The sequence below is a fragment of the Lepidochelys kempii genome, chromosome 14 (assembly GCF_965140285.1).
Source record: "Lepidochelys kempii isolate rLepKem1 chromosome 14, rLepKem1.hap1, whole genome shotgun sequence".
Classification (NCBI taxonomy): domain Eukaryota; kingdom Metazoa; phylum Chordata; order Testudines; family Cheloniidae; genus Lepidochelys; species Lepidochelys kempii.
In genome coordinates this window covers 51,132,748-51,249,087 of record NC_136393.1, presented here as the reverse complement: position 1 = coordinate 51,249,087, position 116,340 = coordinate 51,132,748, and the positions used below count along the sequence as shown (strand labels likewise).

Here is a 116,340-nt window from a genome sequence, read left to right as displayed (position 1 = left end):
CTCGCTCTCGGTTGGCCCGGGCGCGGGGTGTCCCGGGGCTCGCTGTCGGTTGGCCCGAGCGCGGGGGGCGGGGTGTCCCGGGGCTCGCTCTCGGTTGGCCCGGGCGCGGGAGGCGGGGTGTCCCGGGGCTCGCTGTCGGTTGGCCCGGGCGCGGGAGGCGGGGTGTCCCGGGGCTCGCTGTCGGTTGGCCCGGGCGCGGGGGGCGGGGTTTCCCGGGGCTCGCTGTCGGTTGGCCCGGGCGCGGGGGGCGGGGTTTCCCGGGGCTCGCTGTCGGTTGGCCAGGGCGCGGGAGGCGGGGTTTCCCGGGGCTCGCTGTCAGTTGGCCCGGGCGCGGGGGGCGGGGTTTCCCGGGGCTCGCTGTCGGTTGGCCCGGGCGCGGGGGGCGGGGTTTCCCGGGGCTCGCTGTCGGTTGGCCCGGCCGCCGGGGGCGGGGTTTCCCGGGGCTCGCTCTCGGTTGGCCCGGGCGCGGGGGGCGGGGTGTCCCGGGGCTCGCTGTCGGTTGGCCCGAGCGCGGGGGGCGGGGTTTCCCGGGGCTCGCTGTCGGTTGGCCCGGCCGCCGGGGGCGGGGTTTCCCGGGGCTCGCTCTCGGTTGGCCCGGGCGCGGGGGGCGGGGTGTCCCGGGGCTCGCTCTCGGTTGGCCCGGGCGCGGGGGGCGGGGTGTCCCGGGGCTCGCTGTCGGTTGGCCCGAGCGCGGGGGGCGGGGTTTCCCGGGGCTCGCTGTCGGTTGGCCCGGCCGCCGGGGGCGGGGTTTCCCGGGGCTCGCTCTCGGTTGGCCCGGGCGCGGGGGGCGGGGTTTCCCGGGGCTCGCTCTCGGTTGGCCCGGGCGCGGGGGGCGGGGTTTCCCGGGGCTCGCTCTCGGTTGGCCCGGGCGCGGGAGGCGGGGTTTCCCGGGGCTCGCTCTCGGTTGGCCCGGGCGCGGGAGGCGGGGTTTCCCGGGGCTCGCTGTCGGTTGGCCCGGGCGCGGGGGGCGGGGTGTCCCGGGGCTCGCTGTCGGTTGGCCCGAGCGCGGGGGGCGGGGTTTCCCGGGGCTCGCTCTCGGTTGGCCCGGGCGCGGGAGGCGGGGTGTCCCGGGGCTCGCTGTCGGTTGGCCCGGGCGCGGGGGGCGGGGTGTCCCGGGGCTCGCTGTCGGTTGGCCCGGGCGCGGGGGGCGGGGTTTCCCGGGGCTCGCTGTCGGTTGGCCCGGGCGCCGGGGGCGGGGTTTCCCGGGGCTCGCTCTCGGTTGGCCCGGGCGCGGGGGGCGGGGTTTCCCGGGGCTCGCTGTCGGTTGGCCCGAGCAGACCTCGCTGCTGGGACTCGCCCTCCTGCACAGCTCGCCGCAGGTAAGAGCTGAGTTCACCGCTGGGGTGGGGGAGTGTCCCGCCGTGGGGCTGCACACGGCACTGGGGCGGACAGATTGTGTGCTCGGTAGGGTAGTGATGCTGGGCAGAGCTGTAGGGTTCCCTGGGGGCACTGCCGTGGGGCAGGTGCTGGGGGGGGGCGTTTGAGGGTCCCTGCTTCCGCTCTCAGGATCCTGGTCTGTGAAACACTCATTTTACCCCCTGTCCGGGTCCCTCTGACCCCACAGTGGGGATGGGAGGGTTGAAGCTCTGTAATGATCCCCCAGTGCTTTCTCACAACCACCCTGCACCAGCGCTCTCCTACAACAGGTGATGCCATGGAAAGGGTGGGTTAGGTGGGGGTGTTTCTCTGGGCCCCAACACCCCATCTGTCCTGCTCCATTAACATTTTCCTCCTGCAGCAGGCAGTGCCAGGGTTGGAGGTTTCTTGGGGCTCCAGCCCCTCCCTGCATTCTGCTACTCCCCATACAGTTCTTCTCCATCCCTATGGCAGGCAGCACCATGGGTAGGGAGTTTTTCTTAGCCTCAGCATCCTTCACGCCCTGTCTCTCCTGTTGCAGTGACCTGCCCTGGGCAGGCGGTGCCATGGAGCCCGAGACCCGCAGCATCCAGATTGAGTTCCCGCACTATGCTGCGGTGCTGCTGGAGTCGCTCAACAAGCACCGCTTGGAGGGCAAGTTCTGTGACATCTCCATCCACGTGCAGGGCCGGGTCTTCCAGGCTCACAAGAGCGTGCTGGCAGCCTCCTCTCCCTACTTCCATGACAAGCTGCTCCTCAATGACACCAACTGCATTGTGCTGCCCACTGTCATTGAGCCAGAGGCCTTTGAGAATTTGCTACAGCTCATCTACTCTGGCCGCCTCAAGCTGCTGATGGAGGCACTGCCCAGTCACCTGCTGGTGGCCAGCGGGCTGCAGATGTGGCAGGTGGTGGACCAGTGCTCTGAGATACTTAAAGAGCTGGAGGGGGGCCCCTGCCGGCCCTGGTCCAGCCGAGCAAGCGAGAGCCAGTCCCCCAGTAGCAGCAACTATTTTGCTGTGAAGGATGATGGGGAGCCAGGGGGCTGCAGCTCAGAGGGGCCTGGGCATGGTGGGGTGTCATCAGGCCGGCCAGCACCAGGCTGCCCTGACAATGAGGTGATGAAGATCCGGGTGTCACAGGAGGAAGAGGAGGAGGAGGAGGAGGAGGAGGAGGAACATCAGGCCCAGATCTGCAGCGGCTCAATGGACAAGGCTGTGAAGATTGTACTGGAGGAAGATGAAGAGGGTGGTGGCAGAGGAGGCTCCAAGGGGCCGTCTTCAGGGGAGCTGGACAGCGCCTTCCATGGACCCCGTGACCACCCCAAGATCTTCTACATCAAGCAGGAGCGCTTTGACCCTGACGAGGCAACAGTGGCAGGACTGGGAGGTGGTGTGAGTGCTCCAGGTGAAGCCAGCTTTCTGAAGTCGCTGGCACAGGGGCGGGCATTGGGCATGGCTGAGGTTCAGAGCCTGTGCCAGGCAGAGTTCCAGCCAAGCAGTGAAGTCAGCTACATAGTCCCTGCTCCGGGCACTGGTGCCACCTCCTCCTCTTCCTCCATTGCTGCCCCTGGCTTCACCATTAAGGCCCAGCCCCTCTCCTCCGATGAGGCCAGCTTCCCCCAGAGCTCCTGGAAGCCAGTGGACCTACATGGCAATGAGATCATTGCCCATGCGGTGCATGGCCAGGTGGTGCATGCACCTGTTAAAATTGTGACGGCGCCTGATGGAAAGAAGTTTGGCTGCCTGTGTGGCAAGCGCTTTGCCGTCAAGCCCAAGCGTGACCGGCACATCATGTTGACCTTCAGCTTGCGCCCCTTTGGCTGCTCCGTCTGCAACAAGAAATTCAAGCTGAAACACCACCTGACGGAGCATATGAAGACCCATGATGGGAACCTGTATTCATGCGAGGACTGTGGGCGCAAGTTCCGTGTGCAGAACTGCTTCCTCAAGCACAAGGAGCTGTGCAAGGGCCAGGGCTGGGCCACTGCTTGCTGGACCTACAAATAAAACCTGGGGTGGGACTGAGTGGAGGACTCCTGCCAGCCTTCTCTAGGCCTGATCCAGCCCCTGAGCTTTGTTGCTCTGTATCCTTGCAGCTCTGCCCTCCTGAGCTTGGTAACCTGCTCTAGGGCCCCAGGAACACCAAAACATGAAGGGACACAAATGGGAGCTGGGCAGGCCAGGGGATTTGGCCCCAGCATGGTGGCTCCCCATGCTGCTCCATGGCTTAGTGTTTCCGACATACAGAACTTGCCATGGGTCAAAGGGGGGAGATAGAGAAAGCGAGAGAGCCCCAGGCTAATGTGGGAGCTCAGGGCAGGAGGGTGGAGCAAGAGGCTGATGGGAACCTCAAGGCAGGGGATTAACAGCCACATTACATCCCTGTTCCCAATCTGGCCCTGCCCTCCTCTGAAAGGGTACTGCTCTGTTGTGAGTGAACTTAACTGCTGGATCCCACTTACTCTTCACTCAGCTGCGTCTGGGCAGAGCTGTGTCACTGTTCCTGGCTCTGGGTTTATAAGGCACATTCCCAGGTGTGGATTCCATGGCTGCCACCTTCCCTTGGGACTTGGGAATCTGTAGCCTAGCCACCAAAACCAGCATCTCAGTCTTCCCCAGCCCTCAAGTGTTTGTACACGTTCCCTCAGAATCTGCCTTGCTGTGGGTGCTCAGGGCCGATGACTAACCCCTTAGGGACAATAAGGTAGGTAAGCAAAGAACACAGGCTCAGCAAAGTGATTTCTTAACCATAGACACTTTAGTCTTAAAGCAGCAGAGTGTTACAAATCTGTGAAAACCACAGTCCTGAGCTGCCCTCAAGTCTGATCTCACTCCTTCTGTGAGACTGAGTTCTGGTCAGTGTTCCAGACAAGGCCAAGTCCCTCCTGCCTTCTTTCCATCAAGCCTGGTCTTGTGGAGTGTGGCAGTGGGCAGCCCACCCTTCTCCAGGAGCACTCCCCTTAAACCTAGTCTTTGACACTTTTGGACCATGTGCCCAGTCTAGGATATTCCAACCCCATGCCCTGTGAGACCCAGGGAAGAAAAACATTGTCCCCTGAATCGGGCCAGTCTTTGAATCATCCAAAGTTGATGGGCCTTGATGGTCCAGTCATTGATAGTCCTTTCCCTGGCAGGTCAGTGTCTGGAATAGACTGGCTTTGTCGAAGTCAGGCTGGCTTTTCAACACAGTGCACAAAATGAGAGAGAGGCGCATAAACAGAAATCAAAGTCAAATGCCGTTCACCATTTGGTACAGACATAACTCTTTTCTGTTGCTGCCACTGGCTAGGTCAGTAACCTGGAGGCTACCAACCCCAGCACTGTGGCAGGCATGGGCAGGATGGGAAAAGCTCAGTGTGAGAGCCATGGAGATAGAACCGTAGTGGGTTTTGCCCAGGTTTCCTGGTCCTGCAGGGAGGCTTTTGGCTGTATTGCTCCCACTGTCACCCCACTCTCCTTCCAACCAGGCCCAGTGTGAGCTCCCCCTCCTGCCAGAGCAGCTCAGCCACTCCGTTCCCAACCCCTTCATTGTGCTGTGTGCCACATCCCAGGCCTGGGGACTCAGATTCCCCTGTGAGCCCCAGCACGGGACTAGGGTGGGTTGGGAACAGGGGTAGAGACTGGTGTAAATGTGCTGTACGCTAGAGAGTGTGGGTCTTTGCGCACCCTTCTAATGACTGGTGCACAAAGCAGGTGGCAGAATGACATGTTCAGAGCAAGCGGTAGAGTTCAGTTTTGTGGAGCTGAAGTCCCTGGGTCGCTTCGACCATGACCCATGTGGGGTTGGGGTTGTCAGCCCCTCTGCAATCCCCTTACCCTGCTTGATTTCTCCCCCTATCTTCTGGCTTCAGCAGCCACACCCATTCTTGTCCCTGGCTTCCTGCTATGGGTGTGTTTCTTATTGACCTTGTTTTATTTGCCCTCTTCTTCCCACCAGTTCCTTGCTGTGGTTCATGCCCTTTCCCACTGGCATCACTGGCCCGGGTGAGAATCTGTTTCCTTGAATAACACCTTGAGCCTTCTCACTCACCCAAAGAGGAAAAGCCACTCCCTTGTTTTTAACTGTATGCACCTCCCTGGGTCCCCCTGCATGGGCTGTGCACACACACCTCTCCCCACAAGCCTCTGCTCTTGGTTAAGAACATAAGAATGGCCATGCTGGGTCAGACCAGTGGTCCATCTAACCTCATATCCTGTCTTCTGACAGTGGCCAGTGCCAGATGCTTCGGAGGGAATGCATATGACAGGGCAATTTATCGAGGGGCTATCCCGTGTCATCCAGTCCCAGCTTCTGGCAGTCAGGTTTAGGGACACCCAGAGCATGGGGTTACATCCCTGATTATCTTGGCCAATAGCCATTGATGTACCTGTCCTCCAGGAACGTATCTGGTTCTTTTTTCAACCCAGTTATACTTTTGGCCTTCACAACATACCCTGGCAATGAGTTCCACAGGTTGTCTGTGTGTTGTATGAAGAAATACTTCCTTTTGTTTGTTTTTAAACCTGTTGCCTATTTAATTTCATTGGGTGACCCTGGTTCTTGTGTTATGGGAATGAGTAAATAACATTTCCTTATTCACTTTCTCCACACCCTTCATGATTTTATAGACCTCTGTCATCTCCCCCCTTAGTCGTCTCTTTTCTAAGCTGAACAATCCCAGTCTTTTAACTTTCTCTTCATATGGAAGCTGATCCATACCCCTGATTTTTTTTTTAGTCCTTTTCTATACTTTTTGCAATTCTAGTATCTTTTTGAGAAAGGGGACCCGAATTGCACACAGTATTCAAGGTGTGGCCATACTTTGGATTTATTTAGTGGCATTATGACATTTTCTGTCTTCTTATCTATCCCTTTACTAATGGTTCCTAACATTCTGTAGCCTATGTGTTGGGTTCAAGGATTTTAATTCCTTCCCTGTTGACTAGCTCAGAAACACTCTGTGTGAATGCAAATCAGGTTAGCTTGTTCCAGAGCAGGGTGCTGCTCTAGCAGGGGGTCCATACACACCAAGCTTTTCTGACCCAAGTAGCTTCAGTTTTCTGCATGTTTTCTTTTGTCCCTGCCAGAGGGGAGACTGAGCTAAATCTGGCCATCTCAGCAAAGTAATGGCTGGGGCGGGGATAGGATTGTAACTACTAGTGTCTCAAGGTTGCCAGTGCCAAGGTCTATGGTGAAGGGAACCAAATAGGGGGATTCAAATGGAGAGAGCTGAGAGTCACGGGCCCAGGAGCTCTGAAACAATCCCCTCACACTGAGGGACTGGCGGGATTCCTTCCCTGAGGGGAGGGCTAGGTGAGGATCAATCTTGCCTTGGGCTGTGGGACACAGAGGCCCAAGGATGGTTCAGAAACACTAGCATGGAGGGAAACAGACAGGGAGAGCTCTGTGAAGAGGGAGGGTTGAGGAGAAGGGTGTGAACCAATTAGTGCAACGATTCTTGTGTGTAGCACTTGTACAAACCCAAATCTCTATATTGTATAAAATTTTGCTATGGAATCTAAGCAGATTTGCAAGAGTTTCATTTTGACCTTCTCAGGGCTGCTACAGATGGAAAAAGGGCTAAACCCTGTCCCTGATACCAGCTTCATCCTTGGACACCTGCACTGTACACCTCTGCCCCCTCCAGGGGTGCATACACCCCCTGCCCCCCTCATATCCCGCATACACTCGTGCCTTCCCCCAGACGCCCCCTGCCCCCCCCGACATCCCCTGTAACGAGGCCTCAGGCCGCGACCTCTGACCCCGTGTAGGCCCACCCATCGATGGGCTCCCGGGACTGAATCGAGGCCTTGACTCCCGCCCCCTCGGACATGGGGCTTTTGGGCCAATCGCAGCGCCGCTTCTGATCCTTCCGCCAATCAGTAGAGTATGGGGGCGGGGCTCAGCACTCGGCCAATCCTCGTGCAGGAAGGCTGACTCCGCCAATCAGCGCATGTTGGCAAGCGCCAGCTCTGGAAGCTGTTGCCATGGAAACAGTTTGACTCAAGCCCGGGACCCGGTGGAAGCGACAGAAAAGGGGGGGGTCCCCTCGTAACCAAGGAAACCGCCCCCGCCCCGGCCGCCGCTCCTTGACCCCGGTAACCGGCCACCCCCCCCCGCGCTGCCCGTCGCTCCGTGACCCCGGTAACCGGCCCCCCCGCGCTGCCCGTCGCTCCGTGACCCCGGTAACCGGCCCCCCCTCGCCCTGCCCGTCGCTCCCGTGACCCCGGTAACCGGCCCCCCCGCCCTGCCCGTCGCTCCCGTGACCCCGGTAACCGGCCCCCCCTCGCCCTGCCCGTCGCTCCCGTGACCCCGGTAACCGCCCCCCCCAGCCTGCCCGTCGCTCCGTGACCCCGGTAACCGGCCCCCCCCCCAGCCTGCCCGTCGCTCCGTGACCCCGGTAACCGGCCCCCCCGCGCTGCCCGTCGCTCCGTGACCCCGGTAACCGGCCCCCCCCCGCCCTGCCCGTCGCTCCGTGACCCCGGTAACCGGCCCCCCCCCGCCCTGCCCGTCGCTCCCGTGACCCCGGTAACCGGCCCCCCCCTCGCCCTGCCCGTCGCTCCCGTGACCCCGGTAACCGGCCCCCCCTCGCCCTGCCCGTCGCTCCCGTGACCCCGGTAACCGCCCCCCCCGCGCTGCCCGTCGCTCCCGTGACCCCGGTAACCGGCCCCCCCTCGCCCTGCCCGTCGCTCCCGTGACCCCGGTAACCGGCCCCCCCTCGCCCTGCCCGTCGCTCCCGTGACCCCGGTAACCGGCCCCCCCTCGCCCTGCCCGTCGCTCCGTGACCCCGGTAACCGGTCCCCCCTCGCCCTGCCCGTCGCTCCGTGACCCCGGTAACCGGCCCCCCCTCGCCCTGCCCGTCGCTCCGTGACCCCGGTAACTGGCCCCCCCGCGCTGCCCGTCGCTCCGTGACCCCGGAAACTGGCCCCCCCACAGCCTGCCCGTCGCTCCGTGACCCCAGTAACCGCCCCCCCCGCGCTGCCCGTCGCTCCGTGACCCCGGTAACTGCCCCCCCCCAGCCTGCCCGTCGCTCCGTGACCCCGGTAACCGCCCCCCCGCGCTGCCCGTCGCTCCGTGACCCCGGTAACTGCCCCCCCCAGCCTGCCCGTCGCTCCGTGACCCCGGTAACCGGCCCCCCCGCGCTGCCCGTCGCTCCGTGACCCCGGTAACTGCCCCCCCCAGCCTGCCCGTCGCTCCGTGACCCCGGTGCCTGCGCCGTGTGAGGGGAGAGCCACCATGGCGCGGCGGCGGCTGGAGCGGGCACTGCTGGAGTCGCGCGGCAGGGAGAGGGAGGAGGCAGCGCAGGGTCCCGCACGACTCCGCATCCGGCACCAGGTGCCGCTCAGCAGTGACCCACACGGGATCTACAGCCTCCGCTTTGCGCCGGCCGGGGGGCGCCTGGCAGCCGGGTTCGGCAACGGGGCTGTTCAGGTACCGGGGCTACAGGGCAGTACCGGGGGAAGGAGAGTTGGAGGGTAACAGGGCCACGTGGGTAGCAAGGGGAGGGGAGTTGGAGGGTAACAGGGCTGCGTGGGTCCCTGGATGGGGTTGGAGGGCACCGGAGGGGAAGCAGGGATTGGCGGGTAACAGAGGAGAAAGGGATGGAGGGTAGCGGGGCCAAGTTGGTAGTGGGAGGGGGTTGAAGGGTATGGGAGGGAGGAGAGGTTGGAGAGTAATTGGGGGATGGGAGGTAGAAGAGTAACAGGGCTGTGCAGGTACTGGGCAGGGGTGGGGTTGTAGGGTAACGGTGGGGGAAGGGGAGGTTGAGGGTAACATGGCCATGTGGGTACTGGGAGGAAGTTGGAGGGTAACAGAGGAGAAGGGGATGGAGGGGAACAGGGCCCGTTGGTACTGGGAGGGGGTTGAAGGGTACCGGGGGGAGGAGAGGTTGGAGGGTAACAGGGTGGCTTGGGTACCAGGAGGGGGTTGGAGGGTAATGGGGGGATGGGAGGTTGGAGGGTAACGGGGCTGTGTGTGTTCCCGGGAGGGGGCTGGAGGGTAACGGGGTTGGATGGTAACTGGGGAAGGGGTGGTTGGAGGGTAACGGGGCTGCGTGGGTACTTGGAAGGGGTACCGGGGGTGGGTGTAATGCCATTCCTGTCACGTCACCCATCCCATTCTCCATTTTCCCCCTCACTCTCAGATTGTGAACGTGGCAACAGCCTCCCTGCACTCGTCCCTTTTCCAAGGACACCGTACGCGCCATGCGATCACTGCCTTGGCCTACCACCCAGGGAGACCCAGCCTGCTCCTGGCTGTGGGGGCTGATGGCATCATCTCTCTCTACAGCATGGACTCGGAGACACTGCTGGCGACAGTGACAGGTACGTTCCATAGGGTACCTTGTCACCATGTGCCCAGCGGATGGGCCTTTCCCTCTTCTCCCCAAAGAAAGGGCTGTGAGAGATCTCTCCTCCAAAGAAAGGGCCAGGAGCCCTGGCCCCATGGTGTGGGGGGTCAGTGAGCTGGGGGAATCCCATCCTCACCTTTGTCCTTGTTGCTGGGGTAACAGCCCTTGCTAGCTGCTCTCCCCATGTCTGTCCCACCCCAGAGAAGGAGAATGAGATCAATGCCATGGATTTCTGCATGGATGGCAGCACCTATGCCACAGCTGGCAAGGACCGACATATTCGGCTCTATGACAGCCATACCAACCAGGTGAGTGAGGAGGGGCATGCCAGAAAAGGGTGCAGGTAGCACAGATGGAGGGAGGGGTGGTGCTAGGGGAGGGCTCTATCTGGATTGGGGGTGGGAAGCAAGGATGGGGTGCGTGTGTGTGTTGCCCCTGCTCCCGCCTGTGTGTCCCAATCACCCCATGACCCAGATTCTGCTTCCCTTCCCCACAGCTGTCCCACATTCTGCAGGCTCCTGACTTCATGACTGGGGATGTGACACCGAGCAGTGGGCACTCTCGCCGCATCTTTGCTCTCCGCTTCCACCCTGGAGAGCGCCATGTGTTCCTGACAGCTGGCTGGGATGACTGTGTGAAGGTGAGGCCCTGCATTATAGGTGGGTATGGTTGGAGAGGTAGCAGGAGGAAATGGAGGGGGCTGTGTCTGTGGCTTCTGGCTAATGGGGAGGGGTTCTGGATGCTACCATTGTTACCTGTCTCTTATCTGTGCCTAGATCTGGGACAAGCGGATGGCAAAGGAGGCTCAGAGAGTGATCAATGGGCCTCACATCTGTGGCCCAGGCCTTGACATCCAGGTGAGATGTGGGAGGTGACAGGGGGACAGAGGGCGTGAGCTACACTGTGTGGGCATGCAAAGTCCTGGCCAGGGCTGGTCTGTGCTGACTTTTCTTGGAGCTTCTGCACTGACCCTGAACCAATAGCTCTGGGATCAGGGTCACCTGCCCCCCAATACCCGACCCCACTGAAGAAGTAACCTTTCCCCATGTAGGGTAACTATGCTCCTGGGTGCCCCGGGGGAGAGGTAACGCCCCATATCTGAGCCTGACTCCTTCCCCCCCAAGGGTAACCGCGTGCTCACTGGTTCCTGGGTGCCCCACAACGCGCTTCAGCTCTGGGATCTGCGGACATCCCAACTGCAGAAGAACCTCCCCTTTCCTGGGGGTCCTATGCAGGGCCAGTTCCTCTACGCAGCCCGGTTCTGTGACCAGGACATAGTGGTGGCTGGGGGCAGCGGCACCAGCGGAGCCAGCGCCATCCACACTGGCACGAACCAGGTGAGATGGGAGGTGGGTACCCCTGCTTGGGAGTAAAGGGGGAGTAGGCATTCCCCACTTGGGGGAATGACAGTGAGAGCCAGTGGAGCTGGGTTATCCCTTGAGGGCAGGGGGTCAGTGTGAGCCAGGGAACAGGATGGGGGGATATTTGGGGGCTTTGGGTGCTATGAGCCAGGGGAGCAGGCCGGGGGAAGGGGTGGTTGGAGGGTGGCATGACGTGACGTGAGCAAGGACAGCAGGGAGGTTGGGGAAGTGAGCAAGGGTGGAGGGGTGGAGCGGAGGAAGGCCAGGGATTGGGTGGTGTGAGCCAGGGGAGCAGGGTGCTTAGTCTTGGGTGACATGCTCTTTGTCTCCAGGTGCTCGGCGAGATCCTGCTGCCCAACAAACCGGTGCAGGCTGTGGCAGTAGCACCCGGTGGGCGGGTGGTGGCTGTGGCTGGTGTGGGAGGGAATCTCCATATCGCGGACCTGCACTGAGCCCCAGCAGAGAGGGGGTGAGAAGGGTGCAAACCTGGGAGTCACAGTCCCCTCCATCTACAGCTCCTCTGATCTATGGCTCTCCCACACAATTCTGCCCCACCAGGACTACAGCCCTCTGCAACATCTGGGAACACAGGAACCACAGGCCCCCCCTTCCCAACTCCCCTGCACCCCTCTGTGAGACCTGGAGCATCCAGAGCCCTGGGCACCTGCTGGCATCTAATAAACTTCCTGCCCCTGAAGAAGTGACTCATGGGGTCTATGAATGGGAAGGCCTGGCCCATGTGCTGGGAGTCATGGGGATGGGGGGAAGCTAGCCTCTGTGCTGGGAATTTCTGCGGGGAGGGGAGGCCTGTGAACTGGGAATCACTGGGATTTGTGAGGGCATCTGTTTCTTTGGTGGTTCTAAACCACTTCCTGCCATCACTTTATGCAGGGAAGTGGGGGCTCATCTCCAGCAGTGCTACATTTCCCTCAGTTTGGTGGGGAAACCCCCAGCACCCCCCAGTCCTGGGCTTGGCCAGCCTTTGTCCATGCAGTGGCATCTGGAACCAGAAAACTCTGTGCAGGGAGCGTCTACACTGCATCTGGGAACAAGCCTCCCAGCCTGGGTAGGCAGACTTGTGCTAATGTGCTAAAAAGAGCTGTGGGGATGTCGCTGAAGGCTGGCATTAGACAGCCAATGGCCACACCACTGCTTTTAGCTTGCTGTCAGCTGCAATGTATCCTCGGAGGGGAGAGAGCCTCCACCCTCATCCTCCCCCTCCACCCGCTGTAGGGACAGCCTCCGCCCTCACACACACCCCACCCCTGCAGGGACAGTCTCCACCCTCATCCCCCTACCCCTGCAGGGACAGCCTCTGCCCTCATCTTCCCCCCCCCCACTACCACCACCACGCTGCTGCAGGGACAACCGCAGCCCTCACACACAGACACACCCCGCACTGCAGGTATCAACCCTCCTGGGGAGAAGGGAGCACCAGGGCCAGTCCCAGCTGAAAGGAACACACAGTGAGATACCCCCAGGACCAGGGGGAATGCAGCGAAGGACAAAGGCTCCCCTGGAATGAGTCCAGTTTCAGTGCTGTGATGGCAGTGACACTGGGTGCCGAGGGAAGGGGATGGGGATGGAGGACCCGGGGGGAGGGAGTGAGGGGAATGGGGATGGAGCAGGGTGGGGGCAGGAACACCAGGTGGGAAGGAGCAGCAGTGCAGTCATGAGACCTCCTCAGTGCTGCCAGCTCCCAGTTTCCTCACCACAGTGATGTGAGTTTTGGCCTCTGTTGCAGTCGGTTTCCTAATGATGTGAGTAACTCTCCAGCCTTCCTGGGAATTTCAGCCTGGCACATGGGAAGACTCTTCTGGTTGGCTGCCTTTCCACCTCCTGGGGATGAGCAGCCAATCAGGGCTGCTGCAGAGGCAGTGGGAGCTCTTCCCCTCCTCTCCAGAGCCCAGAGCCCTCCTTGCAGGAGGGAAAGGAATTAAAAGAGTCCCCCTCCCCCATTCCTGCAGCTGGGAAGGGGGAAATGGAGCAAGCCTGTGAGAGGGTGTGAAGAACCCTTGGTACTAGAGAAGGAGCAGAGGTGGGGATTGGGGAGCACAGAATTAATGCATGAGAATGGGGGAGAAGTTCTGGAGACACCTCTGAGTCCCATTCCCCCCTCCCCCCCCCGCAGCAGACCCACCTTTCACTGGAACCTGCCCAGAAAGGCAGGAGCTGTGCACTGCAGCTGCTGAGCCATGAACAGCAGGAGCCAGTGCAGAGGGAGGAGATGTCTGCGGGCTCTGGCACCGGAAATCCCCGTGGGTTACAGCTGCAACAATGCTAACCCCCTGGGCACAGCCAGAGCTGCTTCTTCAGCAAGACAAGAAGTGGGGGGGTCTCCACCAGGGCTGGGGAAATGAAGCAGTAAAACTGGTGCCACCAGGACCGGGGCAGGAGACATTGCCTGGATCCAGTCTGGAACGGCTGCAACCAGCGTGGGCATCTGCCCTGAATCCAGAGTGACTCCAGCCTGGGATCAAGGATCTTTCACCATAGGAGAAAATCGTGTTTCCCACCCATGGGCTCCTCCAGCTGTAACTGCAGTAACCTTTCAGGTGAGTCCGGGAGTTGCTGTGCCGAGTGGAGAGGCTCAAACACCCGCCCAGTTTGGTGTTCGTAAAGGTAAATTGGGCCATCTCTGTGCTTCAATGTGACGTGGGGAGGGGCAGCGTTCTGGGGGAACATCCCCACATTGGATGTGACGATTGCCAGAGCCTTCGCGGTCCGTAGCATGATGGCAGAATCCCCAGGGAGCCCTGACAGTTCAGCCAGCGACTATGCAATGAGCTGCCTGGGAGCCATACTTACCCTTCTGCTGCAGCACCAGAGCCAGCTAGGCAGGCCCAGGTCGGGTGGGGCAGGGCTCTCTCCAGACAGTGTGGGCCCAGTGCTCCCAGCAACCCTTCTGTTTTGCAGGTCTGGGGCAGGTGCAAGGCACTGGTGCCATGTGGGGGCTTGTTGGGGCACTGGTCCTGTCGCACCTGGTGTCCCTGTTGTGGAACATTCTCTGCTGTGTGAGGCACACAGCACACAGAGGTATGTGCTGCAGGGAGGGATCAGTCTGTTCAGAGCACAGGGGCACAGTTCCTCCCCCCATAACTATAACCCCTATGTGGGGCTCCTTTCTCCTGTCCCTCTGTCTCCCAGACTGTCTTGGTGCACAGGGGGGCTCCCATATCCCTCTCCCCTACAGGGGTCTGTCTCCTTGGTCCCCCTTCCCATATATCTCCAGAAGGGGCTACTGCCTCCAGTCCCCTCTCCCCCCGCCTGTTTTGTGTCTTCCTGCAGAGGGCACCCTTTATCCCCCCTCACTCCATGTCCCAGCCCCAACTCCCACCCCCACATCTCACTTCACAGGGAACCCAGCTCCCCTTCTCCATGGTGCCCAACCTATCTCATGCCCAGGCTCCCCCACCCAGAACCCCATCCTCCGCTGACTCCTCTCCTCCCATGTCCCTGCCTGCCACACTGCACTGGTACCACCAGCATCCCAGAGACCCATTCCCACCCCCGTTAAAGCCTGTGGAGCTGATCTCTTTTTCTTTCTTTCTCTCTCTCCCACCCTACCTGCCCAGATGAGTCCAGGAGGCTCTTGCCTCAGTTCAGCAGAAGGTGAGTCCAACAGACAAAACAGCAGGAGCAACGAGTCGCTGCATTGTCCAAGTCCCAAAGCATCACCACTGAGGTTCTCTCCATGCTGTTAGGGGGAGGGGAGGGAGGAAGCTTTGTCAGCCAGCAAGATGGAACAGAGGCTGCGAGAAGGGGGGAATGTCACAGGGAATCAGAACCAAGGAATAGAACCCAGGAGTCCTGACTGCCAGGCCTTCCCTCCTGCTCTCAACCCCTAGGTCCCACTCCCCTGCCAGAGCTGGCCCAGGAATCAGGGTTTTTGATTCCCCATCCTGCATATCACTACCAGCTCAGCTCTCTGGCTGGACGGGCCTCTGGTCTGAATTAAGGGGATTGTTACAGATTGAGCCCACACAAGAATTTTTTCCCTCTCTGGGTGTGTACCACCACTGCCACCTTTCCCAGCCCTCCTCTTCCTCTGTCTGTCCCCAGCGCATTCACCTTTGACCCTGGCTCTGAGCCATTTACTGGATTTTTGGTTTCCATCCCAGTGTGAAGCATGTGACTGAGGAGATTCCAGTCTATGGCAACATCAGTTACCTGCAGACAGGTGAGTTGCACCCAAGCCCCTCACAGGATCAGGCCCCATTGTGCTGAGGCTGCCTGCTCTCTGCCCTGAGTAAAAGAGCACACAGGCACGTACACACACGATGTGTGTGGAGAGGAGATAATTCTGTCACCTGTTCTATGACATATACTGATCGAGTCTCCAGCTGGCAGCAGGCATGTCAGCATCATCAATGCTGATTTGTGTCTGCTGGGAGCCTAGCCCTTGGCTACAGCCACAAACACTCTCTAAGAAGGGCCATTCATGGGCTGGTTTCTTGTGTATGCTGAGGGAACGTGTTTGAAGCAGCTTTGTCCATGTGTGCAGGAAGGCAGCAGCCGCTGGGGCTGCGGATCAGCCCCCCTTCCCATCCTGAGGACCCTGAGAGTCTGTGGCTGCCTGACTCAGGCTTCGTTAAGACAGCCAGGAGCTGCCTGTGAATTGGGGCTCCCTCCAACTGCTCAGTACTTCTGCAAACTGGAGCTGGCTTCTATCTCCGAGCTGGTTCTGGACTCTCAGCATCAGCAGCAACCTTCCCTCTCCCTCTGTCAACAGGGCAAAGTTCTGGGTTTGAAAGCTCAGCAGTGTCAGAGTCCCAGGAGGAGCAGGAATCCAGCCCCAAGGTGAGCAGAGCTCTTGGTACATGTGTGGCCAAAGACATCTGTAGCCACAGAAGCCGCAGCAATCAGCCGGGGATGGTGCAGGGGCCGTCCCCTGACTGACTGACCTGTGGCATTAGAAATTGGGTAGGGTTAAGGTGTGGGTGGGGAAGCCCAGGGCTGGGATATCAGGGGGATGCAGGTTGTGATTCAGGGGTGTTGGTGGGGATGGGAGAGAGCCCAGGCTTGGAATAGCAGGTGACTGCAGGTACAGATTGAGGGGCACCAGCAGAGTTGCAAATGGGGTGGGAGAGCTGGTGCTGTGGGGGCTCTAGAGTTGCGAGCGTTACATTCATGTGTTCAGGGGCTGTGTGTGGAGATTAACTGCTTGCAGAGTGGCAGGAAGCGGTGAGTTATCGGCCCTGAGCATCTCTGTGCTAAACCCAACTCCTCTCCTCGACCTACTTTCTGCCGTTGACTTCTGGCTGCTCTGTATCCCACTGTTGAGTTTGCCTCCAGCGAGCAGCAGGACCTCCAGGCATGGAACTGGGATGCAGTTTGCAGACAGTGGGGGTTAGCTCTGATGGACAGCGCAGGAAGCACAAAGCGGGAAGGGGATGCATGAGTGAGACTGAACACCCATCATTGCCTCAGAGCCCTGTTGTCACAGACCCTTTGGGGCTGATGACAGCAGGATCTGTTGAGCTGAGCTGAGCCCCTAGCTGCATTTGTGGTCTCATAGTAGGGCAGGCTATGTGGTGAGTGGTGCTGAGGCATCCTGTCTGCAAGGAGAGGGCTGAATAGCAGCACTGGGGAAGGCTAAAGCCCCAGGGAACAAGCTGTGGGGCACAATTCCTCAGACACGATGGTGATGGGAACTCCAGGTATTTCCCTGCTCTGGAGATAAGCTGGTCTCTGAGTGTCAGGGGGCTATTTCCCTTCCTGCAGCCTACGAACCCCACAGCATGCGGGTGATGCTCTTCCTGAGAGGGAGCAAAGGGACCCTCCCGCTATTCAGGGGGTGCTCAGCTCCACCATCCCCAGCAGGAGCAAAACCCATCCCATGGGGAATTTGTTGGTTACCAGAGGGTGGGAGTTAGTGCTGCCAGTGGCATCCTAAGCAGCCAGAGCCCTCCACCCAACCCTAAGGCACATGCCACCCTTCCCCCAACACCTCTGCTCTGTCCCCAGAAGCCTACGTGCTACGCCAACCTCAAGATGCTGAAACCCCAAGGCCGGCAGCTGCCAGAGTCATCAGTGGGGGGTGCTGAGATCCAGTACACAGATGTGGTGGTGACGGGGCCCAGGCGGTCCGAGCCAGAGATTTGGGGCGGGGGGCCCCTGAAGGGCAGAGAGGCTACTCGGCCGCAGTCAGAGCTTTATGCGTCTGTGCATTCAGACAGATACACAGCCAAGTTTGAGAACCAAGACTACGCTAACAACCATGCGGTTCCCAGCTGAAGGGTGGGGGCTAACGGGGTTCTGTGTGCATGATTCATAGCAATAAATGCAAGCTTCACCAATGGCTCCCCTGTCTCATGTGCTGCTGAGGGTACAGAAATGCCCCCGTTCCAGCAATGCCCACTGCCCCAGGGTGGGGCCATGCGCAGATCCCATCCTGCTGTGTTGCTGACAGCGATTTAATTTCTGTGGCTACTTCTTCCTCAAGCAGCCAAGATTCCCCGGCCCCGCTCAATAATGCAGTTCCCCTGCCTGGGAAGGTGATGGGGATACTTCCTGTACACGGGGCAGGGGCGTATATAGTTATTAGTACTGTTGGGCGGCGGGGGGGTAGTGTCTCCCCGCTGAGCTCCACGGTGCCGGTCACCGCCTGCCCTGCCACATTCCTGAGCCTGGTCTCCCCGCCACGCCAGGTACTAACTTACCCCCACCCCGCAGAACAGAGGGGGCTCTCCCCACGGGAGGCATGATCTGAACAGCCCCACCCCGGGGCACAGGTGCCTGCCCCCAGCTGGGCTCACGCTGTTCCGCAGCGGCGGGCGGGTCGGAATCCGAGAGCGGAAGAGCTGGGGCGCCCTGGGGGTGGCTCAGCCCCGCGGAGCCGGGAGCGGAGGGGACGCAGAGGCGAGGCATGAAGGGGGAAGGCCCGGGAACGGGCGGCTGCCCCCAGAGCCCCGCAGCCGGAGACGTGGAGCCGGGGGCGCGGCCGGGGGGGGGCACCAGCCGCAGCCGCAGCCCCCTCCCCAGGGCGACAGCCTGCCGGACGCTGGGGTCCCGCGACCGTGGGGGACCTTCCGGCTTCCGCCCTGCCCCAGGCGCGGGCTGTTTGCCCCCGTCAGCCGGGGAGTCTCCGCCCTCCCGCCAGTGAGGGCAGCGGCTTCAGCAGACGTTACTGAGCATGCTCAGTCCGTGCGCAGCTGCCCCAGTCCCAGGGCAAGCGCGCCTCGGCTCGCTACGCCGCTACGCAGCCCAGGGGGCCGGCGGGGGAAGGGGGCCAGGCTGACCCTGGGGCCCTCCCGTCGCTGGGCCCCGGAGGGCGGAAACGCCCCGGGGCAGGCTGGTAAGTGTAGTTCCTGACTCTCCTCGAGCCGGAAGTGACGTTGGCGCCTGCCCCGGCGACGGCCCCTGCGGTCGCTCAGGAGGCGGAAGTGCCCCGCCCGCTTTCCTGGGCACGCTGGGAAGCGTAGTTCCCTCTCACGCAAGCCCGGCCTCCTAGTGGCGCAGCGGCTCGCGCCTCATTGCGGGGCCCGCGGCCGCTCTCGGCTCCCTGCCTGGCGCGGGTGGGGCTGATGGAGCCGGAAGGGGCGGGGCCGGCCGATGGGAGCCGGAAGCAGAGAGGCGGGGGCTGGGCGACGCGCCCGTTGCCGGGAGACCGGGCTGAGCTGGGCGGGCGGGAGAGCCGCAGGCCTCAGGCCGCCTTCGGCTCGGGCCGGCTCTGCCCCGGGGCGGGGCCCCTTCGTGTGCCGGGGGGAGATGGGGGCGCAGCCCGGGGTCCACGGGGGGGGGCGGTGTGAAATCCTGCCCGACATCTGCCCAGTGCCAGGGAGTCTCTGCCCCAGCCCCCCCCCCCGTGCCCTCCGGAGCACGAGCTGCCCTGGGGAAGCCATCAAAGCCCCCCACTTCTCTCACGTGTTTAGTGTCAGCAGAGAATCCCTTCAGGTCTCGGTGGTTTTCTATCATATTAAATACCTTTGACCTCTTTCTTCCCCAGTTCTCAGAGATAGATCTAAAATATCCAGCCTGCACTCCTGTAGTAGCCGGGTGGTCCCAGGGTATTAGAGGCTGCCCCTTTGATTTATATACAAATGTTTGGTGTTTTTCTCCATCCCAATCCTTATGAACCCTTACATGTGGTTAGCTTTTCTGGGCTGTGGCTGTGCATTGAGTGGAGTTTTTAATTAAGCTGTCTACAGCAACATGCAGGTCGCTTTCTTGAGTTGATAGTTAATTTACAACCCAGTAAGGTGTACGAGGAGCTCCAATTTTCCCCTCCAAAGTGCGATGCTTTGCATTTAGAGAGACAGGGTAGGGTAGGTTAGGTAATACCTTCTACGGGACCAACTTCTGTTGGTGAGAGAGAGAAGCTTCTGAGCTACAGCGGTATGCATCCGATGAAGTGAGCTGTAGCTCACGAAAGCTCATGCTCAAATAAACTGGTTAGTCTCTAAGGTGCCACTAGTCCTCCTTTTCTTTTTACAGAGGTTTTTAGGAGAATATCCTAAAATATGCTAAAATTTTGCCCTGCTTCCTATCTAGTTATCTTTTACTAATTTAATATTCCCTGAGATTTTTTTCCTGTCTCTCTAATTATAGAATATTAACATAAAATCCCCTCCGATTTTGACTTTTTCTCAAATTCTTGAATATTGATAGCAAATCCTTGTAGATGTTGCCCCTTTTCTATCTTTTTCAAATAATGATATGAAATTCACTCAGATTTTACCTCTGTGCCTACTACTGACTGTTGATACATAATCCCTCACAATTTTATACTTTCCTCTCTAGTTTGTGAAAGTTGATTCAAAATTCTTCAGATTTCCACCCTTCTCCCTTTAATGACTGAACATTGATATCAGCACTCAGATTTTTGCCTTTTGCCATGAAATGTCTGTTAAAAAGGATCTCGGGTTTGGAGGTGTTCCCAGGTTTAGTTTCAGCAACTTCTCCTTTTTGGGAGGGAATTTGTTGCCTTGAGCCATTCTCCATACTGGTGGTTGTAAGGGATTAAATGATAAACTTTCCCCTCTCATTTGAGACTCATTTCTTTCCCCATTTAGCTCCATTAAAATGTTTTCTGATGAAAGTGACCTGCCCATATTTAATACACAACAAAGCCAGAAGCCTCCCCGGCCAGTCTCCCAGCTGCTCACAGGACAGTTGGTTGGAACCTTTTCTTTTCCTCAGGGGGGCACAGGATGAGGGTTCACTCATGATGGGCTCCTTGGTGCCCAGAATGGCTGAGAATCTCCATGCTAGTGTATTAGCCCCTCATTTTCCCCTCACCAATATCACCAGTAGTATCCAAAATCCTATGATGAATGGTCTCCATGTGGGAGTGCTTTCCTCACTGCTGAGATGTAGTTGTCTCTGGGGTGGGTCCCTGTTAGCCATTATCTGTCTGTCTCTCTCTCCTCAGGATATTGGTGTTCAAATGCTGCTGCCTCCACCGTGACCTTGGAGCCCAGGCTGAGCAGCTGCTGCTCCCCGAGAGGGGTCTGAGCTGGGGAGTGACCTTAAGTAAAACTTCTGTTCCCAGCCAAGGTGAGGACTTTCTCCAGCTGTAATTACTCCCATAAGCCAGCCCTAGGGTCTGCCCACATCAGCATCTGAGCCAGAGACTCCAGGTGATTGGTGGAGACCTTAGGAAATGTGCTGTGGATGGACATTAATGTGACTGCACAAACAGTCCCTCCTCGCCCCTCGTATCTCTTCCCCTTCGCAATGGCAGGAGCCGATCCAGCCAGAGGAGAGCGAACCCCCAGGAATGGCTGAATCTCAGCCACAAGGGGCAGAACAGGGGAAGGGAAATAGAACAAGAAAAAGGAGAGAGAGACTGAAAGGGGCACTCGGAGAAATACTTGGTGAGAGAGATTCCCAGATCTCTAACTTGCCCCCACACACTCATTGCAGAGAAAAACAACAAAAAGGATCAGGGCTGTGGAACAGCTTCCGTATGAGGAGAGATTAAAAAGAGTGGGACTTTTCATCTTGGAAAAGAGACGACTGAGGGGATGGGGAATGTGATCGAGATCTATAAAATCATGACTGGTGTGGAGAAAATGAATGAGGAATTGTTATTTACTAGGGCTGTTGATTAATTGCAGTTAACTCGCATGATTAAAAAAAGTAATTGCGATTAAAAATTAATCACGATTAATCGTCATTTTAATTGCACTGTTAATAGAATACCAGTTTAAATTTATTAAATATTTTGGATTTTTTTCTACATTTTCGTATATATTGTATTCTGTTTTGTAATTGAAATCAAAGTGTATATTTTTATTACAAATATTTGCACTGTAAAAATGATAAACAAAATAAATAGTATTTTTCAATTCACCTCATACAAGTACTGTAGTGCAATCTTTGTCATGAAAGTGCAACTTACAAATGTAGATTTTTTTTTGTTACATAACTGCACTCAAAAACAAAACAATGTAAAACTTCAGCGCCTACAAGTCCACTCAGTCCTACTATTGTTCAGCCAATCGCTAAGACAAACAAGTTTGTTTACATTTACAGGAGATAATGCTGCCCTCTTCTTATTTACAATGTCACCAGGAAGTGAGAACAGGCATTTGCATGGCAATTTTGTAGCTGGTATTGAAAGATATTTATGTGCCAGATATGCTAACCATTCATATGCCCCTTCATGCTTCAGCCACCATTTCATGCTGATGACGCTCGTTAAAAAAATAATGTGTTATTTAAATTTATGACTGAACTTTTTGGGGGAGAACTGTATGTCCCCTGCTTGCATTCTGTCATATATATGTTACAGCAATCTAGGATGATGACCCAGCACATGTTGTTCATTTTAAGATCAATTTCACTGCAGATTTCACAAAACACAAAGATAGCTACAGCATTTAACCCAAGGTTTAAGAATCTGAAGTGCTTTCCAAAATCTGAGAGGGACAAGGTGTGGAGCATGCTTTCAGAAGTCTTGAAAGAGCAACACTCCGATGTAGAAACAACAGACCCCCAAATCACCAAAAAAGAAAATCAACCTTCTGCTGTTGACATCTGACTCGGATAATTAAAATAAACATGCTTTGGCCCTCACTGCTTAGGATCGTTATTGAGCAGAACCCGTCATCAGCATGGGCGCGTGACTCCTGGAATGGTGTTTGAAGCATGAAGGGATATATGAATCTTTAGCGCAGCTGGCACATAAATACCTTGCAATGCTAGCTACAACAATGCCATGAGAACGCCTGTTCTCACTGCCAGGTGATATAACCAAGAAGCGAGCAGCATCATTTCCTGCAAATGTAAACAAACTTGTTTGTCTGAGCGATTGGCTTAACAAGAAGTAGGACTGAGTGGACTTGCGGGCGCTAAAGTTTTACATTGTTTTATTTTTGAATGCAGGTTTTTTGTACATAATTCTACATTTGTAAGTTCAACTTTCATGATAAAGAGATTGCACTACAGTACTTGTATTAGGTGAATTGAAAAATACCATTTATTTTGTGTTTTTACAGTGCAGATACTTGTAATCAAAAATAAAATATAAAGTGAGCACTGTACACTTCGTATTCTGTGTTGTAAATGAAATCAATATATTTGAAAATGTAGAAAACATCCAAAAATATTTAAATAAATGGTATTCTATTATTGTTTAACAGTTCAATTAATCGCACGATTAATTACGTTTAATTTTTTTAATCACTTGACAGCCCTATTATTTACTCCTTCACATAACACAAGAACTAGGGTTTACACAATGAAATTAATAGACAGCAAGTTTAAAACAAACCAAAGGAAGTACGTCTTTGCACAGCGCACAGTCAACCTGTGTAACTCTTTGCCTGGGGATGTTGTGAAGACCAAAACTATAACAGGGTTCAAAAAAGAACTAGATAAGTCCATGGAAGGATAAGTCCATCAATGGCTATTAGCCAGGATAGGTGGGGATGCAACCCTATGTTCTGGGTGTCCCTAACCTCTGTTTGCCAGAAGCTGGGAGTGGACGACAGGGAAAGGATCACTTGATGATTGCCAGTTCTGTTAATTCCCTCTAGGGCACCTGGCATTGGCCACTGCTGGAAGACAGGATACTGGGCTAGATGAACCATTAGTCTGACCCAATATGGTCTTTCTTATGTTAAACTACCAGCTCGCCTGAACTCTTTATTTTTTGCCTTAGATTTTATTTTCATGGGCCTTCACCTACCAGTTCTCTGAGTTTGTTGAAGTCCATTGTTCTTATTCTGCTGCTCTCGTGCCTTCCTTCTCTTAGGATGGTGAAATCTATCATTTCATGATCACTTTTGCCCATATTGCTTTTCACCTTCAGTTCCTAACTAATTCCTTCTATTTAGTCAGAATCAAGTCTAAGATGGCTATTCTCCGGCTACTTCTTCCATCCTCTGAAAAAAAACAAGTGTCCCCAGTACATTTCCGGAACTTACTGGGCACTTTGTGTTTGGTTGAATTCCTTTTCTAACAGATATCTGGGTAGATTAACCCCCCCCACACACACACAGTTTACTAACTGTGTTTTGAATATTTCTTTTATTTGCCTGACAGAATCTAGAACATCCGTCTGCAGGGAAAGAGCCAGGGGGAATTGTGATGTGACGTTACTGTTCTGTTCTGACATGTCCCCAATTGCCCTGACAGGCTGCAGTGTAACATCCCATCCTTCCAGGGAGCAAGGAAGGGAAATGGCTGCCGTGGAGCCGGTTCAGGTAGGGATTTTAAGGGAGTTGCTGGTTGGTTCCTGTTGGCGGGAGAAGGGCAGTAAATACACAGGAGGTGGGAACTTCTGGGGTGGCTGATCTGGAGGTGGGAGGGGGCAGGAAATACCCAGGTGGAGAAGGGGGTGGGGCCAGGGGGTGACAATCTGATGGGATTTGTTTACTGTTGGGCCTGGATCTTAGCAACACCCAAGGGGTTTGTGGGTGGAAATTCCCTAATTTGTCAAGCAGGAAACAACCCCCTGGACTGGGCTGGGGAAACGTACCAGACTCCAGTCCTGGAGCCTGAACCTACTGGCCAGAGGCTGCTGTGAGAGATAAAGCGGCAGCCACCAGTTAGGCCCAGGGAAGACACCCCATCCCCTCCCATCTGGCTGCTGGCAATGGGGAGAGCTTTTGGATTCCTACCAAGGGGCTGTCCCTGGGCCCTGCTGGGGGCTTCATCTCCTCTGGCTAGTAGGTGAGTGATGAAGAGAAGACCCTGCCCCCTCTGTCTGTCATGGGGGAGGGGAAGGGGGTGAGGGCCTCTCTCTCTCTCTCTCCCCTCACCCTGATGCTGCCTGGCAGCTCTGATGGCGTGGGGGTAGGACTCTGCTGCCTCCCAGAGCTTCCGTGTGATTGGCCCTCCTCCCCAGTGAATGGTGGGGTTGTAACTGGACAGCAAGTGCTGAGTGGGGTACTCTCGTTCTTTCAGGGGCCAGTGAATTTCGAGGAGGTGGCTGTGCTTTTCACCAAGGAAGAGGGGGCTCTGCTGGACCCCTACAGAGAGCCCTCTACAGAGACGTCATGCAGAAGAACTATGAGAACGTGACCTCGCTGGGTGAGGATTTCTGTCCCCTTTAGAAGGGGAAATGAAGAGTGAAGGTTCATGACACCCCACATGTAATCTCAACTCTGACCTGTTTCGGCAACAGGCCAATGACACTCACACTAGCATTTTTCCCTCCCTGCTACAGAACGCTCTGGGAGCAGAGCACAGGCGCAGTACAGCACAAAGTCTAACACCGTCTCTCTGCTAAGGCAAAACTTGGGGTTAGGTCCGGTGTAGGGAACAGAAGCTGCCTACCCCTGGCTTGCACTCCATCACTGAGCCTACTGCCCACAACGCATCAGACTTTCATAGTGTCACCACACCTTTACCTTTGCACTGAGGATTCCTTATGAGTCATGACCTTCACTTACCCCTCACTGAGCACTGGAGACCACTAGCATGTATGCCACCAGACTGCTGACAGTACACATGGCAAGAACACACCTTTGTGCACCATTATTGACACAACCTACAACACTCAGCATTGAAATGAGGAACACATGTTCCTTCCATTTTCACATGCACCTCTCCGCATATCATAGGGCTTTTCTACGCTACCGTGTGGGGTCAATCTAAGATACGCAACTTCAGCTATGTGAATAGTGTAGCTGAAGTCGATGTACTTAGATCTACTTACCACTGCGGTAAGTTGACAGCTGACGCTCTCCCGTCGACTCTGCTTGCGCTTCTCATTCTGGTGGAGTACCTAACAAACCTAAAACTCTCCTCCCTAGCATCAAATGATGAGTCAACGAGATTGAAATTCACATGTGCGAGTCGATGAGAGAGTGCTCAGCGGTCGATTTTATTGTGTCTATACTAGATGTGATAAATCGACCCCCGCTGGATCGATCACTGCCCACCGATTCGGCGGGTAGTGTAGACAAGCCCTTAGTCACAGCTTTGCCCAGCTGCTCCAACTATTCCCTCCACCATTCACGTAAAGCTACAGCTGACACACTGCGCACGGCTGGAGGGCCTGCAGGTAAGTGGTGGTGTTCCAATCTGTAGAATAGAACACAAACAATGGTATGTTCTTAGTTCTTCCTCCTATTGATTATTGATCAATAGATTTTAAGGCCAGGAGAGACTATTAGGTCATCTAGTGTGACCTGTGTAATACAGGCCATGGAGTTTCATCCAGTTACCATTGTAGTGAGCTGAATACCTTGTGTTTGATTAAAACATCTTCCAGGAAGGCATCCCATCTTGACTTGAAGACTTCAAGAGATGGAAAATTTGCCACTTCCCTGGGTAGTTCGTTAACATTTGCACCACCCTTACTGACCTATTCCTAGTGAGATTTGCTAGCTCCAGGGTTAGGGGGTAAGGCCAGAGTTAAGGTTGTATTGGAAGAGTGGTGTGTAGTTTAGTCCTTCATTTCCTGTTTTTCACGGATTTTTAACTTTTGTCACCATCCACATGCTTGGAAAGCCATGCGGCAGCACTGAACAACCTTAACTCTGCTTTAATGTAGTTTATGGGCATTTAATTCCTTTGAGTTCTTTTTAATGGACTTTTTTGCCACTATAACTGTCTACTCTAGAGATTTTGCTGGCGAGCTATGTCAGGTGGGGACGTGATTTTTCACACCACTAACCTGACAGAGCTATGTTGGCAAAATTCTTAATTAGGGACCAGTCCAATATCTCCATGTAGATTTGAGAGCATTTGAAGATATTGTTCTTAACACAGAAATGTTGGTATCAGGGCAAAACTTCCAAGAGAAATTTCTACAGAATGTAAGAATAATACACAAGACACATTGTCTGACAGTTGTCAGGAATAGGGCTAAGACTCAAATGCATGGTGTAGCTCAGGTTCAATGGCCATAGCATGTCCTCTTAAGCCAACCAATTATTGTGACAGCAGATTTTTGGAAACCCTCTGGCTGTTAAAAGATCTTCATCTTGCTGCACATGTGAATTTCAATCTCGTTGACTCATCATTTGATGCTAGGGAGGAGAGTTTTAGGTTTGTTAGGAACTGGGGGACCTCTTGGGAAAGGAGGATCCTGTAAAGGAAGGATGGGCTCCACCAAAACCAAAATAGAACCAGACTTACGGCATGTAAAATTAAAAAGTTCAGAGAGGAGATTAAACTCAGTGATGGGGGAAAGCTGACAGGTGCGGAGGAGGTGCTCCCCCCATCCAAAAGGCTAGTTACCCTGTCAAAGAAGGATATTAGGTTGGTTTGACATGATTTCTTCTTGGCAAATCCAGGTAGACAGTTACTTCTCACTGTATTTTCTTTAAGATGCTTAGAAATTGTTTAATTATTTGGTCCATTATCTTTCTGGTTACCAAAATTAATCTGACTGGCCTATAATTCTCTGGACTGTCCTTGTTTCCTTTTTATAGGTAGGTATTATATTCACCTTTTTCCAGTTCTCTGGGATATCTCCCATCATTCATGAGTTCTCAAAGGTACTCACCAGTGGCTCAGGGTTCCCTTCAGCCAGTTCCTTAAGTATTCGTGGATGTATTGAAGGCATCATCAAAGGTTATCACTAATGACGAGGTCTCTTCAGCCAGGTTCTTAAGGAGCTTACTCTGCAGGAAGGGAGATTTAGGTTCGATATTAGGAAAATCTTTATAATGATAGTTATTCTCTGGAATAGGTTTCCAAGGGAAGTTGTGGATTCTCCATCATTGGAGGCTTTAAAAACCAGTTTGGACAAACACCCATCAAGGATGGTCTAGGTTTACTTGGTCCTGTCACATGATATGGGGCTGGACTTGATGACTTTTTGAGCTCTCTTCCAACCCTACCTCTCTGTGGTTCTGTGCCTTTTCCCCTGCTGCTCCTTGGTCTTTGGAGCAACTCCCCATAAACATCCCCAGACCTACCTTGTTATCCTTCTTCCCATCCCTCCATACAACGCTCATGTTCCATGAAGTTTTAAACACATAACAGTGGTTAGGCAGCTGGTGTGCTGAGCCCACTGTCTCTCAGGGTGACAGATGTTGTGACAATTGTTTCCTTGTGCTCCCCCGTCGCTATTTAGGGCCATTGCACCCATATTCCTCCTCTGGTCCAGCAAGGGCACCCACTCTCAGGCTGCTCAGCTGTCATTTCCCTTGGGTAGAAACCCAGATCTCTCTCCCTCCTGACTGGGGTATCTCCAGGCTGCACAGCTCCTGCCTCCATTGAGAATTCCCCAGCAAGGCAGATCCCCTCAGGAGGCCTGCTTTGCCTTCCTTCCCCAGAGGCTATGAACAGTGTAACCGCCCCTGGTTAAGTTACCACACAGCCCTTCCCCAGCAAACAATGATTCTCACGATAAAAGCATTACAGAGAGAACATATTAAAAAAGAATTAAAGAATGTATACACATGCTAATGAGCTTACCTGAGATCAGCCTAGGCTGACCAGACTGCAAATGTGAAAAATCAGGATGGGGTGGGGGGTAATAGGAGCCTTTTTCAGAAAAAGACCCAAAAATCGGGACTGTCCCTATAAAATCGGGGCATCTGGTCACCCTAGATCAGCCCAACCCCACCGAGGGCTCAGGCAGGTGAACAGACCTTCAAACCCCACCAAGAGTTTTTCCTGTGGTCACAATCTACCAGTTCGTAGCTCAGAACAAGCATGCCCATGCATCTGAGAGTCACCCTGTTATCCAGTTTGGGCCTCTGAACTTGTCTTCATGTAACAGGTGATCAGTACACAATCTGACGAAGTGGGTATTACCCACGAAAGCTCATGCAATGGGAGGGCATCTTGGTGTTACTTGTGCCATGGCAGCCAAAACTTAAACAAGTGTGGAAAGAGACTTTCAAACTTCTGGGGTAAATTCCCCCTGGTGTGGGAGTTTAGTCTGTCTAGCTGTAAAGAAGAAACTTCTAGTGCAGAGGGGAAAGGCAAACAGGTGGCTTGGAGAGGCCACAGGAGGTGGTCTACAGGATTTGCTCCGGCTGTTGAATCCCCATAAAGAAGGGATCCCCTCTATCTGATCAACATTTGATGCCCAAATTAAGGTTGGGTGAACCGATTTGAACAAAGAGCAAATGCTGAAGTGGTATGGGGGTCCTGACAGACTTGCATCAAAATAACACATGGTATGAACTGAAGCCGACTTAACAGTTTTGAAAAACAACGAGGAGTCCAGTGCACCTTAAAGACTAACAGATTTATTTGAGCATAAGCTTTCGTGGGTAAAAAAGCCCCCTTCTTCAGATGCATAGAATGAAAATGACAGATGCAGGCATAAATATACTGACACATGAAGAGAAGGGAGTTACCTTACAAGTGGAGAACCAGTGCTGACAAGGTCAATTCAGTCAGGGTGGATGTGGTCCACTCCCAATAATTGATGAGGAGGTGTTCCCTAGCGTCTCTCCTCTACTTGCACTACATTGACGACATCTTCATCATATGGACCCACGGGAAGGAGGCCCTTGAGGAGTTCCACCTGGATTTCAACAGTTTCCACCCCACCATCAACCTCAGCCTGGACCAGACCACACAAGAGATCCACTTCCTGGACACTACAGTGCAAATAAGTGATGGTCACATAAACACCACCCTATACCGGACACCTACGGACCGCTGTACTTACCTACATGCCTCCAGCTTCCATCCAGGACACATTACATGACCCATTGTCTACAGCCAAGCCTGGGGTAGTCCTCACTGGAAATGCCAAGATCAGGGCGGGCTGCAAAAGGGAGAGCAGATACCCACCAGTCTTGAGAGTAACACTGAAGTTAAACTCCCCAACCAGTCACAAACTGTGCTTCTGATTCTACCCCACCCCACACACACACACACACAAACTGGTTATCAAGACGCAAAAGGAAATCACACAGCTCCCTCTATTGCATTCCAGTTCTCTGGCTCCCAATCAGCACCTAGGTCCGGTACACTGAGAAGTTATTTAAAAAACTCTGCTCATATATACAAAATGTTCTTCTGATCCCAAAGGGTTAGCCATGTTCCCAGGGCAGTATAGGTTTGGATCTTACCCAAAATGCCATGCTGTCAGCCAATGCTTTAGTGTCTAAAACTAAAGCTTTATTATAAAGAAAAAGGAAGAGAGATGGTAAAACAGTCACATACAAAGCCTTCAAAGTCTCTCAGGTTCCTATCAGTATTGGTGAGTTTGCAGGCTTGAAAGTCCCTCTGGAAAACATTCACAGCTTGGATGGGTCATTCAGTCCTCTGTTCAGAGCTTCATTTGTAGAAAGGTTTCAGAGTAGCAGCCGTGTTAGTCTGTATCCACAAAAAGAAAAGGAGTACTTGTGGCACCTTAGAGACTAACAAATTTACTTGAGCATAAGCTTTCGTGAGCTACAGCTCACTTCATCGGACACATTCAGTGGAAAATACAGTGAGGAGATTTATATACACAGAGCACATGGTGTCTCAGAAACCATTGTCTCATTGTTACCAAGGAGAGTGATCAGGTAAGGTGAGCTATTACCAGCAGGAGAGCAGGGAGGGTGGGGGGAGTGGAGACCTTTTGTAGTGATAATCAAGGTGGGCCATTTCCAGCAGTTGACAAGAACGTCTGGGGAAGGGGGGGAATAAACATGGGGAAATAGTTTTACTTTGTGTAATGACCCATCCACTCCCAGTCTTTATTCAAGCCTAAGTTAATTGTATCCAGTTTGCAAATTAATTCCAATTCAGCACTCTCTCGTTGGAGTCTGTTTTTGAAGTTTTTTTGTTGAAGAATTGCCACTTTTAGGTCTGTAATCGAGTGACCAAAGAGACTGAAGTGTTCTCTGACTGGTTTTTGAATGTTATAATTCTTGATGTCTGATTTGTGTCCATTTATTCTTTTACGTAGCAACTGTCCAGTTTGGCCAATGTACATGGCAGAGGGGCATTGCTGGCCCATGATGGCATATATCACATTCGTAGATGTGCAGGTGAACAAGCCTCTGATAGTGTGGCTGATGTGATTAGGCCCTATGATGGTGTCCCCTGAATAGATATGTGGAATAGATATATTCTTCAACAAAAAAACTTCAAAAACAGACTCCAAGGAGAGACTACTGAATTGGAATTAATTTGCAACCTGGATACAATTACCTTAGGCTTGAATAAAGACTGGGAGTGGATGGGTCATTACACAAAGTAAAACTATTTCCCCATGTTTCTCACCCCCACACACACAGATGTTCTTGTCAACTGCTGGAAATGGCCCACCTTGATTATCACCACAAAAGGTTCCCCACTCCCCCTCCCCTCCCCGCTCTCCTGCTGGTAATAACTCACCTTACCCAATCACTCTGCTTACAGTGTGTATGGTAAAAAGAACAGGAGTACTTATGACACCTTAGAGACTAACCAATTTATTTGAGCATAAGCTTTCGTGAGCTACAGCTCACTTCATCGGATGCATACTGTGGAAACTGCAGAAGACATTATATACACAGAGACCATGAAACAATACCTCCTCCCACCCCACTCTCCTGCTGGTAACTCTCCTGTGTGGTAACACCCATTGTTTCATGTTCTCTGTGTATATAAAATCTCCCCACTGTATTTTCCACTGAATGCATCTAATGAAGTGAGCTGTAGCTCACGAAAGCTTATGCTCAAATAAATTTTTTAGTCTCTAAGGTGCCATAAGTACTCCTTTTCTTTTTGTTTGTATAATGGTTACTCCAGAGGTAATAAGCAGGAATAAAGACAAGAAGCAGGACTGAAGACAAAATGGAGAAGATGCAGCTGCCTTTTATAGGCTTTTGCCATGTGGCTTGTGCTACCTTTGTCCTAAACACAAGCTGCCCAGTACATGGCCTGAAAGCCTTAGAGTTCTGTCCATATGCCCTTGCCTGCCTTGCTGAGTCATCAGGTGTATCCCTTGCCTTCTCTCAATGGGTCAATTGTATAGCTGATGGTCCTTAATGGGCCATCAAGCAGCTAGGCAATGCTGATGCCAAACTGTCTGGGGGTGTCACCCAGAAGTATATCCCAAGTTTAAAATACAGACATATCTATAAAAAGAAAAGGAGTACTTGTGGCACCTTAGAGACTAACCAAGTCTCTAAGGTGCCACAAGTACTCCTTTTCTTTTTGGGAATACAGACTAACACGGCTGTTACTCTGAAACCAGACATATCTATAACTCATAATACAAAAGGTGACACAAACATATAAACAAGATTATCATATCTGGCAAATCATACCGTTTTTGCAGCTATCTTATGTGGCATATCTGGTATAACCCATTTTACAATTTAACACTATTGCTATTCATAATATCCTAAAGTGTCTCCCAGATTCCATACAGCGTCACACTTACATCCCAGCTTTCTGAATTGAGCAGGGCTGACTTTTCCTTGCCCGGTGTCTCAACCAGCTGGGAGACAGGCTGCCTCTGCTCTCTCTGGCAAAGTATCCAACAGGATGCTGCAGTTGCCCTGCTTCTAGCTAAACCCATGCAGGCTTTCCTTGCACATTCCTCTGGAGACTTTGTGCTCTACTGCAATGCCCCTCCTCCCCCCCAAAAAAATCCTAAAGTTGAGGCAGAGCAGAGGGGACCCCAGATCGGCTGGCTCCCTAACCTAAAAGGAAAGGATGGCGCACAGATGGAGAGGGAGCAAAGTAAACTGACCCCCATAACATCCTCTTGTAGTTTAATCCTGGCTCATCTGTTGGCTGAATCTGTCTCCCAGCACAAGAATTAGGGGACCACTGCCCAGTTAGAAGCCCAGAGCTGGCAGCGTGGCAGAGCATCATCACTTGGGCTCTGCTACCAGGCCACCTGGCTCCAGATGGTTCACTTTGGGAATGCGAGGGCACAGGGAGCCTGGTAACGACTGCGAGCCCTGTCCCTGAGTATCGAAAGCCATGAAGCTCTCGGCTGGATTGGGCCCCTGTAGCATAGGGGAGAGAGAAGCTCCCGTGGCTGTGCATAGGGCCTGTTTGCAAACCCTGCCTCTCCTATATTAGGCACTGGGGCATCGGCCCGTTGTGTTGGAACCAAAAAGGTCATTCTTCCACTGCCTCCAGTTTTCCAAAAAGAAAAGGAGTACTTGTGGCACCTTAGAGACTAACCAATTTATTTGAGCATGAGCTTTCGTGAGCTACAGCTCACTTCATCAGATGTTTACCGTGGAAACTGCAGCAGACTTTATATACACACAGAAATCATGAAACAATACCTCCTCCCACCCCACTGTCCTGCTGGTAATAGCTTATCTAAAGTGATCAACAGGTGGACCATTTCCAGCACAAATCCAGGTTTTCTCACCCTCCACCCCCCCACACAAATTCACTCTCCTGCTGGTGCTAGCCCATCCAAAGTGACAACTCTTTACATAATCAAGTCGGGCTATTTCCTGCATAGATCAAGGTTTTCTCACATCCCCCCCACCCCCATACACACACAAACTCACTCTCCTGCTGGTAATAGCTCATCTAAACTGACCATTCTCCAGGTTTAAATCCAAGTTAAACCAGAACATCTGGGGGGGGGGGGTAGGAAAAAACAAGAGGAAACAGGCTACCTTGCATAATGACTTAGCCACTCCCAGTCTCTATTTAAGCCTAAATTAATAGTATCCAATTTGCAAATGAATTCCAATTCAGCAGTTTCTCGCTGGAGTCTGGATTTGAAGTTTTTTTGTTTTAAGATAGCGACCTTCATGTCTGTGATTGCGTGACCAGAGAGATTGAAGTGTTCTCCGACTGGTTTATGAATGTTATAATTCTTGACATCTGATTTGTGTCCATTTATTCTTTTACGTAGAGACTGTCCAGTTTGACCAATGTACATGGCAGAGGGGCATTGCTGGCACATGATGGCATAGATCACATTGGTGGATGTGCAGGTGAACGAGCCTCTGATAGTGTGGCTGATGTTATTAGGCCCTGTGATGGTGTCCCCTGAATAGATATGTGGGCACAATTGGCAACGGGCTTTGTTGCAAGGATAAGTTCCTGGGTTAGTGGTTCTGTTGTGTGGTATGTGGTTGTTGGTGAGTATTTGCTTCAGGTTGCGGGGCTGTCTGTAGGCAAGGACTGGCCTGTCTCCCAAGACTTGTGAGAGTGTTGGGTCATCCTTTAGGATAGGTTGTAGATCCTTAATAATGCGTTGGAGGGGTTTTAGTTGGGGGCTGAAGGTGACGGCTAGTGGCGTTCTGTTATTTTCTTTGTTAGGCCTGTCCTGTAGTAGGTAACTTCTGGGAACTCTTCTGGCTCTATCAATCTGTTTCTTTACTTCTGCAGGTGGGTATTGTAGTTGTAAGAAAGCTTGACAGAGATCTTGTAGGTGTTTGTCTCTGTCTGAGGGGTTTTCAGTGCAGCCGCTCAGGGAAGAGGGTGAGCCAGGGCAACGCCTCTCCTAACCAGTTCCTGTTAAAGACCCCGCCCGCTCAGCAGCACCACTTCCTAGGGCTGGGGTTGTTTCCAGACCCATTCGGGCAGTTGAGCTCCAGGCCAGGCTCAGGAGTGACTGTGCAAATAAGTGTCTTCCTCAGCAAGCTTTAACTTCTGCAGGCTGAGGGGGCTGAAGCTGCCCAAGCTGTGTTATGATGCTTCATGCTGTCCTGGGTGCTATTTGTACGCCGCATGCCCCCTCCCCAAGAGGTAGGGCAGTGCAATAACACCCATGGTACATAGCCTGGGCCTCAGGACCCCCTGACTCGCTTGCCCACGGTCACACTGGGACTAGATAGCTGAGCCAGGAATTGAATCCAGGTCTCGCATTCTAGGCCAGCCCCTATCGGACCATTCACAATCTCTTCCTCCAAGAACAACCTCAGAGAAGGCTGCAGTGGGGCACAGCAGGCTTCTGAGGGGGTATCACTAAGACCCAAACACCTCAAAAGTCCCTTGCCGTATCCCGTAGGGACCGACGGTCATTAGGTCTTTGGAGGTCACTAGAAGCCCAGCATGGGTGGTAGGTACCATAGGCTGGGGGAGGTTGTGCCTTCCCAAACAGCCAGATGTGGCCCCGCCCACACTCTGCTCCCAGACCCCGCTACCCCAGCTTGCCACCCTCTACATGCATGGCTCCAGCCCCCAGGCAGTGCTGGCCACAGCTGGGGGCTGCACCAGCGGCCCTCCTGGTGCTCCGGGGCTGGGGCTGGTGGCTGCAGTGGGGTGGGTGCAGAAGAAGTGGGGCCTTGGGTGGAATGGGTGGGGCTGCGAGTAGCCTCCCCCAGCCGGGGGGGTCACGTGCCGCCCATGAAGCCCAGAGTATTGTGGGAGTGCTGACAGGGTGCTTGCTACCCTTGAAATACAAAGGAAGGCACTTCCTCCTGCAATGCTTCCAGTCTAGTAGCCAACCATAGCTGTCTGGATCTCTAGTCTAGCCTAGTGCCTGCTGCATATTGGGGGCTGGCTCTGGCAAGGGGGTCACCAAAGAGTTGGTGGCAAAGATGTGTTCTACGGAGGGCTTGGAATGGAAGGAGCGGAGGCTGTTTGGGATGGGAGGGTATTTAACTAGATCCTATTACAGCTTGGAGGGCTACATAGTGCTAGCCTCCATCACCTGCTGCAGCTTCTTCTGACTACAGAAGCCACCACTTTCTGCCCTCAGTGCTGTGTGCTACTCAACAGCTGGTACGTTCCACTCCACAAGTAGCTGCCTTCTTAGGGCTAGAAGTTGAGTGCAGTAGGTGAGAGGTGGTAGAGGACCCTGAGTCATGAGTTGTTATTGACAGCGGCTCAGAAGCAGGCAGTGGGCAGCAGGGATGACTCAAAGCTTATGAACTCCAACCAGCAGGAGAACAGAGACCCACTGGAGGAAGACGGCATCTGGGCAGCAGGCCAAGGCCAATGGGTGGGGAAGCCAGAGGTAATCCCAGAGCGCTGATGCCCACTGGGAACCTTGCCAGCCTTGCAACAGCCAACTAGAAGGGTGCAATTCAACCTAAGTTGCAATGTAAGGAATTGTGACTTCGTTCTTGGCTTGCTGTTGTATCCATGAGTCTCTAATATCGCCACTTAAACTGGAAGGGTTGTATCATGCCTCAGCCTTTTATTGTAAGTAAAGTTGGGACACTTTTGTTGTCTGTCAGTGCTTCTTTGACTAAGCAAACTCATGGGGCCAGTGATGTGGCATTCTCCAAGGGTTTACATTGCCGACCTGTATGTAAGCGTAACTAAAGAGACATTGCAACACTGTTGTTTAGTACACTTGTCTGTTTCTGTAGTATTGCAATTAAACATTCATTGTACAAGGGCGTGGTTGGACTGAGTGAATAGTGTTACTGAGAGTCTTTTTTTATAGAGATGCTAACATTACAAGATGGTAACAGAACTCCAAAGTTGTGCAGGAAGGCCACACGGAAGTGCAAAAGGTTTCTCTTCACCAGACTAAGGACCACAACTTGAAAAAATGTGTTTGCCAGCAATGAATGGGACGATCCCCCTACCAAGTGTGGATGGTGGTGGGGCACACAACAAAGCTATTGCTTTTTGCAGAACAAACTTTCCATTCAAAATAAGCTTCTAGCCCTTATGGCTGCAAAACTTTCAATGTGACCTGATGCCGTGGTTTTTATTTGAGTCCCTAAGCAACTCCAGTGCCAAAGCTGCTGCTCTGGGTTTTGCCCGGAAGCAGTGGTAGAATTAAATTAGTAAGACTATAGTCTGTTTTGCTGCTGTTCAAAATCCTCTGCATTTGTGAAACTGTCCATTCCTCCCAAACAAACTGGGTGAGGGAATAGAGTAGCAGAGACCTATTCTCTTCAACTTTACAGCAGCCAGGAGGCTATGCAGATGAAAGAGGACAGAGATGTTTCTCTCTTCCAGTTGGGGGACTAGGTATGGTATCATCTTAAAATCTAAGCTTTAGACACTTACTAGCATTGATCCAACAAATGGAGGACTCAGCATCCTTAATCCTAACTTCTGTGGATGGCACAGTGGCTGGCTTGTCCCCAAAGTGTTGCCTCTGAGCATTGCTGAATGGCTAACTCCTATATTCAGGGGTGTGGCATTCTTTCATGTGAATCTAAAGCTTCCTAATAAGAGAGTGTGATAGGGCCTTCTGTGGCCAGGCAGCCTACTGGCTAGATTGTTGATTAGGGGGCTATAGGGGAACCTGACCCCTCCTTCTCCATCAGGTCCAGGATCCTGTGTTGCTCAAACCCCTAAATAGGGGAGATGGATCTTTCTCCCAGCCGTGGGCGGGGGGTCAGGACCTGTTTTCCTGGGTTGCTCCCCTATGCAAGTCCTTTTAGTTTGGGGCATGGCCCCACTAGTCCCGTTTCCCCACAATTGGAGCTTATCTGCAGGCTCCCCTTCACAGGGGAAGACTTACTTTTTGCCTCCAGTGGCTACGTTGGCAGGCAGGTTGCCGGTCCATGCCTTCAGCCAGGCATACAGAGAGCTTCTGCCTCTTGGTCAGTCAGCCCTTGACTGAGCCAGGCTCCCTTCTTTTCTCCCCTCTCCAGGCCTGGCACTGGCTGCAGGTATAGTGGGGCAGGGCTAGCTGATCCCACAGATTTTCTTTAACCCCTGCTGTACCTGGCCGCAGTCCCTCTGCTCCTTCACAGAGGGTAACAAACTTTAGATGAACCACTATTATAATCAAACATGAAAAGTAGATACAGATGCTCTCTGTGCAGTTGCAATATACTTAGTGCTTCTGAGCCCAAGTAGGAGTCTTGTCTGGTGCATTCTGTCCTCCATCTCTAGAGATGCTTGATACTGGTGGCTTTCAGGATTGAACATTTCCACCATTGTGTGGAGCAGCAACAAGTCCTTTTGGAATTTAGAGAAATAACCTAAATTAAAACTTTTTTCCAGTGCTTAATCTAAAACTGAGTTGTGATGGCACATGTGACAGACTTCTGGGGACAAGACTGCAGTAAAAATGTCTCCTATTCCTATTCCAATTCCAATCTTCCTATTCCTATGATGTAGGTCATTTCTGCATCAATTTCAGAACTCTGAATGCAGAGTGTGGATTCATGGTTTGGTAAGTATCTCACAGTGGGAGACTAGGGTGTCTGCTTTCTGCTGAGCTGAGGCTTTGGGAAAGGGAAATGTCCCTGCCCTGGGAAACTCTCTTATGTTAGGCCTGACTATGTTAGGCGCTACTTCAGTAAATGACGTGTCTAAAACCTAAGTACAGTAAAATGCTATCCCTGATCAAGAACTAGTGAGTTGATGACAGGCTTCGCTAACATCATAATTACTTGTATACCATGTGGTATTGTTACAAATGTTTAATATACAATGTGTTGAGAGTGTTTCCCACAGGTCTGAAAGCCAGTCTGGAGAATGTTCCTCCTGCAGAGAATGTGGCAACTGTCTTGCAGCACAAGCCTGCCTTTTCAAAGGCTAATCTGCCGCAAGCTATTGTTTCACCAATGGTGAAATCCAGTAAGTTGGCACGATTCTGAAAAAATAACCTCCATCCACTTGAAGTAGAGAGGCATTGGTGCTAAAAGTGGCATAATGGCTTAGTCCAGGATGGTTCTGTGAGGTTGTTACAGCCTTCTTGGAACAACAGGACAGACATGTCTTAGTACACTTGCAGACTTGCTAGTTCATGGCTCTGATGTTGTTTCTGTCTCCCACACGCCCCCAGTACCATTTCATGGGCAACTTTCCGGAGATCTACAACGAGTCGCTGCCTTCATGGCATGGAGCCAGCGGAGTGGGGCATGGTCGGTAATGAGGGTGAAGTGCACGGCCAGAAGATAGTAACGGAGTGAGTCCATGGCTCATTTTACTGCCAGGGCTTCTTTCTCAATTACAGAATAGGTCTTCTCTCGTGAGAATAACTTCCTGCTAATATAGAGGATGGGGGTGTTTGTGTGCCCCCTAGGCCCACGTCTGTTTGTGTTTGTCTGTCTGGTCCACTGGATCCTTTCAGGACTCTTGTTCTTGAGGAGATTGGAAAGGGGGGCCACATTGGAGGAGAACCCTGGGATAAAGCGGCAGTAATATCCGGCTCGTCCTAGGAATCTATGTACATGCCCGCGTTAGGGCGCCCTGACCTGGCTGGTGCTACAGCCGGATGGTGGGGCAGACTTGGCGGCAGCGCTCTGCCCTTCTTATCGGGGTGTCCCGGCACCCCCCGTGGCACTGAGTCCACTCAATGCAGGGTGTCGCTCCCCCAGATATCATGTCTGAGGGGTCCAGGCTGTATGTCGGCCTTGATCCCAGACTTCTTCTCGAGTCTCGGGGTGCCCGGCCCCGATGCTGGGACCTGCATCGCTGGCCTGATCAGAGTCTCCATGGCTAAAAAGTCCTCCGTCAGAGCGATGGCCATGCTCAGCGTCGTCAGCCGGTGCTGGAGGATCCAGGCCCTCTCTCGGGTCGGGAGGATGTGCACAAACTGCTCCAGGACAGTCTGTTTGGTAACGTCATTCACGGTCTGTCGCTCGGGCTGCAGCCACCTCCAGCAGGCATCCTTCAACTCCTGGGCCACAACCTAGGGTCTGGCGCCCATTGGACAGACCTTTTTGTGGAATCGCCACCGGAAGGTTTCCAGAGTGATATCCAAGGAGTCTAAGATGGCTGCTTTCACTTGTCTATAATCCCTGGCCTCATCATTCGGGAGCCCCCAGGAGGCGGTTTGAGCTGCCCATGTCAGGTGCGGGGTGAGGAGGGTGGCCCATTGGTCGGGAGGCCTTCCAGCCACCGACGCAGCCCGCTCAAGTGTCACAAGAAAAGCCTCAGGGTCGTCTTTGGGTCTCATCTTGGCCAGTCGCACTGGCACGGTGGGGCCAGGTGCTCCCATGGTCTGGGACCTAATGGGACCAGGCAGCAAGGCTGCCAGGTGCTGGGGGCACTGCTGCTGCTGACAACATTGGGCCCACAGCTCACGAAGTAGCTGCTGTTGCTGGGCACCCAGCTGTTGCACCAGTTGCTCTTGGCCAGGAATTTGAGTTTGTCCATCTCCACTGTTGTTAAAGGAACCACTGGAGCCTGACTTGCTTAAGACTCCTTCTCACAGGGGCAGGGTCGCTACCCGTGTTCTCCGCCAAGTGTGGTGGACTCACAGTTGTCCCTCCCTCTCTGGGTCGGAGGGAGGCCACTCGGCTTCACTCCAGTGGCTGTCCAGTCTGCTCTGGCTGCCCTGCTGGTTGGAGGTCTCCCTGGCTGCGGCTGCTGCAGCTGTGCGGGGGGCCCTGCCGGCCTGCCCTCTGGAGGGAAGCGACTGACCCTGGGGTCTGTGCTGGCTGGCGCTGCTGCTGCTTCGGAGCCTTGTGCGGAGGAGGAGGAGGAGGACGGGACACTGTGCAAGGGGTTTATGTTGCTGGACTAAGAGACTTTCCATCTTTGCTCCTGTGGGGGTGGCAGCTACTGCTGCTGTGGGGAGCAGGGGGAGAGGTATGGATCCCTCCCCCAGCCCATCTGCTCCCCCCTACACCATCACCACTACCCATCACCCCCATTACCATCTGGACCTGCTCTTCGCCCCTCGACGTGGCTGTTTGCTCACGCTTCTCACCATCTGGGACAGATTGCAGCAGCAAGCAGAGGCTGCTTCCCAAGCGCACGTGGGTGCACGTGCCTCCTCTCCTTGGACTTGCCTCCCCCCAAGTTGCATTTGGCTCTCCCCCACCCTTTTTTGTCCCTGGCCCCCCTACAGCATTTGCCCCCTTTCCCTTGCTGTCTTCCCCTTGTTGTCCATTTTGTTTCCCACCCCCACTTCTGCCTTGGTCCCTTAGGAGTTTTTTGTTACTTTGCGCCCCCCTCCCCCTGCAGCTCTGGACTGTTAGTTTGCCTGCCCTGCCCCAGCCTTCAGAGCTTGTCCCTGTGCCTCTCCAGCTCCTCCCCCCCCCCCCCCCGCCTGTTTCCAGTTGGGTCTCCTTTTTCCCTAACCTCCCATTGCTCCCCTGCTCACTCAGTCCCCTTGTTTCATGCACCCAGGCCTCCTCCCTAAGTGCTTGTGTCCCTTTTCCATTGCACCCCCCCATTCACTGAACCCCCCACAATGATATTGTGGTCCCTCCCCTTCCTAGTGCACTGGAGGAGTTGGTATCCCCCCCTTCCCTGCCTCAATTGGCCTCCCTGCGCACCCACCCATTGGCCCTCTCCTCCCCTGCCCACAGCCTAGCGGGGAGGAGTGGAAGACCTTTTCCCTCCCCCCCACCTCCTGCCCCTTGCCAAAATGGTGGGGAAACCTATGGGTCGTGCCCCTTCTGCTGACTCTGTGGCCCCCCTCTGCTAATTCCCGTCTCTCCCTGGGGCTAACCTCTCGACCATCGCCAGCCTCTCTGCCTCTGATCAGGTGCTGCGGATGCCAGGGGACACGAGTCCAGACGCCACCACTGCCATGGCCACTACCTCCTCTGGGTTGGGGGGGAACCCCCTTGGCCGGTAAAAAGGGGCAGGGGAAGAGCCCCGCCCCGAAAGTGAAGCCTCCCCTGCTGTTCCCTCCACCAGCTCCAGGGGCACCCCCCCTTGGCCCCCAGAGCGTACACGCAGATGGCCACAGCCCCTCCACACGCCACTATAGCATCTTCCCCAACCGCCGCCTCCAGTCCATCCCTGGTGGCCAGGGTCCCCTCCCCACCCAGGAAGCACGGCGTCTGTTGCCTCCTGGTGCCCACCTCGCCCCATGTGGAGACCTACATGCAGGCATTGGCATGGGTGGTGGGGCCCATGGTCCTGGTGGCGGCCTCCAAGATGTACAGGAAGGTTGTCGTTTTCCTGGCATGGGAGGCCCCTGCCCAGGTGGCAGTGGAGAAGGGCCGGGGAGGATGTTTGTCCCATTTTGCCCCTTGAGGACCTGGGCATATGGGTGGTTTTCACTTCCATCCTGCCCTTCCTTCCCAACGCTGCCCTTCTGCTGCACCCTGGGAAAATCCCCTATCTGTCATCAGCCCTCTCCCACTGGGCTGCAAGGACCCTGCCCTCCATCACGTTCTGTCCTTCTGCTGGCAGGTCCAAATGCAACGGCCCCCGGCAGCGCGTGACGCAGAGGCAGTTGTGGCATCCTTTCTGGTGCCCCAACAGGGAGTCCATTACCGGGCGCACTACTCCTCGGGGGATGCCTGGTGTTACCTCTGCCGGGTGACGGGGCACATCCAGAGGGATTGGCCCCTGGCCCAGCATGGAGGGGTGCCTGGGACCCCCGAGATCTGGGAGGGCACTGGCCCTGCCATCGCCGGCAACCCTGGCTGTCTAGCTCCTATAGTCACCCCTCCTCCTTCTGCCATTGCTCCCGCTCGGGCCCCGGGGGTAGCCCCCCCCCCGGCGCGCCCAGACGAGCAGGTGGGCCCTGCCTCTGTCATATGCAGTCCAGCGGGGCCCGTGGAGGAGAGGGGCAGCAGGGCCATCCCTGGGCAAGGTCAGTAACCGATTGTTGCAGGGGCCAATACGGGCCGCCAGCACTCCTGCCCACAAGGATCCACCCCAGCCCTCACAATGAAATCCAGGGCTATAGGGTGGGCCTCCGCAGGTGCCAGGTGCTCTCCTGCCTTTGGGAGTGGGGTGGGAGGCTACTCTGTGATTTTCCTGCAGGAAACCTACATGGATCCAACCGCCGCCATCAGTTGGAATGGGGGGACGGGATGTATTTCAGTCATCTCAGCGCTCATTTGGTTAGGGTGGCCCCCCTGTTCTCCCCTGTCCTATGGCCTGAGGTGCTGGGGGTCGCCGAGGTCATGCTGGGTCGCCTGCTGCACTTCCAGGCCTGCGTGGAGGGGTTGACGTTGACTCTGGTCAATATCTAGACCCCGACATCAGGCGAGGAGTGGGTGTATTTCTATCAGCAGGCATCTGCCATCCTTGTGAGTGCCTGGGCTTGGGCGGGACCGCTCTGGAACCGAGAGCAGCCAGGTCACCACGGGCGTCCTCCCGGAGATCGTCCATCGTCACTCCCTGGTGGACATCTGGCTCGGCCACCACCAGGACGACAATTCCACCTTTACCTATGTCCAGATGGAAATCAATAGGTTGCGCTACTCCTGGTTGGACTGCATTTATCTATCACGCTCCCATCTTGCATGGGTCCACTCCTCCAGCATGCAGTCGGCCCCATTCTCGGACCACCATCTGGTGGCCGTGACGGCCTCTCTCATCTCAGAGAGCCCAGGGCCAGCCTGTTGGCATTTCACTTAGAGCCTGCTGGAGGACGTGACTTCGTGACATCCTTCCAGGAGTTCTGGATAGCCTGGCGAGGGCAGCGGCGTGCCTTTACCTCGGCCTGGTGGTGGTGGGATGTGGGGAAGATGCGCGCCTGGCTCTTCTGCCGTGACTATACCCAGGGCGCCAGCCAGCAGAGGGATGGGGTGATAGAGCAGTTGGAGTGGGATGTCTGGGAGGAGATTGCTTTCAGGAGCACTGGAGTTCTCTGATCAGTATCCCCCTCTGGTTCCCTAGTTTTGAACCTGTGATCTCCACTCCCTGCCCTGTTATTTCTCAGTTGTGCCCCGTCTTTAGTTGAGTCCTGGGTCCAGTGGTTCTTCCCACATGGCAGGGGGAGGGACCCTTAGTGTCCTGGATTAGGTGGGCAATGATGACATAGCAGTATCAACTCTTCATGAATGGTCCCATATTGATATAACTGGAGACTGACATCTGCTTAATCCACCACATGCAGCAGCTGTGTGAACTTGTGCATGATATCCTGTCAGTGTGCTTATTTCCTAACCCAGAGGCCCCATCTGTAGGGGTAAGAAGGTGGTTCAGTTTCATACCTGGTGGCTGAGATAACCCCGTTGTGCGCTGGTGACTTCCAGGATGTGTGGGTATCTGGAATTGGACTGAAGGTGGAAGAGCCCCTTTGCTGATGGTAATACTCAAAAGTTGCTACTGAGTGAGGCTGAGTTCAGACTTGCAACCTAGATGTGCCAGGGGCTTTGTACCATAGTACAAATCACAGGAGTGATTTTAGGTTTCCAACTTGCAGTGTAACAATTAGCTGCTGTTAGTCTCCTCTGAAGCATATCCGTATGTAGTGCTGTCTGGATTTCAGTGACTCTTTCCAGGAAATATTGAAATACATTATGTGGGACTGACTGTCCTTCCCAAAGACCACATGGGAGACTTGACACTACTCTTTCCTGCAGTAGGGTATCCAGAAGACAGTCAGCCCAACACAAGATTGGCAGATGAAATTCAATGTTGATAAATGCAAAGTAATGCACATTGGAAAACATCATCCCAACTGTTAAGGAAAAGTTAGCATATGTGACTCCATTTTAGTTTGGGGCCCACCATTGTCTAAAAGCAAGCACATCATGTACCAGGAGGAGGGTTCCCTAGATACTGCATTCCTGTGAAAATCCTCCTCCTTGTCTCCAGCCTGCCTTGACTCCCGGTATCTGTTCTTTGTCCGTCTCTAACTCCCTATCTCCTGGCCTTTGATGTGAGGCCTCCTATCCTGATAATAAAAATTACTGATGCATTGCTTTAGGACCATACTGTGTAATTAACATACTAGTTTAGCACGAGCAAGCAGGGATAGGTGGTAGATAAGAAAAGGGTTTGTTTATTGGCTAAGGTTTCCGATGCATGAGGGCAACATGCTTTGCTAAGAGGTATATAACCTTTGTATAATCTGTATTCGGGGTCCCTTCCTGGTTAGCAGGGGGGCACCAAGCTCGAGCGTAATAAACTTGGTGTTTTTTGGGAACTCTGCAGTTGTGGACTTTGTTTATGTGCCTCAGCCTAGATTCGAACTGTGCGTGTCCTACCAGGTGTAATTCGCAGCATTTGTGTGCGTGTCCTACCAGGTGTAATTTGTAACACAACTATAAAATGATGGGCTCTAAATTAGCTGTTACCCCTCAAGAAAGATCTTGGAGTCATTGTGGATTGTTCTTTGGAAACATCTACTCAATGTGCAGGGGCAGTCAAAAAAAAGAACAGAATGTTGGGAATCATTCGGAAAGGGACAGATAATCAGACAGAAAAGGTCATGTTGCCTCTGTAGAAATCCACGGTTCGCCCACAGCTTGAATACTGCGCGCAGATGTGGTTGTCCCATCTCAAAACAGATAGACTGGCATTGGAAAAGGGCAACTAAAATGATGAGGGGAACAGCTGGAACAGCTGCCATATGAGGAGAGATTAATAGGACTGGGACTTTTCAGCTTAGAAAAAGAGATGACTAAGGGGGGTATGAGAGAGGTCTATAAATGTGGAGAAAGTAAATAAGGAAGTGTTGTTTACTCCTCATAACACAAGAACTGGGATCACCAAATGAAATTAATAGGCGGTGTGATACAGTCAGGGCGGACGGCTGCAAGAAGGTAGTGGAAGGCAGATATGTTAGCCCTAGAATGTTAAAGGCCCTTTCTCCTACAAACTGAGAAGGGGTTACCTCAGATTAATTGAATCCAAGTAAGGGCTGCCTGAGACCTTTTAAAACCCCTCCTCCAGTGAGGAAAAGAGAGGAGAGAGAGACAGACACCAGCTATTACCAGGCTTGTAGCAGCAGGGAATTAGCTTCTCCAGGAGGAGAGGTCGTGTTCCTTCCCATAAGGGAAGCAGACAAGCCCAAGTGCCAGCTAGGAGAAGGACTGACACCCCAGGACAAACAACAGGATGACACTCTGTCCCAGCGAGGAGGCAGGGAAAGGTATCACCCTTTGTTGGGTCTATGGGACTATTTCCTTTTCTTGAGTGGGGAAGTAGCGCCCCTTAGGCTTACCCTCAGGCATGCCCTGAAGACACAACCAAGGGAGCACTGAAGGGGGAAGGCAAACCCTGCCTGATTAGGACTGACTACCCCAGGCCCACCATTACCAGAGGGGAAAAATGCTAAGGCTGGCGAGAGAATAAGAGGTGCCTTGCCCCAGCAGCAGATTCAGAAACAAACAAACGGAAGTATTTCTTCACACAAAGCACAGTTAACCTAACTTGCCAGAGGACGTTGTGAAGGCCGAGACTATAAGAAGGTTAAAAAAAAAGAAATAGATAACTTCATTGAGGATAGGTCCATCCTGGCTAATAGCCATTGATGGACAGGGATACAAAACCTGTAGTCCAAACTGTGGGGCAGTGCAGAAGTAGCTCTGAGTCCCAGTTGCTGCTCAGGGGTTGTCTGCACGGGGTAACTGACTCCCTGTTTCAGAGTAGCAGCCGTGTTAGTCTGTATTCGCAAAAAGAAAAGGAGGACTTGTGGCACCTTAGAGACTAACCAATTTATTTGAGCATAAGCTTTCGTGAGCTACAGCTCACTTCATCGGATGCGTTCAGTGGAAAATGCAGTGAGGATGTTTTATACACACAGACCATGAAAAAATGGGTGAAACAAGGGGATGTCTGAGGAACAGTGGAGGGTGGGGGGGTAAGAAAAAACAAGGGGAAATAGGTTACTTTGCATAATGACTTAGGCTTGAATAGAGACTGGGAATGGTTAAGTCATTATGCAAGGTAACCTATTTCCCCTTGTTTTTTCCTCCCCCCCTCCCCCACTGTTCCTCAGACGTCCTTGGCAGTTTCCACGGTATGCATCCGATGAAGTGAGCTGTAGCTCACGAAAGCTCATGCTCAAATAAATTGGTTAGTCTCTAAGGTGCCACAAGTACTCCTTTTCTATTTCCCCTTGTTTTTTCTTACCCCCCCCCCTCCACTGTTCCTCAGACATTCTTGTTAAACCCTGGATTTGTGCTGGAAATGGCCCACCTTGATTATCATACACACTGTAAGGAGAGTGATCACTTTAGATAAGCTATTACCAGCAGGAGTGTGGGGTGGGGGGAGAGAAAACCTTTTGAAGTGATAAACACCCATTTTTTCACGGTCTGTGTGTATAAAACATCCTCACTGCATTTTCCACTGAACGCATCTGATGAAGTGAGCTGTAGCTCACGAAAGCTTATGCTCAAATAAATTGGTTAGTCTCTAAGGTGCCACAAGTACTCCTTTTCTTTTTGACTCCCTGTGTGGATGCTCTTATTTCTGGAATAAGGGCTTTATTCCATATTACTGTAATCCAAGTGGATTGGGTTAACCCAGGATAAGAGCACTCACACAGGGAATTAGTGAGGAATACTACTCTGCTTTAAATTCACACCCTACCTTAATCTGCATTAATTTCACTGTAGACAAGGCCTTAGTCTCCAGACCCTCCCCTTCCCCATAACTTCAGGACTGAGGCTTTTAACCATTTCAAGTTCTTTAGTATTTAAGTGTTGGGGATGAGCTGTCTACAACCATCATCTGCCTTCTTGCAGATGTAACTCTACCTGAGTCTGAGTCAGACCTGTGCACCATGTAGCAGACAGCATGACCATCACCAAACAGACAGAGGCAGACGTATCCACCAAAAAAGATTTTTCCACATTTTTAACAGCATATTTCTGGAACCATATCAAATGGCATGTCTAAAGTGTATTAGGCCACAAATCTACCTGGAAACACAGCTTAACTATCTTGTGAAATATAAAGGGCTAAGGATGGCTTTGCAGGCCTGATAGAATGCACATAACTCCATAGAGAACACAGGATTTGGATGAGCATAAACTGTTCCTCCTCAGTATCAGTTTCATGGGGTTTTCTCCTTTTTAGGACAACCTGCGAAGAGAACTGCTGGTCAGGTAACAAAGCCAGTTGACTTCCATTTCTGCTCAGATGAGAGGATTAAACAGCACACAGAAAGCCAACCTGGGAATGAATACAAGAAACTGGATTTCGTAGCAGCACTGAGAAAGTACCCCGCAACTCCGGTGAGAGGATGAGGAAGCAAAGGTGCTACCTGATTGTTCTAGATCTATTGGTGGCTGTCTCTTCCTGTTCCACTGTTTGCTAATGTGGGATTTGCTGATAGTAATTCACTGGGTGTGAATGAAAGAGGTCATGTGGGATGTGACAGACTAGTAGAAGTGCTGTGGACTTACTGAGCTACACAATGCTGGCTGTCGGCATCTCTGCAGAGTTTCCAAACTGGCCGATCCCAAGTTTTTAGTATGTCCAATCAGCTCACAAGTGGTGGAAGTGGAATCTGGAATCCCATCTACTATTCCAACAGGTTGAGTTCCCATGAGGCTTTGAAACAAGAGTAGTATGCCTTTCCTTGTACACCTACTCCTCAGATCTCCAAGGTAGGAACTAAGTATTCTTCCCTTATAGATGATTCCTTATCAGCAAGGCAGTCACAAGTCCTCATCCTAGTAACATACCAAGGATTCGATTTCCAAGCTGGAGTCTGCTTATTTAGCTACCTCTGAGTATCCATGCAGTAGGGTCTATCCCCAGCAGGGCTGAGTATGCACAGCTGTTCAAATTAGTGGGAGCTGTGGGTGCTCTTGACTCTGCATGGATTCTCTTCTTGCTGTCAAGGTAGTTTTGGGAGGAGAGAACTTCAGGGAGTTCATTAATACAAGTTGAAGATATGTCTACAGTATCTTCTACATAGTTACCTGTTGAGGTGGCAGTTGAGCGGTTAGGTGTAAACGGTGTTCTTGCTACCAGATGGGACTGGGTGAATACAGTAATGAAGGTAGTGATGTCTGCCCAACAACTGGGGAAATTGTTCCATGTAACAGAACACAGCCTCTGTGACTCCCCGGAATCGTATGTCATTAAAAAGGAGATACTGGCCATGGCTGCTGGGGTTGTGCCAGTAGTAACTGGAATCCCACTGGATTTCAATACTTTAGCTTTTAAGACTGCATTGTTAGATGGTTTGAATTCAAGAATGAAGGTAATTTTAGGACCCATAGATCCAGCTAGGGGATACCCAGAGTTAAAACATGAAATTTTTCGAGAAGCTGTAGTTTTTCAAGACATGCAGGGACAAGCGGGAAAAGGAAATAAGGACAGGAATATGGAGCCTGTACAGGCGGTAACTTTTGCCAACAACTGGGCCCCCAGATCTCCAAGGGGAGCTGGGAGGAAAGGGGCCCGCTGCACTGTGACGTGTTAGAGGAAGGGGACAGGGAGGTGCAATGGACAGCAGAGGAGCAAGAGGAAGAAATGGATCTGGACGTGGGTATCAGATGCAGACTAGAGGATGTCTGGCTCAAGCTGGGAAAGGTACATTGAACTTCCCTGCTCCCATACTCCAAGCCGGCTATGCTCCCTGCAGCCGGTTCGCTTCCAAACCACACCCAGGGACCAACTGTACATGCTCGTGCTCCACACATTGCATGTCCTCACCCTCTTATCCCACCACGACTCCAAGTGGCGGGACTATTTACCACCTGTGGAGGGTGAGGAGCCCCGGTGGGCCAGCCTCTATTCCACCTTGGTCCCACGGCCCACCAGAGACATCGGTTGGCAACTCCTTCATGGAGCCGTAAGCACGGGTGTGTATCTGGTGTGGTTCACCCCCATTCCCGAGGCCTGCCCCTTCTGCAGAGTGAGGGAGAGCCTGGCACATGCCTACCTCGAATGCACCATGTGGCAGCCCCTATTCCGGCTCCTCCAGAACCTCTTGTTGAGGTTCTGGCTGCATTTTTCCCCCCACACCTGTTCATTTTCGCACACCCTATCCATGGCCCCACGAAGTCGTGAGACCTCCTCATCAACCTCCTCCTGGCTCTGGCCAAAGTTACCATCTATAACACCAGGAGGAGGATGTTGGACGAGGGGGTGCTCTGCAACTGTGGGGCCTATTTCTGTTCCTCCCTAGTCTCACGTCTCCGGGCAGAGTTTTACTGGGCAGCGTCCGCTGGCTCCCTCAACAGCTTTGAGGAGCAGTGGGCGCTGTCCAGGGTTCTCTGCTCGGTGTCTCCATCTGGTACCCTTGTTTTTAACCTGTGACCATCACTCCCGACCCTGTTTTCTCATTAGTTGTCCCACGCAATCAGTTGGAATCCAGGTCCAGAGGTCCCTCCTTGCGCTCACCCACCTCCCAGGATATCCAATAAGGTCTCACTATATGCACCCCACCCGCGCTTCAAGCCATTTGGAGGAGCGCGGGTCCACTGCTCTGTCTCGATGTTTACCTTTCTGCCACTCATTCTTCTCCGCCAGAGAACTGGCAGGGTTTGGAGGCCAGGATGGGTGAGTGGCGAGGGAGATGGACAGGACTGCTCCAGTGTCTCTCCCTGTGCGGGAGGGCACTGGTGCTGAACCAGCTAGTTCTGTCCCTGCTCTGGCACTGGCTCAACACCCTGAGCCCGGTCCCAGGGATCCTGGCCAGGCTCCACAGGACAGCTCTGGAGTTTTTCTGGCCAGGACTGCACTGGGTGTCTGCAGGGGTCCTGAGTCTTCCCCTGGAGAAGGGAGGACAGGACCTGGTCTGCCTTCGTAGCCAGGTCCATGTCTTCCGCCTCCAGGCCCTGCAGAGACTCCTTTGTGGTGCAGGTACTCCAGCGTGAAGCATGTTGGAGCATGCCTTCCTCCGCCACCTGCTCCTCCTGCCTCTCTGCAGTCTGCTCTGGATGGGAACCACTTGTGCATCTTTATGTAATATCAGGCTGTTAAGAAAGAGATCCTGTCCTAATAACACCCACTATCACCAGATAAAGAAACAGATCTTAAGATGGTTAAAGAAAACTTAGTTTGATGGCATCTGTCTGGCAAGAAATCTCTGATCAATAGTTTCTTTATTGTTTTGTCTTTATGGTCCCCACTTTTCTATTTCAGAGTAACAGCCGTGTTAGTCTGTATTCGCACAAAGAAAAGGAGTACTTGTGGCACCTTAGAGACTAACCAATTTATTTGAGCATGAGCTTTCGTGAGCTACAGCTCACTTCATCGGATGCAATGAAGTGAGCTGTAGCTCACGAAAGCTCATGCTCAAATAAATTGGTTAGTCTCTAAGGTACCACTAAGTACTCCTTCACTTTTCTATTGTTTGTCCGGTCTCTGCTTGGTTCTTTGTTTCTGTCAGTGACATAATTGATTTCGCTAGGTGTAAATTAAGGTGGTGGGGTATGAATGGTTAGAGAATTTTGTTACAATGTGTTAGGATTGGTTAGATAGATTTCAGTACAATGATTGGTTAAAGTCTAGCGAAGCAGGATTCAAGTTTCACTGTATAAACTGGGGTCCAAGAAGGAGACCAGCAGGAAGAAAGAACAGAAGAAGAAGACGACACAGCCTAAGATCAAAGCTGCTAAGAATTCTCTGCACGATTGTGACCTGAAGCAACCAGATGAGACTGACCTTGCGGGGCCAGCAGGGAAAGGCCACCAGCCTGATCAGGACCGGTGAGCAGAGCACTGTATGTTTAGCATGTGTATTCTGCTTGGTAATGGTCAATAAACAGAGGACAAGGATATTACAGTGGGAGGCTCTTTCACTGGTAAAAGGTCCTGCAAACCCGCCAAGTGTTAGGCCTTTGCCCTAGGAACTGGGTAAAGGTGGTGGGAATTGGGTGTGTGACTTTTGCTGAGGCCCTCAGCTGCCTGCATATAGGTGATAGCCGATGCCCTTTGTAACCTGAGACCCAGGAGGAGGATGCGACCAAGTGACACTTTACCTGGGAAGCAAGACAAAGACCGGAGGAGGAGCAAGGGATGTGGGGGAGGCCAGACAGCGGGATCCAGGGCCATCTGCTGTGTGGGACTGGAAGAGGGGGAGCCCAGGGCATCCAGCCCCGGAATCCCCCAAGATGGACTTTGCTGAAAGTCACTGATTTCTGTGTTAACAATATCTGTTCTACTCGGTGTTCCTGTCGACTAATAAACCTTGTTTTACAACACTGGCTGAGAGTCATGGCTGACTGCGGAGTTGGGATGCAGGGCCCTATGGCCTCCCCAGAGGTCCTGTCCAGGTATGCCCCCCATGGGGAAGTGTACGGTGTGAACAGGGATGCTGAATGCTCCAAGGTCAGACTAGGAAGGCCGTAGCCAAGGTGGCTTTTTGCCCTGGCCAGCATGGCCTGAGGGGAGTCACGCCACCCCAGAGTCCTGGCTGGCTTCATACAGAACAGTTCCAGCGCAACGGACCTGTGGCTCCGTGACAACTGGTGGGAGCAGTGGGATAAACTGTACCCCGCGGACAAAGCATCCTGCAGTGAGTGACGGAGGAGCAGGAGAACAAAGGGGGATTAGCAAGAGCCAAGTGTGCTGAAGGCTCAGAGAGGTGTGGTTACAGGAGGCAGAGGAGCCTACGGCTTAACCCTGAGAGTGGACCCCTGAGAAGGGCTGTCGCACTGAAGGGGTTCCTCCCAGGGATCGTGGGGAGCTGAGAGAGCACAGGCCTGTGAGTCTGTGACCACGTGGGAAGAGCATGGAGATGGCGTATCACCATCTCCTTAAGGAGGACATTGTAGAGCTGTGCAGAGAGAGGGCTGCACATTGGAAAGCTCACTAAGGCACAGCTGATTGCTTAGTTGGAAGAGGAGGATCGCTGTAAGGAGCTAGTTCCTGACCCAGCTGGGGCCATGACAGAGGCTGGGAGCAGCCAGGCAGCCTTAGGGGCTGCACCAGCCCGACCCAACTGAAGCCATGGGAGGGGCTGAGAGCAGCCAGGTGATCCTTGGACCCACCTCCCAGGCCAGCAGGGGATGTTCATGGCCAAGTTCCCCATCTGTGGAGCTGAAACTGAAAGAACGGGAGGCCAGTGAGAGACAGGGAAAGCATGGGGAAGAGTAGAGACTCATGAACTGGCGATGGCAGAGTGAAAGGCAGAAGGATCCCTACCACGGTGAGTGGGGATGGTCCCAGGGTGGCCAAGCATGCAGGGAATTCCAATATAAAGTTGCTGCCCCAGTTTAAGGAAAGGGAGGATATAGATGCCTTCCTTACTGCCTTTGAGAAGGCCTGCAATGTGCACCCGATTGATCCGGAAAACAGGCTCTGACATCTCACCCCTTTACTGGGTCCCAAGGCCACAGAGATGTTCAGCCAGATAGATGGGGTGGAAGTAGGGGACTGTGGGCTGTTCAAGCAAACCCTGCTGCTTGTCTTCCTTCTTGTTTTTAATACTGGTATGGACTCAGCATGAGTGCTGGAAATAAAAGGTCTTTTACAGGTGTTGCCTGTGTGCACTCGGGCCTTGGGTGGTGGGGGGCCGTCCAAGCCGCAAGGTGGGTGCACTGGGCTATCAGCTGGGCCTTGGCTGTATTGTTGTCCGCTGGACCCAGGTCTCCCTGTGTGAGAGCCTCGCTGCTGCTGTCCATCCAACAGCTCAATCTCCCCCTCCACTGCCAGCTTCTCCTGCGCTGGCAGACACGCCCCACACCCAACTCCACTCAGGAGCAGGGCCCCGGCACTGCTGGGAGGGGAGGCCACCGCTCTTTGTCTCCAGGGGCCAAAGTAGGGGTGCCAAATGTCTAATCACACACACACAAACACCCCTGCCCCACCCCTTCCCTGAGGCCACACCCCTGCCCCACTCACTCCCTCCCTCCTCCCTTGCTCTCTCCCACCTTCAGTCACTTTCACTGGGCTGGGGCAGGTGGTTGGGGTGCACGAGGGGGAGCAAGCTCTGAGAGGTGCTGGGGCAGGGGCCCAGGACGGAGTGCGGTCTCTGGGAGAGAGAGTTTCAGTGCAAGAGGGGGCTCAGGATTGGGGCAGCAGGAAAGAGTTTGGGGTGCAGGTTCCAGGAGGAGGCTCAGGGCTGGGAGTTGGGGTGCAGGCTCTGGGAAGGAGTTAGGGTGCAGGAGGAGGCTCAGGGTTGGGGCAGCGGGTTGGGGTGCAGGAAAGTTTGGGGTGTAGGGTCTAGGAGGAGACTGGGGGTTGGGGTAAAGGCTCTGGGGTGCAAAAGGGGGTGCAGGCTCCAGGAGGGAGTTTGGGTGCAGGAGGGGACTCAGGGCTGGGGCACAGGGTTGGGGTGCAGGAGGTGGTTTGGGGTGGGGCAGGGGTGTGGGAGAAGGTGCAGGCTCTGGGAGGGAATTTGAGTGCAGGAGGGGGCTCAAGGCTGGGGCAGGGAGTTGGGGTGCAGGCTCTGGGAGGGAGTCTGGGTGCAGGAAAGGGTGCGGGGTCCAGGAGGGGGTGCGGGGTCCGGGCTATGGCAGAGTCACAGACTATGCGATGGAGCTCAGGGCTGAGGCAGGGGTGCAAGAGGAGTACAGGGTGCAGGTTCTGGAAGGGAATTTGGGTGTTGGACGTGCCTCAGGGCTAGGGCAGAGGGGTGGGGTGCAGGCTCTGGGAGGGGCCTCAGGGCTGGAATAGGGGTACGCGCTCTGGTAGAGCATTTGGGTGCAGGAGGGGGCTCAGGGCAGGGGTGTAGGAGTGGGTGCGGTCTCTGAGGGAGTTTGGGTGCTGGAGGGGCTCAGGGCTGGGGTGCAGGAGGAGGTTTGGGGTGGGGCAGGGGTGTGGGAGAAGGTGCAGGCTCTGGGAGGGAATTTGAGTGCAGGAGGGGCTCAAGGCTGGGGCAGGGAGTTGGGGGGCAGGCTCTGGGAGGGAGTCTGGGTGCAGGAAGGGGTGTGGGGTCCAGGAGGGGGTGCGGGGTCCAGGAGGGGCTCAGGGCTGGGGCAGACAGTTGGGTGCAGGAGGGGTTGCAGGGTCCAGGCTCTGGGAGGGGCTTCAGCACTGGGGAAGGGCTATGGAAGGAGGTGCAGGCTCTGGGAGGGAGTCGGGGGGCAGGAAGGGGTGTGGTCTGTGGGAGGGGGCTCGGGGCCAAGGCGGGGGGTGCGGTCTCTGGGAGGGAGTCTGGCGGCAGGAGGGGGGCGGGGAGTCTGGGAGGGAGCCTGGGGGCGCGGGGGGGGGGGCTGAAGCGGGCTCTCTGCCTGCCGTAGGTCCGGGCAGCCCCGAGGAGCACAGCTGCGCATGCGCCGATGGCCGCTCCCGTACACGGCCATTCGCGGCCGCCATTTCTGTGTACGGCGGACACGTGACTCGCAGCGACAGTGGCGGGCCGGAGGCCGCTGCCACAGGATGGGGCAATAGGCCCTCTTGGTGCTTGGAGCAAACCGCGCAGGCGCGATAGGTACCCACCGCAGGCTTCCGAGCGGGGGCGCCATCTTCTCGGGGAGAGTCTGAGCTGCACATGCGCAAACCCAGCTGTCAGATGCCATCTTGTCACTCGGCTTTATTCAAGCTGCGCGCGCGCACTGAGCAGGCTTGGGCGGTGCTCGGGAAGGTTTGAGCCGTGTCGCGCTCCGTGTTGTACGGCAGCTCCTCTGGGCCAGTCCAGCCCCTTTCCCTAAGCGGAACAATGGTCTCTGCCCGGCCGCCTGAGGGAACAGGACAGTGCCGCCGTGCAGAGCGCGCCCACGGGCATCCCCGCATTGGCTGGCTGGCTGGCAGCGTCCCCCACCCCAAATGGAATGGAACAGTCCGGCCCTCTCCCTCCAGGGGCAACAGAGCCGCCCCGACCCCTCTCCCATGGGACGGGACGGTCTCGTCTGGGTCCCAGGCCGCTGATTGGCGGAACGGGATTACGTGACGTAAGAAACACAAAGCACCTTCCGTACAGGAAAATGGCCGCGCCTACTTGTAACGTAGGGGCCGAACAAGAAGACGGCGGCGGTGACGGGAGCGCGTCTTGTCCCGTTCGCTCATTGGCTCTGCGTATCCGACGCCCTTGTCGCGGATTCAGACTCAGAGGCAGCCCCTTGCTCTGATTGGGCCGCTGCTCCGTAACCTGTCGCCGTACGCGATCATGGCGGCGCCCGCTGGTGACAAAGGGCCACTTCCGGTCCTGCGCAGTCCGGGGAGGAGGGGAAATCGGTTTTTCCGGTGCTGGTCTTCGGAGGAGGAACCAGGAGGCGGGTGAGCGCGCGAGGGCAGGGCCTGGGGTGTCTGTGGGGGGGGCCCTTGGGGTAGGGGAGGATCTGTGGGGCGGGGACAGGGCCTGGGGGGTGGAGGATCGGGGGGGCGGGATGTGGAGGATCTGTGGGGTGGGGGTGTGGAGGATGTGAGGGTAAGGAGGATCTGTGGGGTGCGGGGTTGGGGAGGATCTGTGGGGCTCTGGGCGGAGGGGGGACAGGGCCTGAGGATATGGGGTGGGTAAGGGATCTGTATAGCTATAGGGTGGGGTAAGGTCTGGGTCTGGGGTGGAGTGATATGGGATTGGTAGCAGGGTGGGGAGGATATAGGGTGGCTCCCAGGGACCGCGTGAGGTTTGGATATGGGATGGCTACAGAATGGGGCCTGTGTACCAGGGTGGAGTGAGGGGCAAGTACAGGATGGGGATGGGGCAGATGCTGGATTCCAGGGTGCATGAGGGGCCATAGAGGGAAAGCACTAGGTATGTGGTAGAGGGATATAGGGCAGGCTCTGGTTACTGGCTGGGGCATATAGAGAAGTAGGATTGGCATTGGGGGTGGGTACTGGGCCTGGCATGGAGATAGGGCTATAGAGTGGATCCTGGGGGTGGGTCCAGCACTCACCATTCTATCTCCCCATGCAGGCACTGCCCCCTGGGACTGAGAGACCCCCTGCACTGTGGGGGTTACTCCCCGTGGCTCCCCCCCGGGATGTGCTGTGCCCTCAGGCCCCCCCTACAGCTCTGATCCCCGACCCAGGCAGTGACCTACCCCCATGGCCGCCACAGTGGAGAGCAGCATCATTGTCTTGGATGATGAGGAGGAGGGGCTGCCACCACCTATGCCCAGGGAGCCCCCAGGGCCCGTCTCTGCCTCCCCACAGCCCAATGGGACCCCCACCAAGAAACCAGGTCCCCTGGCCCAGCATGGTGGCAGCTTCAAGGCTGAGAACGAACAGCTCTTTGGAGAGGTGAGTGCCCCAGGCAGAGTCCCCATCGCCCATGTATGGCCTTCCCTGGCCATGTACCCCTGTTCTCTCCCACCCCACATATACCCCTCCCACACCCATGGAGTTCTGTGTCCCTTCCCGATATCCCCCACCCTGCATCCTGTTCCCTGAGCCAGCCAGTCCCTGCTCTGGGGCTGGATCTGAGCTGGCACCCCCTAGAGGGGAAAGGCCCAGTGTCCCATTCCCCACCCTGTAAGCCAGCTCTGGGACCAGATTGGAGCCAGTGCCCCCTAGAGGGGAAAGGCCCTGTGTGCCACTCCCTGCACCTCTGAGCCAGCCAGTCTCTGCTCTGGGGCTGGATCAGAGCTGGTACCCACCATGTCTCATTCCTCAGCCAGCTGGCCTGTGAGGCTTGGGGCTTGCTCTGCCCTGGTTAAATCTGCTGGGCTGATCCTGCCCTGTGGGTCTGAGCTCGGCGCACTTCCCCCATTGTGAAAGGGGCTTGGGAGGGAGGCCTGTGTGGCGCGAAGCATGAACAGCCCACGGCTTGTGGGCCCTGGGAGGGGTGGGAGTGAGCAGATCTCCAGGGCTGACCCAGCTGAGGGGAGGAGACTCTGGTTTTGGTTCTTTATCAAACCGTAGGGACTGAAGATGAAAATGCCCGGGGAGGCGTTCCTGTGAACAGGGGCCCTGTCCCCCCCAAGCCCTCTCCCCTGAGCCTGGTCCACTGACCAAAACACCCTGTGACTCCATCAGTGCCTTGCTGCTCTGGGCTCTGTGCCCCTCGGTCCCCTGACCCTGCTGGCCATGTGACCACCTCTGTGTCCTGTGAGCATGTGTGCCTCTCTCCCCGCACCCCAGCCCTAGCTCTGTGTCCACCTGGTCTGGACACCCATTCTCCCTTCCGCTGAGTCCTGAAGTGCTGGCACCCATCTGACCCTTCCCCCCATGTCTCTCTTTTCAGTTCCTGGAGTGCTGTAGCCGGCTGACGGAGGAGCACCCCGAGGTGATCCCATTCCTGGCCAGCCGGCACCAGAAGGCCAGCACCGAGTTCCTGGCCTCAGCCGAGTTTCGCAACGTGCTGGGGCGCTGCCTGACGCGTGTGCAGAGTAAGCGCAGCAAAGTCTATGTCTACATCAACGAGCTGTGCACTGTGCTCAAGGCCCACACGCAGCGCCGCAAGCTGGCGCTCAGCTCAGCCCCAGCCCCCGCCACCCCCCACCAGCTAGAGCCAGCGGCGCCCCAGGGGGAGGGGATGTCGGGACAGCGTGGCACCGGCTCCAAGCGGCAAATCCGCTACCTGGAGAACCTGCTGCGTGTCTACATGGGGGAGATCCGGCGGCTGCAGGAGCGGGAGCTGGACCTGGCTGAGCTGGACAGCGAGGACTCCACCTACCTGCAGGAGAGCCGGCTCAAGCGCAAGATGATGCACATCTTTGAGCGGCTTTGCCAGCTCAAGCAGTGCAGCAGCCTGACGGGCCGGGTGATTGAGCAGCGCATCCCCTACCGGGGCACCCGCTACCCGGAGGTCAACCGGCGCATCGAGCGCTTCGTCAACCGGCCCGACGTCTTCCCCGACTACACGGACATCCTCAAGGTGATCCAGAAGGCCAGCGCCCGCCACAGCCTGGGCCTGGCCAAGCGCCAGATGCAGAGCATGGCGCTGGATGCCTTTCGCGAGGTGGGCAACCGCCTGCAGGAGCGGCGCCACCTCGACCTGGTCTACAACTTCGGTAGCCACCTCACAGACCAGTACCGGCCTGGTGAGAGCACTGGGGGATGGGGGGCCGTAGCGACCAGTACCAGGCTGGTACGTGCGGGGGTGGGGGCGTAATGACCACTACTGGTCTGGTGAGAACGCGGTGGGGAGGGGGAAGAGACGTGTACTGACCAGTACCGGCCTGGTGACAGTGTGTGCGGGGGGACGTACCGACCAGTACCGGAACGGGGGGACATACCGACCAGTGCAGGCGGAACATACCAACTGTTGTCAGCCTGGTGAGAGCATTCGGGAGGGTGCGGGGGGCAGCATTGGTTGGGGAAGGCCAGATGAGGCGCTGCCCAGTCGTCGTAGAGAGAAGGGCAGGTGGGGTTATTCCGGGTTGGGGGCGGGAGGGGGAGTGTTTCCACTCAGGGCCCCTCTGACACCCCCCCTATGTGCAGACACTGACCCCGCCCGGAGGGACTCTGCACTGGCCCGGCGGCTGCGGGAGAACCGCGAGGTGGCCCTGACGCGGCTGGACAGTGTTGTCTCGCGCTATGCCCAGCTGCAGGACGAGAGCGAGGAGGAGGAGCGTGTCCGCAAGAGAGCTGCCCAAGCCCGTGGCAGCGCTGCCCCCCGGCAGGAGGGGCTGCTGCCCCCACCCTGTCCCATGGCGCCAGACCCAGGGGAGGGGCAGTCCCACACGCAGGTGAGGTGGGGTGCATACGGCAGTGTGCGCCCTGTGGGGGGACAGAGCTCTCAAGCTGTGCCATGCACTTTGCCCAGCCCCCTGCATGGGGAAGGGAGTACTTCGGCTCCTCTGTGAGGGTGGGGCGGGGTGGGGTGGGGGGGAACGGGGACGATGATGAAGGGAGTTTGTAGACAGCCCTGTGGGGATGCAGCTGGCATAACACCCGATTCTCCACCCTCCCCAGGGCAGCCCCAGCGCAAGCACCGCAAGCCAAGGTGCACCTGCGGTCAGTGAGGAGGACGAGGACGACTCGGAGGAGGAAGAGCCCTCATCAGACACAGACATTGAGGAGGAGCTGCAGCAGAGCCAAGAAGTGGGGGAGGAGGAAGAAGAGGATGCAGCCATGCAAGGTACATACCGCACAGAGCCAGGACTCCTGGATTCTATCCCAGCTCTGGGAGGGGAGTGGGGTCCAGTGGGTAGAGCAGGGGGGGCTGGGAGCCAGAACGCCTAGGTTCTGTCCCCTGCTCTGGGAGGGGAATTGGGTCTAGTGGGATGTAATGGTTGGAGCAGAGGGGCTAGGAGCCAGGACTCTTGGGTTCTATTCTGTGGTGACTCTCCCAGATGCGGAAGCAGCAGGTGAGGACACGGCAGGGGACCAGGAGGACCAGTGCATGGAGTTGGGCCTGGAGCCGCTGCCATGCTTGTCAGGCGGGGAGGATCTGGAGGACGAGGATGAAGAGGAGGATGAAGAGGAGGATGAAGAGGAAGAGCCCCTGCCCCTTGCAGAGGGCGAAGGGCCTCCGTCACCCAAGGAGGGGCCACCATTCAGCCCGGTGCAGGAGCTGTTTGTGCTGGAGATTGAGGCGCTACCCCTGGAACTCAGCGAGACACCACCCCCCTCCCCCCAAATCCCAGGGGGCTCCGAGGCCACCCCCAAGGCCACCCCCTCGTCCCCAGAGCCCTCTGAGGCCACCCCACTGGGCCCCGCCTCCCCCGAGACAGTCTCTTCCCGGACTGAGCAGGAGGTCTCCCCGAAGGAGCCTGCTAGTTTTGCGGTGAAGCAGGAGGGAGGCGGCATGGGGGACTCCGGGCTCCGGACTCAGCCCCCTGCCAAGAGAAGGCAGCTGTCTGCCCCCAGGAGCCCCCTTGCCCGGCCCTTGGAGAACGGGGGCAGCATCATCAGCTCCACCAGCTTCAACGGCAGCACTGGGCCCCCGGCCTGCAAGAGGGGACGCCAGGAGCTGCCCTGTGGCAACAGGTGGGGGCAAGGGGAGACACGCCTGGCCAGGCAGTGTGTGAGGTGGGGGGAGCTCTGTGTGTCAGGTGAGGAGACAACAGGGGAGAAGGAAGTGGGCCTTGCACATCAAGGAGGGGATGCTGGGCTGGAGCTGACGCTGTGGTTCCCTCTCTTGTCCTGCTCCTGACTGGGAACCACGGCAATGGGTGAGGGTCTTTGCATGGGGGGCCTTGGTGGAACAGTCACTGTCAGGGTGTGGTGGCCACTCCAGCCCATCCGTGTCCAGCCATCCCCAGTGGGTGAAGGGGGCTGGGAGCAGAGCCTGTTCCAAGGGGCCCATGGGTTCAGGAACCATCTTCCCTCTTGGCCTGCCATGGGGAGGGTGGGCCCTGGTATGGGGGTGCATTGCGGGAGAAGGGGAACCCTGCCCCTGGTGTGATGGGCTGACTCCAGGTGCCACCCCATGCCGTCCCCTCCCCCATGACCCCCATCTCTCCCGCCCTTGCCAGCAGCTGCCTCGAGGTTCACAGCATCGGCTCAGAGGATGAGGACTTGGAGCTGCCGCTAGATGGCCTGCTGCCCTGCAGCCCTTTGCCTGACTCCACCCGTGCCGACTCGCCCTTCCATAGCTTGGTCAGCAGCTCCCAGGGCAGCCCGCAGCTGTGCCAGCGACTCCTGCCCAAGATCTGCAAGGTGAGGGGCTGGCCGAGGTGGGGGGGTGAGTGGGGATGCCAGTTTGGATGAGAGGTGGCCTGACCATGTGTCCCTGCCCTGCTCTCTCCCCAGACCAGCGTGGCGACTCAGTGTGACCCGGAGGAGATCATCGTTCTGTCGGACTCGGATTAGACCCTCTGTCTGCCCAGGGGGGCTGGAGACTCTGGGGAGCAGGGAGGGCAACAGGGTTTGTTTGTGGCTGATTCTGGGGTGGGGTTAAGGGGGTGGAGCAGAGCCCCCCCATCTCTTGGGCTGCCCCTCCCTCTTTGTACAAAAGAAACGTTTAAAAAACAAAAAAAACCCGAAAAATAAAATCTTTTTTCTTACTCAGCAGCTGCTGGCTCTGGGCTGTGACTGAGCTGGGGGGGCGGTAAAGGGATATGGGGGGGGCAGGTGGCTCTGTGGGGGGAGGGGCTATGACTGAGCTGGGGGGCGCTAAGGGGTAAAGGGCCTGGGGGGCAGGTGGCTCTGTGGGGGGAGGGGCTATGACTGAGCTGGGGGGCGCTAAGGGGTAAAGGGCCTGGGGGGCAGGTGGCTCTGTGGGGGGAGGGGGGCTGGCCTGTCCCTGGGCGAGGCACAGCTGGCTTGGGCGGGGCGGGGACTAGACGGGGAGGCCCCGCCCCTTTCCGGCCCTGTCTGTCACGGAGGAGGGAGTTAAAGAGCAGCTGGAGCCGTCGGAGGCCGCTTTTTCCCAGGGAAGGAACTGAGCCTGCGCAACGCTGATCCCTTTAAGGCTCGGCATTTAAAGACGAAGTTCCGTTGTCGGCCGACGTTGGCTCAGCGATGGAGAGCGGCGGCTGGGCCTGCCCCTTTAAGAGGAAGGAGTTAAGGGGCTCCACAATCCGGGCTGGGCCACGTTAAAGGGGAGGGCGGGCTGTCGGCGGACAGTGCCCCCGTGGCAGCCTGCGGGCGACAGCGCCTGCCCCTTTAAACCAAGCAGGGGCGGGGCCGGGGCCTGGGGGGAGGAGGGTGAGTAACAAGATGGTGGCGGCGGCCTGAGAGACCCGGAGCGCGAGCGCGCGGGTCAGCGGGGGGGCGACGGGAAGGAGGGGCCCAAGGGGGCTGGGGGGGTGGCATGGGGGAGGGGTCTGTGGGCCGAGGGGCGGGGGGGAGCTGGGGGGCGACATGAGGGGGGAGGGGCGCGAGGGGTCTGTGGGCCGAGGAGCGGGGGGAGCTGGGGGGCGACATGAGGGGGGAGGGGCGCGAGGGGTCTGTGGGCCGAGGAGCGGGGGGGAGGTGGGGGGCGACATGAGGGGGGAGGGGCCCGAGGGGTCTGTGGGCCGAGGAGCGGGGGGAGCTGGGGGGCGACATGAGGGGGGAGGGGCGCGAGGGGTCTGTGGGCCGAGGAGCGGGGGGAGCTGGGGGGCGACATGAGGGGGGAGGGGCCCGAGGGGTCTGTGGGCCGAGGAGCGGGGGGGAGGTGGGGGGCGACATGAGGGGGGAGGGGCCCGAGGGGTCTGTGGGCCGAGGGGCGGGGGGGAGCTGGGGGGCGACATGAGGGGGGAGGGGCCCGAGGGGTCTGTGGGCCGAGGAGCGGGGGGAGCTGGGGGGCGACATGAGGGGGGAGGGGCCCGAGGGGTCTGTGGGCCGAGGGGCGGGGGGGAGCTGGGGGGCGACATGAGGGGGGAGGGTCCCGAGGGGTCTGTGGGCCGAGGAGCGGGGGGGAGGTGGGGGGCGACATGAGGGGGGAGGGGCCCGAGGGGTCTGTGGGCCGAGGGGCAGGGGAGGAGCTGGAGGGGTGACATGGGGGGAGGGGCCCGAGGGGTCTGTGGGCTGAGGGGCGGGGGGGAGCTGGGGGGCGACATGAGGGGGGAGGGGCCCGAGGGGTCTGTGGGCTGAGGAGCGGGGGGGAGCTGGGGGGCGACATGAGGGGGGAGGGGCCCGAGGGGTCTGTGGGCCGAGGGGCAGGGGAGGAGCTGGAGGGGTGACATGAGGGGGGAGGGGCGCGAGGGGTCTGTGGGCTGAGGAGTGGGGGGAGCTGGGGGGCGACATGAGGGGGGAGGGGTCCGAGGGGTCTGTGGGCTGAGGAGCGGGGGGGAGCTGGGGGGCGACATGAGGGGGGAGGGGCCCGAGGGGTCTGTGGGCCGAGGGGCAGGGGAGGAGCTGGAGGGGTGACATGAGGGGGGAGGGGCGCGAGGGGTCTGTGGGCCGAGGAGCGGGGGGAGCTGGGGGGCGACATGAGGGGGGAGGGGCCCGAGGGGTCTGTGGGCTGAGGAGCGGGGGGGAGCTGGGGGGCGACATGAGGGGGGAGGGTCCCGAGGGGTCTGTGGGCTGAGGAGCGGGGGGAGCTGGGGGGCGACATGAGGGGGGAGGGGCCCGAGGGGTCTGTGGGCTGAGGAGCGGGGGGGAGCTGGGGGGCGACATGAGGGGGGAGGGTCCCGAGGGGTCTGTGGGCTGAGGAGCGGGGGAGGAGCTGGAGGGGTGACATGGGGGGAGGGGTCCGAGGGGTCTGTGGGCTGAGGAGCATCGGGGGGCCCGAGGGGGTCTGTGGGCAGAGGGGCAGGGAGAGCTGGGGGGGGCAGAGGGTCTGGGGGGTGACATGAGGCGGGAGGTGCCCGAGGGATCTGTGGGCAGAGCGGCGGGGGCGGGAAGCTGGGGGGTGACATGGGTGGAGGTCTGTGGGTAGGGGGAGCTGGGGGGTGACATGGGGGGCCCGAGGGATCTGTGGGCAGAGGAGCGGGGGAAACTGGGGGGGGTGACGTGAGGGGGGAAGGCCTAAGGAATCTGTGGGCAGAGGGGCGGGGAGGACATGGGGGGGCGACATGAGGCAGGAGGGGCCCGAGGGGTCTAGGGGTGGGGGGGAGCTGGTGGGTGGCATGAGGAGAAAGGAGTCTGTGTGCAGAGGGGCTGGGGATTGGGGCACTGTGGGGGAGGCCAGTTGGCTTTGAGGTTGAAGGGAGCTAGGGGCAGGGTAGGAGCTGAAAGGAGGGTTGGGGGGTGACATGGCATGGGGCGGCTGGGAAGCAAGCTGGGGGGTATAAGGTGGGGGGCTGTTGGGGCGGGGGAGGAGGAGGCTCTGTGCGGATTGAGATGGGCTAGGGGAGGTTTGCAGGAGGGAAGTATAAGGTCGGAGGGTCAGGGGTTGTGATCGGGTGGTGCCTGAGAGTTGGGGGCTGAAGTAGGGGGTTGGGGGAGGTTATGACCGGAGGGGTGGGGAGTGTTAAGGGCAGTTATGCGTGGGGGGCAGGGAGCCAGGCAGGGGCTCAGGGGTTACTTTATGATAAGGACATAAGAGGGACCAGACTGGGTCCGACCAATTGTCCATCTAGCCCAGTGGCCGGTGCCAGATGCTTCAGAGGGAATGAACAGAAAGGGGCAGTTATTGAGTGATCTCCCCTGTCACCCACTCCCAGCTTCTGGCAGACACTCCCTTATTCACTTTCTCCACCCCATTCACGATGTGGTCGACCTCTGTCGTACCCCCTCAGTTATCTCTTTTCCGAGCTGAACGGTGCCAGTCGTTTTACTCTCTCCGCGTACGGAAGCTATTCCATCCCCCTGATCATTTTTGTAGCCCTTCTTTGTACTTTTTTGCAATTCCAATATATCTTTTTTGAGATGGCTTGACCAGATCTGCCTGCAGTATTCAAGGTGTGGGCGTACCATGGAGGCAGTACTATAGACAGGCAGTATGACCTTTTCTGTCTGATTATCTGTCCCTTTCCTAACGGTTCCCAACATTCTTTAGTTTTTTTGACGGCTGCTGCACATTGAGTGGATGTTTTCAGAGAACTATCCACGACTCCAAGATCTCTTTCTTGAGGGGTAACAGCTAATTTAGACCCCACCATTTTATATGTATAGCTGCGATGATGTTTTCCAACGTGCATTACTTTGCATTTATCAACACTGAATTTCATCTGCCATTTTGGTGCCCAGTCACCCAGTTTTGTGAGACCCCTTGGTAGCTTTGGACTTAACTATCCTGAGTAATTTTATATCCTCTGCAAATTTGCCCTCTCACTGTTCACCCTTTTTCCCGAGGTTTGGGGATGTATGGGGGTTGGGGCAGGGGCCGGTAGTGTTAGGCCGGGGGCGGGGGATATGGGGAGGTATGGGTGGGAAGGGGAGCTGGGCATGGGTTGATTATATAGCAGAAGCAGGAATGGGTGTTGGTGGGGTGGGAGGGCTGTAATGGGGGCTGAGGGGAGGGTGTGGAGGAGAAGCTGCGGTTTGGCAATAATGCAGGCAGGGAGAGTGCAGAGGGAAGGGAGGTGGATTGTGATGGGGAAGAGGGGGGCTGGAGGGGGCTCAGTGTGTGTGATGGGTGCCCCACACACCCCAGTCTCTCTGAGTGCCCTGGTTCTGCTCCCACAACCCGGAAACTATGTCTCTTTGCCTGGGGCTCCTCCTCCCCCACGTTCCCAGACACACTTGTATATCACTGTTCTTTCCAAACATGCTATGGACAGCCCAGACAGACCTCGGCCAAGTGCTGCAGGGCTGCGGGTGGTGGTGCTGTGGAGGAGTTAGGAGTTGGAGAAGGTCTTGTCCGAGGGGCGGACCCCAACAGGGGTCGGTAAGGATTTTCATGAGTTGGTTGATCCCAGAGGGAGAGTTCATGGTGTTTTTTTGGGAATTGCTCTAACCTGGGGGATTGGGACTGGGGCACAATTGTCGCCTATGGTTCATTCCACAAAGGGTTAAATGTCTCAGTGACTCTCCTCAGATCCAGGGCCTGCCCTGCTCCCTGTGCTGGGGAGGGGTCTGAGTCACAGGATCTGTGGGGGTGCCCAACCAACAGAAGGCCCCCTCCCTGCCCTGGGGATCTTTGGAACGCAGCATCTGAGGAAGGAGGAGGGGTCTCCTTAGCACCCCATAGAGAGGGTCTCTGGGACACCAGATTGTTGGGGGTGTCTCCCAGCACCCCACAGCTCTAATCCTCTGTCTCTCGCAGGCAGTCCATCCCTGGCACCATGGACCCAGCATGCGGTGCCATTGTGCACGTGGACTTCCCTGAGATCACCAGCGCCCTGCTGGAGAACCTGAACCAGCAGCGGGTGGAGGGCAAGCTGTGCGACATCTCCATCCACGTGCAGGGCCGGGTGTTCCGGGCCCACCGGGCCGTGCTCGCCGCCTCCTCGCCCTACTTCCACGACCAGGTGCTGCTGAAGAACATGACGTCCATTGTGCTGCCCAACGTCATGGACCCGGGCGCCTTTGAGACAGTGCTGGGCTCCGCGTACACCGGCAAGCTGAGCATGGCCTCGGACGAGATTGTCAACTTCCTCACCGTGGGCAGTGTGCTGCAGATGTGGCACATCGTGGACAAGTGCACGGAGCTGCTCAAGGAGGGGCGGGGCACCACTGGCCCCTCGCCTTCCTCCTCTTTCCGTGCCCACTCCAGCCGCACCAGCGAGAACCAGTCCCCCAGCAGCAGTAACTACTTCAGCCCCCGGGAGACGGGCGAGGGGCCGGAGCATGGGCCTGCCAAGTATGCGCTGCGAGGGGTGGCTGGCGGCATAGAGCGGGATGGGTCGGAGGGGCCGGATGAGGAGGTGATCTTCCAGGCCGAGAAGGGTCCCACCCGCTGCCCCGAGCCCTTCTCCGGCGGCAGCAAGTTCATCCTGGAGACAGACGATGACGTGAGTGACAGCGGCGGGGATGGGGGGGGCGGGGGGCGGCGCCCAGCCTACGTGCAGCCCAGCATCATGCCGCAGAAGCAGTGGGTGTACATCAAGAAGGAGCGGTCCCAGGAGGACTTGGTGCTGACGTGCGAGGAGGACGAGGACCCGGTGGAGGTGGGGCCGGCCCCTGGTGAGCCCCCCCTCAGCATCAGTGACGTCCGTACGCTGACCGAGCCCTCCGGGGCCAAGCTGGAGGAGCAGGTCAACTTCTGCGAGTCCTCGGAGGACTTCCCCTCGCCCTACGAGGGGCTGGAGGAGGGGCCGGGTAGTGGCGGCAGCTTTGCCCAGCGTTCCCTCATGCCCATGGACATGCAGGGCAACCAGATCCTGGTCTTCCCCCCCCAGACCCCTGTGGAGCACGGGGCCGTGCAGCTGGCAGCCGGCTCGGGCGATGGCAACAAGATCTTCATGTGCCACTGCGGCAAGGCCTTCTCCCACAAGAGCATGCGCGACCGGCACGTCAACATGCACCTCAACCTGCGCCCCTTCGACTGCCCCGTCTGCAACAAGAAGTTCAAGATGAAGCACCACCTGACGGAGCACATGAAGACGCACACCGGCCTTAAGCCCTACGAGTGCGACGTCTGTGCCAAGAAGTTCATGTGGCGAGACAGCTTCATGCGCCACAAGGGGCACTGCGAGCGGCGCCACCGCCTCTCCGGGGCGGGTGGGGGACTCAAGAAGGAGCCTGTAGCCGCAGGCGCGGGAGGGGAGGGCGACTGGGTGGTGCCGCGGGAGCCCCAGGCTGCCGGCAGGTCTCCACGCAGCGAACTGGGCTTCGGTGGGGGGAGCGGGGCGAAGATGTGACGTGGCGGATGGCCTCCCCTGCCCTGCACATGGACACCCCCTCCTCCCCAACAGACCCTGGGGCACAGACATGACATGCCCCCCCCACCCCCATCCGAGATGCACAGACTCGACAGTGACTGGATCCCCACCTGAAGCAGCCAGCTCTTCCCAGGATGCTGTGGGGCGGGGGGGGCAAGGAGTCAGGATGCCCTCTGGGGGTGGGGTGAGACAGGAAGCAGTGATGATTGTACAGACTGAAGTCTCTGTCGGGGTCCTGGGTAGTGAATTCCATGCCCGCACTCCACTGCCAGGAGGGAGCTGGATTCCTGGGATGTGGTTTTGTGGGTCCATAGCTGTGTACCCTGGGGGGACCTGGACTCCTGGGTCCCTGAGGAACTCTTAACACTAACCCCCCGTCCTTGCTGGGTGGGGGGCACCTCCCTCGCCCATGATGGGCTAAGGAGACTGGGGGTAGGGTGTGTTTGTGGGGTGTGGCCCCTCTGTGCTGTGTGTAGCAGGCCGACCTGTGGGTCGGTGAGTCTGTCCTGTTCCTGTCTGTCTGGCCGTCTGTGATTCACTTTGGTTTTCTCATATGTGTAATGACTGATGCTGAACCTGCAGCCCACCCCCTCTATCCCTTCTGGAGGATGGGGCAACCCCAAATCTCCCCTCAGACTACCCTCACCCCTCCTCCCTGGGCCAGTCCCCCTGGACCCCAATTTATGGCCAAAGGGCTAGTGTGATCCTTGGAGGTACAAACAGGGCAGTCACATGCAGGTTTGATTTTACCTTGTACCTGGCCCTGGGGCAGCCGCCGCTGGGCTCCTGTGTCCAGGTCTGGGGCCCGTGCTCCCAGACGGATGGGGATATGTTGGAGAGGGGCTGGAGGAGAGCTCAGAAAAAGCTGAAAGATACAAGGTACAGGCCTTGCAGCGATAGACTCAAGCTGCTCACGTGGAGATGGCAAAGGAGTGACTGGATCCCCGCCTTGGAACAGAGCTGTGATGCAAGGGTTCTTTGGCCCAGCAGCCAGAGAGCCAGAGTCTGGAGACCAGGGGCAGGTTTTGACCAGGGAGGGGCATGGGAACAGCTGCCCAAGGGGGCCACGTTCTGACCAGGATGGGGCAGCTGAGAGAGCTGCTCCAGGCCTAACAGGGTTAGTGCCAGGCAGGTTGCTGGGCTGTGTTCTGCTGGGGGCATATGAGATCCGGCCTTGGGATCTATTAATATCCCCTCCCTATAGTGGGGTGGGGTTCCATGCCCCTCTGTGCTTCACCCCCTTCCCTCGTCCTTCTCTGGGACAGCACCCCCCTTCCATCCCGACTGCCCTCAGGACAACATCCTCTGTGCCCTTTTCTCCATCTCTCCCCTCCCTGGACAACGCCCCTCCAGGGATGTCTCCCCCAGTTTGGTGTTCCCCCTTCCTCCCTGGTACAACACTCTCCCCCCACTCCCTAAGCACAGAGCTAACCTGAATGTAGGTACGATGCCACCTTCCCTTCCAAGGGCTGGGGATGAATGCCCCCGGTTCCGTTGAGGGGCATTCCAGTGAGAAGGGCAGGCCCCATGGTAGCACCTGGTGTTTGTTGTGTGATGTAGTAATCTGCCCATTACAAACTGAACAGGGGCTCTGTCTCTAACCCCTCCTCCCCAGAGGGAAAAAAAATGAGGGGGGGGGGGGGAATAGCTCGGTGGTTTGAGCATTGGCCTGCTAAACCCAGGGCTGTGAGTTCAATCCTCGAGGGGGCCATTTAGGGATCTGGGGCAAAAACTGGGGCTTGGTCCTGCTTTGAGCAGGGGGTTGGACTAGATGACCTCCTGAGGTCCCTTCCAACCCTGATATTCTATGATTCTATGAGGATCCCTCCAATGCTGGGCTAGTGGGGAAGTCACTGGATTGGGCCTTAGGACTCCTGGGTTCTGTCTCCAGCTCTGGGAGGGGAGTGGGGGCTAGTGGGTTAGAGCAGGGGGGAGGGGCTGGGAGCCAGGACTCCTGGGTTCTCTCCTGTTGTTGTTTTGGGAGTAAGTCCTTCCCCCATTCCACCTCTGTGCCTGTTTTCCCCACTGCAGGGTGGGGGGTGGGGAGAATCATCTGGCTCAGTGAGGAGCTGGGTGGCACTTCTGCCTCTGCTCAGAGTGGGGCTCCCCACTCCCTCTTGCCCCTCGGTTCCTGTCTGGTTCAATTCTTTTGTAACTTGATTCTTTGTTGGTTTTTTAATGTCTATAAATATTTATTGGTCTGTTTGAGGCCAGGCTCCTGCTTCTCATTGTGTGCCAGTGCCCTCCAGGAAAGCACCCCCCAAAATGGCTTGAGGACCCCCTAACACCAGGCTTGTGAGATGGGGCACAACCAGGATCCCTCACAGCACACCTCCCTCTGGTGCCGGCTGAGGAGATCGCGTATGCAGGACCCACAGCACACCTCCCTCTGGTGCCGGCTGGGGAGACCGCGTATGCAGGACCCACAGCACACCTCCCTCTGGTGCCGGCTGGGGAGACCGCGTATGCAGGACCCACAGCACACCTCCCTCTGGTGCCGGCTGGGGAGACCGCGTATGCAGGACCCACAGCACACCTCCCTCTGGTGCCGGCTGGGGAGACCGCGTATGCAGGACCCACAGCACAGTCCCCCTCCCTGTCCCCCGCCCCCCCACAGCACAGCGGCCCCTAGCACCAGGCTGGATTTTGAGGTTCCACTCTGTTCCAGTTGCTAGTTATATATCACACACCCTGCCCTGTTACACAACCCCGACTGCATGCCTGATTCATGGGCCAGAAGGGGCTGGGCATGGGGTTATGTAACCTTCCATGGGCAGGGGGATAAAAGCAACCCCATATCTGCCTGGTGCCCAAATGCATGGGAAGAGCTGAGTCACACCCCAAACTCTCCACCCAAGTGAGTCTGCAGGGTGATGGAGCAGCTGGGGGCAGAGAAGGGATGGGGAGAGGGAGTGATGGGGGGGTTCAGAGTCTGAGGGTGTCTTGGGATTTGAGGTGCACCTGAGAGCTGATCCTGCTGGGCTGGGGGATGCTGGGGGGACTGATGGGTATGGGGACCTACAGGCTGGGCAGGTTGTGCTCCAGGTTCTCTGGCCTTGGCAGCATGGGGTGGGGGTGTCTGGGGGGTGGCTTTTTCATCACCAGCCTGAGTCTCTCCCTGCAGCTTCTGCCACAACACCCCTCGCGATGCTACTGCGAATCGCCCAACTCCTGCTCCTGCCCCTGGGGCTCTGGGGAGAGAGGTGAGTGGGGGGCTCTCCCCACACTGCAGAGGTTGGTAGAGGGAACATCCCCAAACCCTTCCCCCAGTGCCTCAGGGGATGGAGATTGATCCCTGCACAAACCCCCTGGGGCAACAGATCCAATTCAGGGAAAGGGGGGCAACAGCACCTCCAGGGTGATGGGGCCAATCCCGGGGGGCTGTACGCCCTAACTATCCCCATCTGGTTCTGCAGGGAGAAGCCTAAATTCTGCGGGGAAGTCACTGAATGTTTCACCTTTGACCTCATCTGCAACAGCTCAGACTATGAGGTGAGGGTCAGTTGTGGGGGAGGGAAAACCTGCTAAAATACCCCCTCCTGAGATGGCCAGTTCCCCCCACCCTGGGGCTGGATTGGAGCCTGTGTCCCCTAGCGGGGAAAGGAACCCCATCTCATTCCCCACCCTCTGGAGTCAGCCAGTCCCCCTGAAGCTGGGAGGGAGGGGGGTGGAGGGATGGGTCAGGAAGAATGGGAAGGAATTGACCCCACTCCCGTGCTCCTGTCTGTCCTCCCCCCCCCGCCCCCAGGCCCGGCTTTACCCCCCCTCGGCCTGGGTCAGCACCCGTGTGAACAACACGTACACAGCCGCCAAGACCACCGGCTTCTGGCACCTCTTCCGCTACATCCAGGGCCGGAACCAGCTGGGTAAGGTGACCCCCACAGCCCCTCTGCCCCCAGCCTCGGACTCCACCCCCACAGCTCCCCAACCCCCACATATAACCCCCCTCCTAGAGCCCTTAGAAGACCCACAGCCCTGCTTCACCCATATGCCCCTCTGCGCCCCCAACCATACCCCCCTCTCCCTCCCAGGTCCCCCAAACCCCATAGCCTTCTCCCATGGGGTCCCTACAGGCCCCCAAAACTCCATTGCTCCAGATAGCCCATAATCCATCCCTCAGAGACCCTGTAACAACCTGAGAAACTCCTTCCAAGGTCCCCAGGGGCTAACGGGAGGGACTAGGGTGTTGGGCCACCCCTCCTGCTCTCTGGGGCTGCTTCACGTTTAATGAGCCTCAGTAGAACAGGGACAGAAGAAAAGGGGGTCTCTACCCTCCCCCAGGAGCTGGCTGCAGTTGAGGGGGGCTGGGGATTGGGGGTGGTTCTGGGGAGGGGAGGACTTCCGGATTCTGAGCAAACATGACACACACCCGGCAGGTGTGAAGATCCCGATGACCACACCGGTTCTGACCCGGGTGGACCAGGCTGCTGGAGAGATGCAGGAGTACACCATCTCCTTCCTGCTGCCGGCAGCACGGCAGGGCGACCCCCCACAGCCCACCGAGCCTGCTGTGAGTGACTCCCCCCACTGAACCCACTGAGTGACCCCCAGCCCCCACATGGCTCCCCACTGAGCCTGCTGTGACCCCCCCCACTGAACCCACTGAGTGACCCCCCACCCCCCACACGGCTCCCCACCGAGCCTGCTGTGACTCCCCCCACTGAACCCACTGAGTGACCCCCCCCCACGGCTCCCCACCGAGCCTGCTGTGACTCCCCCCACTGAACCCACTGAGTGACCCCAACCCCCCCCACGGCTCCCCACCGAGCCTGCTGTGACTCCCCCCACTGAACCCACTGAGTGACCCCCAGCCCCCACATGGCTCCCCACTGGGCCTGCTGTGAGTGACACCCCCCACTGAACCCACTGAGTGACCCCCACCCCCCACATGGCTCCCCACCGAGCCTGCTGTGAGTGACACCCCCCACTGAGTGACCCCCAGCCCCCACATGGCTCCCCACTGGGCCTGCTGTGAGTGACACCCCCCACCAAACCCACTGAGTGACCCCCCCACTGCCTCCAATTCTCCCACCCAGCCCACTGTGAGTGACCCCCATCCCCACAACTGCTCCCTACCAAACTTGCTATAAGTGACCCCCACTGAACCTGCCGTGAGTGACCCCCAACCCAGCCTGGCCGGGGACTGACCGTCAAACCCCGGTGTGGCTGGGGCTGTCGCACCCCCCCACACACACACACCCCAGACTGGCTGAGGCTGACACCCTCTCTTTGTGTCTGGCCCAGGTTTTCATCGAGCGGTTCCCTGCTCTGCCCGCCTACGTTCGCTCCTTTGGGGGGTGGCTCACGGACGCCAATCGAGGGACCCACATCCGGGCCCTTGATGCCTCCCTGGGGAGGGACGCCCGGCACTTCAACCGCTCCTGGCACTACTCAGCTGGCTACAACAGGTGGGGGGAGACCCGTCTGCTGCCTCCCTGGGGTGCTGGGGTGGAGCAGGGACCAGCATTCCCCAGGGCGCAGCAGCAGGGCCAACCGCAGGGGAGCAACCCCCTGAGTCAGGCACCAAACCGCCAGGCGCTTGGCCCCAAACCCGGGGCCTTTGTGAAGGGGTGGGAAGTTGGTGGGGTGACCAGATGTCCCGATTTTATAGGGACAGTCCCGATATTTGGGGCTTTGGCTTATATACGCTCCTTCCCCCCCAATCCTGATTTTTCACACTTGCTGTCTGGTCACCCTAGGTGTTGGGGGGCTGCCCTGAGCTCCCCCCGCCATCCTGCTGGGACAGTATCATCCATGCCTCTAGATGTAGTGGGGGAGTGGATTCTGCCCCCCCCATCTGCCTGTCCTCCCCCACCACGCAGCCCCTCTCTGCTACTCCTCAGGCTCTTCACCCCCTCTCCCAGGCCTAGGGGTGGGGGCTGCAGCAGGCCCCCCTCTCCCCTTCCAGGCTGGGGACAGGCAGCTCCAGGGGCTCTTTAATTCCCCCGCCACCCCACAGAGCAGCTGCTGCAGGAAGGGGGCAGCGGACTGACCCATTGCTCACAGGAGACGGGGAGAAAAGAGCAGACTGACCCATAGAATGACCCACTGCTCACAGTAGGTGGGGTGTGGCACTCCCCTGACCTGCTGCAGGTCTTTATCTCCCTCCTCCCCCTCCCATCCTATGAGTGAGGCTGGGGGTTGCAGAGAGGAGGGGGAGAGGGAAATCTGTCTGCAGTAGCTATGGTTGGTTGCTCTGCCCCCCAAGGTGGGCAAGTGGGACAGGCAGCCAATCAGAGGGCTAAACACTCACTAGTGGGACACGTTTAAGGATTGCACCAAGAGCTGAGATGGGGGGAGGTTCCCTGTTGCACCAGAAGGTGGGTGGGTGGGATCTCTAGGGAGCAGGTTTACAGGGTACAAGGTGCAGCTGGGAGGAGTGTCCATGTGGGGCCCAGTTTACCTGTTGTACCACAGGGTCAGGTTTAAGGGTTACACTGGGAGCTGCGGGGTGCTAGGGGGCTGGGTTTGTCTGTTACCCCAGGAGCTGGGAGTGGTGTCATTGGGGGCAACAAGTTGACCTGTTATGGCAAGAGCTGGGAGAAAAGGGGTCCTGGGGGGTGGGGGTAGGTTACTAGAGATGTGGGGGGCACTAGGAGACAGGTTTATCTTTCACACCAGACTAGGTGGGTGGGATGGTTTCTGTGGGGAGGGGACAGGTTTACCTGTCCAGGCAGGAGCTGGGGGAAAGGGGTGACTAGGGGACAGGTTTCTCTGTTTCACTGGGAGCTGGGGGGCAGTGAATGCTCATTGCGGGGCAAGTGTATCTGTTACCTCAGGATCTGGAGGAAAGGGGGCAGTGGGGGAAACATGTTTATCTTCTACACCAGTAGCTTGGGGAAGCAGTGACTGGGGACCACTTTACCTATGGGGGGGGTGTTGCTGGGGGACACATTGACTTGTCACACCAGCAGCTGGGAGGGCTCAGGGGGGAGTACATTTACCTGTCACAGCAGCAGCTGGCCAGGGGGAGAGGGGGGAAGGAGTTAGTTGGGGGCCGAGTTTGCCTGTTACATTAGGAGTTGTGGGGAGGGTAGGAGGGCAGATTTTCCTGTTACACTGGGATCTGGGGGGAAGGGAATGGGGGGGGAGGACAAGTTCTCAGGGGATGTTATTAGAGAGGTTGCAGGTTTCCCTGTTACCCCAGGAACCGGGGGAGGGATTAGTGGGGGGCAGGTTTCCTTGTTACCCCAGGAGCTGGGGGGATTAATGGGGGGTCAGTTAGTGGGGGGTTCTGGGGTAGGTTAGTGGGGGGCAGGTTTTCCTGTTACCCCAGAAGCTGGGTGGGGGAATAGGGGGGCAGGTTTCCCCATTACAGCAGGTTCTTGGGGGAGGATTGGGGGGCAGGTTTTCCTGTTACCCCCAGAGCCAGGGGAATTAATGGGGGCCTGGTTTCCCTATTACAGCAGGTTCTGGGGTGTGTTAGTGGTGGGCCAGGTTTTCCTGTTACCCCAGAAGCTGGGTAGTGGGGATTGAAAGGCCAGGTTTCCCCCTTGCAGCTGGTTCTGGGAGGGATTCGGGGGCAGATTTCCCTTTACAGCAGGTTCTGGGAGTCCCCCTGACCCACTCTATTGTTCCCGTCTCTCTGCAGCCCCATGAAGCTGTTCGACCGCCACAACGAGGTCTGGCGCCTGGCATGGGGCGGCCTGGGCTGTGCCCCAGAGTGAGCCCCCCCAAATGTCACCCACTGGCATCGCAGCCCCGCCAGGAGTGAGAAACCCAGCTCTCGATTACGCCCCCCACGAGTGAGCTCCCAGTGACCAGACTCCCCACCCCCACCCCCCATAATAAAGCCAAGTGACCAAGGCTGCCCTGTGTATGAGGCATGAATTCTGGTTGCTGCCTTAAAGCTGGACAGGCCAGGGGTGGGGGGGGGTCCCCTGGCAGCTGCCCTAGTGGGTCACCAGAAGGGGGTGCGCGCTAGGGTCTGTGGTAGCCCCGAACCCCAAAGAATTTGACCTAGGGAAGCAGAGAACAGGATCTGGACTGGGAGGAGGGAAGAAATGGGCATGGGGGGAGGGGCAGGGGGCATACCTAGGGGCTGGCCAGGGAGAGCGGTGGGGGGAGGCTCTGGTTGAGGTGGCAGATGTGGGGGGAAAGGAGGACCTGGGGGAGATCAGGATGGGGTGGGACTGCAGGGGAGGAGCGGGCCAGAGGGAGATGGATGGGATCTGGGGGGCATATGGGGCAGAGGGAGATGGGGGGCAGTGGCCAGACAGGGCAGAGGGAGGGGAGCCTGGCAACGGGGCGGAGGGAGATGGAGAGGAGCTGGGGGGGCAGAGGGAGATGGGGGCAGGGCAGAGGGAGCTGGGAGCAGTGGGGGGAGAGGCAGGAGGAGATGGGGGGGCAGGGCAGAGCGTGCTGGGGAGGTAGGAGGAGCTGAGGGGTGGGCCAGAGGGAAGTGCGGGGGGAGGAAGCGCTGGGGGGACAGGGCAGAGGGAGCTGGGGGGTAGTGGAGGGAGGGGCCGGAGGCAGAGGGAGATGGGGGGCAGTGGCCAGACAGGGTAGAGGGAGGGGAACCTGGGGGCAGGGCAGAGGGAGCTGGAGAGGAGCTGGGAGCAGTGGGCGGAGGGGGCAGGAGGAGACGGGGTGCAGTGGAGGGAGGGGGCGGGGGCAGAGGGAAGTGGGGGGCAGGAGCTGGGGGTGGGGCAGAGGGAGCTGGGGGGCAGTGGAGGGAGGGGGCGGGGCAGAGAGGGCCGGGCTGTGTCTATCTGTCCCGCCCGCTCCCCGAAAGTGAAAGTGAAAGTGGAAGCGGGGGGTGGGGGGTTTTCGGGTATTTCCATCCTGCCTCGCAGCCGACATGACTTCGTTCGTCCCCGTGGGGGCCCTGGCCCTGCTCCTGCCTGGTGAGTCGGGGGGGGGCTCCCCCCACCTGTCCTCGGACCCTCCCCCCCCAGCTCTCTGTCCGTCTGTCCACAGGACACACCTGCCCGCCCCGCAGGGCAACCTAACGCTCCCCCGAAACACAGCCACAGCTTCCCCTAGGGCCATCTAGGACCCTCAGCCCCCCCCTCGGGACACGGCTCCCCCCTGCCCAGGGACCCTGACCCCCCCACGCACTGACATGGCTCCACCCCCCATTCTGGGACCCTGCCCCCCCCAAACACAGAGCCCGCCCTGCGCCAGGGCAGCCCGACACCCTCGACCTGAGACACAGCTCCCCCCTGCCCAGGGACCCTGACCCCCCCAGAGACATGCTCCCCCCCACCCAGGGACCCTGAGACTGCCCCTCCACCAGACACAGCTCCACTCCCGCTCTGGGACCCTGCCCGCCCAACACGCAGTGCCGGGCCCCCCCGCGTCCAGGGCGACCTGAGCCTGTCCTGCGAGGGGCTCTCCCTCCTCCCCCCACTCTGGGGGGGGCTGGCCCCCCTGAGACACGGCTCCCCCCCGCCCAGGACCCCTCAGTGTGAGGTGGGCTCCAGCCAGTGGGGGCAGGGCGGGGCCAGGCTGTGTCTGTCTTTCCCGGGACCCTGACACCCCCCCCAGACATGGCTCCCCCCTGCCAGGGCAACCTGAGCACCCCTGCGGACACAGTTCTTTCCCAGTCCTGGCCTTCAACCCCCCTACCCCACATGTCACGTGGCCCTGAGAGGGCCCCTGAACTGCGGGGGGCTTTGCTCCCACAGGGTGTTTGGGAGGAGGGGGCCGTTTGTCTGGGTGTGGGGTGATGGGGCTGCTCCGGGGCTGGGTGGGATATGGAGGCACCTGCTGGTTATTGGGGGGGGCAAGGGAGAAATCAGACCCTGGGGGGATAAGGGGTCACCCTGGGGAGGGGCATCTCTTGAGGGTCCTGCCCTGGGGGAGGGGGCAATCTGGGGGCAATCCGGTGTCCCAGGGAGCTTTGGGGGGTCCTTGTGTCCACACTAACCCCCGGCCCCTGCCGCTAGGGTTCGCTCTGTGTCTGGCTCTGGCGGGGCCCCCCCGGCTGAGCTGCTGGTTCGTGGAGGAGGCTGGGGGGCGCATGGGGATGATGCCGAGTTCCGTGACTCAGCGCCGGGCGCTGCTACTGCTGCGGGGGGCGAGAGGGGGGCTCCCCGAGACAGAGCCCGAGCTGCCTCCCGACCTGGAGCCAGGCATGGTTTTTGACATCACTGGTATGTCCCCTTCCTCCCCCCTATCGGGCTCCCACACCCTGATCTTCCAGTGCCTGCTCCCACTACCACCCTGCTGCCCGGTCCTGACCCACAGGACTACCTCCACATCCCATCTGCCCCCCAGTGTTACCTCACCTGTCCACCACACCCTGCTCCTCCCCTCTGCTCCCCCATACCCGCTTCTTACAGCCCCCTCTTTTCCCCATCCTCCCCAGTACCCCCCCACTCCTTTGCCCTGCCCCCCAGTGCCCTGCCACTCCCATGTCTGGCATTCCCCCCATTTGCCTTCCTGTTCCTCACAACTGCCCCCCCACTGCCTCTCTCCCCCCAGATTCCGGGGGACCCTGCATTGTATCCCCCTCCTAGCAGCGGTGGGCATTGGGGTGTCCATGTCTCTCCCCTCAATTTCTTTCTCCCCTCCAGACCCTTCAGGGGCTCTGCACCGCGTCCCCCTCCCAGCGGGGGGGCGCTCCAAGGAGGGGGAGCTGCCTTCCTGTGAGATCAACGCCTACACACCACAGGAGGCCCACGTGCCCTGGGCAGCCGGCCTGACCCCCGAGCACCGCAGCCCCCTGGGCCTGGGGGGTCCCTGGTTCATCAGCAGCGTCCAGGCCCCGGCCAGGGGCTACGGGGTCAGCGCTGTCCTCAAGAGTGAGGAGGCGGCAACGTCCCAGCAACCAGCGGTCATCATGGCAACTGGTAACCAGGGCGACTGGGAATGTAGGGTGGGAGCGGCCTCCCCCCAAAATCCTGCTGTGGGGACCCTCTCTTTCCTCAGGGCCCCAAGCTCCTTCCCTTGCCCCCACATCCTGCTGTGTTGCTCACAGCACTACCCACTCCCCCAGGGCACTGTCCGTGTGGCGCTCACAGCCCTGCCCTCCTCCAAGGCACTGTTCTTCATGGTGCTCACAGCCCTGCCTTGTGCTTCTGTGGTGCTCAAAGCACTACCTCCGAGGCATCATGCTCACAGTCCTAACCGTTCCCCATGGCACTGCTCCCATGGTGCTCACAGCCCTCCCCCTCCCCCTGGGGCACCGCCCATGTGGTGCTCACAACCCTGTCCCCCTGTGGCACTGCTTCCATGGTGCTCACAGCCCTCCCCCTCCCCCTGGGGCACTGCCCATGTGGTGCTCACAACCCTGTCCCCCTGTTGCACTGCTTCCATGGTGCTCACAGCCCTCCCCCTCGGGCACCGCCCATGTGGTGCTCACAACCCTGCCCCCCTGTGGCACTGCTCCCATGGTGCTCACAGCCCCCCCCCCCGGGGCACCACCCATGTGGTGCTCACAACCCTGCCCCCTGTGGCACTGCTCCCATGGTGCTCACAGCAGTAACCCCCTCATCTCTGCCCCACAGCGGTGTTGTCCGTGTTCTCCCGCACCCCGCACCTGCACTCCCGCCTGGGCCGGGACGTGCTGCTGGACTGTGGCTTCACGGCACCACCTGGCCCCTTCTCGGTGGAGTGGCGGTACCAATACCGGGGTGCTGGGCGCGTGGTGCTGGCCTACGATGGGGTGTCAGGCCGGGCCCACGTGGCCGAGGAGGGGGCGCAGCTGTTCCTGGAGGAGGGGAGGGCGGGCGCAGACACCAACGTGTCGCTGCGACTGTCCCAGGTCGGGGTGCGGCACGAAGGAACCTACATCTGCACCATCTACCTGCCCCACCTCCATGCTCAGCAGGCCCTGGAGCTGCGCATCTCCGGTGAGTCTGGGGGGGCCTCCCGAGCTGCTCCCAGCGTGGGGGGACGTGGGTATGAGACGATCTTTGCACCACACGGGTATCTTCCCCCCACCCCAGGCTAGTGATGCACGACTGATTCTGGGGAGGGGTCCCTGGACTGATGCTCCCACAGGCTAGGCTGTGAACCCCAATATTTACCCCCTGAGTTGGAGGAGTCCCAGAGTTCTCCACATTGAGCCAAAGCACCCCCTAGGCTGTACAGGGCTGTATGGGACTGGTCTCTAATCCCTCCTTCCTCCCAGAGCCCCAGGTGGTGGCACTGTACCCCGTGCCCCCCAGGAGATGAGGGAGGCCAGACTCGGTCGAAACTCATCTCTTCCTCTGAACCCACTTCCCCCCACCCCCCAGGCGACACTGCACCCCAGCCCTCTGTCTGTGCCTCCCAGAGGAGGAGGGACGCCGGGCTGGGCTGTACAGGCCCATATGGGACCAGTCTCTAACCCCCTCTCCCCTCAGAGCCCCCCATGGTGACGCTGCACCCTGACCCCCTATCGGTGGCCCCTGGGGCACCAGCTGAGCTGGCCTGTGAGGTCTCTGGCTATTACCCATTGGATGTGACGGTGAGCTGGCTGCGCCGGGGCCCCGGGGAGGTGGGGGGCGACCTGCTGGAGTACGTGACTGAGACCTGGGAGTCAGGGCACCGGCATGGCCCCGACGGCACCTACAGCCTGAGCAGCTTCGCCCGCCTGGCACCCGTCCAGCCCCGCGACCACGGAGCCACCTACAGCTGCCACGTGACCCACGCCGCCCTGGCCACCCCTGCCCGGAGGAGCGTCCGGCTCCGGGTGGCAGGTGGGGACAGCGCGGGGACAGGGCAGGGGGCAATGGGAGAGAAGTGCAGGGATGGGGGGCTCAGGGGAGCGGGGATGGAGTGGGGGGCGGAGGGGAGACAGGGGAGTGGGTAATGCAGGAGGGTTGGGCAGGAGGGGGAGGGGTGCAATGGGGGAGGATCCGGGGAGGGGGGAAATGGGGAGTGTCTCTTGGTCTCATCCCCCCTCTGCCCCAGGTGCCACAGGCCCCTCCCTGGAGGATGCCATTGGGATGTTCCTGGCTGCGTTCCTGCTCTATGGGCTCTTCCGCCTCCTCGGAAACAAGGGTGTGTGCCCCCCCCATGTCACCCCCTCCCCCATACACCGCCATCCCCACTGCCTCTACTGGGACAAGGATGTGTGCCTCCCCGTGTCACTTCCCCTCCCCCCACTGCCCCTCATGTCACTGCCTCCCCCCATACACCCCGATCCCCCATTCCTCCCATACACCCCAACCCTCCTGCCTCCTCCAGGACAAGGGTAGGTGCTGCCCTGCCCCCATTCACCCCATTGCCTCCCATACAGCCCCCAACCCTCCCACTGTCCCCATATGCCCCCCAGTCCCCATCCCCCCATACCACCCTCCATTGCACCCCCAACCATCCAGCCTCCTCTGCAACACCCCCCCATACTGCCACCCTATACACCCCTGAGCCCACAGGTACCCTCCAACCGGCCCACTGCCTCCCAGACCACCCCCGTTCCCCTCCCCCGCATCTTCTGGGGAACAATATGTACCCCCAGACCTCTGCTGCCCCTGCTCCCCTCAAACCCCCTCTGCCTCCTTGCGCCCCCCGATCTCACCCTGTATCCTCATGGACAAGGCTATATCCCACCCCTACCCCCAGCCAGCCACTCTCCCCCACCTCCTGTTCAGGGGAGCCAGGGTCTCACTCCTCTCTTGTTCCTTTTTCAGTCTGTCCATCCGGAGCTGAAGAGAAAAGCAAGGTAAATACCCCCCGCCCCACCAGTGCGCCTGCCCTGCTCCCCACAGCGCCCCTGCTGGGGGAGGCTGGGGCTGGAGTACCTGGTGTGATTCTTACCTGACTCTCTTCTCCCCGCAGAAATCAGAGTGAGACGTGCCCAAAGAAGCTGAGATTTTGGGCGCTGATGTGTGACCCCCAAAATAAGATTGTGAACCTCAGGACAGGAACCAGAGTTGGGGGCTTAATGGACAATAAAGGGTTAACATCCTCTCCAGTCCCCCTTCCCTGCACCTGCCGTGTTACGAGCCAGGATCATGCCTCGATCCTCCTCCACTGCTTCCCCATCCCCTCTTGGCCTTCTCTCCCCACAGCACCCACCTCCCCTGCTGCCGGGGTCCCTCCGCCTGCTCCCCCTACTGCCTGCCTCACCCTGGGGGGCTGGGCAAGTGGCCTGTTCCATTTAAGGTTGGGGGGCTGTTGGTCTGCACTGCTGTACGGGGGCTTCAGCCCCAGAAATAAAAATGTTTTGCTGTGACCCCCGTAACTCCAGCATGGGCGTAGTCATCTCTCAACACTCCTTCCCAGAGCCCCGACCCCCGCAAGAAGAAGCCTGCTCTCCCCACCCAGCCCCACATGCCCTGCCCAAACTGCCCCCCCCTAGTGCTGCCATCTCCTTCTGCCTCAGCAGGAGACCTCCCCATCCCCTCACCCCGCCTCCAGCTCCCCCATCCCGGAGACCCTCATAGCCAGGGCCAGTTGGGTTCAGAGAGTCTCCACTCCCTAAGACCCAGGGCACGCAGTCCCAAGGATTCGTGTCCAGTAGCAGAGAGTTCCATAGGCTCAGGGAGACGAAGCTTTTCCCTCCATCCTTGCTCCCCTTCGTTGCTCCTACTCCCCCTACGTTATGGGGTCCTTTATGTCCTGCTCTTTACTTCCCAGCTCTCCTCACTCTCTGAGCATTGCTCACGCTGGGTTCATACCCAGTGGGCTGGCACTGGAAGGGTGCAGTGGGGGTATGTGGGAGGTGTGACTTCCTGGCCGGAGGGAGACAGGAAAGCTGTCCCCATTGTTCAGCTTCCTCCCCCTGGGGAGGGGGGAGAATGTAGGGACCAGAGGTTCCAGACCCCAGTGGAGGGGGGAATATATGGACTGGAGAGATGGGAAACCCGGAACTGGATGCAGGGGAGGAATGTAGAGACTGGAGACCTGGGAAACATGGATCCAGATCCCATGGGGAGGGGGAGAATATACAAACACGGGGTGGGGTGGAGTGTATATATACAGACTGGAGCGCTGGGAAACATGGAGCTGGATTCTGGCGGGAGGGGAGGGGGAAGACTATACAAACCAGAGAGCTGGGAAACATGGGTCTGGATCCCATGGGGAAGGGAAGAATATATACAGACTGGAGCCACTGGGAAACATGGAGCCGGATCATGGGACGAAATATGAAGCTGGATCATGAGGGGACTATAAGGACTGGAGAACTGGCAACGCGGAGCTGGATCCCAGGGGAGTGGAAAACACACTAAATGGAGATTTGGGAAACATGCATCCAGGGGACAGAGCCCATAGCGCGTCCGCCCCAGGTTCTGGGTCTCTCTGGCCTTGGCTCTGTTCCCAGGCAGATCTGGTCTGCGCTTTAACTCTCCCCAGTCCTCTGGCTCCTCTCTGGGCTTTGCAGGTCTCTGCTCCCTGACTCCGCTCTGAGTTTCATGTCACTTCCTTTCCAGGTGTACTCCACTCCAGGATTTAAATCTCCCCAGTAGGCTTTGCTCCGGGCTGTGCAGTTCTGGCTCCGATCCTCCCCCTTGAGTCCTGCCGGCTCTGCTCCCGGCTTTACGGTTCCCTGGAGCCCGTCCAGGCTGATACAAGCTCCGGGCTTTATGCCTCTCCACTCGCTCCAGCTCCGGGCTTTCTGTCTCTCTGGCCCCGGGCTCTGTTCCTAGGCTCGGTCCAGCTCCGTTCCGTCTGTCCGGCTCCAGCTCCGGATTTCTCTCTCTCCGGCCCCGGACTCCACCCCGTCCTGCCCCTCCTACCCAGCTCCGGGCTCCGTTCCCAAGCCGGCTCCGGGGCTTCCGCCCAGCCCCGCCCAGCCTGGCCCCGGGGCGCAGCGGGGAGCCGGGTGCCCGAGGGGAGAAGGGACCTTCCCAGCCGCAGCCTGGCACCCAGGTGGGCGTGGACTGGGAGAGCGGGGGGGGTGCAATGGAGGGTATGGGAAGAGGTGCCAGGGGGTGCTAGGGAGGGGTGACGTGGGGAATATGGGGGTGCTGGGCGGGGGGGGTGCAGTGTGGAATACGGGGGTGTAGGGAGGGGTGCAGTGGGTCTGTTGGGGGGTGAAGTGGGAGGAAGTGGGGAGCGGGAGGGAAGGGGACAAAGTTCCCCCAAATATTTCCTGCTTCTGGAGAAGTTCTAACTTCCCTCCCCTGTCCGTCCGTTCCCGCCCCCCTCTTTCTCAGTCCTGGACCTCGCCTGACACCCCCCTCCCCCGGCAGTAGGGGGCAGCCCATGACTCCTCCGTGGGGCTGAGACGTCCCCTCCACCCACGGCCCCCCATGCTGCCCCGCTCGCTGCGCCATCTGCTGGAGGGGGCCCGGCTGGAGCTGCGGGAGGAGCAGGGGGTCACTCTGAGCGGGTACCGGAGCTGGCCCCCTGAGCCCCAGGTGAGGAGGGATGGGGAGGGGTCGGGGTGGGGGGAGCAGGTGATGTGGGGCGGGAGCAGGGGGTCACTCTGAGCGGGTACCGGAGCTGGCCCCCTGAGCCCCAGGTGAGGAGGGATGGGGAGGGGTCGGGGTGGGGGGAGCAGGTGATGTGGGGCGGGAGCAGGGGGTCACTCTGAGCGGGTACCGGAGCTGGCCCCCTGAGCCCCAGGTGAGGAGGGATGGGGAGGGGTCGGGGTGGGGGGAGCAGGTGATGTGGGGCGGGAGCAGGGGGTCACTCTGAGCGGGTACCGGAGCTGGCCCCCTGAGCCCCAGGTGAGGAGGGATGGGGAGGGGTCGGGGTGGGGGGAGCAGGTGATGTGGGGCGGGAGCAGGGGGTCACTCTGAGCGGGTACCGGAGCTGGCCCCCTGAGCCCCAGGTGAGGAGGGATGGGGAGGGGTCGGGGTGGGGGGAGCAGGTGATGTGGGGCGGGAGCAGGGGGTCACTCTGAGCGGGTACCGGAGCTGGCCCCCTGAGCCCCAGGTGAGGAGGGATGGGGAGGGGTCGGGGTGGGGGGAGCAGGTGATGTGGGGCGGGAGCAGGGGGTCACTCTGAGCGGGTACCGGAGCTGGCCCCCTGAGCCCCAGGTGAGGAGGGATGGGGAGGGGTCGGGGTGGGGGGAGCAGGGGGCAGGCTGGGGGGCACCGGAGGGTCACAGGGAGGTGTGTGCTGAGGGGGGCAGGGGTGGCTGCCCCGTGGGGTTGTGTTGTGGGGCGTGATGAGGGGTCAGAGGGGATGTGGGGTCAGGCCCTTGTGTGTGGTTGAGGGGGAGGTTCTGCGTGGTCTTGGGTCACACAGGTGTGAAGGGCGGGTGTTGCCGGCTCACACCATTGTGGGCACATGTGGTACACGGGGCGGGGGGGCTGTGGGTGTGTGGTCACGCCCGTGTGGGATTGTGGAGCCGTGTGTTGTCGGGGGGGGTGTGTGGCGGGGTCACGCCCGTGTGGGATTGTGGAGCCGTGTGTTGTCCAGGGGGTGTGTGTGGCGGGGTCACGCCCGTGTGGGATTGTGGAGCCGTGTGTTGTCCGGGGGGTGTGGCGGGGTCACGCCCGTGTGGGATTGTGGAGCTGTGTGTTGTCCGGGGGGTGTGTGTGGCGGGGTCACGCCCGTGTGGGATTGTGGAGCCGTGTGTTGTCCGGGGGGTGTGTGTGGCGGGGTCACGCCCGTGTGGGATTGTGGAGCCGTGTGTTGTCTGGTGGGTGTGGCGGGGTCACGCCCGTGTGGGATTGTGGAGCTGTGTGTTGTCCGGGGGGTGTGGCGGGGTCACACCCGTGTGGGATTGTGGAGCTGTGTGTTGTCCGTGGGGTGTGGCGGGGTCACGCCCGTGTGGGATTGTGGAGCCGTGTGTTGTCCGGGGGGTGTGGCGGGGTCACGCCCGTGTGGGATTGTGGAGCCGTGTGTTGTCCGGGGGGTGTGGCGGGGTCACGCCCGTGTGGGATTGTGGAGCCGTGTGTTGTCTGGTGGGTGTGGCGGGGTCACGCCCGTGTGGGATTGTGGAGCCGTGTGTTGTCCGGGGGGTGTGTGTGGCGGGGTCACGCCCGTGTGGGATTGTGGAGCCGTGTGTTGTCCGGGGGGTGTGTGTGGCGGGGTCACGCCCGTGTGGGATTGTGGAGCCGTGTGTTGTCCGGGGGGTGTGTGTGGCGGGGTCACGCCCGTGTGGGATTGTGGAGCCGTGTGTTGTCCGGGGGGTGTGTGTGGCGGGGTCACGCCCGTGTGGGATTGTGGAGCCGTGTGTTGTCCGGGGGGTGTGTGTGGCGGGGTCACGCCCGTGTGGGATTGTGGAGCCGTGTGTTGTCCGGGGGGTGTGTGTGGCGGGGTCACGCCCGTGTGGGATTGTGGAGCCGTGTGTTGTCCGGGGGGTGTGTGTGGCGGGGTCACGCCCGTGTGGGATTGTGGAGCCGTGTGTTGTCCGGGGGGTGTGTGTGGCGGGGTCACGCCCGTGTGGGATTGTGGAGCCGTGTGTTGTCCGGGGGGTGTGTGTGGCGGGGTCACGCCCGTGTGGGATTGTGGAGCCGTGTGTTGTCCGGGGGGTGTGTGTGGTGGGGTCACGCCCGTGTGGGATTGTGGAGCCGTGTGTTGTCCGGGGGGTGTGTGTGGTGGGGTCACGCCCGTGTGGGATTGTGGAGCCGTGTGTTGTCCGGGGGGTGTGTGTGGTGGGGTCACGCCCGTGTGGGATTGTGGAGCCGTGTGTTGTCCGGGGGGTGTGTGTGGTGGGGTCACGCCCGTGTGGGATTGTGGAGCCGTGTGTTGTCCGGGGGGTGTGGCGGGGTCACGCCCGTGTGGGATTGTGGAGCCGTGTGTTGTCCGGGGGGTGTGGCGGGGTCACGCCCGTGTGGGATTGTGGAGCCGTGTGTTGTCGGGGGTGTGTGGCGGGGTCACGCCCGTGTGGGATTGTGGAGCCGTGTGTAGTCCGGGGGGTGTGGCGGGGTCACGCCCGTGTGGGATTGTGGAGCCGTGTGTTGTCCGGGGGGTGTGGCGGGGTCACGCCCGTGTGGGATTGTGGAGCCGTGTGTTGTCCGGGGGGTGTGTGTGGCGGGGTCACGCCCGTGTGGGATTGTGGAGCCGTGTGTTGTCCGGGGGGTGTGTGTGGCGGGGTCACGCCCGTGTGGGATTGTGGAGCCGTGTGTTGTCCGGGGGGTGTGTGTGGCGGGGTCACGCCCGTGTGGGATTGTGGAGCCGTGTGTTGTGCGGGGGGTGTGTGTGGCGGGGTCACGCCCGTGTGGGATTGTGGAGCCGTGTGTTGTCCGGGGTGTGTGTGTGGCGGGGTCACGCCCGTGTGGGATTGTGGAGCCGTGTGTTGTCCGGGGGGTGTGGCGGGGTCACGCCCGTGTGGGATTGTGGAGCCGTGTGTTGTCCGGGGGGTGTGGCGGGGTCACGCCCGTGTGGGATTGTGGAGCCGTGTGTTGTCCGGGGGGTGTGTGTGGCGGGGTCACGCCCGTGTGGGATTGTGGAGCCGTGTGTTGTCCGGGGGGTGTGTGTGGTGGGGTCACGCCCGTGTGGGATTGTGGAGCCGTGTGTTGTCCGGGGGTGTGTGTGGTGGGGTCACGCCCGTGTGGGATTGTGGAGCCGTGTGTTGTCCGGGGGGTGTGTGTGGTGGGGTCACGCCCGTGTGGGATTGTGGAGCCGTGTGTTGTCCGGGGGGTGTGGCGGGGTCACGCCCGTGTGGGATTGTGGAGCCGTGTGTTGTCCGGGGGGGGGGTGTGGTGGGGTCACGCCCGTGTGGGATTGTGGAGCCGTGTGTTGTCCGGGGGGTGTGGCGGGGTCACGCCCGTGTGGGATTGTGGAGCCGTGTGTTGTCTGGTGGGTGTGGCGGGGTCACACCCGTGTGGGATTGTGGAGCCGTGTGTTGTCCGGTGGGTGTGGCGGGGTCACGCCCGTGTGGGATTGTGGAGCCGTGTGTTGTCCGGGGGGTGTGTGTGGCGGGGTCACGCCCGTGTGGGATTGTGGAGCCGTGTGTTGTCCGGGGGGGGGGTGTGGCGGGGTCACGCCCGTGTGGGATTGTGGAGCCGTGTGTTGTCCGGGGGGGGTGTGTGGCGGGGTCACGCCCGTGTGGGATTGTGGAGCCGTGTGTTGTCTGGTGGGTGTGGCGGGGTCACGCCCGTGTGGGATTGTGGAGCCGTGTGTTGTGCGGGGGGTGTGGCGGGGTCACGCCCGTGTGGGATTGTGGAGCCGTGTGTTGTGCGGGGGGTGTGGCAGGGTCACGCCCGTGTGGGATTGTGGAGCTGTGTGTTGTCTGGTGGGTGTGGCGGGGTCACGCCCGTGTGGGATTGTGGAGCCGTGTGTTGTGCGGGGGGTGTGGCGGGGTCACGCCCGTGTGGGATTGTGGAGCCGTGTGTTGTCCAGGGGGTGTGTGTGGCGGGGTCACGCCCGTGTGGGATTGTGGAGCTGTGTGTTGTCCGGGGGGTGTGTGTGGCGGGGTCACGCCCGTGTGGGATTGTGGAGCTGTGTGTTGTCCGGGGGGTGTGTGTGGCGGGGTCACGCCTGTGTGGGATTGTGGAGCCGTGTGTTGTCCGGGGGGTGTGGCGGGGTCATGCCCGTGTGGGATTGTGGAGCCGTGTGTTGTCCGGGGGGTGTGTGGTGGGGTCACGCCCGTGTGGGATTGTGGAGCCGTGTGTTGTCTGGTGGGTGTGGCGGGGTCACGCCTGTGTGGGATTGTGGAGCTGTGTGTTGTCCGGGGGGTGTGGCGGGGTCACGCCCGTGTGGGATTGTGGAGCTGTGTGTTGTCCGTGGGGTGTGGCGGGGTCACGCCCGTGTGGGATTGTGGAGCCGTGTGTTGTCCGGGGGGTGTGGCGGGGTCACGCCCGTGTGGGATTGTGGAGCCGTGTGTTGTCCGGGGGGTGTGGCGGGGTCACGCCCGTGTGGGATTGTGGAGCCGTGTGTTGTCTGGTGGGTGTGGCGGGGTCACGCCCGTGTGGGATTGTGGAGCTGTGTGTTGTCGGGGGGGTGTGGCGGGGTCACGCCCGTGTGGGATTGTGGAGCCGTGTGTTGTCCGGGGGGTGTGTGTGGCGGGGTCACGCCCGTGTGGGATTGTGGAGCCGTGTGTTGTCCGGGGGGTGTGTGTGGCGGGGTCACGCCCGTGTGGGATTGTGGAGCCGTGTGTTGTCCGGGGGGTGTGTGTGGCGGGGTCACGCCCGTGTGGGATTGTGGAGCCGTGTGTTGTCCGGGGGGTGTGTGTGGTGGGGTCACGCCCGTGTGGGATTGTGGAGCCGTGTGTTGTCCGGGGGGTGTGTGTGGTGGGGTCACGCCCGTGTGGGATTGTGGAGCCGTGTGTTGTCCGGGGGGTGTGTGTGGTGGGGTCACGCCCGTGTGGGATTGTGGAGCCGTGTGTTGTCCGGGGGGTGTGTGTGGTGGGGTCACGCCCGTGTGGGATTGTGGAGCCGTGTGTTGTCCGGGGGGTGTGGCGGGGTCACGCCCGTGTGGGATTGTGGAGCCGTGTGTTGTCCGGGGGGTGTGGCGGGGTCACGCCCGTGTGGGATTGTGGAGCCGTGTGTTGTCGGGGGTGTGTGGCGGGGTCACGCCCGTGTGGGATTGTGGAGCCGTGTGTAGTCCGGGGGGTGTGGCGGGGTCACGCCCGTGTGGGATTGTGGAGCCGTGTGTTGTCCGGGGGGTGTGGCGGGGTCACGCCCGTGTGGGATTGTGGAGCCGTGTGTTGTCCGGGGGGTGTGTGTGGCGGGGTCACGCCCGTGTGGGATTGTGGAGCCGTGTGTTGTCCGGGGGGTGTGTGTGGCGGGGTCACGCCCGTGTGGGATTGTGGAGCCGTGTGTTGTCCGGGGGGTGTGTGTGGCGGGGTCACGCCCGTGTGGGATTGTGGAGCCGTGTGTTGTGCGGGGGGTGTGTGTGGCGGGGTCACGCCCGTGTGGGATTGTGGAGCCGTGTGTTGTCCGGGGTGTGTGTGTGGCGGGGTCACGCCCGTGTGGGATTGTGGAGCCGTGTGTTGTCCGGGGGGTGTGGCGGGGTCACGCCCGTGTGGGATTGTGGAGCCGTGTGTTGTCCGGGGGGTGTGGCGGGGTCACGCCCGTGTGGGATTGTGGAGCCGTGTGTTGTCCGGGGGGTGTGTGTGGCGGGGTCACGCCCGTGTGGGATTGTGGAGCCGTGTGTTGTCCGGGGGGTGTGTGTGGTGGGGTCACGCCCGTGTGGGATTGTGGAGCCGTGTGTTGTCCGGGGGGTGTGTGTGGTGGGGTCACGCCCGTGTGGGATTGTGGAGCCGTGTGTTGTCCGGGGGGTGTGGCGGGGTCACGCCCGTGTGGGATTGTGGAGCCGTGTGTTGTCCGGGGGGTGTGTGTGGCGGGGTCACGCCCGTGTGGGATTGTGGAGCCGTGTGTTGTCCGGGGGGTGTGGCGGGGTCACGCCCGTGTGGGATTGTGGAGCCGTGTGTTGTCTGGTGGGTGTGGCGGGGTCACACCCGTGTGGGATTGTGGAGCCGTGTGTTGTCCGGTGGGTGTGGCGGGGTCACGCCCGTGTGGGATTGTGGAGCCGTGTGTTGTCCGGGGGGGGTGTGTGGCGGGGTCACGCCCGTGTGGGATTGTGGAGCCGTGTGTTGTCCGGGGGGGGTGTGTGGCGGGGTCACGCCCGTGTGGGATTGTGGAGCCGTGTGTTGTCCGGGGGGGGTGTGTGGCGGGGTCACGCCCGTGTGGGATTGTGGAGCCGTGTGTTGTCTGGTGGGTGTGGCGGGGTCACGCCCGTGTGGGATTGTGGAGCCGTGTGTTGTGCGGGGGGTGTGGCGGGGTCACGCCCGTGTGGGATTGTGGAGCCGTGTGTTGTGCGGGGGGTGTGGCAGGGTCACGCCCGTGTGGGATTGTGGAGCTGTGTGTTGTCTGGTGGGTGTGGCGGGGTCACGCCCGTGTGGGATTGTGGAGCCGTGTGTTGTGCGGGGGGTGTGGCGGGGTCACGCCCGTGTGGGATTGTGGAGCCGTGTGTTGTCCGGGGGGGGGTGTGGCGGGGTCACGCCCGTGTGGGATTGTGGAGCCGTGTGTTGTCCAGGGGGTGTGTGTGGCGGGGTCACGCCCGTGTGGGATTGTGGAGCTGTGTGTTGTCCGGGGGGTGTGTGTGGCGGGGTCACGCCCGTGTGGGATTGTGGAGCCGTGTGTTGTCTGGTGGGTGTGGCGGGGTCACGCCTGTGTGGGATTGTGGAGCCGTGTGTTGTCCGGGGGGTGTGGCGGGGTCATGCCCGTGTGGGATTGTGGAGCCGTGTGTTGTCCGGGGGGTGTGTGGTGGGGTCACGCCCGTGTGGGATTGTGGAGCCGTGTGTTGTCTGGTGGGTGTGGCGGGGTCACGCCTGTGTGGGATTGTGGAGCTGTGTGTTGTCCGGGGGGTGTGGCGGGGTCACGCCCGTGTGGGATTGTGGAGCTGTGTGTTGTCCGTGGGGTGTGGCGGGGTCACGCCCGTGTGGGATTGTGGAGCCGTGTGTTGTCCGGGGGGTGTGGCGGGGTCACGCCCGTGTGGGATTGTGGAGCCGTGTGTTGTCCGGGGGGTGTGGCGGGGTCACGCCCGTGTGGGATTGTGGAGCCGTGTGTTGTCTGGTGGGTGTGGCGGGGTCACGCCCGTGTGGGATTGTGGAGCTGTGTGTTGTCGGGGGGGTGTGGCGGGGTCACGCCCGTGTGGGATTGTGGAGCTGTGTGTTGTCGGGGGGGTGTGGCGGGGTCACGCCCGTGTGGGATTGTGGAGCCGTGTGTTGTCCGGTGGGTGTGGCGGGGTCACGCCCGTGTGGGATTGTGGAGCCGTGTGTTGTCCGGGGGGGGTGTGTGGCGGGGTCACGCCCGTGTGGGATTGTGGAGCCGTGTGTTGTCCGGGGTGTGTGTGTGGCGGGGTCACGCCCGTGTGGGATTGTGGAGCCGTGTGTTGTGCGGGGGGGGTGTGTGGCGGGGTCACGCCCGTGTCGGATTGTGGAGCCGTGTGTTGTCCGGGGGGTGTGTGTGGCGGGGTCACGCCCGTGTGGGATTGTGGAGCCGTGTGTTGTCCGGGGGGTGTGGCGGGGTCACGCCCGTGTGGGATTGTGGAGCCGTGTGTTGTCCGGGGGGTGTGGCGGGGTCACGCCCGTGTGGGATTGTGGAGCCGTGTGTTGTCCGGGGGGTGTGTGTGGTGGGGTCACGCCCGTGTGGGATTGTGGAGCCGTGTGTTGTCCGGGGGGTGTGTGTGGTGGGGTCACGCCCGTGTGGGATTGTGGAGCCGTGTGTTGTCCGGGGGGTGTGTGTGGTGGGGTCACGCCCGTGTGGGATTGTGGAGCCGTGTGTTGTCCGGGGGGTGTGTGTGGTGGGGTCACGCCCGTGTGGGATTGTGGAGCCGTGTGTTGTCCGGGGGGTGTGGCGGGGTCACGCCCGTGTGGGATTGTGGAGCCGTGTGTTGTCTGGTGGGTGTGGCGGGGTCACACCCGTGTGGGATTGTGGAGCCGTGTGTTGTCCGGTGGGTGTGGCGGGGTCACGCCCGTGTGGGATTGTGGAGCCGTGTGTTGTCCGGGGGGTGTGTGTGGTGGGGTCACGCCCGTGTGGGATTGTGGAGCCGTGTGTTGTCCGGGGGGTGTGGCGGGGTCACGCCCGTGTGGGATTGTGGAGCCGTGTGTAGTCCGGGGGGTGTGGCGGGGTCACGCCCGTGTGGGATTGTGGAGCCGTGTGTTGTCCGGGGGGTGTGGCGGGGTCACGCCCGTGTGGGATTGTGGAGCCGTGTGTAGTCCGGGGGGTGTGGCGGGGTCACGCCCGTGTGGGATTGTGGAGCCGTGTGTTGTCCGGGGGGTGTGTGTGGCGGGGTCACGCCCGTGTGGGATTGTGGAGCCGTGTGTTGTCTGGTGGGTGTGTGTGGCGGGGTCACGCCCGTGTGGGATTGTGGAGCCGTGTGTTGTCTGGTGGGTGTGGCAGGGTCACGCCCGTGTGGGATTGTGGAGCTGTGTGTTGTCTGGTGGGTGTGGCGGGGTCACGCCCGTGTGGGATTGTGGAGCCGTGTGTTGTGCGGGGGGTGTGGCGGGGTCACGCCCGTGTGGGATTGTGGAGCCGTGTGTTGTCCGGGGGGTGTGTGTGGCGGGGTCACGCCCGTGTGGGATTGTGGCGCCGTGTGTTGTGCGGGGGGTGTGGCGGGGTCACGCCCGTGTGGAATTGTGGAGCCGTGTGTTGTGCGGGGGGTGTGGCGGGGTCACGCCCGTGTGGGATTGTGGAGCCGTGTGTTGTCCGGGGGGTGTGGCGGGGTCACGCCCGTGTGGGATTGTGGAGCCGTGTGTTGTCTGGTGGGTGTGGCGGGGTCACGCCCGTGTGGGATTGTGGAGCCGTGTGTTGTGCGGGGGGTGTGGCGGGGTCACGCCCGTGTGGGATTGTGGAGTCGTGTGGTGTCTGGTGGGTGTGGCGGGGTCACGCCCGTGTGGGATTGTGGAGCCGTGTGTTGTCGGGGGGGGTGTGTGGCGGGGTCACGCCCGTGTGGGATTGTGGAGTCGTGTGTTGTGCGGGGGGTGTGGCGGGGTCACGCCCGTGTGGGATTGTGGAGCCGTGTGTTGTCTGGTGGGTGTGGCGGGGTCACGCCTGTGTGGGATTGTGGAGCCGTGTGTTGTCCGGGGGGGGGGTGTGGCGGGGTCACGCCCGTGTGGGATTGTGGAGCCGTGTGTTGTCTGGTGGGTGTGGCGGGGTCACGCCCGTGTGGGATTGTGGAGCCGTGTGTTGTCCGGGGGGTGTGTGTGGCGGGGTCACGCCCGTGTGGGATTGTGGAGCCGTGTGTTGTCCGGGGGGTGTGTGTGGCGGGGTCACGCCCGTGTGGGATTGTGGAGCCGTGTGTTGTCCGGGGGGTGTGTGTGGTGGGGTCACGCCCGTGTGGGATTGTGGAGCCGTGTGTTGTCCGGGGGGGGGGTGTGGCGGGGTCACGCCCGTGTGGGATTGTGGAGTCGTGTGTTGTGCGGGGGGTGTGGCGGGGTCACGCCCGTGTGGGATTGTGGAGTCGTGTGGTGTCTGGTGGGTGTGGCGGGGTCACGCCCGTGTGGGATTGTGGAGCCGTGTGTTGTCGGGGGTGTGTGGCGGGGTCACGCCCGTGTGGGATTGTGGAGCCGTGTGTTGTCTGGTGGGTGTGGCAGGGTCACGCCCGTGTGGGATTGTGGAGCCGTGTGTTGTGCGGGGGGTGTGGCGGGGTCACGCCCGTGTGGGATTGTGGAGTCGTGTGGTGTCTGGTGGGTGTGGCGGGGTCACGCCCGTGTGGGATTGTGGAGCCGTGTGTTGTGCGGGGGGTGTGGCGGGGTCACGCCCGTGTGGGATTGTGGAGCCGTGTGTTGTCCGGGGGGGGTGTGTGGCGGGGTCACGCCCGTGTGGGATTGTGGAGCCGTGTGTTGTCTGGTGGGTGTGGCAGGGTCACGCCCGTGTGGGATTGTGGAGCCGTGTGTTGTCCGGGGGGGGTGTGTGGCGGGGTCACGCCCGTGTGGGATTGTGGAGCCGTGTGTTGTGCGGGGGGTGTGGCGGGGTCACGCCCGTGTGGGATTGTGGAGCCGTGTGTTGTCCGGGGGGTGTGTGTGGCGGGGTCACGCCCGTGTGGGATTGTGGAGCCGTGTATAGTCCGGGGGGTGTGGCGAGGTCACGCCCGTGTGGGATTGTGGAGCCGTGTGTTGTCTGGTGGGTGTGGCGAGGTCACGCCCGTGTGGGATTGTGGAGCTGTGTGTTGTCTGGTGGGTGTGGCGGGGTCACGCCCGTGTGGGATTGTGGAGCTGTGTGTTGTCCGGGGGGTGTGTGTGGCGGGGTCACGCCCGTGTGGGATTGTGGAGCCGTGTGTTGTCCGGGGGGTGTGGCGGGGTCACGCCCGTGTGGGATTGTGGAGCCGTGTGTTGTGCGGGGGGTGTGGCGGGGTCACGCCCGTGTGGGATTGTGGAGCCGTGTGTTGTCGGGGGGGTGTGGCGGGGTCACGCCCGTGTGGGATTGTGGAGCCGTGTGTTGTCCGGGGGGTGTGGCGGGGTCACGCCCGTGTGGGATTGTGGAGCCGTGTGTTGTCCGGGGGGTGTGTGTGGCGGGGTCACGCCCGTGTGGGATTGTGGAGCTGTGTGTTGTCGGGGGGGTGTGGCGGGGTCACGCCCGTGTGGGATTGTGGAGCCGTGTGTTGTCCGGGGGTGGGTGTGGCGGGGTCACGCCCGTGTGGGATTGTGGAGCCGTGTGTTGTCGGGGGGGGGTGTGTGGCGGGGTCAGGCCCGTGTGGGATTGTGGAGCCGTGTGTTGTGCGGGGGGTGTGGCGGGGTCACGCCCGTGTGGGATTGTGGAGCCGTGTGTTGTCCGGGGGGTGGGTGTGGCGGGGTCACGCCCGTGTGGGATTGTGGAGCCGTGTGTTGTCCGGGGGGTGGGTGTGGCGGGGTCACGCCCGTGTGGGATTGTGGAGCCGTGTGTTGTCTGGGGGGTGGGTGTGGCGGGGTCACGCCCGTGTGGGATTGTGGAGCCGTGTGTTGTCGGGGGGGGTGTGTGGCGGGGTCACGCCCGTGTGGGATTGTGGAGCCGTGTGTTGTCGGGGGGGGTGTGTGGCGGGGTCACGCCCGTGTGGGATTGTGGAGCCGTGTGTTGTCCGGGGGGTGTGTGTGGCGGGGTCACGCCCGTGTGGGATTGTGGAGCCGTGTGTTGTCCGGTGGGTGTGGCGGGGTCACGCCCGTGTGGGATTGTGGAGCCGTGTGTTGTCCGGGGGGTGTGTGTGGCGGGGTCATGCCCGTGTGGGATTGTGGAGCCGTGTGTTGTCCGGGGGGTGTGGCGGGGTCACGCCCGTGTGGGATTGTGGAGCCGTGTGTTGTCCGGGGGGTGTGGCGGGGTCACGCCCGTGTGGGATTGTGGAGCCGTGTGTTGTCCGGGGGGTGTGTGTGGTGGGGTCACGCCCGTGTGGGATTGTGGAGCCGTGTGTTGTCCGGGGGGTGTGTGTGGTGGGGTCACGCCCGTGTGGGATTGTGGAGCCGTGTGTTGTCCGGGGGGTGTGTGTGGTGGGGTCACGCCCGTGTGGGATTGTGGAGCCGTGTGTTGTCCGGGGGGTGTGTGTGGTGGGGTCACGCCCGTGTGGGATTGTGGAGCCGTGTGTTGTCCGGGGGGTGTGGCGGGGTCACGCCCGTGTGGGATTGTGGAGCCGTGTGTTGTCCGGGGGGTGTGGCGGGGTCACGCCCGTGTGGGATTGTGGAGCCGTGTGTTGTCGGGGGTGTGTGGCGGGGTCACGCCCGTGTGGGATTGTGGAGCCGTGTGTAGTCCGGGGGGTGTGGCGGGGTCACGCCCGTGTGGGATTGTGGAGCCGTGTGTTGTCCGGGGGGTGTGGCGGGGTCACGCCCGTGTGGGATTGTGGAGCCGTGTGTTGTCCGGGGTGTGTGTGTGGCGGGGTCACGCCCGTGTGGGATTGTGGAGCCGTGTGTTGTCCGGGGGGTGTGTGTGGCGGGGTCACGCCCGTGTGGGATTGTGGAGCCGTGTGTTGTCCGGGGGGTGTGTGTGGCGGGGTCACGCCCGTGTGGGATTGTGGAGCCGTGTGTTGTGCGGGGGGTGTGTGTGGCGGGGTCACGCCCGTGTCGGATTGTGGAGCCGTGTGTTGTCCGGGGTGTGTGTGTGGCGGGGTCACGCCCGTGTGGGATTGTGGAGCCGTGTGTTGTCCGGGGGGTGTGGCGGGGTCACGCCCGTGTGGGATTGTGGAGCCGTGTGTTGTCCGGGGGGTGTGGCGGGGTCACGCCCGTGTGGGATTGTGGAGCCGTGTGTTGTCCGGGGGGGGTGTGTGGCGGGGTCACGCCCGTGTGGGATTGTGGAGCCGTGTGTTGTCCGGGGGGTGTGGCGGGGTCACGCCCGTGTGGGATTGTGGAGCCGTGTGTTGTCCGGGGGGTGTGTGTGGTGGGGTCACGCCCGTGTGGGATTGTGGAGCCGTGTGTTGTCCGGGGGGTGTGTGTGGTGGGGTCACGCCCGTGTGGGATTGTGGAGCCGTGTGTTGTCCGGGGGGTGTGTGTGGTGGGGTCACGCCCGTGTGGGATTGTGGAGCCGTGTGTTGTCCGGGGGTGTGGCGGGGTCACGCCCGTGTGGGATTGTGGAGCCGTGTGTTGTCCGGGGGGTGTGTGTGGTGGGGTCACGCCCGTGTGGGATTGTGGAGCCGTGTGTTGTCCGGGGGGTGTGGCGGGGTCACGCCCGTGTGGGATTGTGGAGCCGTGTGTTGTCTGGTGGGTGTGGCGGGGTCACACCCGTGTGGGATTGTGGAGCCGTGTGTTGTCCGGGGGGTGTGTGTGGCGGGGTCACGCCCGTGTGGGATTGTGGAGCCGTGTGTTGTCCGGGGGGTGTGTGTGGCGGGGTCACGCCCGTGTGGGATTGTGGAGCCGTGTGTTGTCCGGGGGGGGTGTGTGGCGGGGTCACGCCCGTGTGGGATTGTGGAGCCGTGTGTTGTCTGGTGGGTGTGGCAGGGTCACGCCCGTGTGGGATTGTGGAGCTGTGTGTTGTCTGGTGGGTGTGGCGGGGTCACGCCCGTGTGGGATTGTGGAGCCGTGTGTTGTGCGGGGGGTGTGGCGGGGTCACGCCCGTGTGGGATTGTGGAGCCGTGTGTTGTCCAGGGGGTGTGTGTGGCGGGGTCACGCCCGTGTGGGATTGTGGAGCTGTGTGTTGTCCGGGGGGGGTGTGTGGCGGGGTCACGCCCGTGTGGGATTGTGGAGCCGTGTGTTGTCTGGTGGGTGTGGCGGGGTCACGCCTGTGTGGGATTGTGGAGCCGTGTGTTGTCCGGGGGGTGTGGCGGGGTCATGCCCGTGTGGGATTGTGGAGCCGTGTGTTGTCCGGGGGGTGTGTGGTGGGGTCACGCCCGTGTGGGATTGTGGAGCCGTGTGTTGTCTGGTGGGTGTGGCGGGGTCACGCCTGTGTGGGATTGTGGAGCTGTGTGTTGTCCGGGGGGTGTGGCGGGGTCACGCCCGTGTGGGATTGTGGAGCTGTGTGTTGTCCGTGGGGTGTGGCGGGGTCACGCCCGTGTGGGATTGTGGAGCCGTGTGTTGTCCGGGGGGTGTGGCGGGGTCACGCCCGTGTGGGATTGTGGAGCCGTGTGTTGTCCGGGGGGTGTGGCGGGGTCACGCCCGTGTGGGATTGTGGAGCCGTGTGTTGTCTGGTGGGTGTGGCGGGGTCACGCCCGTGTGGGATTGTGGAGCTGTGTGTTGTCGGGGGGGTGTGGCGGGGTCACGCCCGTGTGGGATTGTGGATCTGTGTGTTGTCGGGGGGGTGTGGCGGGGTCACGCCCGTGTGGGATTGTGGAGCCGTGTGTTGTCCGGTGGGTGTGGCGGGGTCACGCCCGTGTGGGATTGTGGAGCCGTGTGTTGTCCGGGGGGGGGGTGTGGCGGGGTCACGCCCGTGTGGGATTGTGGAGCCGTGTGTTGTCCGGGGTGTGTGTGTGGCGGGGTCACGCCCGTGTGGGATTGTGGAGCCGTGTGTTGTGCGGGGGGGGGGTGTGGCGGGGTCACGCCCGTGTCGGATTGTGGAGCCGTGTGTTGTCCGGGGTGTGTGTGTGGCGGGGTCACGCCCGTGTGGGATTGTGGAGCCGTGTGTTGTCCGGGGGGTGTGGCGGGGTCACGCCCGTGTGGGATTGTGGAGCCGTGTGTTGTCCGGGGGGTGTGGCGGGGTCACGCCCGTGTGGGATTGTGGAGCCGTGTGTTGTCCGGGGGGTGTGTGTGGCGGGGTCACACCCGTGTGGGATTGTGGAGCCGTGTGTTGTCCGGGGGGTGTGGCGGGGTCACGCCCATGTGGGATTGTGGAGCCGTGTGTTGTCCGGGGGGTGTGGCGGGGTCACGCCCGTGTGGGATTGTGGAGCCGTGTGTTGTCCGGGGGGTGTGTGTGGTGGGGTCACGCCCGTGTGGGATTGTGGAGCCGTGTGTTGTCCGGGGTGTGTGTGTGGTGGGGTCACGCCCGTGTGGGATTGTGGAGCCGTGTGTTGTCCGGGGGGTGTGTGTGGTGGGGTCACGCCCGTGTGGGATTGTGGAGCCGTGTGTTGTCCGGGGGGTGTGGCGGGGTCACGCCCGTGTGGGATTGTGGAGCCGTGTGTTGTCCGGGGGGTGTGTGTGGTGGGGTCACGCCCGTGTGGGATTGTGGAGCCGTGTGTTGTCCGGGGGGTGTGGCGGGGTCACGCCCGTGTGGGATTGTGGAGCCGTGTGTTGTCTGGTGGGTGTGGCGGGGTCACACCCGTGTGGGATTGTGGAGCCGTGTGTTGTCCGGTGGGTGTGGCGGGGTCACGCCCGTGTGGGATTGTGGAGCCGTGTGTTGTCCGGGGGGTGTGTGTGGCGGGGTCACGCCCGTGTGGGATTGTGGAGCCGTGTGTTGTCCGGGGGGTGTGTGTGGCGGGGTCACGCCCGTGTGGGATTGTGGAGCCGTGTGTTGTCTGGTGGGTGTGGCAGGGTCACGCCCGTGTGGGATTGTGGAGCTGTGTGTTGTCTGGTGGGTGTGGCGGGGTCACGCCCGTGTGGGATTGTGGAGCCGTGTGTTGTGCGGGGGGTGTGGCGGGGTCACGCCCGTGTGGGATTGTGGAGCCGTGTGTTGTCCGGGGGGTGTGTGTGGCGGGGTCACGCCCGTGTGGGATTGTGGAGCCGTGTGTTGTCTGGTGGGTGTGGCAGGGTCACGCCCGTGTGGGATTGTGGAGCTGTGTGTTGTCTGGTGGGTGTGGCGAGGTCACGCCCGTGTGGGATTGTGGAGCTGTGTGTTGTCTGGTGGGTGTGGCGGGGTCACGCCCGTGTGGGATTGTGGAGCTGTGTGTTGTCCGGGGGGGGTGTGTGGCGGGGTCACGCCCGTGTGGGATTGTGGAGCCGTGTGTTGTCTGGTGGGTGTGGCAGGGTCACGCCCGTGTGGGATTGTGGAGCCGTGTGTTGTCCGGGGGGTGTGTGTGGCGGGGTCACGCCCGTGTGGGATTGTGGAGCCGTGTGTTGTCTGGTGGGTGTGGCGAGGTCACGCCCGTGTGGGATTGTGGAGCTGTGTGTTGTCTGGTGGGTGTGGCGGGGTCACGCCCGTGTGGGATTGTGGAGCTGTGTGTTGTCCGGGGGGTGTGTGTGGCGGGGTCACGCCCGTGTGGGATTGTGGAGCCGTGTGTTGTCCGGGGGGTGTGGCGGGGTCACGCCCGTGTGGGATTGTGGAGCCGTGTGTTGTGCGGGGGGTGTGGCGGGGTCACGCCCGTGTGGGATTGTGGAGCCGTGTGTTGTCGGGGGGGTGTGGCGGGGTCACGCCCGTGTGGGATTGTGGAGCCGTGTGTTGTCCGGGGGGTGTGGCGGGGTCACGCCCGTGTGGGATTGTGGAGCCGTGTGTTGTCCGGGGGGTGTGTGTGGCGGGGTCACGCCCGTGTGGGATTGTGGAGCCGTGTGTTGTGCGGGGGGTGTGGCGGGGTCACGCCCGTGTGGGATTGTGGAGCCGTGTGTTGTCTGGTGGGTGTGGCGGGGTCACGCCCGTGTGGGATTGTGGAGCCGTGTGTTGTCCGGGGGGTGTGGCGGGGTCACGCCCGTGTGGGATTGTGGAGCCGTGTGTTGTCGGGGGGGGTGTGTGGCGGGGTCACGCCCGTGTGGGATTGTGGAGCCGTGTGTTGTCTGGTGGGTGTGGCGGGGTCACGCTCGTGTGGGATTGTGGAGCCGTGTGTTGTCCGGGGGGTGTGGCGGGGTCACGCCCGTGTGGGATTGTGGAGCCGTGTGTTGTCGGGGGGGGGTGTGTGGCGGGGTCACGCCCGTGTGGGATTGTGGAGCCGTGTGTTGTGCGGGGGGTGTGGCGGGGTCACGCCCGTGTGGGATTGTGGAGCCGTGTGTTGTCCGGGGGGTGGGTGTGGCGGGGTCACGCCCGTGTGGGATTGTGGAGCCGTGTGTTGTCCGGGGGGTGTGGCGGGGTCACGCCCGTGTGGGATTGTGGAGCCGTGTGTTGTCCGGGGGGTGTGTGTGGTGGGGTCACGCCCGTGTGGGATTGTGGAGCCGTGTGTTGTCCGGGGGGTGTGGCGGGGTCACGCCCGTGTGGGATTGTGGAGCCGTGTGTTGTCTGGTGGGTGTGGCGGGGTCACACCCGTGTGGGATTGTGGAGCCGTGTGTTGTCCGGTGGGTGTGGCGGGGTCACGCCCGTGTGGGATTGTGGAGCCGTGTGTTGTCCGGGGGGTGTGTGTGGCGGGGTCACGCCCGTGTGGGATTGTGGAGCCGTGTGTTGTCCGGGGGGTGTGTGTGGCGGGGTCACGCCCGTGTGGGATTGTGGAGCCGTGTGTTGTCTGGTGGGTGTGGCAGGGTCACGCCCGTGTGGGATTGTGGAGCTGTGTGTTGTCTGGTGGGTGTGGCGGGGTCACGCCCGTGTGGGATTGTGGAGCCGTGTGTTGTGCGGGGGGTGTGGCGGGGTCACGCCCGTGTGGGATTGTGGAGCCGTGTGTTGTCCGGGGGGTGTGTGTGGCGGGGTCACGCCCGTGTGGGATTGTGGAGCCGTGTGTTGTCTGGTGGGTGTGGCAGGGTCACGCCCGTGTGGGATTGTGGAGCTGTGTGTTGTCTGGTGGGTGTGGCGAGGTCACGCCCGTGTGGGATTGTGGAGCTGTGTGTTGTCTGGTGGGTGTGGCGGGGTCACGCCCGTGTGGGATTGTGGAGCTGTGTGTTGTCCGGGGGGTGTGTGTGGCGGGGTCACGCCCGTGTGGGATTGTGGAGCCGTGTGTTGTCTGGTGGGTGTGGCAGGGTCACGCCCGTGTGGGATTGTGGAGCCGTGTGTTGTCCGGGGGGTGTGTGTGGCGGGGTCACGCCCGTGTGGGATTGTGGAGCCGTGTGTTGTCTGGTGGGTGTGGCGAGGTCACGCCCGTGTGGGATTGTGGAGCTGTGTGTTGTCTGGTGGGTGTGGCGGGGTCACGCCCGTGTGGGATTGTGGAGCTGTGTGTTGTCCGGGGGGTGTGTGTGGCGGGGTCACGCCCGTGTGGGATTGTGGAGCCGTGTGTTGTCCGGGGGGTGTGGCGGGGTCACGCCCGTGTGGGATTGTGGAGCCGTGTGTTGTGCGGGGGGTGTGGCGGGGTCACGCCCGTGTGGGATTGTGGAGCCGTGTGTTGTCGGGGGGGTGTGGCGGGGTCACGCCCGTGTGGGATTGTGGAGCCGTGTGTTGTCCGGGGGGTGTGGCGGGGTCACGCCCGTGTGGGATTGTGGAGCCGTGTGTTGTCCGGGGGGTGTGTGTGGCGGGGTCACGCCCGTGTGGGATTGTGGAGCCGTGTGTTGTCCGGGGGGTGGGTGTGGCGGGGTCACGCCCGTGTGGGATTGTGGAGCCGTGTGTTGTGCGGGGGGTGTGGCGGGGTCACGCCCGTGTGGGATTGTGGAGCCGTGTGTTGTCTGGTGGGTGTGGCGGGGTCACGCCCGTGTGGGATTGTGGAGCCGTGTGTTGTCCGGGGGGTGTGGCGGGGTCACGCCCGTGTGGGATTGTGGAGCCGTGTGTTGTCGGGGGGGGTGTGTGGCGGGGTCACGCCCGTGTGGGATTGTGGAGCCGTGTGTTGTCTGGTGGGTGTGGCGGGGTCACGCTCGTGTGGGATTGTGGAGCCGTGTGTTGTCCGGGGGGTGTGGCGGGGTCACGCCCGTGTGGGATTGTGGAGCCGTGTGTTGTCGGGGGGGGGTGTGTGGCGGGGTCACGCCCGTGTGGGATTGTGGAGCCGTGTGTTGTGCGGGGGGTGTGGCGGGGTCACGCCCGTGTGGGATTGTGGAGCCGTGTGTTGTCCGGGGGGTGGGTGTGGCGGGGTCACGCCCGTGTGGGATTGTGGAGCCGTGTGTTGTCCGGGGGGTGGGTGTGGCGGGGTCACGCCCGTGTGGGATTGTGGAGCCGTGTGTTGTCCGGGGGGTGGGTGTGGCGGGGTCACGCCCGTGTGGGATTGTGGAGCCGTGTGTTGTCGGGGGGTGTGTGTGGCGGGGTCACGCCCGTGTGGGATTGTGGAGCCGTGTGTTGTCGGGGGGGGTGTGTGGCGGGGTCACGCCCGTGTGGGATTGTGGAGCCGTGTGTTGTCCGGGGGGTGTGTGTGGCGGGGTCACGCCCGTGTGGGATTGTGGAGCCGTGTGTTGTCCGGTGGGTGTGGCGGGGTCACGCCCGTGTGGGATTGTGGAGCCGTGTGTTGTCCGGGGGGTGTGTGTGGCGGGGTCACGCCCGTGTGGGATTGTGGAGCCGTGTGTTGTCGGGGGTGTGTGGCGGGGTCACGCCCGTGTGGGATTGTGGAGCCGTGTGTTGTCCGGGGGGTGTGTGTGGCGGGGTCACGCCCGTGTGGGATTGTGGAGCCGTGTGTTGTGCGGGGGGTGTGGCGGGGTCACGCCCGTGTGGGATTGTAGAGCCGTGTGTTGTCCGGGGGGTGTGGCGGGGTCACGCCCGTGTGGGATTGTGGAGCCGTGTGTTGTCTGGTGGGTGTGGCGGGGTCACGGCCGTGTGGGATTGTGGAGCCGTGTGTTGTCTGGTGGGTGTGGCGGGGTCACGCCCGTGTGGGATTGTGGAGCTGTGTGTTGTCCGGGGGGTGTGGCGGGGTCACGCCCGTGTGGGATTGTGGAGCCGTGTGTTGTCCGGGGGGTGTGGCGGGGTCACGCCCGTGTGGGATTGTGGAGCTGTGTGTTGTCCGGGGGGTGTGTGTGGCGGGGTCACGCCCGTGTGGGATTGTGGAGCCTTGTGTTGTGCGGGGGGTGTGGCGGGGTCACGCCCGTGTGGGATTGTGGAGCCGTGTGTTGTCCGGGGGGTGTGTGTGGCGGGGTCACGCCCGTGTGGGATTGTGGAGCCGTGTGTTGTGCGGGGGGTGTGGCGGGGTCACGCCCGTGTGGGATTGTGGAGCCGTGTGTTGTCCGGGGGGTGTGTGTGGCGGGGTCACGCCCGTGTGGGATTGTGGAGCCGTGTGTTGTCCGGGGTGTGTGTGTGGCGGGGTCACGCCCGTGTGGGATTGTGGAGCCGTGTGTTGTCCGGGGGGTGTGTGTGGCGGGGTCACGCCCGTGTGGGATTGTGGAGCCGTGTGTTGTCCGGGGGGTGTGTGTGGCGGGGTCACGCCCGTGTGGGATTGTGGAGCCGTGTGTTGTCGGGGGGGTGTGGCGGGGTCACGCCCGTGTGGGATTGTGGAGCCGTGTGTTGTCGGGGGGGGTGTGTGGCGGGGTCACGCCCGTGTGGGATTGTGGAGCCGTGTGTTGTCGGGGGGGTGTGGCGGGGTCACGCCCGTGTGGGATTGTGGAGCCGTGTGTTGTCGGGGGGGGTGTGTGGCGGGGTCACGCCCGTGTGGGATTGTGGAGCCGTGTGTTGTCCGGGGGGTGTGTGTGGCGGGGTCACGCCCGTGTGGGATTGTGGAGCCGTGTGTTGTCCGGTGTGTGTGGCGGGGTCACGCCCGTGTGGGATTGTGGAGCCGTGTGTTGTCCGGGGGGGGTGTGTGGCGGGGTCACGCCCGTGTGGGATTGTGGAGCCGTGTGTTGTCGGGGGGGTGTGGCGGGGTCACGCCCGTGTGGGATTGTGGAGCCGTGTGTTGTGCGGGGGGTGTGTGTGGCGGGGTCACGCCCGTGTGGGATTGTGGAGCCGTGTGTTGTCGGGGGGGTGTGGCGGGGTCACGCCCGTGTGGGATTGTGGAGCCGTGTGTTGTCCGGGGGGTGTGGCGGGGTCACGCCCGTGTGGGATTGTGGAGCCGTGTGTTGTCCGGGGGGTGTGTGTGGCGGGGTCACGCCCGTGTGGGATTGTGGAGCCGTGTGTTGTCCGGGGGGTGTGGCGGGGTCACGCCCGTGTGGGATTGTGGAGCCGTGTGTTGTCCGGGGGGGGGGTGTGGCGGGGTCACGCCCGTGTGGGATTGTGGAGCCGTGTGTTGTCGGGGGGGTGTGGCGGGGTCACGCCCGTGTGGGATTGTGGAGCCGTGTGTTGTGCGGGGTGTGTGTGTGGCGGGGTCACGCCCGTGTGGGATTGTGGAGCCGTGTGTTGTCCGGGGGGGGTGTGTGGCGGGGTCACGCCCGTGTGGGATTGTGGAGCCGTGTGTTGTCCGGGGGGTGTGTGTGGCGGGGTCACGCCCGTGTGGGATTGTGGAGCCGTGTGTTGTCTGGTGGGTGTGGCGGGGTCACGCCCGTGTGGAATTGTGGAGCCGTGTGTTGTGCGGGGGGTGTGGCGGGGTCACGCCCGTGTGGGATTGTGGAGCCGTGTGTTGTGCGGGGTGTGTGTGTGGCGGGGTCACGCCCGTGTGGGATTGTGGAGCCGTGTGTTGTCTGGTGGGTGTGGCGGGGTCACGCCCGTGTGGGATTGTGGAGCCGTGTGTTGTCCGGGGGGTGTGGCGGGGTCACGCCCGTGTGGGATTGTGGAGCCGTGTGTTGTCCGGGGGGTGGGTGTGGCGGGGTCACGCCCGTGTGGGATTGTGGAGCCGTGTGTTGTCGGGGGGGTGTGGCGGGGTCACGCCCGTGTGGGATTGTGGAGCCGTGTGTTGTCCGGGGGGTGTGTGTGGCGGGGTCACGCCCGTGTGGGATTGTGGAGCCGTGTGTTGTCTGGTGGGTGTGGCGGGGTCACGCCCGTGTGGAATTGTGGAGCCGTGTGTTGTGCGGGGGGTGTGGCGGGGTCACGCCCGTGTGGGATTGTGGAGCCGTGTGTTGTGCGGGGTGTGTGTGTGGCGGGGTCACGCCCGTGTGGGATTGTGGAGCCGTGTGTTGTCTGGTGGGTGTGGCGGGGTCACGCCCGTGTGGGATTGTGGAGCCGTGTGTTGTCCGGGGGGTGTGGCGGGGTCACGCCCGTGTGGGATTGTGGAGCCGTGTGTTGTCCGGGGGGTGGGTGTGGCGGGGTCACGCCCGTGTGGGATTGTGGAGCCGTGTGTTGTCGGGGGGGTGTGGCGGGGTCACGCCCGTGTGGGATTGTGGAGCCGTGTGTTGTCCGGGGGGTGTGTGTGGCGGGGTCACGCCCGTGTGGGATTGTGGAGCTGTGCGAGGGGAGCGCTGTCGCTGGGGGCAAGGCGTTGGTAGTCGAGGTGTGTGCGGTTGTGTTGGCTTTGCTGGTAGTTCTGCGGCTTGCTCAGGGTGTGGTTGTGTGGGGTGGCCGGGGGGTGGCTGTGTTGTGAGCTAGCTGTGAGGGGTGAGTGACTGGGGTGCGGGGAGTGTGGTCTAGGGCAGTGAGCAGCTGCGGGGCTGGGGCTGGGGTGAGGGGCAGTGTGGGGCTTGGGTGTCAGTGAGCCCTGGGAGGTCCCTTCACTTCCTGTCCCGAATTCCCCTTGGCCCTCAGCAGCCATGCCCCACCCAGAGGTGGCTGCCGCTCCTTGCGGTCATAAGGCTCAGGTGCGTGTCCCCGCTTGAGGACACACCCAGTCCCTGCGGTGGGGGGCAGGGCGGGTAGCCTGGCAGCTGCAGGGTTTGGCGGGGCAGGTTTGGGGAAGTGCCGGGGGGGGCAGGGCGGGACGGGGAGGGGCTGGAGCAGACCGAGAAGGCGGAAGCAGCAGGGGGAGGGAGACAGAGAGAGAAAAACAGGGGCAGACAGACAAGGGGAACAGGACAGACAGACGGGGGAGGGGAGGGGTGTAGGGGAACAGGGGAGGGGAGGGGGACAGACTGACAGGAGTGTAGGAGGGGTTTCTTGTGGAGGGGGGTGACTGGGGAGGCGGGAAGGGTGTTTGTCTGTCTGTGCCCTGGCCTGCGTGTTTGGGAGGTTCACTGGGTCCCCCTCTGCCCCCTCCCCCTGCACCCCCTCCCTGCTGTCTGTGCCCCTGAACCCCCACTGTGCCCCCCAACTCTCCTACCCTGCCCCCCAGCCCTACGCACCTCGAACCCCTGCCTGGGCCCACAGGCCCAGGCCTGTCCCATAGGGCTGCGGGGTTTGGGGGGGGGCTCAGCTAGGCAATTCCCTTCCCCACACGCCCCCACCCCAGTGAGAGTCGCGCTCCGGGGTGGGGCTGAGTGAGACCCAGTGAAGCGCACCTTGGGGTGGGGGTGGTGACAACCATCTGTCTGTCCCCACCCACGTATCCAGATGCCCCCCAGAGTGCTCCCTCTGCCTGAGGGGAGGGGGCAGTTCCTGGGGGGGCTGGCGAGGGCTACGCCCCCGTAGGCAGCAGGAGGGGGGTCTCTGTTCGGGGGGGCTGATGAAGGTTTTCCTGCGGCTGGGGGCGTGCCTGGAGCCAGGAGGTCAGGAGGGAGGGGGGCTGTCCCGGACACGGTGGTACTGCCTGCCTGTCAAGGTGAGTGTGTGTGTGTGGCGGGTGGGGGGCAGCTCAGATACAGCTGGGCAGGGGATATCCAGGGGGGCGGCTGGACTAGGGGGAGGGGGGGGATGAGACTCCTGCAGTTGGAGGGGGGTGGAGAGGTGGGGGGCAGTGATATCCGGGGTAACCTTCCCCTCTCCCCAGCCCCCGGTGACCCTGACGGAGGAGGCCGAGGAGGGAGCGATCTACACAGTGACCACGCGGCAGTCTGGGGGCGCCCAGCCAGGGGTGAGTGGGGGGGCAGGTCGGCTCTGGTGCCCCCTCTTTCCCCTAGGCCTCAGTGGTATTGGGGGGGCGGGGTGTCCAGGCTGGCTCTGACGCTCTCCCCACAGGCCCCGGGGGGGGGGGGTGGCAGGCAGCCAGGCCACGTCACTTGGGGAGATATGGGGGGGTCCAGGCTGATTGACGGTCTCCCCACAGGCCCCAGGGGGGGCAGGCAGCCAGGCCCGCTCGCTAAAGGCCGGGTCGCTGGTCCGGCTGGTTCGGCACCTGCTGGAGGCCCAGACGCTGGGTGACGCCACCTACGTCCCTACCTTCCTGATCACCTACCGGGTGTTCGCCCGCCCCCCCACGGTGCTGGGGCTGCTGCTCGACAGGTGACAGGGGCAGGGGGTGGAGGGGGCGCAGGATGCTGGGGGTAAGTGGGGGGGGGAGAGGGTGCAGGACATGGGGTAAGTACAGGGGAGATGGGGGTGCAGGACGCTGGGGGGAAGTGGGGTGTGACTAGAATTGGGATTATGGGGGAAACGTCGGGGAAGAGGGGATGGGGGGACACAAGGGGGGAGCCGGGCCCCATGGGGGAATGAGCTGGGGGTGGGGGAGCCGAGCTCCATGAGGGGATGAGAGGGGAGGGCTGGGACTTGGCGGGGAGCGGTTAGGGGGCACAAACGAGGGGAAAGGAGTTGTTGGGGTGTGGGGAGGGGAGCGCAGTGGCAATGGCAACCGCCTCACCCCGTCTCTTCCTCAGGCTGGAGGAGGTCGGGGCGCTGGAGCCGAGCCCCGTTTCCCCAGAGACAGCTGAGCTGCAGCGGTGAGTGACCCCCGCCCCCACAGCCCCCACCCACCCCGACTTCCCTTCCCCCGGCCGTGTCCCCCATTCACCCCCATCTCCCCCCAGGGCCTTCTCCTCGGTGATGTGCTCCTGGCTGGACGGGTACCCTGAGGATTTCGGGGGGGGCTTGGACCCTGGCCTGGTGGAGCGACTGGGCCGGAGCCTGCAATGTGCCCTGGGGCAGGGCTCTGAGGCTGAGAGACGCCTGCTCGCCCTACGGGGGGTGCCGGGGGGGCACAGCAATGGAGGTGAGGGGGGCTGCAGGTGGGGGAAGCCTGCAGGGGGGCAGATGGATGCGGGAAGGGTTTGGTTGGAGAGGAGTGGGGGAGCCGGGGGGGCAGGCAGATGGGGTTGGGGGCAGATCTGGTGGGTGGGCAGATGGGAGGGGGTACTGGGGTAGAGGGGAGGGTCTATCTGTGGGGCAGGCTCCCCACCCCGCTGGATCTAACACTGCCTCCTCTCCCCTGCAGGGGAGCTGGAGGAAGAGGAATTGGGGGTGGGGGAAGATGGCCCCGAGGGGGGTGTGACCCCTCGGGGGGACCCTGACCCCCTCGACATTCTGACCTTCCAAGCTGACCATGTGGCTGCTCAGCTGACACTGGAGGAGGCGGTGAGTGTGTGTGGTGGGGGGGCTGTACCCCAGGGGCCCCCATGTCAGGGTATTTGGGGGGGTAGGTGACGGGGGAGGGGGACTCTGTCTTTAGGTTACGGGGTGTGGGGGTGCAGGACATCCCAGGAGATGTTCCTGTGGGTAAGTGAGGGGTAAGGGACACCCCTAGCAGTGGGTGGGGGTCAGGGAGCAGCCCCCCATTAACCCCTGCCCCCCACCCCCAGGCGCTGTTCCTGCGGGTCGTGCCCTACCAGTGCCTGGGCTCGCTCTGGTCTCAGCGGGACAAGAAGGGGCGGGAGCGGGTCTGCCCCAGTGTCCGCGCCACGGTGCACCAGTTCAACCGCCTGGCGGGGGCCGTGATCCGCTCCTGCCTGGCGGGGCCGGGGCTGCGCCCCCAGCAGCGGGCCCGCATCCTGGAGAAATGGATCCACGTGGCTGAGGTGAGTGTGGGGCCGGAGCTCAGCCCCTCAGGGTCGGGGTCACCACGCTGCGTCCAACCCCGCAGCGATGGGCCCCTGGCTTGTGGGAAAGGAGAGCAACCTCTGACCTCAGCTCTGCCCCCAATACCAGCCAGGCCCTCTGACCCCTCACCCCCCCCGAGCCCCTGCCCTGCAGCTCCATGGGAGCTGGCCCCCCGCCTCGACCCCTCACCCTCCGAGCCAGCCCAGCCCCCGCCCTGCAGCTCCATGGGAGCAGGCCCCCCCCACCGAGCCAGCCCAGCCCCCGCCCTGCAGCTCCCTGGGAGCAGCCTGCCCCCCCCGCCCCGAGCCAGCCTAGCCCCCGCCCTGCAGGGGTGTCGGAGCTGGCCCCCTGTGACCCCGACCGCTGTGCCCCCAGGAGTGCCGTGCCCTGAGGAATTTCTCGTCTCTCTGTGCCATCATCTCCGCCCTGCAGTCCAGCCCTGTGCACCGGCTCAAGCGGACCTGGGACGAGACCGCCAGGTGGGGCTGGGCTGGCGGGGTGGAGCTGGGTGGTCAGGATGGAGGGGGCAGCATCTGGGGGGCAGCATCTCATGGGTCATTCACCCCCCCACACACTTCTCCCGCCAGGGACGTGCTGCGCAGCTATGAGGAGCTCTGCACCATCTGCTCCGAACAGGATAACTATAGCCTGAGCCGGCAGCTGCTGTTCCAGGTGAGGGGCCGCCTGGCTCCTGTGCCCCCCACATCCTGCCCCCAATCCTGTGCTCCCAGCTCCTGTGCTGCCTCCCAGCTCCTAGCCCCCCATCCTGCCCCCGGCGCTCAGCTCCCCATACTGCTCCCTACCCACCTCCTCCCCATGGCCCCCTATTGTCCCCCTCTCCCATCTTGCCCCCGATCCCTTCTTCTGCCCCATCCTGACCCCCAACCCCTATGTCTCACTAGGTCTCCTGTATCTGCCCTCATCCCCGACACCTTCCCATGTCTCATTGTTCCTCCCTGCGCTCGCACCCTGTGCCCTCTCTCATATTCCTCTGACCCCCCCCCAGGAGGGCACCTCCAAGCCGTCTGGTGCCGACCCTGCCCCCCGCCGGCAGCCACGAAGACCCCAGGAGCAGCGCCCAGTGGTGAGTGGTGGAAGGGGGGGCTGCAGTGATGGGCGAGGATGCAGGGGCACAGGATGGGGGGGCTGCCCCGTCCCTGTTCTTCTCCTCCAGTGCACGGGGGGGCAGAGGTGGGGGGGATACTGGGGGCATGGTGGGCTTGGGCAGCCCTGGTTGGGGTATATGGGGCGCTGGGCAGAGGCACAATAGGGTGGGGGATATGTGGGGGGGCCAGTGGTTTGGGTTGGAGGTGTGGTTTGTGTGAAGGTACGTGGGGGGCTGGACAGGGTACACTGGGGTGGGTGGGGGCTAGGCAGGAGGCTGTGGGGGTGGAGAATATGTGCGGGGCACTGGGGCCTGGACTGTAGGTGTGGTTTGTGTGGGACTATGTGGGGGATTGGGCAGGGTGCTGTGGGGTGGGGGGATTGGCAGTCATAGCATATGTGCAGGCAGCTGGAGCAGCCTCACCTGCCCCAGAGGTCTCAGCCAAAATCTCACACCCTATTCCCACCACCGAGGTATTGGTGCAGCACACAGGGAAACTGAGGCACACGCAGTATTCATGCAAAACAGTAAAACTCACCTAGGCTCAACAGTAAGACTCACATACAACATAACAAGGGAAAATCCCCACTTCGTCACAGCGGGGTGCTGCGGGGCAGGGGGGTTGGCAGTGTGGTTTGTGCAGGGCATTGTGGGGGGCTGGAGGGTGCACGGTGGGGTGGGACACAGTGGGGGATATGTGGGGGGCTGGGGGGTTGACTGCCTGCTCTCTGACCCCCTGCTCTCCCCAGGGTGTGGTTCCGTACCTGGGCACCTTCCTGCGAGACCTGGTGATGCTGGATACAGCCATGAAGGACAAGCTGGAGGTGAGACCTGGGGGTGGGGGATGATCTAGGATCCTGTTAGGGGTGGGGGCCAGGCCAGTGGGAGGGGCACGTGTGCAATGGGGGGGCCAGGCAAGGGGGCAGGAGAGCAGTGGGGAGCTGGGGGGGTAAGGAACATGCGGGAGTTGGTCATGGGGCTCATGGCACCTCTCGTTTCTCTGGCAGAACGGATACATCAACTTCGAGAAGCGGCGCAAGGTACCGGGCTGTGCCGGGCCTGCTGGGCTCCCTCCGCATCTGGCTTGGGGCTCCCCTCTGTCGCTCTCTGCCTCTCCCCGGTACAGCCCCCCTCTGTCGCTCTCTGCCTCTCCCCGGTACAGCCCCCCTCTGTCACTCTCTGCCTCTCCCCGGTACAGCCCCCCTCTGTCGCTCTCTGCCTCCCCCCACTAAGTAGAGCTCCCCCAGGCTCTCTAATCTCCCCCTCACCCCAGTACAGCCCCCTATGCTCTCTATGCGGTCCCCCCCCGCTGGTTACAGACCCTGGGCTCTGTGCCCCCAATATAGCCCCCCACACTCTCTGTGCTGCCCCCCAGTATAGCACCCCCCTGCTCAATGCCCCGCTGCCCTGTTATAGCCCTGCTGTCTGCAGTGCCCCCTCCCCGTGTAACTGCCCCGCTCTCTGCCCCCAGGAGTTCGAGGTGCTGGCCCAGCTGCGTCTCCTGCAGTCCATATGCCGCAACTACAGCGTCCAGCCCAGCTCCCACTTCCAGCGCTGGCTGCGGGCACTGCCCCCCCTCTCTGAGGCACAGAGGTAGCGGGGGGGGGGAGCGTCCCCCCCGTGGCTGGGGCGGCGGGATGGGGCTTGTAGGTGCTGTGTGAAGTGGTTGCTGCATGTAGGGGATTGTGTTTGCATGTAGAGTGTGGTGGGGGGTTGTGTAGAGTTTTGGGGGGGGTATTGTGTGTGATGCATGGGGGGTTGTGTTGTGTAGGGGGTGTGTGTAGAGGAGTTTGGGGGTTGTGTAAGGAGTGTTGCATGTAGGGGGTGTGTGTAGAGGAGTTTGGGGGGGAGTTTGTGGGGTGTTGTGTGTATTGTGCAGTTCTAATCCCCCTCTCCCCACAGTCACAGTCTCTCCTGTGAGATCGAACCCCCCGGGGAGGCCCCAACCCTCCAGCGGTCCCTGAAGCCCACCCTGGTCATCACCCACTGCACAGAGTGAGTATGGGGGGGGCAGAGCTGAGCCGCAACTGAGGGAGGGGGGCTCTGAGGCATTGGGGGTCTGGAGGGATGGGGAGGCGGGCTCAAGGGTTGAAGGCTGGTGGGGCTGAAGGTAGCAGCCCCCCCTCAATCCTTCTGTTACCTCCCCTACCTCCAAGGCTGCTGAGCTCCGTGGGGAACCCTCTCGTCTCCTGGGAGGGGCCCAGCTCCCATGAGGGGCCCCCTGGCTGCTGCCACAACCTGCTGCCACCCCCCCGTGGCCCCACGCAGCTGCTGTCTCGCCTGGCGCAGGTGAGACCCCACCCCATTACCGCTTCCTCCCCCTGCCTGATCTCCCCCCCCAGACCTGCACCCCCATCCCCTGTCCCATTCCTCCCTCACCCCCCTTCTCCATCCCCCTCATCCCTTCCTCAATCCCAGCCCCTCGCTGCCCCAGTCACCCCCTCTGCGTCCCCGCAGCACATAAAGTGGCCGTCAGTCTCAGCGTTGGACACAGCTCCTGAGGATGTGGCTCCCTTGGCCGGGGGCCTCTCGCCTCCCATCCCCACCGGGGGGGGCTTTCCCCGGGGGCACCGGCGCTCGGCTTCCTGCGGCTCGGCCTTCCCTGCCCCTCCCACCCGGGAGCCTGGGGCCCCCCCCTCCGATTGCTGCATTATCCGCGCGCGCATGGCCCTGCACAACGGCAGCCTCTACAAGAGCATCCTGGTGAGCACTGGACGCCTGGATCCCATCCCCAGGGTGGGGGCTGGGAGCCAGGACTCCTGGGTTCTATCCCGGCTCTGGGAGGGGAGTGGAGGATAGAGTGGGCGGCTGGGAATCAGGACACCTGGGTTGTCAATCCTGCCCTTTCTGTCTTGCTGTGACACTTTCCTGCTGCAGTCTTAGCCTGGCCCACCCACTAAACACTATTAGTTTAGTCAGGGGACCCCCCCTTTTCCCCAGGGTGATCCCGATCCCAATCCCACAGCTGCTGTGGGGAAGGGGCAACTGGTCCCCTGACTCACTGTCTCTCCCTGGGGGGAGGGGCTGCCCCATTGTGTGTGTCTGGTGTGGACGGGCTGGACCCCTACATGTCTGCGTGCGGCTGTGTTGTGTGTGCACATTGTCACGGGGGGGGGGGGTGTTGACTGGGTGTGGGGCTTTCTGGGGTGTCTGCTGGGATTTGCTGCGTTCTCCTGGGATTTGCTGCATTCTCCCAGCTTTGCGTGTTGTGCACATGGGGCATGTCTTTGTGGCTGCACTTGTGTTATCTCTGTGGGGCGATCACTTCCATGTACGTGGTGGTGGTCTCGGGGGCGCCTGGCCTGGCTCTGTTGAGGAAAGTGGGAGTTGTGTGTTGTGTTGCTGTAGGTGACCAGCCAGGACAAAACCCCGTCCGTCATCGCCAAGGTGCTGGAGAAGCATGGCCAGGAGCTGGGGGTTGCCCCCCAATTCCAGCTGGTCCAGCTGCTGCCTGAGGGGAAAGGTGAGGGGGTCAGGGGAATTGATGTCCCTGGGGTAGGGATTGGGGGGGCCCATTGGGGGGTTGGGGAGCACCCACAGCAATGAGGGGTCTCCAAAGGAGTCCCTAGGAAGCTGGGGTCCCATGAGTGGGTGCGGGGACCCTATTCCCTAACTGCCCTCACACCCTCTCTCTCCCCCTGCAGAGCTGACCTTCCCGCCTACAGCCAACATCTTCTACGCCATGAATGGCTCCAGCTTGGACTTTGTGCTGCGCCCCAAGGGCCCTGGGGAACCTCCCCTGCCTCCCAGCGCTGCCCCCCGCAGGGCTGAGCTCAGCGCCACCTTCCCCAAGATCAAGGCCACCGGCCGCAAGCTTGCCAGGGCCCTCTTCTGATGGTGAACCCCGAAACTGCCCTGGGGCTTCCTGGGCTGGAGGAAAGGAAGTGACATGCGCCCAGACTCTGGGGAAGGGAACTGGAGCTGCACAGGGCCTAGGACTGTCTGCTTGGCCTGGGGCTACCTTCATCTCCCCTGGCACCAGGCTCTGGTCTGCCCCAGGACTGTCCAAGGGGCAGCCTGCCCAGCCCAGCCAGCTGCCTCAGGGCTATGATCTAAGTATCTTGAAATGGGTGATGTCCTGACAGCCCCTCCCCCCCCAAACACCAGTACCTACTTCCTGTCCACCCAGGAGGTACAGCTGGGCGGGGGGGGCGACCGGAGCAGTGAGCCCACTCTCCCAGAGCATGGTCTCACCCCTGCCAGGACACTGCAGCAGAGGCCAGGGTGCTAATTCCCCTCTAGTCACAGGTGGGAAGTGGGATGCCCCTGCCAATGCCAAGATGGCAGCTTCTCAGGGACTCAACTGGAGGTGGGGGGAAGGACTGGGTGATCTAAGCCCTGCAGGGGCAGCTGATTTCCCCCTGCATCACTGTGTAGGGGGCTTGTGGCCCTAGCCCTCTTTGCTGTAACACTAACGCAATAAAGACACTAGAAGCAGCTGGCAGAGAGCTGTGTCTCTGGGGAGGCGGAATCTGCCTGGCACAGCACAGCCAGAGACCACAGGAGAAAGCTGAAGGGACAAAGCTCAGGGCAGGGCAGAGCACAGCTGAGAGCAGCAGCAGCGGCCCCAGGCCAGCGAGTGGATACCAAGGGGTAGGGGGCACAGAGGGCCAGGTGCCATCAGTTTGTGCATCACCTCTTTAATTTTTTTGCTGTTTGAAATAAATACAGCTCCCCCTCCCCTCACAGCCCCAAGGATCCAGCTTCCCCCACCAGCACCAGCTCATGCCTTAGCCGTCCCCTTGCCCTGGGCTCGCTGATACTCCTGCTGCAGCCGGGCCAGCACCTCCCGCTGCTGTTCCGCCTTCTTCTCAGACTCCTGCATCTGCAGCTCATAGCGCTTGCTGTGGGGGGGAAGGGGAGAGTGAGATGGGCCTAGAACCCTCCCCCCAGCCCTGAAACCAAGAGAGGCCCCCGAGCTCAGGCCCCTGTCTGCCATGGGGCTGGATTGGGGCCAGTGACCCCTAGAGGGGAAAGGCCCATTCCCCACCCCATGAGCCAGCCAGGGCCCCTTCCTGGGAGTGGAGCGAAGCCAGTGACCCCAAAAGGGGAAGGGCCCATTCCTCATCCTGTGAGCCAGCCAGTGTCCTTGCGGGGCAGGGAGCCAGCCCACCACACAGGAAACCCCCCTTCCTCACACACATACATCTCTCCAGTGATATAGTCCAGCCGCTTGCTGACAGTGGCTTTAGCCTCATCCATGTCCTGTTTCACCAACACGGGGCCAATCAGCTTGTAGACAGTGTTGGTCACATCCAGCAGCCCCAGCTCCTGTGGGGGAGCAGAACAAGGGGAGGTGAGGGGCGGGGAAGGGAGGGAGAGTACAGAGTGGGGGAGCAGGGCGCACTCACCTCCTTGACAATGTTGTTCTCAGTCAACTGTGCTTCCAGTTTCTGCCGTGCCGCCATGGACTTGCTGAGATCTGAGGGGCACACACAGAGGGACCCCATGAGCTCCAGGGCTGCAGCCCCATAGGGACACCAGAGACCTCTGCCCACATCACAGCCCCCAAGAAATCAACCTGCTATCTCTTATATTGCAGCACTGATGAATAACCCCCAGGGGTCTGCAGGAGGAGGAGACCCAGCTTCCCTCTGCCCGCAGTGGGGCTCTGCAGGCCAGTGGCTGGGGGTCTCTGGGCCAGTGCTCAGGGTACAGGCAGAGGGTCAGGTGGCAGGGGAGCTCTCCCCACTGGGATCAGAGCCCTCAGCCTGTCAAGCCAGCTCCTTCCCCAGCCTGTGTATTCGCATTAGGAGTAACTGGGGGAAAGAGGGTAGAAGGGGGGCTCAGGGATGTGAGGGGTGGGAACATGGAGGGTGCAATGAAAGGCCCCAGTGGGGGGGGGAGGGAATCTGAGGAACAGGAGGCAGTTTGTTTGTCCAGGGGGATCGGGGGGAGCAGGGACCCCGGGAGGAGGTCAATGGGCTGCAGGAACCCCAGAGGGTGGAAAGGGGGCAGGACGCTGGGGAAGAGGAGGTGCAGCAGATCGAGGGGGGTGGCAGAAGGATTATGGCCTGGGTTAGGCAGGTTAGGAGGCAGGGTGCAGGGAGGTTGGGCCATGGAGAAGGGTGATGGGGAGGAGGTGCAGGGATGGATTATAGGGCGCAGTAGGCTACGGGGTACAGGCAAGTTATTGGGCATGGGGCGGGGTGCAGGGTCCCCAGAGGCAGGGGATGCGGGAGTATGGGGCACGGGTGGGTTAGGGGAAGGCAGTGGGTTATGGACAGGAATTAGTGGGGAGGTGATGGGGGAAGGGGATGCCTGGGGTTATGGGGCGGTAGGGCAGGCCTGGGGGGACAGGAAGGGGCCGGGGCGGGTGATGGGGCGGCGGGGGGGTGATGGGGGGAGGGGCCGGGGCGGGTGATGGGGCGGCGGGGGGGTGATGGGGGGAGGGGCCGGGGCGGGTGATGGGGCGGCGGGGGGGTGATGGGGGGAGGGGCCGGGGCGGGTTATGGGGCGGCGGGGGGGTGATGGGGGGAGGGGCCGGGGCGGGTGATGGGGCGGCGGGGGGGTGATGGGGGGAGGGACCGGGGCGGGTTATGGGGCGGCGGGGGGGGGGGGCCGGTACCTTTCTGCAGCTGCTGGTATTTCTCCAGCTCGCCCTGCAGCTTCTTCTGGATCAGGTCCGCCATGAGGGTCCGGTCGGGTCCGGTCCGGTCCGCCTGCGGGGGGAGGGGGGTTAGAGCGGGGGGGGCACACGGTCCCTCCCGAGCGCCCCCCACCCGACCAGCACCTACCGCTCCCCGCTGCTCCGGCGCTGAGCCCCGCCCCGCAACGTGCGTGCGACCTCTCGATCCGGCTTCCGGTACAGCCCACTTCCGCCGGGGGCCGCGGTGCACCATGGGATTTGTAGTCCGGCCTCTGAGTCCCTCCGCTTCCTCCCCTGCGGGATCAGGACCAATTCGGGGTCGCAGGTCCCGGCCCTCCTGGGTTTGGGGACAGGGCAGACGGGACAGGGAGACTCGCCTTCCACTTCCGCCCGCTTCCAAGATGGCCGCCGGCTGGGGGCCTTGAAGGGCAGCTCACTTCCGCCTCTTTCCAAGATGGTCGCGAGCTCGTGCTAGAAGCAGATTAAGCCACTTCCGCCTTTTTCCAATATGGCGGCATCGCTAGCCGGGGAGAATGCGCCTATTTCCGCCCTGTTCCAAGATGGCGGCCACCTGTGCCTGAAATGGGAAGGAAGCTACTTCCGCTCCGTTCAAAGATAGCGGCGCCTGGGTCAGATGGGGAAGTTAGTAACCTGCCTGGGCCCATGTAATTAAAGCCTGAAGCCCCCCAGGCCCAGAGCAGGAGCACAGGAGACATGAGATTCACATGTTACCCACACGGCATTAGCGACATGACACCCGGGGTCCCAGCGCATCGCCAACACGGCATTAATGACATCACACCCGGCATCACAGGTCGTCACCGACACAGCGTTAGTGACATCACACCTGGCGTCCCAGCGCGTCGCCGACACGGCACGAATGACATCACACCCGGGATCATAGGTCGTCACCAACATGGCGTTAATGATGTCATATCTTGTGCAGTACCCTGGGGCTAATTAATATTATCCCAGCTACGTCCTGGGATGAGGCGGTTAATCC

At 60.1% G+C, this 116,340-nt stretch overlaps 9 protein-coding genes and 3 long non-coding RNA genes across 20 annotated transcripts; 9 read left to right on the top strand and 3 right to left on the bottom strand.

The window, feature by feature from the left end:
* Positions 1-1,186: 1,186 nt before the first annotated feature.
* ZBTB9 (zinc finger and BTB domain containing 9) lies at positions 1,187-6,860 on the top strand. Its single transcript, XM_078848781.1, has 2 exons — positions 1,187-1,319; positions 1,898-6,860. Exon 2 carries the CDS (start codon positions 1,923-1,925, stop codon positions 3,363-3,365), a length of 1,443 nt encoding a protein of 480 aa, XP_078704907.1. The 5' UTR covers positions 1,187-1,319; positions 1,898-1,922; the 3' UTR covers positions 3,366-6,860.
* Positions 6,861-8,436: 1,576 nt separating this feature from the next.
* Positions 8,437-12,613, top strand: LOC144929409 (THO complex subunit 6 homolog). 2 transcript variants are annotated; one of them, XM_078848779.1, is made up of 7 exons: positions 8,437-8,769; positions 9,482-9,662; positions 9,890-9,996; positions 10,185-10,328; positions 10,465-10,545; positions 10,813-11,025; positions 11,608-12,613. In XM_078848779.1, exons 1-7 carry the CDS (start codon positions 8,575-8,577, stop codon positions 11,683-11,685), a joined length of 999 nt encoding a protein of 332 aa, XP_078704905.1. In that variant the 5' UTR covers positions 8,437-8,574; the 3' UTR covers positions 11,686-12,613. The 2 variants fall into 2 exon arrangements, with proteins under 2 accessions (XP_078704905.1, XP_078704904.1); XM_078848778.1 differs by having other exon boundaries at positions 11,382-11,691.
* Positions 12,398-18,333, bottom strand: LOC144929412 (uncharacterized). The gene is made up of 3 exons (XR_013634607.1): positions 14,617-18,333; positions 13,190-14,092; positions 12,398-12,888 (listed from the first exon to the last, which is right to left on the bottom strand). It is a non-coding gene; the product is annotated as an uncharacterized LOC144929412 (long non-coding RNA).
* On the top strand, positions 12,649-17,474 carry SIT1 (signaling threshold regulating transmembrane adaptor 1). The gene is made up of 6 exons (XM_078848780.1): positions 12,649-13,604; positions 13,966-14,085; positions 14,625-14,661; positions 15,171-15,229; positions 15,782-15,849; positions 17,017-17,474. Exons 1-6 carry the CDS (start codon positions 13,568-13,570, stop codon positions 17,284-17,286), a joined length of 591 nt encoding a protein of 196 aa, XP_078704906.1. The 5' UTR covers positions 12,649-13,567; the 3' UTR covers positions 17,287-17,474.
* Positions 18,257-50,010, top strand: LOC144929413 (uncharacterized). 2 transcript variants are annotated; one of them, XR_013634609.1, is made up of 5 exons: positions 18,257-18,346; positions 20,423-20,547; positions 23,635-23,702; positions 24,406-24,531; positions 46,915-50,010. It is a non-coding gene; the product is annotated as an uncharacterized LOC144929413 (long non-coding RNA). The 2 variants fall into 2 exon arrangements; XR_013634608.1 differs by lacking the exon at positions 18,257-18,346 and adding an exon at positions 18,612-19,442.
* Positions 23,510-54,881, bottom strand: LOC144929411 (uncharacterized). 3 transcript variants are annotated; one of them, XR_013634606.1, is made up of 6 exons: positions 54,180-54,881; positions 29,490-29,736; positions 29,084-29,182; positions 26,957-27,074; positions 25,160-25,527; positions 23,510-23,734 (listed from the first exon to the last, which is right to left on the bottom strand). It is a non-coding gene; the product is annotated as an uncharacterized LOC144929411 (long non-coding RNA). The 3 variants fall into 3 exon arrangements; XR_013634604.1 differs by having other exon boundaries at positions 29,584-29,736; XR_013634605.1 differs by lacking the exon at positions 25,160-25,527 and having other exon boundaries at positions 29,584-29,736.
* DAXX (death domain associated protein) lies at positions 54,683-60,581 on the top strand. 2 transcript variants are annotated; one of them, XM_078848777.1, is made up of 8 exons: positions 54,683-54,956; positions 55,597-55,922; positions 56,866-57,664; positions 58,065-58,312; positions 58,539-58,704; positions 58,919-59,555; positions 60,047-60,227; positions 60,321-60,581. In XM_078848777.1, the coding sequence occupies exons 2-8, from the start codon at positions 55,728-55,730 to the stop codon at positions 60,378-60,380; spliced, it is 2,286 nt and encodes a 761-aa protein (XP_078704903.1). In that variant the 5' UTR covers positions 54,683-54,956; positions 55,597-55,727; the 3' UTR covers positions 60,381-60,581. The 2 variants fall into 2 exon arrangements, with proteins under 2 accessions (XP_078704903.1, XP_078704902.1); XM_078848776.1 differs by having other exon boundaries at positions 60,044-60,227.
* Positions 60,582-61,195: 614 nt separating this feature from the next.
* Positions 61,196-68,911, top strand: ZBTB22 (zinc finger and BTB domain containing 22). Of its 2 annotated transcripts, none has more exons than XM_078848773.1 (2): positions 61,196-61,217; positions 65,146-68,911. In XM_078848773.1, exon 2 carries the CDS (start codon positions 65,165-65,167, stop codon positions 66,680-66,682), a length of 1,518 nt encoding a protein of 505 aa, XP_078704899.1. In that variant the 5' UTR covers positions 61,196-61,217; positions 65,146-65,164; the 3' UTR covers positions 66,683-68,911. The 2 variants fall into 2 exon arrangements, with proteins under 2 accessions (XP_078704899.1, XP_078704898.1); XM_078848772.1 differs by lacking the exon at positions 61,196-61,217 and adding an exon at positions 64,432-64,767.
* Positions 61,217-74,500, top strand: LOC144929407 (heme-binding protein 2-like). Of its 2 annotated transcripts, none has more exons than XM_078848775.1 (7): positions 61,217-61,271; positions 69,828-69,906; positions 70,120-70,195; positions 70,452-70,569; positions 71,080-71,213; positions 71,948-72,111; positions 74,295-74,500. In XM_078848775.1, exons 2-7 carry the CDS (start codon positions 69,851-69,853, stop codon positions 74,368-74,370), a joined length of 624 nt encoding a protein of 207 aa, XP_078704901.1. In that variant the 5' UTR covers positions 61,217-61,271; positions 69,828-69,850; the 3' UTR covers positions 74,371-74,500. The 2 variants fall into 2 exon arrangements, with proteins under 2 accessions (XP_078704901.1, XP_078704900.1); XM_078848774.1 differs by lacking the exon at positions 61,217-61,271 and adding an exon at positions 69,260-69,560.
* A 906-nt stretch (positions 74,501-75,406) lies between these two features.
* Positions 75,407-80,819, top strand: TAPBP (TAP binding protein). 2 transcript variants are annotated; one of them, XM_078848770.1, is made up of 8 exons: positions 75,412-75,549; positions 76,594-76,800; positions 77,224-77,499; positions 78,157-78,501; positions 78,997-79,332; positions 79,547-79,636; positions 80,266-80,297; positions 80,414-80,819. In XM_078848770.1, the coding sequence occupies exons 1-8, from the start codon at positions 75,504-75,506 to the stop codon at positions 80,423-80,425; spliced, it is 1,344 nt and encodes a 447-aa protein (XP_078704896.1). In that variant the 5' UTR covers positions 75,412-75,503; the 3' UTR covers positions 80,426-80,819. The 2 variants fall into 2 exon arrangements, with proteins under 2 accessions (XP_078704897.1, XP_078704896.1); XM_078848771.1 differs by lacking the exon at positions 79,547-79,636 and having other exon boundaries at positions 75,407-75,549.
* Positions 80,820-82,207: 1,388 nt separating this feature from the next.
* On the top strand, positions 82,208-113,282 carry RGL2 (ral guanine nucleotide dissociation stimulator like 2). Its single transcript, XM_078848404.1, has 19 exons — positions 82,208-82,447; positions 82,735-82,938; positions 105,665-105,748; positions 105,941-106,116; positions 106,488-106,550; positions 106,638-106,819; positions 107,033-107,181; positions 107,406-107,621; positions 108,019-108,122; positions 108,231-108,315; positions 108,650-108,727; positions 109,498-109,572; positions 109,756-109,788; positions 110,220-110,341; positions 110,651-110,743; positions 110,905-111,037; positions 111,206-111,451; positions 112,097-112,211; positions 112,393-113,282. Exons 2-19 carry the CDS (start codon positions 82,831-82,833, stop codon positions 112,581-112,583), a joined length of 2,253 nt encoding a protein of 750 aa, XP_078704530.1. The 5' UTR covers positions 82,208-82,447; positions 82,735-82,830; the 3' UTR covers positions 112,584-113,282.
* Positions 113,283-113,372: 90 nt separating this feature from the next.
* Positions 113,373-115,647, bottom strand: PFDN6 (prefoldin subunit 6). The gene is made up of 5 exons (XM_078848769.1): positions 115,486-115,647; positions 115,317-115,410; positions 114,100-114,170; positions 113,895-114,019; positions 113,373-113,592 (listed from the first exon to the last, which is right to left on the bottom strand). Exons 1-5 carry the CDS (start codon positions 115,588-115,590, stop codon positions 113,472-113,474), a joined length of 516 nt encoding a protein of 171 aa, XP_078704895.1. The 5' UTR covers positions 115,591-115,647; the 3' UTR covers positions 113,373-113,471.
* Between the last annotated feature and the right edge of the window lie 693 nt (positions 115,648-116,340).

Bases quoted from the DNA above. Each gene is read 5' to 3' on its own strand.
- LOC144929407 (XM_078848775.1), top strand. From the start codon at position 69,851: ATGCTACTGCGAATCGCCCAACTCCTGCTCCTGCCCCTGGGGCTCTGG. The intron at 69,907-70,119 runs GTGAGTGGGGGG...CTGGTTCTGCAG, and splicing joins CTGGGGCTCTGGGGAGAGAG to GGAGAAGCCTAAATTCTGCG. The intron at 70,196-70,451 runs GTGAGGGTCAGT...CCCCGCCCCCAG, and splicing joins GCAACAGCTCAGACTATGAG to GCCCGGCTTTACCCCCCCTC.
- ZBTB22 (XM_078848773.1), top strand. From the start codon at position 65,165: ATGGACCCAGCATGCGGTGCCATTGTGCACGTGGACTTCCCTGAGATC.
- LOC144929409 (XM_078848778.1), top strand. From the start codon at position 8,575: ATGGCGCGGCGGCGGCTGGAGCGGGCACTGCTGGAGTCGCGCGGCAGG. The intron at 9,663-9,889 runs GTACGTTCCATA...GTCCCACCCCAG, and splicing joins ACTGCTGGCGACAGTGACAG to AGAAGGAGAATGAGATCAAT. The intron at 10,329-10,464 runs GTGAGGCCCTGC...ATCTGTGCCTAG, and splicing joins GCTGGGATGACTGTGTGAAG to ATCTGGGACAAGCGGATGGC.
- TAPBP (XM_078848770.1), top strand. From the start codon at position 75,504: ATGACTTCGTTCGTCCCCGTGGGGGCCCTGGCCCTGCTCCTGCCTG. The intron at 75,550-76,593 runs GTGAGTCGGGGG...CCCTGCCGCTAG, and splicing joins CCTGGCCCTGCTCCTGCCTG to GGTTCGCTCTGTGTCTGGCT. The intron at 76,801-77,223 runs GTATGTCCCCTT...TCTCCCCTCCAG, and splicing joins CATGGTTTTTGACATCACTG to ACCCTTCAGGGGCTCTGCAC.
- PFDN6 (XM_078848769.1), bottom strand. From the start codon at position 115,590: ATGGTGCACCGCGGCCCCCGGCGGAAGTGGGCTGTACCGGAAGCCGGA. The intron at 115,411-115,485 runs GTAGGTGCTGGT...CTCCCCCCGCAG, and splicing joins CGCCGGAGCAGCGGGGAGCG to GCGGACCGGACCGGACCCGA. The intron at 114,020-114,099 runs GTGAGTGCGCCC...GCTCCCCCACAG, and splicing joins AGAACAACATTGTCAAGGAG to GAGCTGGGGCTGCTGGATGT.
- DAXX (XM_078848776.1), top strand. From the start codon at position 55,728: ATGGCCGCCACAGTGGAGAGCAGCATCATTGTCTTGGATGATGAGGAG. The intron at 55,923-56,865 runs GTGAGTGCCCCA...CTCTCTTTTCAG, and splicing joins ACGAACAGCTCTTTGGAGAG to TTCCTGGAGTGCTGTAGCCG. The intron at 57,665-58,064 runs GTGAGAGCACTG...CCCTATGTGCAG, and splicing joins CACAGACCAGTACCGGCCTG to ACACTGACCCCGCCCGGAGG.
- RGL2 (XM_078848404.1), top strand. From the start codon at position 82,831: ATGCTGCCCCGCTCGCTGCGCCATCTGCTGGAGGGGGCCCGGCTGGAG. The intron at 107,622-108,018 runs GTGAGTGTGGGG...CTGTGCCCCCAG, and splicing joins AATGGATCCACGTGGCTGAG to GAGTGCCGTGCCCTGAGGAA. The intron at 110,342-110,650 runs GTAGCGGGGGGG...CTCTCCCCACAG, and splicing joins CCCCTCTCTGAGGCACAGAG to TCACAGTCTCTCCTGTGAGA.
- SIT1 (XM_078848780.1), top strand. From the start codon at position 13,568: ATGGGCTCCTCCAGCTGTAACTGCAGTAACCTTTCAG. The intron at 13,605-13,965 runs GTGAGTCCGGGA...TCTGTTTTGCAG, and splicing joins TAACTGCAGTAACCTTTCAG to GTCTGGGGCAGGTGCAAGGC. The intron at 15,230-15,781 runs GTGAGTTGCACC...CTCTGTCAACAG, and splicing joins CATCAGTTACCTGCAGACAG to GGCAAAGTTCTGGGTTTGAA.
- ZBTB9 (XM_078848781.1), top strand. From the start codon at position 1,923: ATGGAGCCCGAGACCCGCAGCATCCAGATTGAGTTCCCGCACTATGCT.